General features: G+C 43.2%; 1 protein-coding gene across 1 annotated transcript; it reads left to right on the top strand.

The window, feature by feature from the left end:
* Positions 1-56,172: 56,172 nt before the first annotated feature.
* On the top strand, positions 56,173-86,543 carry purba (purine-rich element binding protein Ba). The gene is made up of 2 exons (XM_063057106.1): positions 56,173-58,529; positions 86,259-86,543. Exon 1 carries the CDS (start codon positions 56,203-56,205, stop codon positions 57,061-57,063), a length of 861 nt encoding a protein of 286 aa, XP_062913176.1. The 5' UTR covers positions 56,173-56,202; the 3' UTR covers positions 57,064-58,529; positions 86,259-86,543.
* The last annotated feature ends 57,636 nt before the right edge of the window (positions 86,544-144,179 follow it).

Raw genomic sequence — 144,179 nt, 5'->3', positions numbered from 1 at the left:
ATTAAACACACAGCGCATATTTTCCTCGTATGAACGTATAAAATCATTGCAACACACCAATATCGCTGAATCAGTGGGAGCCCTGGGCTTGTTTTCCTGCAACAACACGGTCCTATCGAGGGGTGACGGGAGACAGCGATACTCGAAGGGGTTTCCTTATGTCCAGTCTATTCCGCAGTTTAATTTTTGTTGCATTCATTGCGGAAAACTTCGCTTCACAGCGATAAGATGTTGGAAATGGAAGCAACGTTTTCAGTGCTTTCGTGCCTATCTCAGGATATTCAGCCTTGACTTTGATCCAGAATGCCGGCAGGGATGTTATGTCAAACATACTTTTCAGCCCACCGTCATTTGCAAGCTCGAGGAGTTGATCTTTTTCCCGTGCTGATATGGATGATTCACCGGGAACACTCACAAATGGGTCACGGACCCATTCCTTTGCACGACTTGGGTCACTGATGACCTCGAGTGCGTTAAAGTTCAACAGTGGGCGTGACAGGGAATGAGGAAAGGTGCAGCTGAATCATATGGTTTCATATCGCCGAATCATATCGTTTCCTTGCGGCTCGCAGCCCGTAGCCCGGTCGCACATGCTTTGCGGCCTGGTGGTTGGGGACCGCTGACCTACACCACTAATAGGTAGGGCTAACTTAAGCAACTCCTAGTAGTCTACACTGCTGAGTATACTTAGCAACGTCTGCGTAGTCCCTGAGGCAGGTGTTCAGCTGCTTAGCCCGAAGGTGGGACCCAGGCGAGTGGTCTGCCCAAGAAAGAACTTGCCCACCTTTATAGCACTATCGCCACTTCCCAGTCCAGCTGGTAGGGGCGAGGCATCTAATCTGAGGTTTACCCCAACCTTTTGGTCGGGTGACCTTTAACAATCGGCCTCTATCTCCTCAGGGACAATGCATTCTATTAATCTTACAACCAAACAACGTAAAAAAAAACATTCTTTATCAGTAATGTGGAACAGACTTGATGGGCCAAATGACTTAATTCTGCTCCTATGTCTTAAGGTCTATCCTAACCCCTGGACATTCCCCAGTATGATATCTTAAGTTCAACCATCTCCATCTGCCTCAGCAATGATCTACTGTCCTTCACAAGATGTGATGTTTTCTGATGATTGCAAAATGTTTCGAACCAGTTACAATTTTTCAGAAAATGAAAGGGTTCAGTGCATAATGCACCAAAGGCACTACCTCAATTACAAAATTGTAAAGAGGGAATAGGGTGAGCTGTTGACAATCTATATGGTCCCAGGAACTAGAAAAGGCCGTCAGTTCTCCTTCTTTTGCTATAGAGTATTGAGCAAAAGTTTTATGCACATGTGTAACTTGGGTGCACAGTACTGTATTTGTCAATGTGCAGTGGAGACTATTTGTAAAGGAGGTTGGGAATGGTGAGGGCAGGGGTTGATTGACAGGTAGCAGAGAAGGACAGCCAGGGGTGGGGGGGGGGGGTGACACAGGTGGATGCACATGCAGCCCTGAGACGCCAGGTAAGGTTATTTGATTCCAAACAATTGGTTTATTGATCATTACGGAATGTCTCTGGTGCTTTCTACTCACTTCTCCCTTTCCCAACCATGATTCCCCTCTCCCTGCCCCCTTCCCACTCTCTGTCCATAATAGAGACCCATATCAGAATCAGGTTTATCATCACTCAAGTTTGTCATGATTTCTTTTTGCCGCAGCAGTACTGTGCAATACGTAAAATTACTACAGTACTGTGCAATAGTTTTAGGCACCCTAGCTTTATATATGTGCCTAAGACTTTTCAGACCAGGTCAGTCCTGTCCCCACCAGCACTGCTGGTGTGATGTGCCAGCCTTTCTCACTAGTCTCATCTCCATCCATCTCATCTGTTTCGTCTGAATAATGTTGTCCTCCACCTTATCAACTGGGATGTTTTCTTCTGTGCCAACAAGTATTCTATTTCTCCAAGCACACACAAAGTGCTGGAGGAACTCAGTAAGTTAAGCAGTATCTATGGAAGGGAATAAATAGTTGATGTTTCAGGCCAAGACCCTTCATCTCTAGTGGAAAGGAAGGGGGCAGAAGCCAGAATGATCAGGCAGGGGGAGAGGAAGGAATACAAGCTGACAGGTGGTAGGTGCAGCCAGCTGAGTGTGGCCTCCTCTACCTCCATGTTTTGGCCAAACTCAGGTTGGAGGTACACCTCATATTCCATCAAGGTAGCCTCCAACCTTATAGCATGAATATCAATCTTTCCAGTTTCTGGCCATCTTCCCCTCCCCCTTCCTTTTTCCATTCCCCATTCTGGTTACCCTCTCACCCCTTCTCTTCTCCTCACTTGTCCTTCACCTGTCTCTGGTTCCCTCCTCCTTCCCTTTCTTCCATAGTCACTTTCTTCAGTACTTTACCTTTTTGGCCTATCCCCTCCCAACTTCTTACTTCATCCACACTCCCCCACACAACTTTCTCCTCACCTAGTTTCACCTATCACCTGCCAGCTTGTGCTCATCTCCCCACCACCTTCTTATTGTGCCTTCTGCCCACTTCTTTCCAGTCCTGATGAAGGGTCTCAGCCCAAAAGTTTACTGTTTATTCCCCTCCTGTAGATGCTGCCTGACTTGTTGAGCTCTTCCAGCATGTGTGTGCACTACTCAAGAATCTTTTGTGTTTATGATTCCATTTATCTATTTCTTGTTGCCTTATTATAGGAAGGATATGCAAGCTTTAGAGAGGGTGCAGAAGGGACTTACCAACATACTGCATGGATTGGAGAGCATGTCTTATGAAGATATAATTAGCCAACTAGTCCTTTTTTTCTTTAGAGCGAAGGAGGATGAGAGGTGACTTGATAGATATGTACAAGATGATAAGAGGCATACAGTACACATCGAGTGGACAGCCAGAGACTTTTTCCCAGGGCAGCAATGGTTAATACGAGGGGACAGAACTTTAAGGTAATTGCTGGAAAGGACAGGAAGGATGTCAGAGGTAGTTTTCTTGCACAGAGAGTTGTGGACGCTTTTACATACCTCAAGGAGATCTTGTGTCTTTCTTGTGAGAATGATGTAATGGTCTTTTGGAGGTCACCTGATGTAATTTTCCCGCCGATGTGAGGTCACGTGATGACATGTTCACCACGGGTATAAAAGGGAAGACCCCCGGTAACGCAGTTAGTTTTCCAGCTAGAACATTAGCCAGTGCCTCCATTCTGTTGCATATTTGTTTTATGACGCAGTTTCATTTTTAAAATGGAGTGTTACATTCTATTGTAAGGTAAAATAGTGCTGGATTGGCAGTTTACCCATTTCTGCCAGATTTGTTGATGTACCTTTGTGATGTACCTAGTGATAATTTTTCAAAACTCGTTAGATTCTGGACTAGTTCCTGAGGATTGGAGGGTGGCTAATGTAACCCCACCTTTTAAAAAAGGAGGGAGAGAGAAACCGGGGAATTATAGACTGGTTAGCCTAACGTCGGTGGTGGGGTAACTGCTGGAGTCAGTTATCAAAGATGTGATAACAGCACATTTGGAAAGCGGTGAAATCATCGGACAAAGTCAGCATGGATTTGTGAAAGGAAAATCATGTCTGACGAATCTCATTGAATTTTTTGAGGATGTAACTAGTAGAGTGGATAGGGGAGAACCAGTGGATGTGGTATATTTGGATTTTCAAAAGGCTTTTGACAAGGTCCCACACAGGAGATTAGTGTGCAAACTTAAAGCACACGGTATTGGGGGTAAGGTATTGATGTGGATGGAGAATTGGTTATAGGAAGCAAAGAGTGGGAATAAACGGGACCTTTTCAGAATGGCAGGCGGTGACTAGTGGGGTACCGCAAGGCTCAGTGCTGGGACCCCAGTTGTTTACAATATATATTAATGACTCGGTTGAGGGAATTAAATGCAGCATCTCCAAGTTTGAAAATGACACGAAGCTGGGTGGCAGTGTTAGCTGTGAGGAGGATGCTAAGAGGATGCAGGGTGACTTGGATAGGTTGGGTGAGTGGGCAAATTCATGGCAGATGCAACTTAATGTGGATAAATGTGAAGTTATCCACTTTGGTGACAAAAATAGGAAAACAGATTATTATCTGAATGGTGGCCGATTAGGAAAAGGGGAGGTGCAACGAGACCTGGGTGTTGTTATACACCAGTCATTGAAAGTGGGCATGCAGGTACAGCAGGCGGTGAAAAAGGCGAATGGTATGCTGGCATTTATAGCGAGAGGATTCGAGTATAGGAGCAGGGAGGTACTACTGCAGTTGTACAAGGCCTTGGTGAGACCACACCTGGAGTATTGTGTGCAGTTTTGGTCCCCTAATCTGAGGAAAGACATCCTTGCCATGGAGGGAGTACAAAGAAGGTTCACCAGATTGATTCCTGGGATGGCAGGACTTTCATATGAAGAAAGACTGGATGAACTGGGCTTGTACTCGTTGGAATTTAGAAGATTGAGGGGGGATCTGACTGAAACGTATAAAATCCTAAAGGGATTGGACAGGCTAGATGAAGGAAGATTGTTCCCGATGTTGGGAAAGTCCAGAACAGGGGGTCACAGTTTGAGGATAAAGGGGAAGCCTTTTAGGACCGAGATTAGGAAAAACTTCTTCACACAGAGAGTGGTGAATCTGTGGAATTCTCTGCCACAGAAAGCAGTTGAGGCCAGTACATTGGCTATATTTAAGAGGGAGTTAGATATGGCCCTTGTGGCTATGGGGATCATGGGGTATGGAGGGAAGGCTGGGGCGGGGTTCTGAGTTGGATGATCAGCCATGATCATAATAAATGGCGGTGCAGGCTCGAAGGGCTGAATGGCCTACTCCTGCACCTATTTTCTATGTTTCTATGTTTTCAGTAGTATTGGAGAGTGAAGACTTTATCGAAGTACAGGATATGAAAGATTAAGAGAAGTTGGGAATGTTCGGCAGTTTAATAAAGGATCGACCTTAATGAGTCTTCGTTGAAGAAGTAGCGACCTGCATCGAAGATAACTCCTGCCAAAGGAGAAGGTAGTTCATGAAGGATTTGCTCACCAGAAGAAAGGTCAGTTGTTTAAAGCCGTTTATTTCCTTCAGCGTGAATCCTTTTGGCAGGGCCAGCAGGAAAGTCGCGTCTATGAAGAAATCCTTCTCCAGGGAAGTCTCCCCCAATTGAATGTATAAATCTGTTGGACTTTCGAATTTACCATTTTAAGAACTGTATTTGACTTTACCACTTTAAGAACTGTTTTCGCATTTATCGCTTTAAGAACCAGTACCGAGTGGCAATTTGTTGAATGGCCGCATAGCGGTTAACTTCCAGTTAAGGTTTTCATTTTTTTTTATTGTTTATCTATGTTTAATAAATGTTTGGTTGTTTTTGTATAATCTGACTCGATTGATATTCATTGCTGCCGGTTACGTAACAACACATGGAATGTGCTGCCAGGGGTGTGATAGAGGCAGATACATTTGGGACATTTAAGAGACTCTTAGCTAAATAAATGGATGATAGAAAAAATGGAGGTTTATGTGGGAGGGAAGGGTTAGATTAATCTTAGAGTATGTTAAAAGTCTTGGCACAACGTTGTGGGCCGAAGGGTATATACTGGGCTGGACTGCTCTACATTCAAATGTTCTAGGTTCTATGTCTTTTATTCTATGTTGCATAAAGGAATGAGGTTCCTCCTTCCTTACTTTAACCACAGGACCACAAGACATTGGAGCAGAATCAGGTCATTCATTCCATATAACCATATAACAATTACAGCACAGAAACAGGCCATCTCAGCCCTTCTAGTTCGTGCCGAGCTCTTACTCTGTCCTAGTCCCACCAACCTGCACTCAGCCCATAACCCTCCATTCCTTTCCTGTCCATATATCTATCCCATCCATCATTTCATCATGGTTGATCCATTTCCCTCTCAACCAAATTCTTCTGCCTTCTCACACCCTGACTTATCAAGAATCTGACAACCCCTGCCTTAAGTACATTACGTGGCCTCCACAGCTGCCTGTACCAATGAATTCCAGATTCACCGCTCTCTGGCTAAGGAAATTCCTCCTCATCTCCGTTCTAAATGAACGTCCCTCTGAGGTTGTGTTCTCTGGTCGCAGACTCCCTCACTATAGGAAATATCCTCTCTACATCCACTCTATCTCGGCCTTTCAACCTTCGCTAGGTTTCAATGAGGTTCCACCTCATTCTTCTAAACTCCAGCGAGTACAGACCCAGAGCCAGCAAACGTTTCTCATATGTTAACACTTCATTCCAGGAATAATTGTCATGAAACTCCAATGCACCCTCTCCGATGCCAGTACATCTTTTCTTTTATAAAGGGGCCCAAAACTGCTCACAATACTCCGTGTGGTCCTACCAATGCCTTCCAAAGCCTCAGCATTACATCCTTGTTCTTATATTCTAGTCCTTTCTGAATGAATGCAAACATTGCACTTGCCTTCTTCACCACCAACTCAACCGGCAAGTAAACCCTTGGGGAATCCTGCACGAGGACTCCCAAGTCCATTTGCACCTCTGATTTTTTAATTTTCCCCCATTTAGAAAATAGTCTATGCCTTTATTCCCTCTACCAAGGTGCCTGACAATACACTTCCTGACACTGTAGCCCATCAGCCATTTCTTTGTCCATTCTCCTAATCTAAGTCCTTCCGCAGCCTCCCTGCTCCTACACCTATGTTCGTGTCGTCCACAAACCTGGCCACAAAGTCATCAATTCTGTCATCCAAAACCAACTGCACATCACTGCATTTCTCAGCAAAGGTTTTGTTCTCTTGTTGCATAACATTCTCCCTCTCTGTGTTCAGAATTGAATCATATGGGTCAGATTCAGACCAGATCTGGTTTTCTCGATCTTCAGCTGGGCAGACAATTTTGTTTCCTGCTGCTGTCCCTTCGATCTTTGCTTTTCCCATTCATTGCATAACTTTGGCTCTCTTTTACCTCATGCAACTGGGGAATGCAGCGTTTTTTCTCCGGTTGAGAAACTTGGCTTCTTGCTCTTGCTGAGCTTCCAAACCACTGGCTATGCTGGTGCCTGCTGCAAGATTGAAACCTTCTGTTCTCTTAGGGTAGAATGGTTATTCTTTCTTTCATGTCTTTCTTCTGGAATATTACAGATACACAGATAACCACAGAATTTAAATTGCATGAAATGGGACTAGATTAGATTATCTTTAAATTCGTGATAAAAAATTTAATTTTCAACATCCTCTGGATGTCCCTTCCAGAAAATTTGTAATGAATAGATCTGTCCAAGTTGTGTAAACATATTTTTTTCTGTTGGCCCAGTCACTGTAGAATTAGCATAGGAGACCTGTAGCAGGTTGGAGAGCGACAGGTTTTTAAAAAGGAGCTTTCACGGGATTTGGGGTATCTTTGCTGGCACAGGAGGATTCATCCAGTCAGGAAGATTTTTAAAACGGAGCTTTCACGGAGTTTTGGTGGCGCACTCGCGTCGAGTCGACACAGAAGGCCTCTCGCAGGCTGGGGAGCGAGAGATTTGAAACAAACTTTCTTGGGATTTTGTCTGTTTTTAATGGTGCAGTCATGATTCATTAGTGAGGGCAAATAAAATTAAGGTAGGTTCTAGCTGAGCTGCCATTGTGTGAGTGAACCAGTGTTAGAGTGGAGGGGCTTTGGCTCATCAGGCTTGGGCAAGGTACATATCTGTTAAGTTTCTTCTTCCTCTTCTTTCAGTGTATCGTTAGAGCAGTGGGAAAGTCTCCAGGAGAGATGTTGTGTTCTTTGTGTGAGAAGTGGGAATTGTGGGAGATCTCCAGACTCCTGGGTAACCACATCTGCACCAGGTTCTCTGAGGTGCAGCTCCTCAGAGAACATGTCAAGGAACTTGATGACCTTTGGTTCATACAGGAAACTGAGGAGATGATAGATCTAAGTTACCCAAGACCCCAAGACCACAAGACCATAAGATATAGGAGCAGAAATAGGGCATTTGGTCCATTGAATCTGCTCCACCATGTCATTATGGCTGATCCATTTTACCTCTGAATTCCGATCTCCTACCTTCTCTCCATATCCCTTCACGTCCTTACTAATTTCGAATCTATTAACTCTGCCTTAAATATACCCAATGACTTGGCCTCCACAGCCGTCTGTGGCAATAAATTCCACAGATTCACCACTCTCTGGATAAAGAAATTCATCTTCATCTACATCCTAAGATAAGACGCTTTATTCTAAGGCTGTGACATTTGATCTTGGACTCCTCCACCACAGGAACCTTCCTGTCCAGATCCACTCTATTGAGGCCATTCAGCATTCGATAGGTTTCAATAATGCCATCCGTCATTTTTTCTGAATTCCAGTGAGTGGTGGTCCAGAACCACTATATATATATATATATATATATACATATATATAGTCATACTTTATTGATCCCGGGGGAAATTGGTTTTCGTTACAGTTGCACCATAAATGATAAATAGTAATAGAACCATAAATAGTTAAATAGTAATATGTAAATTATGCCAGTAAATTATGAAATAAGTCCAGGACCAGCCTATTGGCTCAGGGTGTCTGACCCTCCAAGGGAGGAGTTGTAAAGTTTGATGGCCACAGGCAGGAATGACTTCCTATGACGCTCTGTGCTGCATCTCGGTGGAATGAGTCTCTGGCTGAATGTACTCCTGTGCCCAACCAGTACATTATGTAGTGGATGGGAGACATTGTCCAAGATGGCACGCAACTTAGACAGCATCCTCGTTTCAGACACCACCGTCAGAGAGTCCAGTTCCATCCCCACAACATCACTGGCCTTACGAATGAGATTGTTGATTCTGTTGGTGTCTGCTACCCTCAGCCTGCTGCCCCAGCACACAACAGCAAACATGATCGCACTGGCCACCACAGACTCGTGGAACATCCTCAGCATCGTCCAGCGGATGTTAAAGGACCTCAGTCTCCTCAGGAAATAGAGACGGCTCTGACCCTTCTTGTAGACAGCCTCAGTGTTCTTTGACCAGTCCAGTTTATTGTCAATTTGTATCCCCAGGTATTTGTAATCCTCCACCATGTCCACACTGACCCCCTGGATGGAAACAGGGGTCACCGGTACCTTATCTCTCCTCAAGTCTACCACCAGCTCCTTAGTCTTTTTCACATTAAGCTGCAGATAATTCTGCTCACACCATGTGACAAAATTTCCTACCGTAGCCCTGTACTCGGCCTCATCTCCCTTGCTGATATATGTAGAGAGAGAGAGAGAGAGACACACACACATATATCTGTAAAATGGAGTTAAATGGAGAAAATTTCTAAGTCACTGAATAGCTGTTGGAGTACAGTTAAGTCAATCATCAAGAAATGGAAAGAATATGCTTTAAATCTGCCTAGAGCAGGCTGTCCTCAAAAACCGAGTTACAGTGCAAGAAGGGGACTGGTGAGGGAGGCCACCAAGAGACCTATGACAACTCTGGAGGTGTTACAAGCTTCAGTGGCTGAGATGGGAGAGACTAGGCATACAACAACTGTTGCCCAGGTGTTTCACCAGTCACAGCTTTACGGGAGAGTGGCAAAGAGAAAGCCACTGTTGAAAAAAAAATCACATGAAATTTCGGTCAGAGTGGGCAATAAGGCATGTAGGAGACTCTGAAGACAGAAAATTGAGCCTTTCGGCCACCTGAATAAACATTATGTTTGGCGTAAGCCAAGCCCTCACATCATCAAAAACACATCATCCCTGCTTTGAAGCATGGTGGTGGCTGCATCATGCTGTGGGGATATGTCACTGCAGCAGGCCTTGGAAAGCTTGTGAAGGTATAGGGTAAAATGAATGCAGCAAAATACAGGGAAATCCTGGAGGAAAACCTGACGCAGTCTGCAAGAGAACTGTGACTTGGGAGAAGCTTTGTTTTCCAGCAAGACAGTGACTCCAAGAATTAAGCCAAAGCTACAAAGAAGTGGCTTAAAAACAACAAAGTTAATGTCCTGGAGTGGCCAAGTCAGAGTCCGGACCTCAATCCGATCGAGAACTTGTGGCTGGACTTGAAAAGGACTGTTCACTCATGATCCCCATGCAATCTGACAGAACTTGAGTGGTTTTGTAAAGAAAAATTAGGAAAATTGCAGTGTACAGATTTGCAAAGCTGATAGAGACCTATCCACACAGACTCAAGGCTGTAATTGCCACCAAAGGTGCACCTACTAAATACTAACTTGAAGGGGGTGAATACTTATGCAATCAATTATCTTGTGTTTTATATTTGCAATTAATTTAGATATATATATACAGAGAGAGAGAGAGAGAGCGAGAGAAAGAAAGAAAAGGAAAAAAAACAATGAAAATGTGTTGTCTCCCTGGTGCCAGGATCAGAGATGTCTCAGATCAGGTCCTGAAGAGTCATTTTAGGGAGCCAGGTAGAAAGCTGAAAAACAGCACGTCCAGGGGTAGTAACGCAAACACGAGGAAATCTGCAGATGCTGGAATTTCAAGCGACGCACATCAAAGTTGCTGGTGAACGCAGCAGGCCAGGCAGCATCTCTAGGAAGAGGTACAGTCGACGTTTCAGGCCGAGACCCTTCGGATCTCCCCCTCCCCCTCCCACTTTCAAATCTCTTACTATCTCTTCTTTCAGTTAGTCCTGACAAAGGGTCTCGGCCCAAAATGTCAACTGTACCTCTTCCTATAGATGCTGCCTGGTCTGCTGCGTTCACCAGCAATTTTTATGTGTGTTGCTTCCAGGGTAGTAATCTCTGGATTGCTGCCTTTGTTTTGCCATGTGCCAGTGAGGATAAGGATGATTTAGCAGATGAATGCGTGGCTGAGGAACTGATGCAAGAGATAGGGGTTCAGATTTATGTTTCTTTTTCATGCTGGGGGTAGAGATGATGTCTTTTCTTTCAACAACTCCAAGGGTTTTTTCTGTATTTTGTGGTTATCTACAGAAGACAAATTTGTATTGTGCATGCATGCTTTGACAATAAAATGTACCTTTGAACCTTTGAAAGCCTATGTGGGAGGGAAAGGTTAGATTGATGTTGGATTGGGTTAAAAGGTCAGAACAACATCGTAGGCTATAGCGTCTGTACTGTGCTGTAATGTTCTATGTTCTAAACCAGGCAATACAACTCAAGGTATACTGAAAAGTGATCACACTCCCTGTCTGCTGTACAGTTCAAGGACCGGGTCTATCTACAACACTGAAGAAGTATCTGCACAGCCAACACTCTATTCTCTGCTTCATAATAGTAAGAGTCTTACAGCAGCACAGAAAGTATGCCATAGAGATGTATTAGTGTGTTTTTGGAAGACAGAAACATCCCCACAACATCTCTCCTGATCCACGATCAATCAAAATGAAGCAGCATTACGTAAGAGACTGAGAACTTTGAGCCTCTATGAATGTGGAAGCCTTGGGAGAGTGGTGGAAGGAGTGCACTGCCCCCTCTGTTATCTACCCACTCCACTGTTCTTTGGGATCTCATTCCCACCATTGACAGAACCTCCAAGCCCACACTGGCCTCACTAATTGCCTCAAAACCCACCGAACCTGAGGGAAAGTAATCTTTTGTTATATTGAAACATTCCTTTCGATGAAGATACAAAAACTTGAAAGCACACACTACACCCAAGAACAGCTTCTATCACTCTGCTCTTAGACTCTTGAACAAAACTCTGATACACTAAACATGAACTCTTGATTTCTCAATCCACCGTTATTTCTTAACTTGCACTAAATTTTTGAGTAAACTCAAAGTAAATTTATTAGCAAAGTGCATGTATGTTACCATATGCTTCCTTGAGATTCACTTCCTTGCAAGCATTTGCAGAAAAAAATAAGTTCTACAAAACATATAAACAATGACTGATAAGCAACCAATGTGCAAAAGAAGCTATGCGAGTAAAAATAATGGCATCTTCTCCCCTTTCTTTTCAGTCCTAAAGAAGGGGCTCAAACGTTGACAGTTTAGTCCTCTCCACAGACACTGCCTGACCTGCTGAGTCTGATCAGCATTTTGTGTGTGTTGTGCTGGATTTCCATCATCCGTAGAATCTCTTGCCCAAATAAAAGTAATACTGAGAACACAAGTTGTAAACAGTCCTTAAATGTGACTCTGTAGGTCATAGAATCAGTTCAAAGTAGTGCTGAATGCTCTTATCCACTCTGGTCCAGGAGCCTGATGGTTGAGGGGTAATAAACTGTTCCTGAACCTGGTCGTGTGGGACCTAGACTCCCGTACCTCCTGCCTGGTGGTAGTAGTGAAAAGAGGGCATGGCCTGGATTGTGGGTCCTTGATGATGAATGTTGTTTTCTTGTGGCAGGGCGCCATGCAAATGTACTCAATGGTAGGGAGGGATTTGCCTTTCATGGATCGGGTTGTACCTACCACTCTCTGAACCCTTTTTCCATTCCTGGAAGTGGAATCTGAGGGGAAAATTCTTCACTCAGAAGGTTGTGAGAGTGTTGAATTTTGATGCCAGTGGAAGTTGTAGTTGCAAGATTGCTTCATTTAAGATAAGTTTGGATGTGTATGCATGACAGAAGTATGAAGGACTACGATCTAAGTTTAGGTAGATAGGACCAGGCTAGCACCAACTAGATGGGCTGAAAGGCATGGCTCTGTGCCGTGGTTCTCTATGGCTCTGCGTTCCTAACCAGTACAACCCTAATCACTAAATTAGCAACACTATGATTACTTTCATCCCTTTGCACTTAAAAACGGATTTTATTTTTTCAATGGTTCAAAGATTCCACTTAATATCAGAGAATGTTACAATATACAACCTGACATCTGCAGACATCCTCAGAACAGAAGAAAAACCTCAAAGAATGAATAACAGAAAAAAAAACATAAGAACCCCAAAGCCCGCATGCACAAGCAGCAGCAAGCAGCATCAACCCTCCCCTAATTATTCTAGCATAAAGCATCAGCATTCCCACCATCCACCAGGCAAGTAACAGCAAAGTCCCCAAGGAGAGACCATGGTCTACAGTCCATCAAAAGCTAACCGTTCACTCAAACATTTCAACATCCCTCAAACTCTCTCTCTCTCACTAACAAGGGAGAGACAGATATCATTTCTTCCACAGCGAGAACGGAGGAAAAAAGTCACTGTTTTGATGTTACAGTCACAGTCTGCTTTTATTTCGAGTTCCCCAACTCAAGAATCAGTAGCAAACTCTCACTCAACACCGAAAGACTCGGTGTTCCAGCTCCCGCTACACTTCAGTTCACAATACCAGCGAGAATTCTTGTCCACAGGGCTGTGCAAGGTTGCACCCCAAGGATTCCCGGCTTCAGGCTGAACTTGGGACACATCAAAACGTAGCCAATTGGTGAGTTTCAAAAATGGGTACACATTGCAGTGCAGAGCCAAGGTTTGAGTGTCACTGTAGATCAAAATCCCTGCCAGGGCCCCAGTCACCCTGAAAAGGAAAACAGAGACCTTAGAAGAGGAAGAATTTAACTGTTTTGCTGGTGGGCTGGGAGAAGTCACCCACTGGCGCCATGTTTAGCTCTGCCCCTTTTGCGTTCTTTCTGGTAAAAATGATGTGCAGTTTATGTATAACTCATGTTGTTGTATAAATGATGCTCATGTGATGCTATGTGCTTGTGATGTTGCTAGCGAGTTTGTCACCCAGAGAGTGGTGGATATATGGAATGCTCTGCCCCAGAAGGCTATGGAGGCCAAGTCTCTGCGTGCTTTCAAGAAAGAGGTGGATAGATCTCTTAAAGATAGCGGAATCAAAGGTTATGGGGATAAGGCAGGAACAGGGTACTGATTGTGGATGATCAGCCATGATCACAGTGAATGGTGGTGCTGGCTCAAAGGGCCGAATGGTCTACTCCTGCACCTATTGTCTATTGTCTTTGCACTTGTGCGTTGATGCACTTGCTCATATGACAATAAACTTGACTTTGACTTTGAAATTTGGTGGATGTCTGAAGGACAGGTCAGTGGGAGGGTAGTTCCAGCAGAGCCTCAGCCCTTACCCTTCTCTGACAGGTAGGAACTTGTTGATCCTTGTGTGGATTGCAGGAGGGTGTGTAAGCTGTCTATAGCAGCATGACACAGGGGGGCATTCGAGTACGAGGGCAAGCGGGTTGGTAGGGTAATTGGCCATTGTACTGTGTACACGAGTGGTGGAATCTGGGAAAAGTTCATGAGAATGTGAGGAAAATTAAATATGGGATTAATACAGGGACTAATGGTCTTATGGTCTTAATGGCTGGTTGCTGGGGCACTGCAATTTTGATGGGCTGAATAGCCTGATTTGTGCTGTGTCCACTAAGACTCTACGTGGAAATTGTATCAGACGTTGGTGAGGCCTAATTTGGAGTAGTTTTGGTCACCAACCTACAGGAAAGATGTAAATAAGGTTGAAAGAGTGCAGAAAGAATGTAGAAGGATGTTTTAGGGTCTGGAGGACATGAGTTATAAAGGAAAGATTGAACAGGTTAGTACTTTATTCCTTAGAATGTAGAAGATTGAGAAGAGATTTGATGGAGGTATGGTATACAAAATGATGAGGGGTATAGATACAGTAAATGCAAGGAGGCTTTTTCCACTGGGGTTGGGTGGGACTACAACTAGATGTCATGCTAAGGGTGAGAGGTGAAATGTTTAAGGGGCACAAGAGGGGAAACTTCTTCAGAGGGTTATGAGAGTGTGGAAAGAGCTGCCAGTGCAAGTGAGCTTAATTTCAATGATTAAGAAAAGTTTGGATAGGTAGTAAGTTTGGATGGAAGGGATATGGAGGACTATGGTCCTGGTGCAGGACATTGGGAGTAGGCAGTGTAAATAGTTCGGCAAGGACTAGATGGGCTGAAGGGCCTTTTTCTGTGCTGTACTTCTCCCTGACTCCAAAACAATGGAAGGAGAAAGGAAGGTATATGATGTTATCATGGGAATAGCTCCAGTAGTGAGAAGGTAGCTGAATAAAGGAAGAAGAGAGAAGTGAAAAAGAAAAAAATGTTTAAAAGACAGCCATGTTGAAAGAATGTGGTTTAGATTCAGATTCAGATTTAGTTATCACGTGTACGTCAAAACAAACTGTACAGTGCAATGCAACATTTGCGTTAACAACCAGCAAACCCCAGCATCAACATAGCATGCCCACAATGTTCAGCAGAAGCAACAATAACAATAAAACAAAGCAACAACGGCAACACAAGCTCCTTTTCCCATCCCTCTCACCCAACTACACAGCCAGGCCTCCAAACCCACCAAGGATGGGCCACCTCCAGGCCCCCAGTCCTTGTTCTTCATTGTTTACATAAAAGAAAACCAAAACCTCTCTACAGATGGAAATATTAAGTCATTAGTAAGGAAGGTAACACTGATCTCTTCAGTTCAGGATGACCCTTGTTTGGAGGGAAAAGCTACAGGTGGAGTATGAATGTGTGCTTTGACCTTACTTAACATTCAGTTGAAGGGAGAATGGTAGAGATGCAAGTTTACAAGGAGCACGTAAGCCTAAAATGGACATGTCAGATTCCTGTTTATCTTCTGATCCTTGGAGTTCTTCCAGGAGTCAAGAATGAAAGGTAGTCATTATTCTTACTTTAGAGTCCAAACAAACATACAAATACAAATCAAACTAAATAAACAGCTGAGAAATTATGCTCAGTTGCTCAGCCTTTCTCCCAGCTGTACTGGACCCTTTCCAGTTTGCTTATCGCTCAAGTCGATCCACTGACGATTCCAATGCTTCTGCTCTCCACTCTGTCATGTCCCACCAAGAAAATGGGGTCTCATATGCCAGGCTGTTGTTTATAGACCAGTTCAGTACTTAACACTATCATACCCTGAAAACTGGTGGGGAAACTGTCCTCGCTGGGTCTCAACTCCTCCCTCTATAGCTGGGTCCTGGACTTGCAGAGGATGGTTAAGGGAGCAGAGAAGGTTATTGGGATCTCCCTACCTTCTGTCCAAGACCTCTTTCAGAGTCCATGCCTCCAGAAGACACGGTACATCATTAAAGACCCCTCACACCCTCTCCATGAACTGTTTGTTCTTCTGCCATCAGGCAAACATTACAGGAGCATCAAAACTAAAACCACAAGGCTACTAAACAGCTTCCTCCCACAGACAGTCAAACTGCTAAATAGCTGCTCTACCTGACTCTGCTTTGGACACTTTTAACTTGCACTGGACACTTACATCTGATTTAACTGACATGTGGCTGTTGTGTTTTACTATTTATTGTTACGTTTATTATTTAGTGTTGCGTTTGTTATGTTATGATTGCACTGCCCCTGAGGAACGCTGTCTCATTCTGCCCTGCAGAGCTGATGTATGGTTAGAATGACAACAAAGCTTTCTGAATTTTGAATCTTCTTAACAGAAAGCCACATTTAGAGTGTGTGGACAGTGTTACGAGAATACACATAAAATTAAGATGTTTGCTGGCCTGGGTTAGCATCAGTGACATCAGCAGTTGGTCTGCCACCTGCCCTCAGGGGAAGGAGAGATAAGGAACAATGGAGCAGCGTCTGGAGATGTGTAATGAAGGGACGGGGGAGAGAGAGCTGTCTGGAGCGGCTCCCCCTTTGAACCCTGAACTGTTTGAAGTGACGGACAGGCGATACCCCAGCAGGGGGATAAAAAGGGACAGGTTCGCTAAGACAGACACACGCCACCCGAGGTAACGAGACCCTGGAAGTGGTGCGCCTCTCACGAGTGGGTGAGAAGTACCATACAACGACCAGGGTGGAAAGGTACGATCAGCAGGAACCCGGTGTGTGTCCGCCCTTGCCTGGGTGCCGGGTTCACTGCAGAGGATCGACTGCACCTGGAGGAGGGGTCACAGTCGGTGACCTCAGGTGACATCACCAAGGACCCGCCCAAAAGTTGCTTGTGAGCCATCTTGCAGGTCTGTGAGTGAAGCAGTGTTCTGAATGATCAGTTGTTCCTGTTCTCTCTGTCTCTCTTCCCCCACGTTGTCCATCGCCATGGCCACGATTACTGCGAACTGAACTGGACTGAACTTTGAGTCATTTTGAAATTTGGTCATTTACCCCTAGACAACAATAGAGCTTGATTGATGCTGTTATCTTAATTCTGTGCACATGTGTGTTTATCATCGCTGAACTGTTGCATTTATTATCCTTTCGATTACTGTGTTGCTTGTTTCTTTAATAAAACTTTCTTAGTTCTAGTACTCCAGACTCCAACTGAGTGATCCATTTCTGCTGGTTTGGCAACCCAGTTACGGGGTACGTAACAACAGCAACATCTCCAGTCCCATTTGGCTGAGCACTAGCTGTGTGCTCAGCCTGCTGCTGACGCTTAACTGTGTTGCAGGATTCAACCCAAATCGTATCATCAAATCTATGAATGACACTATGGTGGCTGGACGCATCAACAACGATGATGAGTCAGAGTACAGAGAGGAAGCGGAGTGGCTGGTGGACTGGTGTGAGGACAACCCAAGTCTGAAAGTGAAGAAGACCAAGGAAGTGATTATGGACTTCAGGAAGGTGCAAATGAACCATTCCCCTCTGCGCATACATGGATCCTCTGTAAAGAGAGCAAGGTGCACTGAGTTTCTGGAAGTTCACATCATCGATGACCTCACCTAATCCTTTAATATCAACCCCCGGAATAAGAAGGCACAGTAGTGCCTCCACTTCCTAAGAAGATTGAGGCAAGCCAGGCTCCCCCCCACCCCCATCTTAACTGGGTTTTACAGGAGCACCATTGAGAGTGTCCTGATAAGTTGCATCTCCATCTGCAGACATCCCAGCCTGCAAAAACTCACTTCAGGGAGGTAGCACCTCAATTTGCGGGAGACTCCCGGAACTTCTGGAAGAGGTGGGATGTCTGCAATAGAGTAGCTCCTTAGCAGCTAGCCAGCTAGTTTAAATCATGTTAGCTATGCTAATGAACGAATGACACCTGTTAAACTCACCTCAACATGTCTTTTACAGTCTTAACCCACCATGGGCAATAGAAAAATCACTGTTGCAAACAGTACAGCGAGCAACACTGTCATTATTTTTGACCCCTTTTAGGCAGGGGTACATTTTAGGGTAGTCTGGGGTGACGTACGTTTTATACTTTCTTGTTTTGGAACACTCCGCCATGGCGCGCTCTCGCTCTCTCTCTCGTGGTTGCTCTCGCGCTCACTCGCTCTCAAAAAAATGATTTCCGGGATATTGTATATAATTTGTGGGCATCAGGGAGCCACTATTAATATGCGGGAGACTCCCGGAACTTGCGGGAGACTCCCGGAACTTCTGGGAGAGGTGGGATGACTGCATCTGATAAGAGAGCAGTTGAGCATTGGACCAGAAGTCCCTACAAAGGACTGTGAGAATGCCCGAGAAGATCATAGGGGTCTCCCTACAATCCATTGGGAACATTTATCAGGGGTGCTGCGTTCTCAGGGTCCTTAGTATTATTAAGGACCCCACCCATCCATCCAGCATCCTCTTTGACTTTCTACCACCAGGCAGGAGACTCAGTGGCATAAAAAGAAGAATGGTCAGGATGGGAACAACTACATCACATGGGTAATGTGCTAACTAAGTACAAATCTATAAAGAGTATTATTTAAAAAACAATGGTTTCCAACAGACCACTCAGCCAGTTAGGATGCAATTTTTACAAGGCTACTGATGGAGATGAGGATGAATACCTATAATTGGCATATAAGGAAGGCATGGTAGCATAGTGGTTAGCCTAACCATCCAGATTCAAATTCTGCCACTGTCTGTAAGGAGCTTACACCTTCTCCCTGTAAATGCATGGCTTTCCTCCATGTGTTCCGGTTTCCTTCCACAGTTCAAAGTTGCATTGGTTGATTGGTTAATATATTTTCCTTATAAATTGACCCCTTGGTTGCTGGGCAGCTTGGTTTGAAGAGCTGGAACAGCCTATTCCACACTGTATCTCAATTAATTAAATACAGAGTGAGATTTAAAATCTGGTTGAATAGTGCTACAGCAACAAACTCTCTCAACGTCAGAAAACCAAAAAGTTGATTATTGACTGCAGGAGGAGGAAACCAGAGACCTATGAGCCATTCCTCATTCGGGGATCAGAGGTGCAGAGGGTCTGTAATTTTAAATTCCTTGGTGCTATGACGTCAGAGGATCTGTCCTGGGATCAGCATGTAAGCACCATTACAAAGAAGGAACGACTGCACCTCTACTTTCTTAGAAGTTTGCACAGATTCAGCATGGCATCTAAAACTTTGACCAATTTATATAGATCCAGGGTAGTTGTATCATGGCTTGGTATGGAAACACCAATGCGCAATAACAAAAAAGCCTACAAAAGTTGCTGGATACATTCCAGTTCATCACAGGATAAAACCCATCCCACCAATGAGCACATCTACAAGGAGCACTACCACAAGAAAGCAGCATCCATCATCAAGAAACCCCACCATGCCCTCTTCTCATTGGTGCCATTGGGAAGGAGGTACAGGAGACTTAGCTCCAACACTACCAGGTTCAGGAACAGTTATTACCTTTCAACTATTAGGCTCTTGAACCAGCTTGGATAACTTCACTCACCTCAATACTGATTCCACAACCTATGAACTCATTTTCAAGGTTTCTATATAGTAAGTTCTCTGTATAATTTTACACTTGTTTTTGTATTTCCATGGATTATCTTTTTTTGCACATTGGTCGTTTGTCATTTGTTTTGGCGTAGTTTTCCATTGATTCTATTGCATTTCTTTGTTCTTTGTGAATGTCAACTGTGAACTTCCAAATTTAACTCCTGAATTAATTTCACTGCAATCTGCAGCCTGTAATTTTCCTTAAAGTAATATACTTTTGAACTGTCTTAACAAACTAGTGATTTCATAACCTTCTGAAGGACTCAGTGGACTTAACTCTCAAGCATGCAGGTACAGCACCTTTAAGCAAATGAAAGTACATTGCCATGGCTGTAAGAGAGGGAAGTGGGGAGGACTCTAAGCCAGAATGAAATGCCAGGGAATAAAAATTCATGTTTCCTTGAAACATGCTATACTCCGACGCAGACCCAAGAGCTTCTTGATACACAATATGAAACGGACTGCTGATTCAGAGTTTCCCCCTTCTACTGTCTGTGTGAGATGATGAGGCTATCGGGACTTTGAGACTTTTTTTTTACTGTGCCCATGGTCTGCTCTTTATCAAATTACGGTATTGCTTTGCACTGCTGTAACTATATGTTATAATTATGTGGTTTTGTCAGTTTTAGTCTTGGTTTGTCCTGTGTTTCTTATGATATCATTCTGGAGGAACATTGTATCATTTTTTAATGCATGCATTTCTAAATGACAATAAATGAGGACTGAGTGTCCTCATAATCTAATCTAAAGGTGGATGGTCTGGTCACATTTCACTCAACTTCATTTGCCTCATCACTGAACTGTTTCCACAACCTATGGACTCACTTTCAAGGTCTCTTCATCTCATGTTCTCAACATTTATCGCTTTATTTATTTATCTATCTTTTTCTCTTTTGTATTTGCACTATTTTTTTTGGCACATTGGCTGTTTGTCCATCCTGTTGGGTGCGCTCTTTCATTGATTCTAATGTGTTTCTTGGTTTACTATGCATACCTGCAAGAAAATGAATCTTGGGGTTATATGGTGAGATACACGTACTTTGATAGTAAATTTACTTTGAACTATAAATAATAAACAATGACTTGCCATAATCTTCCTAGGTAAGGCAGTAGGGGGAGGGAGTTGGAATAAGAATAGGCCAGCAGCTGTAGGCAAGTCAGTTAAGCTTGTTTGTGGAGTGGCCTTTAGAAATAAACCGGAAACATGTTAACAGGCATTTGGAGAAGCCTGAGTAAATGATTGAGAACCAGATAAATCAGATTTGACTTGTCTGAATTTTCTACTGACTACTAGAGAGATTGGTGAATGGAGCCCTATTCCAGAACTCAGGATAGTGGGAACACAGTCAGTCAACGTAAGCAAAAGTGAACTGGATAAGGCCTAAAGGAAGAATAATTTGTCGGGGAGAGACCAGGGGAATGTGACTGACAAGCACAATTATTTTTTTTTCTTCTTTTTGTATTTGCAGTTTGCCCTAGCTGGGTGGTCTTTCATTGATTCTGTTATGGTTACTATTCTATAGATTGAGTATGCCCATAAAAAAATGAATCTCAGGGTTGTATATGGTGATATATATGTACTTTCACAATAAAATTTACTTTGAAATTAGATTGAGTATGCCCGCAAGAAAATGATCTCAGGGTTTATATGGTGATATATATGTAATTTCATATTCAAATTTACATTGAACTCTGAGATTCTGAAAGAAGAGTTTCCACTTTGATTCACCTTTTTTCTTCATCCCTCACCTTCCTCAGTAACCTTGTCACAACACAGAAACGGAGCCTTTAGCCCATCAATAGCCTTCTATGCCTTGTTAATTCAAATACTCATCAAGATCTTTCTTAAATGCTGTGAGACTATCTGCCACCAGGCATTGTGTTCCAAATTCCAAAACCCTCTGGATGTAAAGGTTCTAGCTCAGATTCCCCTCTGAACCTCTTCCTGCTTTACCCCCAAGCCCATAAGACAAAGGAGCAGAATTAGGCTATTCAGCCCATCAAATCTGCTACGCCATTCTATTATGGCTGATTTATTTTCCCTCTCAATCACATTCTCCTGCCTTCTCCCCATAACCTCTGACGTCTTTACTAACCAGGAACCTATCAACCTCATTTTAAATATACCCAATGACTTGACCTGCACACCTATCTGTGGCAATGAATTCCACAGATTCACCACCCTCTGGCAAAAAAAATCCCTCCTCATTGTTTGAGTGATTTTTGTGCTCTGCCTCAGAATCCCTCCCCCACCCCATGTGCATCTACACTCGTCTATTCTAAAGGGACATCCCTCTATCCTGAGGCCGTTCCCTCTCGTTATAGACTCCCTCCCTTCATAGGACACATCCTCTTCATATCCACTCCATCTAGACCTTTCAATATTCAATAAGTTTCAATGAGAACCCCATTCATTCTTCTAAACACTAGCGCCTACAGGCCCAAAGCCATCATACATTCCAAATATGTTAACCTTTCATTCCTGGAATCATGCAGTGAATTTCCTCTGCACCCTCTCGAATGCCAGCAGATCTTTTCTCAGACAAGGGGCCCAAAACTGCTCGCAATACTCCAAGTGCAGTCTGTCCAATGCCTTATAAAGCCTCAGCATTACATTCTTGCTTTTATATTCTAGTCCTCTCCAAATGAATGCTGATATCACATTTGCCTTTCTTACCACTGACTCAACCTGCAAGATAACTTTTAAGCAATTCTGCACAAGGGCTCTCAAGTCCCTTTGCACCTATGATTTTTGAATTTTCTGCCCATTTAGAAAAAAGTCTACAGCTTGATGCCTTCTACCAATGTCCATGACCATACACTTCCCTGCACTATATTTAATCTGCCCTTTCATTTCCCATTCTTCTAATCTGTCTAAATCCCTGCATCCTCAACACTACCTATCCTTCCACCTATCTTGATATCATCCGAAAAAAACTGGCTACAAAACCATCAATTCCATTATCCAAATCATTGACATATAACATGAGAAGATGTGGTCCCAGCACTAACCTCTAAAGAACACCATTAGTCACCGGCAACCAACCAGAAAAGGTCCCCTTTATTCCCACTCTTTGCCTCCTGCCAGTCAGCCATTCTTCTCTCCATGCTAGTATCTTTCCTGTAATACCATGGGTTCTTAGCTTGATAAGCAGCCTCATGTGTGGCACCTTGTTAAAGGCCTTCTGAAATTCCAAGTAAACAACATCCACTGACTCTCTTTTGTCAATCCTGCCTTTTATTTCCTCAAAGATTTTCAAAAGATTTGTCAGGCAAGACTTCCCCTTAAAGGAACCATGCTGACTTTGGCCTATTTTATCATGTGCCTCGAAGTACCCTGAAGTCTCATCATTAATGGACGCCAACATCTTCCCAACCACTGATGTGTCTAAAATGGCCTATATTTTCCTTTTTTTCTGCTTGCCTCCTTTCTTAAAGAACGGAGTGACATTTGCAATTTTTCAGTCCTCTAGAAGCATTCCAGAATCTAGTGATTCTTGAAAGATCACTACCAATGCCTCCACAATCTCTTCACCTACCTTTTTCAGAACCCTGGGGTGTAACTTATCTGGTCCAGGTGACTTATCTATCTCCAAACCTTTCAGTTTCCCAAGCACCTTCTCCTTGCAACTACACTCAGTTCTGCTACCTGACACTCCTGGGTTTCAAGCATACTGCAATAGTGTCTTCCACAGTGAAGACTGATGCAAAATACTCATTCAGTTCATCCGATGCTTCTTTGACCCCCATTACTACATCTCCGGTGTAATCTTCCAGTGGTCCGATATCCACTCCTGACTCTGTTTATATATCTGAAAAAAACTTTCTGTATCCTCTTTTATTTAATTGGGTACTTACCTTCTTCATATTTTATCTTTTCTTTCTTTAGACTTTCTTTGTTGCCTTCTGTTGTTTTTTTTTAAAAGCTTCACAATCCTCTAACATGCTTTACCTATCTCCTGTTGTAATTTGTACCCCATGTCTTGGCCTGTATATAACTACAATCAGGGTCTTTTTACCCTTAAAGTTTTTCAGCTTTACAAGGATTTTACATCTTCCAATCCTATGTCACCTTTTTCTAAGGATCTGATTTAATTTTTTACCAACAGAACCACTCCAACTCTTCTGCCTACCTAGCTGTCCTTTCAATGCAATGTCTAGGTGGCAGTGTTAGCAGTGAGGAGGATGCAGGGTGACTTGGATAGGTTGGGTGAGTGGGCAAACTCATGGCAGATGCAATTTAATGTGGATAAATGTGAAGTTATCCACTTTGGTGGCAAAAATAGGAAAACAGATTATTATCTGAATGGTGGCCGATTAGGAAAAGGGGAGGTGCAACAAGACCTGGGTGTCATTATACACCAGTCATTGAAAGTGGGCATGCAGGTACAGCAGGCGGTGAAAAAGGCGAACGGTATGCTGGCATTTATAGCGAGAGGATTCGAGTACAGGAGCAGGGAGGTACTACTGCAGTTGTACAAGGCCTTGGTGAGACCACACCTGGAGTATTGTGTGCAGTTTTGGTCCCCTAATCTGAGGAAAGACATCTTTGCCATAGAGGGAGTACAAAGAAGGTTCACCAGATTGATTCCTGGGATGGCAGGTCTTTCATATGAAGAAAGACTGGATGAACTGGGCTTGTACTCGTTGGAATTTAGAAGATTAAGGGGGGATCTGATTGAAACGTATAAGATCCTAAAGGGATTGGACAGGCTAGATGCGGGAAGATTGTTCCCGATGTTGGGGAGGTCCAGAACGAGGGGTCACAGTTTGAGGATAGAGGGGAAGCCTTTTAGGACCGAGATTAGGAAAAACTTCTTCACACAGAGAGTGGTGAATCTGTGGAATTCTCTGCCACAGCAAACTGTTGAGGCCAGTTCATTAGCTATGTTTAAAAGGAAGTTAGATATGGCCCTTGTGGCTACAGGGGTCAGGGGGTATGGAGGGAAGGCTGGGTTCTGAGTTGGATGATCAGCCATGATCATAATAAATGGCGGTGCAGGCTCGAAGGGCCAAATGGCCTACTCCTGCACCTATTTTCTATGTTTCTATGTTTCTATCCATGGATGCTAAGCTCCCAACTATAATCTTCTTACAGCCATGACTCAGTGATGCCCACAATGGTGTACCTGCCAATTTCTAACTGTGCTACAAGATCATCTACCTTATTCCCGTATACTGCTTGTATTCAAATATAACACCTCTAGTCATGTATTCGTTACCCTTTTTGATTTTGCCCCCCCCTCTTGCAATTGCTATTCGAGAATCTTCAAATATTACTGGGATAACTCGGGGATTAAAGTCCCATAAATTATCACTCTATGCTGATGATTTACTTTTATATATTTCTAATCCTGAGAGATCCATTCCTGCTGTTTTAGAGTTATTAGCACAATTTGGTCTTTTCTCAAGTTATAAATTAAATCTTAGTAAGAGTGAACTTTTTCCGATTAATAAACATCTTCCCTTATATTATAAATTTCCATTTAAATTGATTAATAATTACTTTTCATATCTTGGGATTAAAATTACTTGTAAACATAAAGATTTATTTAAGACTAACTTTTTACCATTAATAGACCATATTACTCAACTTTCATCTAAATGGTTTCCCTTATATTTAACTTTGATTGGTCGTATTAATGCAGTTAAGACGTTTTTTTTGCCAAAATTTTTATATGTGTTTCAGGCATTACCAATTTTCGTTCCTAAATCTTTTTTTGATAAAGTTGACTCTAAAATTTCTTCATTTATTTGGCAGAATAAGAATCCGAGACTGGGTAAAATACATTTACAGAAAGCTAAGAGAGATGGAGGTTTAGCATTACCTAACTTTAGATTTTATTATTGGGCTATTAATATTCGACATATGAAATTTTGGTTACTTGACCGGGACATACTATCTATTCCTAAATGGGTAGCATTGGAATTACAATCTGTTCAGGGTTATACACTTGGTTCTATTTTAGGCTCCTCTCTTCCTTTTGATTCGAAACGTCTTAAGCAGGTCTCTAACCCGATAGTTAAATATGCTTTGCACATTTGGTTTCAATTCAGAAAATTTTTTGATCTTAATCAATTCGGGTTAGCGATTCCTATTTTAGGTAACATATTTTTTCCTCCCTCTTTTACGGATCGCGCTTTTCAAACTTGGAAGACTAAGGGTATTTTACGGTTTTTGGATTTATTTTTAGATGGTTCCCTTATGTCTTTTGAACAATTATCTAATAAATATAACTTATCAAGAATACATTTTTTTAGATATTTACAAGTTAGAAATTTCCTAAGTACTATACTTTCTTCCTTTCCAATGCTTCCTCCTATATATATTTTAGATTCGATAATTAACCTTAATCCATGTCAGAAAGGTGCATCGGCTATGATTTATAATATTATTATGAAACTTAGGAAAGCTCCATCTGATAAGATTAGGGTAGATTGGGAACAGGAATTGGGGCTTACCATTTCTGTGGATGATTGGGGGCAGATTTTACAATTAGTTAATACTTCCTCTATTTGTGCTAAACATTCCCTAATTCAATTTAAAGTGGTTCATAGAGCACATATGTCCAAAGATAAGTTAGCGCGTTTTTACTCGCATATTAACCCTTTCTGTGATAGATGTTCGGGGCAGATAGCCTCTTTAACTCATATGTTTTGGTCTTGCCCTACTTTGGAAACTTTTTGGAGAGATATTTTCAATATTATTTCTAAGGTATTAAATATAGATATCTCTCCTCACCCTATTACTGCTATCTTTGGACTACCTAAAATTTCTAGTAATCTTTCCCCTTCAGCCCGTAGAATGATTGCATTTCTTACTTTAATGGCGAAAAGATGTATTTTACAACATTGGAAAGAGCTTAATGCTCCAACTACCTTTTTTTGGTTTTCTCAGACGATTTTATGTTTGAATCTGGAGAAAATTAGAAGTAACCTTTATGATTCTTCATTTAAATTTGAACAGATTTGGGGACCTTTTATTCGATATTTTCATTTAATGTAATATTTACCCTTCTTGTTTTTTCTTCACTGTTTTAATGGAGGTCGGGATTGAGGACGTGATTTTAAGTTTAACTCTGTTTGGTTTCAAGTTAGCCCATTGCTTTGCTTTGCTTTTAGTTAGTTGCACGGTGGTTTTTTTTTTGGGGTTTTTTTTTCTTTTTTTTTCTATTGATATATATAAAATCTAGTATACTATTATGTTATCTTGGTTTCTTATGCTTAAATTACATTGTTTGTAGTATTTTCTTTTTGGTATTGTTATCTTTTGGAATTTTATTATACTTTAACATTGTATTAATGTTTATATGGCTTACCTTTTTTGTATACTTACTCAATAAAAAGATTTAAAAAGAAAGAAAGATTTTGCCCCCATGTTATACTTCAACAAATCCCACTGACAGTAATTTTTTCCTATTATCTGTCTTCATAGTCTCACTACACATTGCACTGACTTGTATACCAACTACCCCATCCTCAGCCCTAGCATGCTGATACCCTTCCCCCAGCCAAATTCGTTTAAATCCTCCCCAAGAGCTCTAGAAAACCTGCTTGCAAAGATTTTGGTGCCCTTGAGTTCAGGTGTAACCCGTCCTTTTTGTACAGGTCATATCCTCCCCAAAAGAGATCCCTAGGATCCAGATATCTGAAACCATGCCCTCCGCACCAATTCCTCAGCCACACATTTATCCGCCAAATCATCCTACTCTTACCCCCACAGGCACGTGGCACAGACAGCAATCCAGAGATTACTACCCTTGAGGTCCTGCATCTCTTCAGCACCTCATTGCTTTTTCTACCTAAATTGGTACCAATATACACCTTGACTTCCAACTGTTTACCCACCCCCTTAAGAATGCTGTGGAACCCAGCTGAGACACTCCTAATTCGTAACACCTCTCTGTTGGAATCAGTTATGTTTTTTATACTTTTATAAGGTATTAGTTGAATCAATGCAAGACTAAAATCCTAACCATTTGTATCTTTAACAAACTCGTGTATTTTTCACAGTATGTGGTGATTTGTCTCCACTTGCTGGCGGGAATGCGGTATAGCAGTTACATACGGTTTGACACCGTTTCATTTTTTAGTTGGCTAAGTGTTACATTACTCATGTGTTATACCTCCAAAAGGACCACAACCTTGTCATGGTTTGGTGGCTTGTGCGCCTCGATGACCCAGAGAGCTATATTGGCTGGAGTCAGGGCTTCATGTGTTGGCGCTTAGTAGGGTCACCCATGCCAAGTAGGTCAAAGGGTAGAGAACAGACTAAGAGGGGTCCACCGGTCCTCTAGGTTCAGGGATTCAGCTGGTAAAACAAAATTGGTATGAAAACAGAAATAAAGAATCCTTTTACATATTGATGCAAAGGTATTTCTGCCTCTCCACCTGGGACTTGCAGGACTGACAATAGTGAAAACTGAGAGGAAGCTACTGACATGAAGGAAGCCTTTAACAGCACTAGAGATGGACGACCTTCATTGTTGTAACAGGAGGTAACACACGTGTTATAATTGGGTAACCTTTTGATTGGATTTTCTTATCTAATGAATTTCTGTTATCTGGATTATAACGGTGAAAATTTTTTGCAAAAGCACCATCTTTTAATCTCTTTCTTTGCTTGATCACTCCTTTTCGGCTCTGTCAGCTCCTCACTTAGTTTCACATGCTCTGTGTCTTTATTTCAATATTAAAATAAACAATTGTGAAGAATCAAAATCTTTCATTCATTCTTGAACTCCTAAAAGAACCTGGGGATCGGAAATGACCAAGATCCGACATCTATTATAGGGAAAAGCTTCATTCTATATCCCTGTCCATACCTTTCAATGTTGTATCCTTCTAATTGAAATGCTCTGTTCCAGGCAACAATGCATTCTCAAGGACTCTGAAACTCATGCTATTAGTTCTGTCACTTGCCCTGCCTCATTCCCTAACAGCAGATCCAGTATTGCATGCCCTCTCGTTGGGACTTCTACGTTCACAATGACCAGACAGAAGCCTCTGAATTGTCTTTCTTCCTGAACTATGACTTCTCCTCTACCATAGTTCTTTGAGCCCTTTGGATTTACTTCCCACACCTCTGCTCTCATCATTTCACCTCTTGGACGAACAAAGCAGGGAGTTCCACTGGTCCTCATTTTTCACCCCCACCTGCCCTCCCATTCAAAGGATCATCCTTGACATTTTCTCTGGCTCCAACAAGATTCTGCTACTGGACATCTTCCCCTACCTCCCCTTTCAGCATTCCAAACAGGCACGTCCCTGTTCTGCTCTCCCACTTTCACCAATCACTGAGTTTGTGCCTTTCCCTTGTAATTGCAGGATTTGCTACCCCAGTCCTGGAACATAAGCACAATCCTTCCAAGTGAAGCGGTGACTCCCTTTAACGTCACTCGAATCTGTGTACTGCATTGATGGTCACAATGCGCTCCTTCCTACACCAGTGAAGTCAAACGCATTTATGTGTGATTGCTTTGTAGAGGAACTGAGTTCAGACCACTGAGGCAACTCTGAGTTCCTGGTTGCCTGCTACCTTAATTCTCCACCTCATTCCCATTCTGATCTTCTTGTCTGAGACCTCATAAAGTTTGATGAATCTATATTTGAAAATCTACACTCACTGACCCCCTGTACCTAACGAAGTGGCCACTGAGGATATGTTCACAGCCTTCTGCTGCTGTAGTCCATCAAAGTGCTGTGTTTTTAGAGATGCTCTTCTGCATATCACTGTGGTTATTTGAGTTACTGTTGCCTTCCTGTTTGCTGAAACCAGCCTGGCCATTCTCCTCTGACCTCTCTCATTAACAAGGTGTTTTCACCCACAGGAATGCCACTCACTGGATGTTTTTGTTTTTCCCACCATCCTTTGTAAACTCTAGAGCACAGATTCCCAACCTTTTTTATACCATGGTACCCTACCATTAACCAAGAAGTCCATGGACCCCAGGTTGGGAATTCCTGATGTACAGACTGTTCTGCGTGAAAACCTCAGTAGATCAGCAGTTTCTGTGATACTCCAAACTACCCCGTCTAGCACCAACATTCGTTCCACGGACACAGTCACTTAGATCACATTTCTTCCCTATTCTGATGTTTGGTCTGAACAACTGAACCTCTTGACTATGTCAGCATGTTTTTATGCATTAATTGCTGCCACGTGTTTGGCTGATTATATATTAGATTAACAAGCAGATGTACAGGTGTACCGAATAAAAGTGGCCACTGAGTGTATCTTCGGATGATTTTAAATACCTCTGATCAAATTTCTTCTTGGGGTTTCCCCTTATATAGAAAGTATTCCAGCTTTTCCAGTCTGGTCCAACAGCCGAGTAATATCTCAAAATTTGCTCTTGCTTGCCATTTTAAATTCTGAAATCAACGGTGTATTGGACTATGAACCCCTCTCTGTGATTTTATGTTGCATAAAGATGTTACATAAGGAACCTTCAGTCAGATTAAAGAAACCTCTGTCGCAGTTCAACAGCGCTCATCTCATCTGCTACAGAAGTTTTATAAATATACTCTGTAAAAACAAAATTCATAACCACGTTATCAAATCAAAGTCACAACCAACTTATTTGTCATAAGCACATGTATGCATGCATAAAATAAAAAACTAAGTACCACAGCATGGGTGGCATTGTACCTTAACGGCCCCTTGTCCGGGAATCAATTCCTGCTGCTTTCTGTGAGTAGTTTCCCCATCATCGTGTGGGTTTCCTCTGATTACCTGGTTTCCTCCCACATTCCAAAGATGTATGGATTTGTAGGTTCAATAGTTCAATTTAAAATCAGGGAATGTTTACAATATACAACCTGAAATTCTTACTCTTTGCAGACATCCACGAAACAGGAAAAAAACCCAAATGGATGACAGAAAATGTTAGAAGCCTAAACCCCTCCACATGCACAAGCACCAGCAAAAACATCACTTCCCCCACTTGCTCCAGCAAAATCATCAACCCCCACACTTGCTCCAGCAAAATCAACCCCCCCAACTTGCTCCAGCAAAATCAACCCCCCTCACTTGCTCCTGCAAAATCATCAACCCCCCACTTGCTCCAGCAAAATCATCAACCCCCCACTTGCTCCAGCAAAATCATCAACCGCCCCCCACTTGCTCTAGCAAAATCAACCGCCCCCACTTGCTCCAGCAAAATCAACCCCCCCACTCGCTCCAGCAAAATCAACCCCCCCTCCACTTGCTCCAGCAAAATCAACCCCCTCACTTGCTCCAGCAGAATCATCAACCCCCCCCCCACTTGCTCCAGCAAAATCTTCAACCCCTCCACCTCCCACAATGCAAGCAATAGCAAAACCCCCAGAGACCATGATCGAGAGTCCATCAAAAACTAATGTCCATCCCAACACTTGATCTCAGACAGGCTCTCTGTCAGTTGGGTGTAACTGGGCTGCATGAACGTTGGGCCAAAAGGGCCTGTTACCATACTGAACCTCTAAAGAAATAGAGTAAATCACAGGCACATATTAGAGACATGACATTCACAAGAAAAATATAAATTATTACAAGAACAAATGCAATTAGCACTAAAAAAAAAAGTCCATTGTAGTACAAAGTGAATAGTGTTGCTAAATTGAGGTAGTGATTAGGGTTCTTCAAGTTAGTCCAAGAAGCAAATGATTGAAAAGGTGTAGCTATTTTGAACTTCAGAGTTTAGAGTTCCTGCACTTCTACTGGGTATAGAATTCCACTCAATGATGATGAAAGAAGGGAAGACCTCAATAAAAAATGAGGTATGGAGACTTAGAGGGGAACTCTTAGATGGTGTTTCCCCAGGAGTCTCATGAGCCCTTCTTCTAGGTGGTTGTATGTTCAAGGAAGCTACTACAGTACTGTCTTCACTGTATCTCAGTCTAACAGCAGCCGAAGTAGTGACTGGTTAGTGCAATAAATGGGTGGTATGAGGTAAGTGGTTTGTCCTGGCAGGAGGCAAAGAACGGGAATAAAGGGGCCTTTTCTGTTTGCTTGTCGGTGATTAGTGGTGCTCCACAGGGGTCTGTGTTGGGAAGCTTCTTTTCACATTATATGTCAATGATTTGGATGATAGAACTGATGACTTTGTGGCTAAGTTTGCAGATGATACAAAGATAGGAGGAGAGGCAATGAGTCTGCAAAGGACTTAAAACAATTAGGAGGATGAGCAAAGAAGTGGCAGATGGAATAGAGAGTAGGGAAATGATGGATGTTCATCCCATCAGGTTAGAGGCTACCCAGATGGACTAAAAGGTGTTGTTCCTCCATCCTGAGTTTGGCCTCATCATGGCAGTAGAGGAGCCAGCATCTGCACATTTTCTTGTTTGGTATTGGTTTGCAAGTCGTCTCGTGGCTCTCTGCACATAGAGGTGTTGAGGGAAATGAGCAGGGTGATTGTTTGGCTAAAAAAAACTGTAAAAAGTTCAACTATGGATATATAGACCTTTCACTTAGCAGATCAGAAGCTAAGGGGTTGGAGGGGTTAAAAATTGGTGGGTTGTGGTGGAATGTGGGATAATGGGAATAATAGGAGATGCCTTTACAGAATGCATAAAACTGCTGGGTTTATGGGAGAGGGGTAAAACAAGGGAAGGAATTGTATTGATTCAACTTAGAATTGGTCTCATGCATAATTATTCCTTGTGTTTTGTTGGAAAATATCATTCTGGGTTGTGTAGGTTTCGTCATCATTATGAAACAGTTAAACATATACTATTACAGTGTGAAGCATATAAGATTGAAAGAAATCAAACACACTCCTTGGAGGTTGATGATCTTCATTTCAAAAACTTTAAATTATGGGAGTGACTTTAATCCACAGAATTGTCTTTCACTATTTACACACTCTATAGGGTTTTTTGGGGGTAATTTAGCTTTCATTTGAAAAGGTACTGCAGTAAGGGATTTATTTCCCAATTTGCTACACAACACTCCAGTACAGTTGGTGGTAGTAATGCACCTTTAAGTTGGATTGCTAACCACCATTAAAGGGACGCGAGAAGGGAGAAGGTAAAGCAGAAAGCAGTAAGGGCAGTGGCATGCTCATCCTACTGATGTGGGGAAATCAGTGGGACCTCCAATGTCACTAAAATGTACTCTTATGGGAAGTGTACGCTGCAGCAGTTCCTGAAGGACTGGGTCAAGGAAATGGAGCTGGATGTCCTTGGGATAATATGGGATATTGAGTTTTAGTCGGATGGTCACTCCTAAGTTTCAGTCTGCACCTAATTGGGTTCCCACCAGGAAGAGTGGTGAAGTGGGGGGGGGGGGGTGGAGAGTAGGTGAGTATACTATCAGAGAATTTCTTTTTCAGGAGAAAGGCTTAGTAGCCAAAGCTAGTATGGCTGCTTGGCACAGTGGGGAAGGGTGAAAGTACACAGGGCATCCGTGATCTGGGACCTGATATTCAGGGGAACAGACAGGAAGTTCTGTGGTGACAAACAAAGGTGGGATGGTGTTGCCTTCCTGATGCTAGGATTGGAGATATCGCAAGGGCTGCAGAACATTCTCAAAGAGGAGGTTGAGCAGCCAGCAGTTGTGCAAACTCAGAAGGTCAGCAGCATCTATGGAGAGGAATAAACGGTCGATACATTTCATTGGGACATGAAATGTATTGGGTTAAGACATTTCATTGGGACTGGAAGGAAGGAGGAAGAACCCAAAATAAGGTTGGGTGTGGGGGGGGGGGGAGAGAAAGAGAACAAACTAGCAGGTGATAGGTGAGGGGGGATTTAAATTCAAGTAATTACAGTAAATTAATCTGGAATCTTAATCTTGGTAGGATTTGAACTTGCCTCTGGTCCAGTAACTGAATTGCTGTAACTTTGGTACTCGGTGTGAGAACTCAGAACATTTCAGCACAGGAATAGGCAGTCAGTTGACAATGTTGTCCAAAGCAATTGAGCTATGGACATATATCCCTTCTGTCTGATCATGATCCACATTCCCCCACTCTCAGCACTACCACATCACTCTCTGTGCCTATCTAAGAGCCTCTTTGATGTCTCTTTCATATCTGCTTTCATCAGCCCTCGCAGGATATTCTGAGCACCCAACACACCGCACCTTTTCCAAAAAAAAAACTTTGCATATTTCCTTTATTTTTTTTTACTCTCACCTGTACGTCTTTGGAATATGTGAGGAAACTGGACTCCTGAGGGGGGAGGGGGGTGGACCCACGTAGTCACTGGAAGAATGTACAAACTCATGACAGATAGTGGCAGGAATAGAATGGGGGTTGCTGATGTTGTCAAGCTAGCTGCTATGCTAGATGTGATATGTAAGGCAGACCTCAACCTCAAACAACCTCAAATTCTGTTCAGTAAACGTCTCAGCAATCTTAAACCCCAGTGGAGTGAAACAATCTAGGTTAAAGAGCGGATTGCCTGCACACTTCATCCTTGAGGCTCTTCTGCCACCTTGAGGCTGAGCCTAGGATCACAGAACTTTGATTGCTCCCTAGTTAACCGAAGCAGAGGATATATCTAGACAGAGTATATGATGTGGTGTCCTTGGAGTGTGCTTTGTAGGCACCCAGTCTCTGTGGAAGAGTCTGTGGTTCCCACATTGACCTTATCAACCACTTTGCAAACTGCAAACCAGAGTGTAAATCACAAAAGTGACGTCCGTCATTAAGGACCCCCACCAACCAGGACATGCCCTCTCCTCATTGCTAACATCAGGCGGTAAGTACAGAAGTGTGAAATTACACGCTCAATGATTTAGGAACAGCTTCTTCACCTCTGCCATTTGATTTCTGAATGGACATTGAACCCATGGACACTGTCCCATGTTTTATTTCCTATTTCTGCACTACTTGTTTCTTTTAACTATTTAATATATAACTGTAATTCAGTTTTCTCTCATGTACTGCATTGTATGGCTTCCACAAAGTTAACAAATTTTACGGCATATACAGGTGATATTAAACCTGATTCTGACTGCCTTTTGATCACTGAGGATTGCTCTGATACGCTATTGGAGAGGGGAATGACTGCTGCTGTGCCTGGAGAATATTACCTAGGTTTTCTGCATTTTAGATATGGACTTGGACTGTAGACATTTTTCACTTGTTTTTTTTTATATATATTCTGTTTTGGTTTTTTGCCTGATCTTTGTTTTTTTGTGGGGAGGGGGGATTTGGGGGTTGATGATCGTGCTGCCTTTCTTGGTTTCATGGCTACCAGGAGAGTAATTTCACATTTGTATACTTTAATAATAAATTAACCTTTGGACCTTTGTTTCTCTTTCCTAAGAAACTTGGTGAGAAGGCAGAGGAGACTTGGATTGATGCTGATCATGGACATGGAACTTTTGGAAAAAAATGTCCTTAATACAACATAGTCATCAATCAGAATTGCAGATGCTTATAGTCTTGTATAATTTTTAAATCTCAGGTGTTCATTCTGCTTGTGCTATTAAGAAACCTGTGAGTTGTACCTTCACTATTACTATTGAAAAGGTTGTACAGAAAATTAAACTGCTATCCAACTATTCTGAAACCCTGATGGTTCAATGTCAGGCTTGTGACCCCAGTTCGCTGGGACCCCAGTTCGCGTGCTCCTTTTCTACTCATCAGGACTCCAGTTTCCGCAGCCCCTCTCGGCTCACTGAGCCCCTGGTTCTCGTGCACCTTGTTACACTCCAGAGCCCCAATTTCCATGCTTCGCACCAAATCACCACGTCCCTGGTTTCTGCATCCTTACAACTCGCCTGGTTCAGTTTCCTCTGCTCCCTTAACTTGGGCCTCTTTCCTGGATTCACTGGGAAAGTATAAGATGTTTGCCAGACTTTGTGTGGTTTTCTCATTGATTCTACTGTATTTCTTTGATCTACTGTGAATACCTTCAAAAAAATAAAGCTCAGATGATAGATACTCAGTGACAACTTTATTAGGTAACTCTATGGTCTTCTGCTGTTGCTCATCCACTTCAAGGTTTGATATGTGTGTTCAGGGGATGCTCTTCTGCACATCACTGTTGTGATGCATGGTTGAATTACTGTTGCCCTCTATGAGCTTGAATCAGTCTGGCCATTCTCCTCAGACCTCTTATTAACAAGGTGTTTTTACTTTCAGAATTGCCACTCACTGGATTTTTTTTTTTGCTTTTTTTGCATGATTCTCTGTAAACCTGCAACTGCACAAATATCCCAGGAGATCAGCAGTTTCTGAGATAATCAAACCACCTTGCCTGGCACGAACAATCATTCCATGGCCAAAGGCACTTACACATTTCTTCATTCTGATGCTTGGTCTGAACAACAACTGAACTTCCTGATCACGTTTGCATGCTGTTATGCATTGAGCTGCTGTCACAGATTGGCTGACTAGATATTTGTATTGATGAGTAGGTGTACATGTGCAACTGAAGTGTATGTGTAGCTTAATAAATGTTCTTTGAATTTTGAAGACTGAAGGACAAAGTGAATCACGTGTTGGAGCTTGAATTAAAATGTATAATAGTCTGGAATATCTGCTAGCCCATTGTTATCAAGGTCACAAGTGTGTAGATTAACAGTCTTACTTTTGCTGTTAGGTGGCATCTGGAATTTCCAGTTGGCGGACGATTTCCCTCCACGCTGCTCTGACATATTGGGAAATCATGTTGGTGGCAGGTTACAGCAGTGGTTTACCTTTGCCTTCTGCCGGGTGAGTTTAGGGAGATCACCGCCTCTTGCAGTGGATGACCAGGATGACTAAGTGCCTTGTCGTGCTCTCAGTGCTCCACCAACACCTGCTGGCCTGCCTTCTTGACCGTTGGACCATTAATTGGTCTCCTCTGCTCAATCCGCCATAGCCAGACTTCACATGCTGGGACAGGCAAATCCCCTACCTCACTGAGGGTCGAAGGGTCAAAGACCTGTCGGCTACCCTCACCTGGTTTAGCCCGTCTGCCGAGACAGTTTACTGGGGTGTGGCCGCTGCACGTGTTACAGCTACTTGGAGCCACAGGTGAGAGCTGAGCGCCAGGTAGGGACCAAAGGTGGACGAGCTGCCCAGAAAAACAGCACAGCAGGCCCCCCCACCAGAGGTGCTACCCCTCCCTAGACACCCCATACACCCCAGTTTTACTTTACAGGCACTTAAAGATGCTTTTGAGTCATTCCTGAAAGAATGAATTTGGATAGGTTATTGCCCTTCACAGTCACCTGTTGAGTAGTGACTGATGTGAATACCCTGGTCAATTGAATATAAAAACATACAGCACTGTGCAAAAAGTCTTAGGCACCCTAAAGAATTTTGCGCACTACCGTACTTGACAACATGGAGCAGAGAGTGAGTTTGTAAATCTGGTGGGAGCAAAGGATGTTGGGAATGGCAAGGGAGTGCTGTGGTAGGGATTTGGGACAGGTGGCAAGAGTTCCAGGGATAGGGGAATTGTGCAGGTGCAGACACACCCAGCACTGAGACATCAGGCAAGGTCATCTGATACCAAACAACTGGTTTATTAATCATTAAGAGAATGTTTTTCTGGTACTTCCCCTCCCTTCCCTTTTTTCCCCAACCATAATTCCCCTCCCTCCCTCCTACTCTCAGTCCACAATAGAGACACATGTCAGAATAAAGTTTATCATCACTCGCATATGATCAGGCGGGAGGAGAGAGAAGCAGCGTGCTGCGCGTGCGCAGCACTCCGATGAAAAATGATACTGTATCTGTTAAATAGGGGCCGTGGACAATTCTGATTTGATGAAGATGGACATGAAAGCACAGAGGAACATCTGGAAAAATCTCTGAGATGCTCGTTCGCTGCTGTCGTTACTGCGCGGTCAGGAATCTTTCGGAGGGAAGGCCTCAAAATTCCCGGCTTTGCCTGCTGTTGGCGACCGAGAAGGAGGTCAAATCGTTCGGATAGAGATGGTGCTCAGTACTCGGTGTCAGACAGCTGATCAGAGCATCCAAGTTTTCGGATGACTCAGAGTCGGACCGTGTTTGGGTATGGCAGGGAGAGTTTTTCTTCCTTCTCTCCGTCTGCGTGAGATGTGGGACATTTGAGAGACTTTGAACTTTTACTGTGCTCATGGACTTCTTCATCAAGTTATGGTATTGTTGCACTGTTGTAACTATATGTTATAATTATGTGGTTTTGTTAGTTTTTTTTCAGTCTTGGTCTGTCCTGTGTTTTGTGATATCACACCGGAGGAAATATCGTATCATTTCTTAATGCATGCATTACTAAATGACAATAAAAGAGGACTGCGTGTCTTCATAATCTAAAAAAAAATGTCACGAATGTCACAAAATTTCTTTGTTTTGTGGCAGCAGTATAGTGCAATACATAAAATTGCCACAGTACTGTGCAAAAGTCATAGGCACCCTAACTAATGTGCCCAAGCCTTTTGCACAGTACTGTAAGAAATGGAAATGAGAGGGGCCATTGTATGATTCCAGCTATTCCAAAATAAGGATTAGCATACATTTGGAATTACTTCTGAGGATCAGAGCTTCACTAAATAGGATTGTCTATTTTTGCATTTAATCCCATTTTCACATTTCTATAGACCATGGTGTGTTCTAAGGAAGGTTTCTAAAAGCAGCAAGCATTTATCAGTGCCACTTTCCTGTAGTAGCCTCATTCCCTATACCTAAAATATCTACCTGCCACTATCTACATACACATTTCCTCTCTAATGCCCACTGACTACTGTGGTGGCTATACTGTAATCTTATCAGTGATCACACCTTGCTTATGGGTGAAACTCAGAAATATAACTTCACTGCACAATCGCTCAGGAATATCCTCTCTAATACATGGCATGGTGACACTTGCTGGCTCCAGCACATATTTAGACTGGTGGTCGTTGATGCAAACAACTCATTTCAATTCATGTTTCAATGTACATGTGGCAAATAACTTGTTGCCCGTTAGGCACTGGCACTTCAGGCAGCAATGAAGGTCCTCCATCTCTGGTGTTCAGGTCTTCCTTCATGTCAATAGCTTCCTCTTAGTTTTATCTACTGTCAGTCATGCAAGTCCTGGGTGAAGACTCAGGAATATCATCTCACTTAGATGTAGAAGGATTCTTCATTGCTGTTTCCATAAGTTTTGTTTGACCAATCAGGGTTGTTAGCCCTGAGCTGAACCCCTGAACCTGGAGGACTGGTGGACCACTTAGTCTAGCCTCTACCCTTTGACCTGTTTGGCATGGGTGACTCTACCAAGCATCAAAGTATAAAGCCCTGACTCCAGCCAGAATAGCACTCCAGGTCATTGAAGCACACAAGCCTCCAAACCATGACAAGGTTGTGTTCCTCTTGGAGGATGTGACAAAGCTAATCTCTATCTAATTTCCATGATTTTCTTCCCAATCAAAATTGTAATTTGCACTCCTCTTTTGCCTTCACTCCAGCATCTGTATCTCAAAACATTGAGATACCAGTCCTGTCTATCCCTCAACCATGTTCCTGTAATAGCTACCATATCCTAGTCCCAGATAACTATTCTTGCCCAGGTTCATCTGCCTTGCCCTTTGGGCTTCTAATATTAGAATAAATAATTTGGTAAATAAAACCTTCCTCACACCCTCTTCTGCTCATATGGCCTGCCTACTGAATCTGCTTGCTTTAACTTCTATTTGTTTCAACTTTCTTATCTGCTACGCTTGTGCTTTAACTCCACCATGGACGGTCTCAAGTCCAGCTGTGAAAGGAGGGTGGGGCTACTGAAACTCCAAAGACCCCAGCCCTGGGAGACGGATCTTCAATGGGTTACACCTTGAAAGACTGAAATGATGGCCCAGGATGGAGGACTCCAGCGAGCTGCTGTTTGCAGTCTTTGCCGGGTAGGTGTGATGGGGAAGAAGTTGTCCTATGTCCACTTCTATTTCAATTGCAACCTATCCCCCTTATGCAGGTCACCTCTGCCCCAGTAATCCAGACACCTAGTCTTTTTTTCTCCCAGAAGGTCATAATTGGGAATTTGGGCATCCAAGGATACAAACTGTATTGAAAGGACTAGCAGGTAAGCAGTGGGGTGAGATGGTTCTGTTGGTTTAAAAAATGAAATCAAATCCTTGGAAAGAGGTGACATGGGACCAGAAGTGTAGAATCCTTGTGGGTAGAGTTAAGAAACTGCAGGGTTAAAAAGACCCTAATGGGTGTTATATACAGGCCTCCAGACAATAGCCAGGAAGTGTGGTACAAATAACAGGAGATAAAGGCACGTAAAAGGGCAATGTTATGATGGTCATGGGGACTTCAATACGCAGGTAGATTGGGGAAAATCAGGTTGGTGCTGATCAGGTAGAATACCTACAAGATAGTTTTTAAAGCAACTTGTGGTTGAGCCCATTAGGGACAATTCTGGATTGGAAGTTGTGTAATGAGCCAGATTTGATTAGGAAGCTTAAGGTAAGGAACCTTGGGAGGTGCAGTGATCATAATATGATAGAATTCACCCTGCACTTTGAGAGGAAGCAGCTAAAATTGGATGTATCAGTATTACAATGGAATAAATGGAATTAGAGGCATGATAGGGGAGCTGGCCAAAGTTGAGTGGAAGGAGGCATTAGCAGAAATGCTGGTAAAGCAGCAAACGCTAGATTTCCTGGGGCAATTTGGAAGGTGCAGGATAGATGCATCCTGAAGAAGATGAGAGCCCATGGATATAAGATTGACTAACTGGCAGAAAACAGACTGGGAATAAAGGTGTCTTTTCTGGTTGGCTGCCGATGACTAGTGATGTTCCGCTGCAATCTGAGTTGGGATCAATATTTTTCACGTTGTCAATGATTTGTATAATTGGTTTTGTCGTGGGTTTGCAGACAATACAGGTGGAGGAGCAGGTAGTGTTGAAGTAGAATTTGTAGAAGGACTTGGATTAGGAGAATGGGTAAGGAAATGGCAGATGGAATATTGTGTAGGTAACTGTATAGTCATACACTTGGTAGAAGGAATAAAGTGCAGAGTAAGCAACACATACAAAATGCTGGTGGAACGCGGCAGGACAGACAGCATCCATAGGAAGAAGCACAGTCGACGTTTCAGGCCGAGACGCTTCGTCAGGATGAAGGATCTGGGCCCCAAACGTCGACTGTGCTTCTTCCTATGGATGCTGTCTGGCCTGCTGTGTTCCACCAGCATTTTGCGTGTGTTGCTTGAATTTCCAGCATCTGCAGATTTCCTCGTGAAGTGTACAGTAAGGTTAACTTACAAGTTGGGTCGATGGTAAAGAAGGCTAGCATTCATTTCAAGAGGATTATTGTGTAAAAGCAAGGATTTAATGCTGAGGCTTTAAGTTTGCTGATGACATCACTGTTGGCTGTATCAAAGGTGGAGAATCAGCATTCAGGAGGGAGATTGAAAATTTGGCTGAGTGGTGTAATAACTTCTCAATGTCAATAAGACCAAGGAACTGATAGTAGACTTCAGGAGAGGGAAACCAGAGGTCTGTGAGCCAGTAATCATTGGAGGATCGGAGGTGGAGAGGGTCAGTAACCTCATAAATCGTCATCGTCGTGGCTATCCCTCAAGGTCGAGGATGATGGTCTTCATTCTGAAGAAGTGGCCCACAGAGTGAAGACGCCTGTGCGTGTATTTGTTTAACGTGTACTTGATGTTGCACTCCAAGAAGCACACGATACTTCACAAATCAGCCAACTGATTCCAATGGCATGGAAACCACGACGATTGGAGCTCATGGATTTGTTGCAGCCTTCATCCGCCCTCACAGCCGTTGAGTTCAATGTAACTTCGTCCGCCTGTTCCACCGTTGAGATCTTGGTTGGATTGTTCTTTGTCAGGGACCTCACCCTCGACCTTACCGCCATGGGTGACCCTACCATATAGCTCCAGACGGCATTTCTCTCGGGATCACAGGACCACACAAGCTTCTCCACCACGACAAGGTGACAATCCACGGAGAAGCCTCGTAAATATAATGGCTAAAGAGATTCCTCCTCCGTTCTAAAGGAACATCATCGTATTCTTAGGCTGTGCCCTCTGGTCCTAGACACTCATTATTTGAAATCCTCTTCAAGTCCATTCTGTGTAGGCCTTCCTGCATTCAGTAGGTTTCAAATGACGTGCCTCATTCTTCTAAACTCTGGTGAGTACAGGCCCAGAGCCATAAAACACTCATCACACATTAATCCTTTCATTCCCAGGATTATTCTCATAAACCTCCTCTGATCCTTCTCCAACGCCAGCACATTCTTAGATACAGGGCCCAAAACTGCTCTACAATACTCCAAACAGGTGGTACCGTAGCATAGCAGTTTAACTCTTTACAGTGCCAGCTGTAAGATCGCAGTTCAGTTCCTGCCTTTGTGTGTAAGGAGTTAGTACATTCTCCCTGTGATTGCATGGGTTTCCTCTGGGTATTCTGTTCCTTCCACATTCTTGGCATACTGGTTAGGATTAGTAAATTGAGGGCATACCATGTTGGAGGCAGAAGCACAGGAACACTTGTGGGCTGCCCCAGTACATCACTGATATATGTGTCAACAACAACAAATGCATTTCACTGTAGGTTTTGATGTACGTGTGACAATTAAAGCCAACCTACCTTCTCAATGTGATCTTGCCAATGCTTTATTAAACCTCAGTATTACATCCTAGTCCTCTTGCAATGAATGCTAACATTGCATTTGCCTTCCTTCCTACTGACTCAACCTGCAAATTAACCTTTAGGGAATCCCAAGTCCCTTTACAACTGTTTGAAATTTTCTCCCCATTTAGAAAATACTCTGCCTTTATTCCTTCTACCAAAGTACATGACCATATAATACCCTATACTTTATTCTATCTGCCACTTCTTTGCCCATTCTCCTAATCTGTCCAAGTCCTTCTGCAGACTCCCTGCTTCCTCAACACTATCTGCCTCTCTATAGCATCTGCAAACTTGGCCACAAGGCCATCAGTTCTGTTGTCTGAATCATTAACATGTAATGTGGAAAGTAACGGATCCAACCATTAATGTTCCCTGTAGAGCATACTTGTCAACAATAGCCAAACCCATTCATCAGGACCAGAAAGGGGGAAGAAACCGCAATAAGGAGGTTGGGAGAGGGAGGGAGCACGTGTTACCTCTGGGTAGCCTCCCTCTAGTTCTCTTAACTTCTGGTAATTTCTCTTCCCCCTCCTTGATCTCACTTTTTCCTTTCCCCATTCTGGCTTCCTCTTTGCCCCTTCATTTGCCCCTCGCCTGCCTGGTGCCTCTTCTCTTTCCCTTCTTCCACAGTCCATTCCATTAGATCTCTCCTTCTTTGCCCCTTTGTCTTTTTAACCTATCACCTCTCGGCTTCTTACTTCATTCTTCCTTCCTTTAAAGTCTTGATGAAGGGTTTCAGCTGAAAATGCCGAAGGGGTTTGGCCCAAAACGTCAACTGTACTCATTTCCATAGATGCTGCCTGGCCTGCAACATTTTGTGTGTTGCTTGAAACACTGACTATTTATTCCTCATCATAGATGCTGCCTGCTGTGTTGAGTTCCCCCATTGTGTGTCTGTTGCACTAAATTGGTACTGATTAACTTTCCTTTGTCTTCAGCTGCCTCAATCCAAAGTCTTAAAACGGGCAACTCCCAATTTTGAGTTTTTTTATTTGCCCTCATGTGATTGCCTGGCTTAATCAGTGTCAGAATTGTAAACTGCTATTTCTCTCCTAAAACACTTTAATCAATTCATCATGTACATGTTCGAGATCCATTCTTCAGAGCAAAATTTCCATATCTAACTCTCAACCATATCAACCATATCACATTTGCAGTATCACAGCATTAAGTAACACTTCATCCAGTGCAAACCAGCCTTTGGCTTTTGGGTGTTTTTTCAAAAAAACTTGATTGTTTTTGGAGACCTTGGCTTATCTCTCCGCTTCAGGTGGTGATCTGATTGTCAAATGCAGTTCACCTTAAATCTTCAAGACAAGCTTGAAACAGCTTCCCTAATTTTCATCTATTAGTGAACTATACCAAGGTAATTATGGCTTTTATTTTATTATTTTAATTGTTTGTTTTTAATTTTAGTGCAAAACAGACCCTTCCAGTCCAATGAGCCACACTGACCAGCAACCCACTTATCTAACACCAGCCTAATCATAGGACAATTTGCAACAACAAATCGGCCTGCTACCTGGTGCATCTTTGGACTGTGGGAAGAAACCAGAGCACTCCGAGGAAACCCGTGCAGTCAAGGGGAGAGCATACAAACTCCTTACAGGCGGTGCTGAAATTGAATTCAAAAGCTGTAATAGTGTCGCACTAACTGCTACGCTACCGTGCCACCCACACGCAAGTTTCTACAGATGTACCATGGAGACCGTTCAACTGGCTGCATCAACATCTGGTATGGGGCAAGGGCTACTGCACAAGATCGAATGAAACTGCAGGAAATTGTGAATCCAGTCTGCTCTGTCATGGGCACTTGCCTCACCAGCATCCAGGACATCTTCAAGGAGAAATGCCTCAAAGGTGGAAATAATCATTACGGACCCCCATCACCCACGACATGCCCTCTTATTGCTACCATCAGGTACGAGGTACAGGAGCCTGAAGGCACACACTCCATGATTCAGGAACAGCTTCTCCCCCTCTGCCATCTGACTTCTGAATGGACATTGAACTATGAACACTACCTCACTACTTTTTTTTTGCATTATTTAATAACTATTTTTTGCATGAGGTGTGTATTGTTCCAATTTGTGTATTACAATATACTGCTGCTACAAAAACAACACATTTCAAAACATATGCTGGTTATATTAAATCTGATTCAAACATCCCACTTAATCATTTTTGACAAACTTCTGAATCAGTGGATGACTTTGATTTAGAAATTAACATTTTTGTATTGAGCTTGGGCGGGGTAAACATTGCTGTTTAAGTGATTCCTTAAAAGTATTTAAATAGTTAGTAGCACACTAGTCTTTGATCATCTTTGTTCCTAAACATTCCTACTTTTTGTATCTTGATTGCCATTCTTAAATAAGTTTTCTCATAGTTCAAGTTTGTTTCTGCAGTACAGGAAAACCTCAATGCACATCTCCTTTTAAATTACAATCAAATGATTCAACTTTTAGACTTGTAAATTTCTCCCATCCTAGCACACAGCAAATTCCAAACCTATTAAATCCAAGAGCTAATTACTTTGCTCAATTGTCATAATACTGTATGCTTGCAAATGAGTGCTTCTGTTCTTGAACAGAATCAAAACAGGTGAGTCTTTCCAAACATCGCAACGCAGCTTGTAGAGCCACTACTTCACAGCACCGCAGGGCTATGTTAATCCTGACCGTGAGTGTAGTTTGTGTAGAGTTTGCACACCCAGCTTGTGACTGTGTTCTTCTGGATGCTTTGATATTTTTTAAAACATTGGCCACAGTAAATTGTCCTGAGTGTAGGAGTGTGGGGTTGTTGCTGCTGCATGTATTGTTCTGCTGAACACTAGGAATGCTAAATTGGCACCAGAATGTGTGGTGACCCTTGAGTTGACCCCAGCACATCCTTGGGTGTGGTTAGTGCAGACTTGATACTTTATACTTTATTGTCGCCAAACAATTGATACTAGAACGTACAATCATCACAGCGATATTTGATTCTGCGCTTCCCGCTCCCTGGAGTACAAATTGATAGTAAATATTAAAAATTTAAATTATAAATCATAAATAGAAAATAGTAAATGGAAAGTAAGGTCGTGCAAAAAAACCGAGAGGCAGGTCCGGATATTTGGAGGGTACGGCCCAGATCCGGGTCAGGATCCATTCAACAGTCTTATCACAGTTGGAAAGAAGCTGTTCCCAAATCTGGCCATAGGAGTCTTCAAGCTCCTGAGCCTTCTCCCAGAAGGAAGAGGGACGAAAAGTGTGTTGGCTGGGTGGGTCGTGTCCTTGGTTATCCTGGCAGCACTGCTCCGACAGCGTGCAGTGTAAAGTGAGTCCAAGGACAAAAGATTGGTTTGTGTGATGTGTCACGATCTTCTGCAGCTTCTTCCAGTCTTGGACAGGACAACTTCCATACCAGGTTGTGATGCACTCTAGAAGAATGCTTTCTACGGTGCATCTATAAAAATTAGTGAGGGTTTTAGGGGACAGGCCAAATTTCTTTAGTTTTCTCAGGAAGTAAAGGCGCTGGTGGGCCTTCTTGGCAGTGGACTCTGCTTGGTTGGTCCAAGTCAGGTCGGGCTGAAGAGCCTGTTTCCATACATTGTCATGAATTGGTTACATAGCTCACCAGTGCCAAACCTATGGGAAACCTGATCTGAAGTAGCTGGTTATACAACCGAGATTAATTTTCTTGCAGGCATTCATAGTAAATGCAAAGCAACGTTATAGAATTAATGAAAGTTTGCACCAACAGGGCAGACGACCAGCGTGCAGAAGACAACAAATTGTGCAACTACAAAAGAAAAAATAATATATCAATAAACAATAAATATCAAAAACCAATGGAGTCCTTGAAAGTAAGTCCATAGGCTGTAGAATGTGAAGTTATCCCATCTGGTTCAGGAACCTGATGGTTGAGGGGTAGTAACTGTTCCTGAACCTGGTGGTGAGTCCTGAGGCTCCTGTATCTTCTACCTGATGACAGCAGCAAGAAGACAGCATGACCTGAGTGGTGGGGATCTCTGATGGAGGCTGCTTTCCTGTGACAACACTCCATGTAGATGTGCTCAATGGTGGGGATGGCTTTAGCCATGTTGGACAGCCTTATCCACTACACTTTGTAGGATTCTCCATTCAAGGGCATTAGTGTTTCCATAAATGTTGCAAAATAACTGCTGAAACTGGGAGGCAGGTAGCCAAACTTCCAGGAAGCTAAAATGGGGAAGACTGATTATCTTTACAATATCTACTCTGATAATAAGGTAGCAAGACAAGATGACAGTTGAGGGAAAGAAAAGCAGCTCCAAAAGAAACAAAGGCTCACACCATCAGCCTGCTAGAGGTAAAGTGTTATATTGATGAGGGCCAAGTGGTCAGGATTGTCAACCTGGACTTCACTAAGGCCTCTGACAATATCCTACAGACTAGGAGACCAGTCAGAAGGTTACAACACATGATATCCAAAGCAAGTTGACAAACTGGATCCAAAACCAGCTTGTAAATGGGAGGTAGAGATGCAGTTTTTTTTTGGTGGGGGGTGGGGAGAGAAGACTAGAAGCCTGTGACCAGTGATGTACTACAGTAATCTGTGCTGGGACCGTTGTTGCATCTACAATTTGAATGTGACAGTGAGAGCTATGATTAGTAAGTTTAGACAATGCAATAATTGTGGATGATGAGAGTGTAGTTATTGCCAAACAAGAAAATCTGCAGATGCTGGAAATCTAAGCAACACACAATGCTGGAGCAGCTCAGCAGGCCAGGCAGCATCTATGGAAAAGAGTAAACAGGTGATGTTTCGGGCTGAGACATCCTGATGAAGGGTCTCAACTGAAATGTCGACTGGTTACTGTTTTCCATAGATTGTCTTCTGACCCCTCTCCAATGCAAGCAGATCCTTTCCTGGATATGAGGCCCAGAACTGTTTAAAGTACCCCAAATGTGCTCTGACCAGTGCCTAGTAAAGCCTCAGCATTGTATCCTTACTTTAATATTCTAGTTCTCATTTGCCTTCCTCACCACTGACTTAACCTGCAAGTTAACTGTTAGAAATCCTGCACTAGGACTTCCAAGACCTTTTGCACTTCCAATTTTGGAATTTGCTCTCCATGTAATAAAAAAAAAGCATCTACGCTTTTACCTTCTATCAAAATGCATACATTTCCCAACATGGTATTCCATCTGCCACCACTTCACTCATTCTCCTAATCTCGCCAAGACCTTCTGCAGACTCCCTGTTTCGACACTACCCGCCCCTCCACCTATCATCTCCAACTTGGCCACTAAGCCATTAATTGTCATCTAGATCATTAAAAAATAGGAAGTAGCAAACCCAACACTGACCCCTGTGAAACATCACTAGACACCAGTAGCCAACCAGAAAAGGCCCCTATTATTCCCACTCTTGCCTCCTGCCAGTCAGCCAATCTTCTACCCAGGCTAGTATCTTTCCCATATACTGTGAGCTATTTTGTTACATAGCTTCATGTTGCACCTTGTTAAAGGCCTTCTGAAAATCCAAGTAAACAACATTCACTGAATCGCCCTTGTCTAACCCACCTGTTATTTCTTCAAAGAATTCCAACAGATTTGTGTAGGGGGGTTTCATCTCTTATGTTACTGCATAGGCTAATTAAAATGGCTTCTTTGTTATGTTATACTTGGGAATGCTTCTTTTCTATGTTAAATGCTGAGAAAGTCCTCCCGCTGCTAGCAGTTTGTTGAATCATGTTACCAGTAAGAAGATGTTATGAACCAATGAGGATAGTTGTTATGATTTTGGTGTACCTGTAAGATATTGTATGCGCGGGGTTTTGGGGCAGAAGGCGGGAGAGAGAGACAGAGGATGGATCAGGTGCTGTAATGTCTGCTAACGGGGTTGGACCCCAAGGAGGGCGTCCAGCCAGGAGACAGAGACGGACTCGTGTGGAGTGTTTGGTTGACCACTGTTGTTGGTCCCAGGCGGCTGGTCGAGGTGGTCCGAGGGGTCGCAGGATGAAGAAGAAGGGTCCTGAGCTCCAACTGTTTGTGCACGAAGAGATTGAACTTTGATAAGTGTGGCACCTTTTAATTTCCTTTTATATTTTATTCTCTATTAATTATATAGTTCCAGTAATATCTATAAACTGTAAATCATTTAATCGTATCTGTTATTTGGGTGGGGTGGGGTACATCACACAACATCCACACGAACTAATTACCCAGTTTGGTGGGGCCGAGGGCTGTTTCTCTAGACGACAGCGAGCCGAGCAACCCTGAGGGTGGCCGGGGGGCTACATTTGTCAGATAAGATTTCTTCCAACAAGATGTTGGAAACACTTTTTGGAGAGATATTTTTAATATTATTTCTAAGGTATTAAATATAGATATCTCTCCTCACCCTATTACTGCTATCTTTGGACTTCCCAAAATTTCTAGTAATCTTTCCCCTTCAGCCCGTAGAATGATCGCATTTCTTACTTTAATGGCGAAAAGATGTATTTTACAACATTGGAAAGAGCTTAATGCTCCAACTACCTTTTTTTGGTTCTCTCAGACGATTTTATGTTTGAATCTGGAGAAAATTAGAAGCAACCTTTATGATTCTTCATTTAAATTTGAACAGATTTGGGGACCTTTTATTCGATACTTTCATTTAATGTAATACATACCCTTCTTGTTTTTTTTCACTGTTTTTAATGGAGGTCGGGATTGAGGACGTGATTTTAAGTTTAACTCTGTTTGGTTTCAAGTTAGCCCATTGCTTTGCTTTGCTTTTAGTTAGTTGCACGGTGGGTTTTTTTTGGGGGGTTTTTTTTTTCTTTTTTTTCCATTGATATATATATAAAATTTAGTATACTATTATGTTATCTTGGTTTTTTATGTTTAAATTACATTGTTTGTAGTATTTTTTTTGGTATTGATACCTTCTGGAATTTTATTATATTTTAACATTGTATTAATGTTTATATGGTTTACCTTTTTGTATACTTATTCAATAAAAAGATTTAAAAAGAAAGATGTTGGAAACAGTGCTGACTTCCATCTATTATCATGTGCCTCCGAGTACCCCCAAAACCTCATTCTTAATAATGAACTCCAACATCTTGCCAACCACTGAAATCAGGCTAACTAACCTATGATTTCCTGTCTTATGCCTCTTCCCTTAAAGAGTGGAGTAACTTCTTCAAATTTTCCAGTCTTCCAGAACTATTCCAGAATGTAGTGATTCTTGAAAATCAGTAGCAATGCCTCCACAATCTCCTCAGCTAACTTTTTCAGAATCCTGAGGTGTAGTCCATCTGGTCCAGGTGACTTATCTACCTTCAGACTTTCAATTTCCCAAGCAGCTTAGCTCCTCAGTACTCCTTAGGAATCGGCAAGTCAGGCTGGCTCTATGTAAGGGAATATCATGCAGAGACCCTGTATCAGGACTGGAAAGGAAGGAGGCAGAAGCCAGAATAAGGAGGTGGGGAGAGGGAAACTGATCTGATCTGCCCCAATGTTAATAAGGATTGCCTCAGACAGTCCTTTCAGTTGGCTAACACAACACCTCTCCCTCATAGAATACTATGCAGAGAACATCTTTGACCACAAATCAGTTAACGCAGTGCTCAGCATGAAATGTTATCAGAGACCTACAGGAAAGAAGACTGAGGGTTCTTTGGGGGTGAAAGTCAAAAATATTGCAATGATGCAAGTCTGAAATGATAACAGAAAATGCTGGAAATACTCAGCAGCTCGGGCCACATGTGGAAAGAGAAAGGGCTGATATTTAAGGCCAAAGGTCTGTTTCTCCACCCACAGTTGAAATCTGACCTGAGTGTTTAATTTTTAGTTCAGATCCTTACGAGATGGTACCTGTCTCAATGGGAGAAACACAACCACAGCTGTGAAGATCCCTGCTGCACCTGATGACCCTGTGATCTCAGTCTCAGAGGCCAATGTTAAGCTGTCTTTAAAGAGTGAACCCTCGCAAGGTGGAAGATCCCGATGGAGTACCTAGTAAGGCTCTGAAAACCTGTGCCAACCAACTAGCAGGAGTATTTAAGGACATTTTCAATCTCTCACTGCTACGGGCAGAAGTTCCCACTTGCTTCAAAAAGGCAACAATTATACCATTGCCAAAGAGGAATAATGTGGGCTGCCTTAATGACTATCGCCCGGTAGCACTCACATCGACAATGATGAAATGCTTTGAGGTTGCTCATGACTAGACTGAATTCCTACCTCAACAAGGACCTAGACCCATTGCAATTTGCCTATCACCACAATAGATCAACGGCAGACACAATCTCAATAGTTCTCCACACAGCTTTAGACCACCTGGACAACACAAACTCCTATGGCAGGATGCTGTTCATCGACTATAGCTCAGAATTTAATACCATCATTCCCACAATCCTGATTGAGAAATTGTAGAACCTGGGCCTCTGTACTTCCCTCTGCAATTGGATCCTCGACTTCCTAACCGGAAGACCACAATCTGTGCAGATTGGTGAAAACTTCAAACTTTTTGCATTTTCACTCAAAGAGTTGAACTGCACATGCATGTAACAAGAGTGTCTTGGACCTCCAGGTGGTCCACATCAGGGGTGATTGATCAGTTTGTGGCCTAAGGTAGAAGGAGATGAGTTATACAGCTCTCATTACATGCACGTGCAGTTCAACTCTTTGAGTGAAAATGCAGAAAGTTTGAAGTGAATAACTCATCTCCTTCTACCCTAGGCCACAAACTTATCAATCACCCCTGCTGTGGACCACTTATGGAGGTCCAAGACACCGCCTTCTACAAGGAAGGGATTCGTATGCTCCACGACCGATGGACTAAGTGTGTAAATGTAGGAAAAATAAATGTGCTAGGTTTTCTAAAATTGACTCATTCTACCTTAGGCCACAAACTTATCAATCACCCCTTGTAGAAACATGACTGTGTGGCTAGGCATAGCTCAAATACCATCTATAAATTTGCTGATGATACAACCATTGTTGGTAGAATCTCAGGTGGTGACGAGAGGGTGTACAGGAGTGGTGCTGCAGCAGCAATCTGGCACTCAATGTCAGTAAGATGAATGAGCTGACTGAGGGCTTCAGAAAGGGTAAGTCGAAGGAACACATACCAATCCTCATAGAGGGATCAGAAGTGGAGAGAGTGTGCAGTTTCAAGTTCCTGGCTGTCAAGATCTGAGGACCTAACCTGGTCCCAACATATCGATGTAGTTATAAAGAAGGCAAGGCAGAATTATACTTTATTAGGAGTTCGAAGAGATTTGACATGGAAACAAATACACTCAAAAACCTCTATAGTTGTACAGTGGAGAGCATTCTGACGGGCCGCATCACCGTCTGGTATGTGGGGGGGGGGGGTGACACTGCACAGGACCGAAAGAAACTGCAGGGGGTTGTAAATCTAGTCAGCTCCATCTTGGGTACTAGCCTACAAAGTATCCAGCAACACACATAAAAGTCGCTGGTGAAAGCAGCAGGCCAGGCAGCATCTATAGGAAGAGGTACAGTTGACGTTTCGGGCCGAGACCCTTCGTCAGGACTAACTGAAAGAAGAGATAGTAAGAGATTTGAAAGTGGGAGGGGGAGATGCGAAATTATAGGAGAAGACAGGAGGGGGGAAGGGATGGACAGTTGATTGGCAAGAGGGATATGAGAGGATCATGGGACAGGAGGCCTAGGGAGATCAGTGGGGAGTGATGGCGGGGGGGGGGGAACGAATGGACAAGGGAGTCGCATAGAGAGCGATCCTGGCGGAAAGTGGGGGGGGGGAGATGTGCTTAGTGGTGGGATCCTGTTGGAGGTGGCGGAAGTTACGGAGAATTATATGTTGGACCCGGAGGCTGATGGGATGGTAGGTGAGGACAAGGGGAACCCTATTCCTAGTGGGGTGGCGGGAGGATGGAATGAGAGCAGATGTGCGTGAAATGGGGGAGATGCGTTTGAGAGCAGAGTTGATGGTGGAGGAAGGGAAGCCCCTTTCTTTAAAAAAGGAGGACATCTCCCTCGTCCTGGAATGAAAAGCCTCATCCTGAGAGCAGATGCGGCGGAGACAGAGGAATTGTGAGAAGGGGATGGCATTTTTGCAAGAGACAGGGTGAGAAGAGGAATAGTCCAGATAGCTGCGAGAGTCAGTAGGCTTACAGTAGACATCAGTAGATAAGCTGTCTCCAGAGATAGAGACAGAAAGATCTAGAAAGGGGAGGGAGGTGTCAGAAATGGACCAGGTAAACTTGAGGGCAGGGTGAAAGTTGGAGGCAAAGTTAATGAAATCAACAAGCTCAGTATGCGTGCAGGAAGCAGCGCCAATGCAGTCGTCGATGTAGCAAAGGAAAAGTGGGGACAGATACCAGAATAGGTTTGGAACCCTACGCAACTCCCTTATCCATTTGTACCCCCCCATCCCTCCCCACCGATCTCCCTCCTGGCACTTACCCGTGTAAGCGGAACAAGTGGCTACACATGCCCTTACACTTCCTCCCTTACCACCATTCAGGGCCCCAAACAGTCCTTCCAGGTGAGGCATCACTTCACCTGTGAGTCGGCTGGGGTGATATACTGCGTCCGGTGCTCCCGATGTGGCCTCCTATATATTGGTGAGACCCGACGCAGACTGGGAGATCGTTTCACTGAACACCTATACTCTGTCTGCCAGAGAAAGCAGGATCTCCCAGTGGCCACACATTTTAATTCCACGTCCCATGCTCATTCTGATATGTCTATCCACGGCCTCCTCTACTGTAAAGATGAAGCCACACTCAGGTTGGAGGAGCAACATCTTATATTCCGTCTGGGTAGCCTCCAACCTGATGGCATGAACATTGACTTCTCTAACTTCTGCTAATGCCCCACCTCCCCCTCATACCCCATCCGTTATTTATTTATATACACACATTCTTTTTCTCTCTCTCCTTTTTCTCCCTCTGTCCCTCTCACTATACCCCTTGCCTATCTTCTGGGCTTCCCCCTCCCCCTTTCCTTTCTCCCTTGGCCTCCTGTCCCATGATCCTTTCATATCCCTTTTGCCAATCACCTGTCCAGCTCTTGGCTCCATCCCTCCCCCTCCTGTCTTCTCCTATCATTTTGCATCTCCCCCTCCCCCTCCCACTTTCAAATCTCTTACTAGCTCTTCTTTCAGTTAGGCCTGACAAAGGGTCTCAGCCCGAAACGTCGACTGTACCTCTTCCTAGAGATGTTGCCTGGCCTGCTGCTTTCATCAGCAACTTTTATGTGTGTTGCCTGAAATTCCAGCATCTGCAGATTTCCTCGTGTTTGTGTTTTTAAAGTACCCAGGACATCTTCAGGGAGTGGTGTCTCAGAAAGGCAGCGTCCATTATTAAGGACCTCCGGCACCCAGGGCATGTCCTTTTCTCACTGTTACCACCAGGAAGGAGATACAGAAGCCTGAAGGCACACATTCAGCAATTCAGGAACAGCTTCTTCCCCTCCGCCATCCGATTCCTAAATAGACATTGAATCTTTGGACACTACCTCACTTTTTAATATACAATATTTCTGCTTTTGCACATTTTTAATCTATTCAATATATGTAATTGATTTACTTACACAAACAACAGGAATTCTGCAGATGCTGGAAATTCAAGCACACACATCAAAGTTGCTGTTTAATTGATTTACTTGTTTATTATATTTTATTTATTATTTTATGTATTTTTTCTCTTCTATATGTATTGCATTGAACTGTTGCTGCTAAGTTAACAAATTTCACGTCACATGCCGGTGATAATAAACCTGATTCTGAATACCTCTAGTTAGAGATACAGCGTGGAATAGGTCTTCCGGCCCTTTAAGCTTTGCTGTCCCTGCAATCCCACAACCATGATTAATCCTCACCTAACCAGGGGACAATTTACAATGACCAATTAACTTACTCAGTATGTCTTTGCACTGAGGAAACTGGACCACCCACGTACAGAGACAACTTACAGAATGGAGCTGGAATTTAACTCCTAACTCCAGAACACCCCAAGCTGTAAAAGCATTCCGCCAGCCATCAAAACTTCCAAATAAGCAGAAAAACCTCAATCACTCAGTCGCAAGAAAGCCTCATCCAGTTGACCTTTCACATATGGTCTGAGTACCAGCCACCCTGTACTAATATAGTTGTGTTTATTTTGTTTACTTTTCACATGTAAGTTATGCAAGAGGCTACAGAGAATAGTGGACTCAGCTGAATCCATCTTTGGTATAGTTCTCATCACCAACAAAGACGTCTACAAAAGGCAATTGTCTCAAAGGTGACATACATCAGAACCCCACCATTCTGTGCCTCTGAAGTGCTACTCAGGGACTTGTGCTAATATTTTGTGACTGTGCTGGGTCATAACTGTATGTACTGTGTGTGACTAATTACTGTGTTTTGTACCTGAGCCCCAGAGCAACGATGTTTCAGTTAACTGAATGAATATGGCTGAACGACAATGAACTTGAACTTGAAATGCTAATATCATGGCGGTTATGGGAGCCTGAAGACCAAGGTATAACTGCCATCAGGCTTCCGAACTCAACTGACAAACTTTTACACTACCACAGGCTGTGTTTCTTTTTCTCTAAATTTGCATTAGTGTATGTTTATTTTGTAAATAGATGATATAACATATGTTAATTTATTAACTTGTTTGTCATGTTTATAATGTACTGTGCTGTTGCTGTAAAGACATTTTCATGGCATTTACATCCTCTGCACATTTGCCTATGGAAGGGAAGAGGGAGGAGCACCAGGTGGGCAGGTAAGAGAAGGTGAGAGGGAAATGGGATGGGGAATGGGTAATGGTGAAGGGATGGGGGGGGTCAATTAGCAGAAGTTTGAGAAATCAATGTTCAGGCTACCAGGTTGGAGGCTACCCAGACTGAATATAAGGTGTTGTTCCTCCAACCTGAGTGTGGCCTCAGCATGGCAGTAGCGAAGACCATGGACTGACAAGTGGGAATGGGAAGTAAAACTGAAATGGGTGCCCACCGGGAAATCCCGCTTTTAGTGGCAGACAGGTACCCCACCCACAAAAGCCTTTGGCATCATACGTTACAGAAACAGGTCCCTTGGCCCAAGAGGTTCATGCTGACCAAGATTCTATCTATGCTAGTCCCACTTGCCCACATCCCTCCTTTCTTACCCATGTACATTTTAAATGTCGCTAATGCCTCCACCATGTCCTCTGGCAGCTCATTCCATATACTGACTATCCCCGGCTGTAAAAGTTGATACCCAAGTTCCTGTTAAATCGCTCCCATCTCACCCTAAACCTACGCACAAGGCTGCACCTTGCCTTTGCCCTCTGTAATGCCAGTGACTTTTAGGCAAACCAGGCATCATTTGTTGCTGAGCTTGGCAACAACCCTTGCAGTAGAGTCCAGTTTTATATAGCTGCTCAGTACAGATGATCCCGAGGGAAATTGGTCATTGGAACTTCCAGTAAATGTCCCCCTTCTCCATTCCTGTTTCCTTCTCACATTATCTCCACACCTGCCCATCACTTCCACCAGGAGCCCTTCTCCCTTCCCTTTCTTCCATGGTCTTCCGTCCTCTCCTATCAGATTCCCCCCCTTCTCCGGCCTTTCTCTCGCACCAATCAACTTCCCAGCTCTTTACTTCACCCCTCCCTCTATCCCAGATTCACCCATTTCCTTGGACTACTTCCTCCCCTCACCCACCTCCTTACTGCCGTCTCCTTTTCCTTTCCGGTGCTGAGGAAGGGTCTCGGCCCGAAACGTCCCACCCCTAGAACCTGCTTGATCGACTGCGCTCCTCCACCATATTCTGTGTATTGCTGCAGATTTCCAGCATCTGCGTAACCTTCTGTTTGATTACCTGAGATCTTGTATTTTTTTTTAAAACAACAAAAATTATTTGCTTTATGCTTATGTTGATTTGGGGTTTCAGATAACATTTTTTTTGCTGAATAAAGGATATTAATAAAAATGGACCCACCTTCCCGCTCGGGCAAGTTTAGGCTTTCCCGCGCCCGTAAGGGACGACGCGTGTGTGCGTGCGTGCGTGCGTGCGCGCGCGCCCGGCCGCCGTCGCCGTCCAAGTTTCTCCACGCGGACGGCGTGCGCAGCCCCGCCAGAACAGATCTCGCGAGGTCGGGCCGCCGCTCGGAGGGAGAGAGAGAGAGAGAGAGAGGGAAGGCTGGTGGCTTAAGATGGCGGAGGGAGACAGCGGGAGCGAGCGAGGTGGTGGGGGTGGCGGCGGCGGCGGCGGCGGAGGAGGCGGCCTCCTGCCGCAGCAACAGCAGCAGGAGACCCAGGAACTGGCCTCCAAGCGGGTGGACATCCAAAACAAGCGATTCTACCTGGATGTGAAGCAGAACGCCAAGGGCCGCTTCATCAAGATCGCCGAGGTGGGCGCGGGAGGCAACAAGAGCCGGCTGACGCTATCCATGGCCGTGGCGGCCGAGTTCCGCGACTACCTTGGCGACTTCATCGAGCACTACGCGCAACTGGGGCCCTCGGACTCCGACTCGGGCGCCGGCCTGGGCTCCGATGAGCCGCGGCGAGCCCTCAAGAGCGAGTTCTTGGTACGGGAGAACCGCAAGTACTATATGGACCTGAAGGAGAACCAGCGGGGCCGCTTCCTCCGCATCCGCCAGACCTTAAATCGAGGCCCCGGCTTGGGGGGCACGCAGGGCCAGACCATCGCCCTGCCGGCCCAAGGCCTCATCGAGTTCAGGGACGCGCTGGCCAAACTTATCGATGACTACGGCGTGGATGACGAGCCGTGCGGCCAGGCCGAGCTGCCCGAGGGTACGTCCATCACGGTGGACAGCAAGCGCTTCTTCTTCGACGTGGGCTCCAACAAGTACGGCGTGTTCATGCGGGTGAGCGAGGTGAAGCCCTCGTACAGAAACTCCATCACCATCCCTTACAAAGCCTGGTCCAAGTTCGGTAGCGCCTTCAGTAAGTACGCCGAGGAGATGAAGGAGATTCAGGACAAGCACCGGGATAAAATGCTGTTCGAGAGGCGAGCTGATGAGTCCGATGGGGAGGATGTGGACGACGATTGAAGCTTTTGAGTAAGAGAAGACGAAACAAAAACAAAAACCACGAAAATAGGGCAAATTGTATCGATTGAGAAGAAAAGTTTTTAAAAATGTTTTAATGAATAAATTGGTGTTGTGTCGATTGCAAAGAAAGACGTTTTTAAAAAATCTTTAAAAGAACAAATTGGGTCGATTGCAAAGAAGATTTACAAAATAAAACCTCGAGAAAAAGTTTTGAATAGTATTTTTTGGGAAACGCAGTTACATAAGTGAATGCATCTTCTGAGGAGGAAGGAAAATACTTGCATTAAGTTTGTATGCATATTCATGAAAAGAGCGAAGAGGGGGCAAACTCTTCTCGGAGATGTTGGATGATCGATTCGTTGCAAAATACACACTGTTATTTGTGGAAAAGCGTCGTATCACTGAACCATCAGCAATTCAGAAAAAAAATTAAAGATTTGTTGGCGTAACCAAAAGTTTTAAAACGAGAAACAAGTTACAAGATATAACCTCAACCTGGGGAGAAAATGATTTAAAGAGTCACCATCAAGTCACTGAAGCCAGCAACACTTCGAAGTTCTTTTCGTATATTAAAAATTCTTATGGAAGTTTTTTTAATTATTTTAAATACTGGACAATCAAGAGTCATTTTTAAAATTTGTTTTCATTCTGAATATTTCAAATATATTTGATAAAACTGTCGTTCCTGATGTAGAAAGTTAATGTTTTTAAATAGAATCAAAAAGGCTTGACTTATTCAATAGCATAGTACACAGTGCTAGTTCCACATGAGATCTACTGCCAGGGTTACAGATGACTGTAATGTCTCCATTAGAGAGTAATAAGGCCCATCTTGTATAGTTGTGCATTTCTTCCCCACCCCAGTGGGTTTTTTTTGTCAGTGTTAACGTGTATTCTATATTTCTGTTGCAGTGTAAATCATCAAAAATTCTACCAGTGTGAACTTGTTACCCTTGTAGTAGAGACTGCTTGTAACTAGCCCAGGTGCTATTGTCAAAAACAAATGGCATGTCAAGCCTTGTAAGAGATGCTCTATAGAGTTTTCTGTTTTAGTTTTACGTAAGTCAGTTATCCACGACGTACGATCTGACTTTTCCAGACTTGAGAATGTGCATTTGCTTTTAAGTAGAATAATTGTATAAAAAAAAATTCACTGAACCACAATTTCCCAAGAAACATTATTTATGCACACAAAATTCTTTGCCATTGGGCAGGATAGATGAGAACTAAATTGTTAACCATAGCGAAACCCGGCACAAAGGAAAGGGGTCATACAGCCGTTTGCTGTTTGTTTTTTCCATTTTACATCGTGCAGGAATTTAGGCTTTTAATGTTATTTTTTTAAGCTGTATTTATTTATTAGAAACAGTAATTATATTTTGCAGTATTTTCCCTCTAAAGACTCTGGATTGTGCTATTAGAGCAAATAACTGGAGCATTTTCCTGCCGATTGACCCAGGTTGCCGGTGAGTCTGATATAAACATTTGTCACATATTTGAAGAATATTGCATATATGTGCACCATTATAGGCCGCTCATTATTCTTTATCCGCAATATAATTTTAAGCTGTTCAATATCCCCCTAAGTGAGCTGTCAAAGTTGTGATGTGTTGTCCAATTGCATTTAAATATGAGTGGGGTTGGGAGGGGGGTGGTGTGACTGCATCGAAGGGTCGGAATTAAAGCCAGGATGTTCAGATATCACTTTTTGCAATCAAACAGCTTTCAGTTTGAATGTATTCTGATGTAAACAATATCTGGACTGAAAGAAATAATTAACCTCTTGCCAGCTAGCAATCAAGGATAACTGGGAGAAGCTGCTAGGCAAAATGTGTATGTGTGTTTATATGTATATATAGATATATAATACTGGTGGTGATGAGAATACCTCCACCTGATTGGTCCTTACACTTTGCATATTTTGGTTTCACGTGCTACTGAATTGGTTCATGGGTGATGGAAAGTAAGATGCAAATGTCATACTCAGTTTTTAGATTGCAATTAACACGAGATCGCTTATGACATCCAATAACTGTAAAATGTCGCTCATTTTGAGTACCACAATCGCACCTGTTTGGAGCTGTTTAACGTGCAGTGATGATCACTCAGTTCCAAACGTGATTGGACAAGGGTGATAAAAGTTGCTCTTAATGTAGAGGGAAATTTTCTTTCATGGTGAGCTTGTGAATACAAAATTTGAAGCTTGGTTATCTTTGTTCTGAGAATTTAAGAGCCAAGTTACTTGTGGACTATGTTCTGTTTTCTGATCATCTGCTTGTCCAGTTTGTAGTGTCACTTTTGTTTTTAAAACTTACTAGGAATTAAAATATCCAAAGTGAAAGGTCCACTTATTTTCCACAGTGAAGAAAATATACCAAAAGGCATGCTGCATTGCCTCATTTATCAACCTCAGTAACTTTTACACGAGCTCCAAGTGTTTCCTTGTAACAGTAAGGCTGCTATTCCATCCTTTGCATTCGCAGCAAAGTGACAATATCGGAGGGGTGGGGAGGGAATGCTGGTTTATTTCTTCACAGTGGATAATGAATTTTAAAAAGGATTTTGTTAATGTTGGGTTTTTTAACTTCCTTCTGCTTTTATAGACATAGGGTTATATTTTTACAAAATTAACAGATTCATTTTATGGCCTTTTTTTAAATTAAAACTCGTTGAAAATTATTGAGCCATTGGGCTGTTTTTCTCCATTGTGGCTGTTGAGTTGCAAGGCAATTGAGCTAGATTGATAACATTCCATGTTTTTTAGGCATTGCTCCATGAAAGATGCTGTTAGAATTGATACAGGCAAGCATGAGATCAGAAGTCCTTGCTTGTTTGAGTAGGTGCAATGAAACAGGAGATATTCTTCATCTGTTACTCATTTTTTAGAAATAGTAGTGCACTAACTAGGGGAAATGAAAGCTGAGATTTGTGACATAATGACAGGAGCTCTCCTTGTGATGCTATGGGAATGCAATCATAATCCTACTACAATCTCTAGTGAATGTTGGATTTTCTCTCTACAAATCTCTCCCAATTCCCAGTGAGTGACCATTTGCTGTAGTAGAGGGAGATGTCATTCTGGGTGACACAGGTGGGATTGATCTGAGTTTGAAAGTACTGTTTTGACCTCGCCGTTAACGCGGTTGCATAGAAATAGGATTTAGGCATATCCACTTTCAGAAGAAATATTTTCAGTTTGTTGGTTCATGGGCATTTTATTTGAGTAGTTTAGGATACTTAACTTCCCATAGTGGGAAGTAATTCCAGATAGAAACAATTTGATTAGCTATGGGACTGGATAAATGTCCATTTCTCATTTGTCCCACTCTTCCAATATGGACCAATTTAGACGTCATGCACAATTAACAAAACTAACTGAACTTCCATGGTCCAGATGCTGTATAAAGAAACCAATCAAATTTGATTGTCTTAAACTGTGGAAACAAAGCAGAATGAAGTTATGTCTCTCATTAGACAAACCTTTTCAGAATCCAGTTTATGAATCGAGGGAGGGTGGGGTTGGGTGGGGGGAAGGGAGATTAGTAAACTTTGTAGATATGTGTACTTAAACCGGAAGTGAAGAGAGCTACAGTTAAATTTGCTGTATTTCAGAAGTACTGTAGCCCTTGTATTGAGAACTAATGTATAGAGAAGGCTTTTGTCGTTATTAATGTTTCCCAGTCTTTATGGGATAGCTTACTTTCATCATAAACTGAATTTATAAGCAGAGAGGCCATCGCCTTCACACACCAAAGTGGCTCCCTGTTGAGTATTTGGAGTTGATGTAGAGCTCCCCAGCCTGGTGCTTTATTATAAATTATCAAAACGTGTAGCCATAGCATTTTATTAATAAGATAATTTTCCATAGGTTGTTAAAAGGAAATTGTGGTTATTGGTGCAAAATATTGAAAATACATTTTTGAAAGAACCTAATCATTTCAGATGTCCATGCCTATTTATACATAGTGCATTTCTGGTTTGGGCACAGCACTGAAATTAAAATTATTCATGTTGGTATTGTTTTCTGTTCCCCTGAAGTTATTTTATCTTAACTCCTGTGTAAGACTTTCCAATCCTTTTTTTTGGTTTTCTCAATTCTGTGCTCATCAGGTTGAGCTGCTAGTGATTCAGGGTGAGGAGCCTCTTTAGTTTTTGTGGTATGGCCAATCTTGTAACTATCATGATATGACCTCTGGCCAATGCAGTGATTATCTCTCATCAAGACTGCATAGAAATGTTTCCATTCCTTTTGAGGGTGAGATGCTTCTGTTTGCAGATGGCTGTTCTGCTGTCTTGAATAAATACTCCCAAATTGATACTAACACAGGTTCCCCATTCAACAACAGATCAAACATTTGATTAGCTTTTGGTTGCTCTGCAAGAGAACAGTGATTTAGAATTTAGTCATTTTCTCATCATGACAGATGCCTCAACCTTTAGGCATAATTGCCGAGCAATGGCACAGACATTTTGTCATGATGTCTAATGATAGTGAAGTAAGCTTTTACCTGCATTTATCAAAAATTGATAATGAAGAAGTTCGGTCTTGGAAAAATAATATTTGTGCTGAATTTTGACATCTGGAGAGGCACCAGTACATGTCATTGGTGGAAAAGTAGCCTAGACATGTAAAAATGAGAGAACAGTTGATGAATTCTGAATATTTGTAACTAAAATTACTTTTGTTTAAAATTCTCTAGTTTTAATTATTTCTACTTTTCCTTCTATTTCAAGTATTTCAAAATTAACGGTTCCTGTAAAGTCACAAGTTCTGATGGACCAGTCCCATTCTACATCTATTAGAGTTATATTGGTTTGGCCTCTGTCACTGAGGAATTGTCTAGAACCATGTGTATGGACCAAGATGCTGCTGCATTGTTTGAGTGTATTGGACAAATAGTGATTGTGATATCCGCATTGTCTCTGAAAGCCCTGTTGCTGGTACTCATTGGTTGAAGATCGGGAGGGTTAAATGTGAGCTAGTAACTGAAACCTCTTGCCCTGCAGCACTAATACATAATCTATCTGTACAAGGTAGCAATTCAGTATATGTGTTCACTGCCTTCTTTAGGGTTAAGACTCTGGTGTCTGCAGTCTTTGTTTTAGCCATTAGTTTGTTGATGATACTCATCCTTAGCATGGTGCTCCAGTTCCTTCCCATTGCATTGTTGTGTGATAATGATATTTTGCAATAGAAAAGTAAAATGGATGCCAGAGTCCAGCAACTGCCTCGGTACTTTCCCGCTCATTGGTCTCTACCAACTAATTGTATAAATTATGTTTTCCCCGTTTCCCAGGACCACTCCCACGTAAGCAGTTGGTACAAGCACCCTGTACTCAATCTTACTTATGTAGGAGCAGCTCATTTAAATCATACTTGTATATGGCAGCAAAATAAAACAAGTTGTATGTTAGCAGTCGGTAAATTGTTAAAACAATTAAACTGTCTTTAGTTTAAACCTGGGGGTAGAGGTCCTCATTCTTGGAGAATAGAAAATTTGCATAGTTAATGCTTATGTCTTAATTTTGTGAGTAACACTGATAGGAAGGGGGGCACATTAGTCATGTAAAAAGATAGGTAACAAATTGTTATCTGCTTGCATGGCATGGCCAGAAATCTTCTCAGCATTTTGAAAGTAGTCAGTACCGTTTAAGTTACCAGGTCCTCTATCGTCATGCTGGCGTATCATAGTTTCCCAAGTTTTCTTGGGCCTACCCAGCTGAGTTGGTTTTATAAAGCTGTGTGCCTAGCTACCTCTCTGATTTCCTTATGTATTTCACTTGAAAAAAATGTACAGTCGCATCTGCTTGTATTGTTTTGCCATGTACATTAGACTCAGACTAATGCAGTTAAATTAGTGGCAAGATTTGTGAGAAGTCAATAGTTGCTTGGTGACAAAAATGATGAATATCTACATAATATAGTTAAATATGTACTGTGAGTCTTTATATATAATTTTTTTAAATTGAGTTTGTTACCCACTTCTGATCATTACATGATGTATCGATGGTCCGTTTACTTAAAGGTCAAGGAAAAAGGCAGGCATATATTTAACGGGACGAGATAAGACGGCAATGATTGAAAATTTTGCTTTTAAAATTGAATGATTTTGTCTACTGACAATTTGAATTGTTGATATTTAGGAAAAGGGGAAAACATCATGGCCTTTTTCAAAATGAATTGCTAATCTTGATTGACAATCAGCAAGCCAGGCTTATTCATGTGTTTTGGTACCTGTCCCTACCTGCTGGTACTCCAGGAGCAAGTGCATCATTGTAGAAGGGCCATAAGTGGTTTGCTGCCCTCTTAACTCCAACTTTGTCCTGCAAGCTGGTCGGATAATTAGAGCTGGAGTTAATTCTCTAACAGCACAATGTCAGAGCATGCAAACCTCGAGGTGGTTAACATAGCTCTGGATTATCTGTTAGAAGCAATGTTCAAAGGGTTTAATTGTCCACATTATATCTCTTACTCAGCAAGGTGATTTCATCCACTGGTGTATTTTACAATAGGTGTTGCCTTGGGATTATGAGGATAGAATTCACATTGGGTTCCCGTAGTAGTGAGTATGGGCAACAGGAACGGGACAATATGGGGATTGGTTGGTGTTGATCCGAAAATCAGGAAATTAGGCAAGCTCTAGGTGTTAAAGCATCTGTGACCTGATAGATTCCTTGCCTTAAGGGGAAGGATTGAATGTCCAGAAAGAATGTTTTTATAAATAGCTGGGACTCTACCTATGTCCATGAAGTTAATGATGATACTTTAATTAAAAGTAACTAACAATGTGCAACCACTTGATTATTGTTTCAGTAGATAAAGACCATAAACTTTAAAGCAGACTCCCTTCACCTTGCAGGTTGTGTGTGTGTGTGTGTGTGTGTTCTCGCTACTTGTTGGAGAATCATGTTTGCATACGACCTTGGATTAGTGAATTTGGGTAGATTCGTGTCCAACAATGGTTGTATAAAACTCACAAGCTATTAGATTTTCATGGCTGGCCCAAGTTTTTTTGGCTCTTATTTACAAGACTTTTGTTTAAACCTTAAAAAAAATCTTTTACTTGACCTTTAAAATGGGCATTTTAATCACTTAACCTAAAAAAAACACTAGTAGCTATAAAAAATTCTATTTGCAACTTATTTCAAGAAGACTAAACTTTGTTTTAACAAAATTGCCTTTTGAGTTCTAATCTACTCCATGTTTTTGCTTGTAATGTTTGAAGTGCCTACTGTGCTGAATGGGAAATTTAGGCTTCCATAAAGCTTGGATGCATAGAGGAGTAATAGGGCATCTTTATTTCTGTCAGTTGCTTTGTTCTTGCACCCACTTTAGCTTAATGTAAAGAGATTGCTGCATTGAATTAAGTATTTCTAAATTTTCTATTCATAGTGTGGTAACTTGATCTATGAATGAAAGCATGAGCTGAAGCCTGATGCAACACAATTTGGGGGAAGGGGGTGTTGTAGGGAAGGTCTTGTGGGACTAACAAGACATCATAACTGTTAAACTATAGCCTGATTGAAACAATTAGGTTAATAGAAAATTGGAAATGTGTGGATTTGTATATTCAATGCTAAATGCAATTTGATACGCCTTCAAATTGGTTGGGTAGTTAACAAGGGCAAGTTGCATTGTTGCTGTCCATCTATTTCCATGTTTGAGCTTCAAATTGTATTTGCGAGTTAAAATCTATTACAAACTGTAGATCATTTCACCTGACAAAATTTACTCCCTCTCCTACCCCAATTGCCAGAATTAACGGGCTGCTCCTGTCTGTAGGAACTTTTTTCAAACACTAACGTGACCACCCAGATGAGTTGGAAGCAGCTATTCTCGACTTGCATTGAGCGCCTTGCACTTTAATATAGCTCGTTTTAGTGTTGCGTCCCTCCCACGTGCCGCCTACCGCACATCCTGCTGTTGTTTGCAGGGTAATTCAAATAGCGTTATGCCAATAAACGTATCTGTGCACAGACAAACAATAAGAGCACAAGAGGGCAGATTAAAATAAAATTGCCCCCGGTAGGGTAACTCAGGTGTGCAAGTGAACAGGCATCGTTTATAATGGGAGAAAGAAGTCCTGACGTACGAGCCTGTCTTTCCAGACAAATCTTTATTTTTTTACATGGAACATTGTTGAATTTGTGCAAAATAAAATATATTATATTCCATTTGAAATTTAAATGATTATAAAATACCACTGCATTTTGAGGCTGGGGGAGTATTTCCAGGTGGGTAAACCTACAAGACTACCCTCAGTCGCAAAATTTAGCACAGTGCAGTGAACTACAATCATACTGCACGGGTCCAGTAGACCAGGGCATTTAAGAATTAGGACCTGACCATGTTTGGTGGGATATGGCTAGGGTAGCTTGAGTGGTTTGGCCTTTGCAAAGATGCCCTTGTTTAACAAGTGCCACTTATTTAAACAAAACCATATGGTTTTTAGTAAAAATTATGTCCCACTTTATTCCTCCCTTTGACTGAAGTGGGAATAAAATCAAGATCCCATATCGCTTTAGATTACAATTTTGTCCAATTGGTATCTGATATTAGGTCTTCATTGCTTTTTTTTTATTATGATGGGTTAAAGGTAAAGGGAGTGAGTGCTACCAAATTAAGCCTGTGGCTTTCCAAAAAAGAAGAAACCTTGTGGTTTTGATGTGTTGCCTCATAAAAAGAAATCCTAAATTGAGCAGTGACTTGCTGTTTGTAAAGTGTATCTGAAGCGTATTGTGCATGATGTTGCATGGGGAGTGCACAGATATTAATTCTGGGCTTGCACGCTGGTGTAAATGAGTGCTGCCTGTTGAACAGTGTGCAGTATTTATTCTCTAACTCAAGTTTTTGTTAACAATGATCCAACTTTATTTGTTACTAATAAAACCGGCATTACAAAGGAAGTGTTTCATTTTCAACGAGTGTTCTGCTGCAGCCATTTCATTGTGTTTGGTGATGCACATCACTGGATTAGAACACACATACATCTCAACTAGGCATAATAATTGATGGTGTAGTGCTGCGTTAGTCATCCTTGATATGGTTAACATCCACTAAGGGTTCTTAGTACTCACCGATCTGATTATAGCAGCCACATGTTCCAACAATGACTTCACTTGGACTGGAGTGCACATATGGTGCTTTGTCAGTCCCGAATTTCTCACTCACTGAGTCCTGTCTAAATATGAAAGGCCAAAGCTTTCAAAAATTGTTCATAATGCTTCCCTCATTCATAGATACATCCACAAAGATGAAGGAAGCGTGTAAATTTAAAATAGGTGCCTTGGAAGTTTCTGCAATAGGTCTCTATGTAATCCATGAAGACTCGCTGCTTGCACCAGTGATCTCTAGCTGTTCACCAACACGTGTCCTCCTCCTTTCACCACCAATGTCACATTTGGGGATTTGTGCATGCAAAAATATAAAGTCAAGTTCCATAAATTTAGATTAACTGCATTCAAATTAATCATGTAGCAAAACATGGCATTTGAGAACAAGTTGCATTTAGAGATGCAGCACAGTATGAGGCCCTTCCAGCCCAACAAGCCTGCGCTGAGGAATTACACCTTGTGACCAATTAACTCACGTGTACGTTTTTGCAATGTGGGAGGAAACCGGAGCACCCGGAGGAAACCCACATAGTCATGGGGAGAATATATAAACTTACAGGCGGCAGCAAAATTGAACCTGGGTTGCTGGTGCTATAATAGTGTTGCCTTAACTGCTATGCTATTGTGCTGTCTAAACTTCCACATTCTTTTAAAAGAGTAAATATTCTATAGTGCAAATTAAAACCTGATTGATTGACTGACTCCATCTCCCCATTTAAATCTAACGCTTCAGAAATTTGAAGAGATTCGTCTTTCTGGCTAATGGTGTGATAGTGCTTCAGATGTTCAAAAGGATTTTCTCTGGTCTGTACAGAACCAATTGCATTGCTGGAATTGACTCCTTTAGCTCCCAAGGTCTTGATTACTGTTGTGATACTTCAAAGTGCATGCATAATGGGTGAAAGCAAAATCAAGTTTGTGATGTTGCAGTAAAGTGATGATAGCCACATGGATAAGTTTCTGAAAGGATATTTTTGTTTGACGAAAGCCAGTATTTTCCAGAGGGATAAAAATGGTCAAAATAATTAGAAATACAGCTTTTGATTCATGTGTTACCAACAATTTCTGCACCTAAGTAGGCACCTCTGATTTAAAACATGGTTTATTCTGATCTGTTCCTTAGCATTGAGTTTCCATTGTATGCTAATGCATTCTATCTCCCCTCCCTGTCATGAACTAAGTCAAGTTAACTGTCATGTGTATAAGCACATGTATAAACGAGTGCAATGAAAAACTTTGTTCAAAGTTTTCTTTGAATCAAGGTCCAACCACGCCTCCACCTAACTGACCTTGTTTTCACATTGAACGACATCTCCATTAGTTCCCTCCAAATAAAATGTAGCAAAGAGAATCTTAATGGGTCTGAGCTAAGCCTGACTGACTACATGGAATATGCTTCAATCCTCTTTACTGGTTTCCGCTGCATAGTTGATTATAGTTCTGCTTTCTGCTCTTACGTGAAACTGGAAAATGTCATCACTTTGGCTGTAAATTTTTATTCTGCTCTTACTTTAATGGCCCACTTTAATTCTTCCAGTCTTTGACCTCCTATATTCATTTCAGGGGATGGAATATTGACTAATCTTCAAGGTACCCATTAGCTATCACAGCTGCCTTAACTCCACTTCCTCCCACGCAGTTAAACTGAGAAAGTAAAATCTTTACACCCCTGTTATATCTATTCTGACATTGCCATCCTTTGTAGCATGTCTCAACATGTTTTTTAATCTTCATAGCCAGCTCTATTCACTGTAATTTTGCTATCTCACCTCCTAAGATAAGTTGCCATTGTCCTCACCTTCAAACTCAGATACCCCCCTAAATTCTATGTGGCATCATCTTCCACAGCAGATGGAATATAATGTAGGAAAGTGTATGGTCATGGGCTTTGGCAGAAAGGATTGGGGATATTTTCTAAACGGGGAGCAAATTCAGACAGCGAAGGTACAAAGAGACTTGGGAATCCAAGTACATGATTCCCTAAATGTTAACTTGCAGATTGAGTTGGTAGTAAGGAAGGCAAATACAATGTTAGCATTTATTTAGAGAGGATTTGAATATAAATGTAAGGATGTAATGCTGAGACTTTTAAGGCATATGTCACAAAATACTTGGTATATGTGAGCAGTTTTTGGCCCCATATCCAAGAATAGATGTGCTGGCATTGTAGAAGGGTTACAAAGATTGGTGGAGGGGCAGGTAGTGTTGAGGAAACGGGTAGTCTGCAGAAGGATTTAGACAGATTAGAATGGACAAGAAAGTGGCAAATGAAATACAATGTTAGAAAATGCTTGGTCATGCACTTTGGTAGTAGAAATAAATGTGCAGGCCAAAAGGGGAGAAAATCCAAAAATCTAAGATGCAAAGGGACTTGTACAGATCATCCTAAAGGTTAACTTGCATGTAGAGTTGGTGGTGAGGAAAGCAAATGAAATGTTAGCTTTCATTTCAAGAGGTCTAGAGTACAAGAGCAGGAATGTGATGCTGAGGCTTTATATGGCACTGGTGAGGCCTCAACTTGAGTATCGTGAACAAATCTGGGCTCACCTAAGAAAAGATGTGCTGACTTTGGAGAGGATTCAGTGGAGGTTCACAAGGATGATTCTGGAAATGAAAGGGTTATCATATGAGGAACATTTGATAGGTCTTGGATTTGTACTGGCTGGAATTTAGAAAGATGAGGGGGAAATCTAATTGATACCTTTTGAGTATTGAAAGGCCTAGACAGTAGATGTGGAAAGGATGTTTCCCATGGTGGGGGAGTCTAAGACAGAGGGAACAGCCTCAGGATAAAAAGGCATCCATTTAAAATAGATGTGGAGAAATTTCTTTAGCTAGAGGGTGGTGAATTTGTGGAATTTGTTAGCACAGACACCTGTGGAGGCCAGATCGTTGGGTGTATTTAAGGCAGAGCTTGATAGGTTCTTGATTGGACATGGCATCAAAGGTTAGGGGGAGAAGGCCGGGGAGTGGGGCTGACGAGGGGAGAAAAGGATCAGCCATGATTGAATGATGGAGCAGACTCACTAGCCTAATTCTGCACCTATGTCTTGTGGTCTTATGAAAATTATCACAGGAATGAAAGGGCTAATGAGTGCTTGATGGTTGTTAACCTGTTTGGAAGAATGGGGGGGTGGGGAGGGGTGGAATCTCATTGAAACCAACTGAATATTGAAAAGACTAGAGAAGATGTTTCCTATAGTAAGCAAGTGAGGAAAATCTTTAGCTGGAAGGTGGTTAATCTGGAATTTATTGGCGCAGGCAGCTGAGGAGGCCTAGTCATTGAGTATATTTAGAGTGGAGATTGATGGGCTCTTGATTAGTAAGGGATTCAAAGGCTTTGGGGTTAAGGCAGAAAAATGGGGTTGAGAGGGACAATAAATCAGCCATGATGGAACGGCAGAGCAGACTTGTTCTGCTCCTATGACTTACGGTCTTAAATACAAATTGGATGAATCCCTTGGAATGCAACCGTTCAGTACATGATGGTAACTGAGCCGGTTGCCTGACAGCCCCCCCCTCACTTTTGTTTCCCTCTGTCCAGTGAAGCACAACACAAGCTAATGGAACACCCCATTTTTCAGCTTGATTTTCTAATTATTGATAATTGTCCTGCTGCATTCAGATCTCTGACTACTCTTTGCTGCTCTATTCTCTTTTATTGCTGAATCTCCTACTTTGCACCATCACACAGCTTCCTTCAAGTTCTTCTGCTCCCCTTTTCCCTAATTTTTATCTTATTTTTCCTAGATTTGATCTAAAGTCAAGGTCATCCGGAAGTTTAACTTGCTTTTCCCTACAAATGTTGCCTGATCTGCTTATATTTTACCCGTGATTCCATCCCATTGGTTTGGAACTGGCCCAGGTTGCTTGCAATCCCAGTGTCATCTGAGTTGAGCCTTCACATCCTGCTTATTGCCAGCTCCAGAAATTCCCCTATGCTGTGCATCTGCTGGGGAAAACCTTGTCCATACTTTATTTATTCAGATTCAGATTAATTTGTCACATGCACCAAAACATACAATGAAATGTTTGTGTTAACATCCAAAACGAGCCATGAAAAGCTGGGGGCAGCCCGCAAGGGTCACCACACATTCTGGCGCTAACATAGCATGCTGACAAAGTTCTACAGAATAGCACAAGCAACAGCAAAACAAGCCCCTTTCCTCCCTCCCACCCACTCACATACCCAGGATAGGCTGCTTCCGACTTCCCCAGTGGACTCATGGATTTACAGACCCAGAACTTTGCCATCAACTCCTGGACTTCCGATCAAAGGCATTAACCCTAGGATTCTAATAATAGGTCACCAAACTCTAGACCTTGAACTTGGACTCGCCAAATCATGGGGGGGTGGGGGCTGGGACTCACTGACTTGCCACCAGTCCTTGTCCATGCTGGTTCAACATCTGTCCACGGTTTGCTTTGTCATATGTCCACATTGCTGGCCTTTGAACAGAGTGGAAGCCTACATTCCTGTCCCTAAACCCTAACCTGACCCCTAACTCCCCTTTCTGTCCCCCAAAACCATCGCTTTGAACCTAAAAAAAACAACCAACTCTGACCCACAACCTTGACGGAGACCACAACTTGTTGCCTCTGGGCATTTCTAACAAAGTCAGATTTATTATCCGCCTCAAATTAACCTTGAAGGCGGTGGTGTGCTGCTGTAAACCTGGTGAAGGTGCTTCTACAATGATGTTGGAAATCATTCCTGGGATTTAGACCCAGATGAAGGATCAGCAATATAGCTGCCCTTGTCCTTTGGTAGAAGTTGCAGGTACATGAGTAATTAGTGCATTGGTATACATGCTAACTATATGTGTGTGTACATATACAGTGGCATGCAAAAGTTTGGGCACCCCTGGTCAAAATTTCTGTTACTGTGAATAGCTAATCAAGTAAAAGATGAACTGATTTCCAAAAGTCATAAAGTTAAAGATGACACATTTCTTTAATATTTTAAGCAAGATTACTTTTTTATTTCCATCTTTTACAGTTTTCAAAACAAAAAAGGAAAAGGGCCCGAAGCTAAAAGTTTGGGCACCCTCCATGGTCAGTACTTAGTAACACCCCCTTTGGTAAGTATGACAGCTTGTAAGCGCTTTCTGCAGCCAGCTAAGAGTCTTTCAATTCTTGTTTGGGGGATTTTCGCCCATTCTTCCTTGCAAAAGGCTTCTAGTTCTGAGAGATTCTTGGACCGTCTTGCATGCACTGCTCTTTTGAGGTCTGTCCACAGATTTTCGATGATGTTTTGGTCGGGGGATTGTGAGGGACATGGCAAAACCTTTCGCTTGCGCCTCTTGAGGTAGTCCAATGTGGATTTTGAGGTGTGTTTAGGATCATCATCCTGTTGTAGAAGCCATCCTCTTTTCATCTTCAGCTTTTTTACAGACGGTGTGATGTTTGCTTCCAGAATTTTCTGGTATTTAATTGAATCCATTCTTCCCTCTACCAGTGAAATGTTCCCTGTGCCACTGGCTGCAACACAAGCCCAAAGCATGATTGATCCACCCTCATGCTTAACAATTGGAGAAGTGTTCTTTTCGTGAAATTCTGCACACTTTTTTTCTCCAAACGTACTTTCGCTCATTGTGGCCAAAAAGTTCTATTTTAACTCCATCAGTCCACAGGACTTGTTTCCAAAATGCATCAGGCTTGTTTAGACGTTCCTTTGAACCTCTTGAATAGAACTTTTTGGCTGCAATGAGCAAAGGTGTGTTTGGAGAAAAAAGGGTGCAGAATTTCATGAAAAGGACCTCTCTCCAACTGTCAAGCATGGGGGTGGATCGATCAGGCTTTGGGCTTGTGTTGCAGCCAGTGGCATGGGGAATATTTACTGGTAGAGGAAGAATGAATTCAATTAAATACCAGCAAATTCTGGAAGCAAACATCACACCGTTTGTTTAAAAAAAAAGAGCCGAAGATGAAAAGAGGATGGCTTCTACAACAGGATAATGATCCTAAACACACCTCAAAATCCACAATGGACTACCTCGAGGCGCAAGCTGAAGGTTTTGGCCTGGTCCTCACAGTCCCCTGACCTAAACATCATCAAGAATCTATGGATAGACCTCAAAAGAGCAGTGCATGCAAGACGGCCCAAGAATCTCACAGAACTAGAAGCTTTTTGCAAGGAAGGATAGGTGAAGATCCCCCAAATAAGAATTGAAAGACTCTTAGCTGACTACAAAAAGCGTTTACAAGCTGTGATACTTGCCAAAGGGGGTGATACTAAGTTCTGCCATGTAGGGTGTCCAAACTTTTGCTTCGGGTCCTTTTCCTTTTTTGTAAAAGATGGAAATGAAAAAGTTTTTTGCTTAAAATATTAAAGAAATGTGTTATCTTTAACTTTATGACTTTGGACATCAGTTCATCTTTTACTCGCTTAGCTATTCACAGTAATGGAAATTTTGACGAAGGGTACACACACACACACACACACACACACACACACACACACACACACACACACACACACACACACACCTGCCCATCAAGAGAGCTGTCTTGTGCTGGAAGATCTGGAACTCTTGAGTGTTATTGAAGCGATGAAGGGTCTTGGCCCAAAACATCAATTGATTATTCCCCACTGATGCTGCCTGACTTGCTGAGTTCCTCTAGCATTTTGTGTGATCTAGGCCAATGAGGGATTATTCCTTCGCACTCCTGAATTTCACCATGCAGGTGGTGGAAATCTTTTGGGGAGTCAGAAGATGCATCTTCTAGTCCATTTATGCAGCCATGAGTTGTTGGTCTAGTTAACTTTTGCTCATTGTGCCCTAATATGTTCATGGAGTGAGTGATATGCTAGGTGATGTTAAATGCTGTTGAATTAAACTAAACTAAGGGTTTAGACAGGGCAGAGTTAAGTGTGTCCAGGACAGATTCCTGTCACAGTATGTTGACAGGCCGACTAGGGGGAATGCCATACTAGATCTAGCATTAGGTAACGAACCGGGTCAGGTCACAGATCTCTCAGTGGGTGAGCATCTGGGGGACAGTGACCACTGCTTCCTGGCCTTTAGCATTTATCATGGAAAAGCATAGAATCAGAGAGGACAGGAAAATTTTTAATTAGTGAAGGGCAAATTATGAGGCTATAAGGCTAGAACTTGCAGGTGTGAATTGGGATGATGTTTTTGTAGGGAAATGTACTATGGACATGTGGTCGATGTTCAGAGATCTCTTGAAGGATGTTAGGAATAAATTTGTCCCGGTCAGGAAGATAAAGAATGGTAGGGTGAAGGAACCATGGGTGACAAGTCAGGTGGAAGAAGGCAGCATACATGAGGTTTAGGAAGCAAGGATCAGATGCGTCTATTGAGGAATATAGGGTAGCAAGAAAGGAGCTTAAGAAGGGGCTGAGAAGAGCAAGAAGGGGGCATGAGAAGGCCTTGACGAGTAGGGTAAAGGAAAACCCCAAGGCATTCTTCAATTACGTGAAGAACAAAAGGATGACAGGAGTGAAGGTAGGACCAATTAGAGATAAAGGTGGGAAGATGTGCCTGGAGGCTGTGGAAGTGAGCGAGGTCCTCAATGAATACTTCTGTTCGGTATTCACCAATGAGGGGGAACTTGATGATGGTGAGGACAATATGAGTGAGGCTGATGTTCTGGAGCATGTTGATATTAAGGGAGAGGAGGTGTTGGAGTTTTTAAAATATATTAGGATGGATAAGTCCCCGGGGCCTAACGGAATATTCCCCTGGCTGCTCCACGAGGCGAGGCAAGAAATTGCTGAGCCACTGGCTAGGATCCTTATGTCCTTGTTGTCCACAGGAACGGTACTGGAGAATTGGAGGGAGGTGAATGTTGTCCCCTTGTTCAAAAAAGGTGGTAGGGATAGTCTGGGTAATTGTAGACTAGTGAGCCTTATGTCTGTGGTGGGAAAGCTGTTGGAAAAGATTCTTAGAGATAGGATCTCTGGGCATTTAGAGAATCATGGTCTGATCAGGGACAGTCAACGTGGCTTTGTGAAGGGCAGATCGTGTCTAACAAGCCTGATAGAGTTCTTTGAGGAGGTGACCGGGTATATAGATGAGGGTAGTGCAGCAGATGTGATCTACATGGATTTTAGTAAGGCATTTGACAAGGTTCCACATGGTAGGCCTATTCAGAAAGTCAGAAGGCATGGGATCCAGGGAAGTTTGGCCAAATGGATTCAGAATTGGCTTGCCTGCAGAAGGCAGTGGGTTGTGGTGGAGGGAGTACATTTGGATTGGAGGGTTGGGACTAGTGGTGTCCCACAAGGATCTGTTCTGGGACCTCTACTTTTTGTGATTTTTATTAACGACCTGGATGTGGGAGTAGGAGGGTGGGTTGGCAAGTTTGCAGACGACACAAAGGTTGGTGGTGTTGTAGACAGTGTAGAGGATTGTTGAAGATTGCAGAGAGACATTGATAGGATGCAGAAGTGGGCTGAGAAGTGGCAGATGGAGTTCAACCCAGAGAAGTGTGAGGTGGTACACTTTGGGAGGACAAACTCCAAGGCAGAGTACAAAGTAAATGGCAGGATACTTGGTAGTGTGGAGGAGAAGAGGGATCTGGGGGTACATGTCCACAGATCCCTGAAAGTTGCCTCACAGGTAGACAGGGTAGTTAAGAAAGCTTATGGGGTGTTAGCTTTCATAAATCGAGGGACAGAGTTTAAGAGTCGCGAGGTAATGATGCAGCTCTATAAAACTTTGGTTAGGCTACACTTGGAGTACTGCGTCCAATTCTGGTGGCCTCACTATAGGAAGGATGTGGAAGCATTGGAAAGGGTACAGAGGAAATTTATCAGGATGCTGCCTGGTTTAGAGGGTATGGATTATGATCAGAGATTAAGGAAGCTAGGGATTTACTCTTTGGAGAGGAGGAGGATGAGAGGAGACGTGGTAGAGGTATTCAAGATATTAAGAGGAATAGATAGAGTGGACAGCCAACGCCTCTTCCCCGGGACACCACTGCTCACTACAAGAGGACATGGCTTTAAGGTAAGGGCTGGGAAGTTCAAGGGGGATATTCAAGGAAGGTTTTTTACTCAGAGAGTGGTTGGTGTGTGGAATGCACTGCCTGAGTCAGTGGTGGAGGCAGATACACTAGTGAAGTTTTAAGAGACCACTAGACAGGTATATGGAGGAATTTAAGGTTGAGGGTTATATGGGAGGCAGGGTTTGAGGGTCAGTACAACATTGTAGGCTGAAGGGCCTGTACTGTGCTGTACTATTCTATGTTCTATGAATGTTGGGACTAAGTGGTTAGATTTACTCTCACCTTATCTGTGTCCTCCAATTAATTTCAGTCCCCTTAATTCCAAACTGACTACTGCTTCTTTCCCACTCCATCTATCCACAGGTTTCATTCCTCCTGCCCTCCACACCTCCTTCACATGGTTCCATGCTGTGGCTTCCTCTCATCAGATTCCATCATCTTCAGCCCTTTGTCACTCCTAGCCTCAGTAACCATCTCTGCTCTCCCCCCCCCCCCAATCTACCTATCACCCTTTCTCACCAACAGAAGGACCACGTATTGCCTACCACCACTTCCCCTCACCTCTACATATCATCTATTCTCTCCTCTATCTCTCAGTCCAGATGAAGGGTCTCAACTTAAATTGACCACTGTCCACTTCCTTGCACGGATGCTGCCTTACACTCTGAGTTCCTCCAGCATCTTTTTTTGCTCCAAATTTGAGCATCTGTTTTACCAGAGCACCTCCCTATCACACTTCGTTAAATGCATCCTTGCTACTAAGGCACTCTGGTAGGCTAATTGGTGACTATAAATTACCCCTTACTGTGGATACGTGACAACTGAATCAAAGGGAAGTTGATCGGAATGTGTGAGAATAATTTTCAGAGAAAACAAGAATACAACAAAAACTGGAATGGGACTGATGGGATTGCTCTACTGAAGTGACCAATGTAGATTGATGGACTAAATTGCCTTTTGTGTTTAATGAGTAAAGCAGAGGGAAGATTGTAATAAAGAATCCTGGCAGAATGGGCAGACAGATGGCAGATGATAGTTAATAAAGGGAATTACAAATTATTCTATTTTGGCTGAGAATGCAGAGAGAGAGAGAGAGATGCTGAGGAATTGAGGAAAGTATTCAGAATGAGGGATAGGTTGTTTGGCACTGAGAGGAGGAGAAACACTTTCTCTGTAGGATGGGGAACCCTTGGAATACTCCATCTTGGGGCTGTGGAAGCTCAGTTGTTGGCATTGGATGTTCATGAGATTGATCCTGCATATAAGGAGCATTTGATATCTCGAAGCCTCTGCTTGATGCAGTTTAGAAGAATGGGAGGGGGGCCTTTGAAACCTACTGAAAGGCCTACATAGAGTGGACATGCAGAGAATGTTTCCTGTAGCAGAGGATTCTGTGGAGGTCAAGCATTGGAAGTGTTTAAAGTGGAGATTGATAAACTCTTCATTAGTACAGGCATCAAAGATTATGGGAAGAAGGCAGCAGAATGAGGTTGAGAGGAATAATAAATCAGCCGTGATGGAATGGCAGAGCAGACTCAATAGGCTAAATGGCCTAATTCTGTTCCCATGGCTTGTAGTCTTCATTTAAAACAAAGCAGATAGATTTCTGGATGCTACGGAACTCATGGAATATGAAATAATGCTGGAACGTGGTCCAGAATGGAAGATCAGTCTTGCAGGCTGAAGAAGAATGAATCTGATGGGACAGAACCATGGAAGAAAGGAAGGAAGGGTACCAGAGGGAAATGATTGGCAGTTGAGAAGAGATGGGGTGAGATGATAACCAGAATGGGGAATAGAAGGGGGGGAGGGGGTTGTTGGAAAGAGATACAGAAAATTGGAGAAATTGTTGTTGAAGCCATCAGGTTGGATGCTACTCAGACAGAATATGAGGTGAATGAGACGTGCTCCTCCAGCCTGAGTCTGACCTCATCATGGCTGTAGAGGAGGCCATGGACCAACATGTCAGGATAGGAAAGATGTAGTGAGGACTTGAAGGACAGAGGTTGAGCAGGTTGGGTCTTTTCATTGGAGTGCAGCAGAATGGGGTAAACTTATAGAGGTGGTATATAAAATCACAAGGGGCATTGACAGGGCAAAAGCACAAGTCATTTCCCCAGAGTTAAGGAATCAAGCAAGAAGATAGACATAGAAAAGCATAGCACAGAAACAGGCCCTTTGGCAAATCTAGTCTGTGCCAAACCATTTAAACTGCCTACTCTCATCGACCTGCACAGGGACCATAGCCCTCCATGCAGGAGGTTTCACGAGAGAAAGGGTGAGATTTGGTAAGAACCTGAAAGGCTAGAAAAGAGGTCCCAACCCTTTTTATGCCATGGACCCCTACCATTAACTGAGGGGTCCATGGACTCCAGATTGGGAACCCCAGACTTAGAAGATTGTTGTATGTTGAATGAGCTGATAGAGGAAGTGGATGAGGCAGGTACATTAACAACATTTAAAAGGCACTTGGACAGGTACACAGACAGGAAAGGTTTCGAGTGATATGGACCAAATGTAGACAAATGGTCCAGCTTAGATGGGAATCTTGGCAGGTGTGGGCTGAAGGACCTGTTTCATTGCTGTGTGACTCAATGACGTGAACTTTTGAACCAATAACGTAAGTTATTGAGTAGTGGATGTGGGGAAATATTCCATCAAAGAACATAGTTATAATCTGGAAGTCACTGCCTTAAGGGTGGGGCAAACAATCATAAAGGAATTTTAGAGAGAAAACAGAAAGAGCCTGTGTACAAGACCAGACAGATTGCTCTACAAAGAGTCAGGCTTGATGGGCGGAATAGTCACCTGTTTGTTGCAATAATTCCAGGACTGTTTGTTCTATTATGTGACCAGCTGCTAATTCGAAATTTGGAAAAGATTTGCATTGATTCTATTGTATTTCTTTGTTCTACTGTGAGTGCCTGCAAGAACATGAATCTCAGAGCGGTATATAGTGACATATGTGTACTTCGATCATTTACTTTGAGCGTTGAACTTAACTACGATACTTTCTGTCCTGTGTAATTGTGAAGTCATTTTGTTTTTAATATTCCGTCTGGTAACTAAAAGGTTAGGAAGTTGGGTGAATCCGATGGCCAGGAGCAGGGTCTAAATTTGCCGCTGAGGAAGTATGGTTGGTCACTATAAATCTTCATGTGGACTCCAGTGACAGTAGCACTACTCTACTGTGTAGTTGCATTATAACTTATTAAAAGGGCAGATCTGATTGCTTGCACTGTGAGAAAGAAATGCTGAGAGCGTAAATCCTGCGCCGATGAGCGAGCTTTGAACACAGCACGGCATTCGGATAATTTTAATTCTCATTTAACAGGAGGCCTCGCTCTTCAAGCTGACATCTTGTAAAGGCTGTGCTCGTTCATATCTCTGGCTCTTGGTGAAGATGATTTGATGAATGTTAAGCCCGGCCATTCATGAGCAGCTGAGAGAGCGGCGCTGCATTTTCTATATTTAGCGCAGTTGCTATGGTGGAAGTGTTCTGGAGCCTGGTCTGCCTCCAGCAAAGCGAGTCTAACATGGCAGGGTGCACGCCGCAGATTCTTACCTCTCTCTGCCTGGACTGGTTGCCAGAAGGAAGCACTGGCTCGCGACTTTATAAATAAAACATTTCTCCTTTTCGCGTCAATTCAATCAACGCATTCAGACCAATAATATTTTAAAGAATCTCCCTTCTTTCCGCAACCGCCTTTCCAAGGACTGTTCCACTGTTTGTAGGTGGGATTCCGAGGAGTTTCCCATAGTTACCCCTAGTTCCATGGAAGACACTGCTAGTTCTTAATATAATTCAGTGGAGATCTTGTACGAGTTACCAGTCCCCATGAACATGAAAAAATGTGGGCGATATTTCTAAAATAGATGAACTATTTCCTTATTTAACACTGAAGTATAGTAGTATAGAAAATTGGTTCCTTGCTCAGGTTACATGAATTGAAAATGGAGGGTGTGGACTATTCTGTTCTAAAAGGTACATCTTCCCCTCCCCTCTGTTTACTATAAGAGTTACCAGCTCTGATACCTCCCCACCAATCCCGCTCCAGGCATGCATTTCCTGCAACCTTGTTGAAGTGTTGCAACTAGCTCTGCACCCCTTCCCTAGCCACCATTCAGGGACCTAACCAGTTCTCCCAGGTGATGAATTCCCCAGTTATTCATTGCATCCGATGATCCCAGTGCGACCTTCTCTACGTCTGTGAGCCCGGATGTAGACTGGGGCACCATTTCGTCCAGCCCCTTCACTCTCTCTGTTGTTCCAGCTGGGATCTCCCAGTGGGTGAGCCAATTTAATTCCACTTCCTGTCCCCACACCAATGTGTCTGTCTGTGGCCTCTTCTACCAAGCTAGAAATCAGAGGAACATCACCTTATATTCCACCTGAGCCTTTTCCATCCTAATAGCATGAACATTGGATTCTCAGACTTTCACTATCCTCTCCCCTCTACCACTTTCCTGCTATTTTTTCCTTTCTCTTTCCCTCCTGACCCACTGGCCTCAATCATCCTATCTCTTTCCCATCCACTCACCATCTGCATATCACCCACAGGTTCCTTTTTCTCCTTATTCCACCATCCTGTTCCATCAGATTCCTTCATCACCTCCACTTGTAGCCTGCCAGCTCCTTGCGTCATTCCCACTCTCTCCCTCCCTAGTCTTCCCTTCTCACTTGGATCCACCTATCACCTGCCACTTCTCTACCTTTTCAGGTGTAAGGTCACCTTTGGGCAAGGTGTAGCACCTACTTAGCCCCTCCCCTCCCCACCCCAATCAGGTTCATGTTGAGCAGGTGGTGGATATCTAACTTAATCTCAATATATCAATGCAGCTACAAAGAAGGCACAACTGTGGCTATAATTCATTAGGAGTTTGAAGAGATTTTCTATGTCACCAAACATAGCTGCAACTTTCTACAATGGACTGCAGACAATTTAACTGGTGGCAACACTGTTATGGGGAGGCCACTGCACGGGGTTGAAATAAGCTGCATTGAGTTGTACGTTCAGTCTGCTCCATCATGTGCACTAGCCCTCGTAGTACCCAGGACATCTTCAAGGGGTGATGCCTCAGAGGTGGCATCCTTCATTAAGGACAGCCATCACCCAGGATGCGCCCTCTTCTCATTGCTACCATCAGGGAGGAGGTACAGGAGCCTGAAGGCACACACTGAACAGTTCAGGAACAGCTTCTTCCCCTCACACACACTTTAATTCATGTTTTGTTTCTGTTGTTGTGTATTGCAATGTACTGCTGCCACAAAGGTGACAAACGTCATGACATATATCAGTGATATTAAATCTGATTCTGATCTCAAGTCTCTACACTACCATGACGGCAGGAGCCAATCTGAGTATTGGTAATGCCTGTCTTGTAAAAATGCTGCCCTAAAGAGGGCAATGCAAACATTTTGCAGGAACTATCATGGTCGTGGAAAGACTAGACCGCCATATAGCAAACTAATCCACCCTCTTCCAGTCTAGATGAAGGGTGTCAACATGACAGGTTGACTGTCCATTTCCCTCCATTGATGCTGCAGGACCCGCCAAGTTGCTCCAACTCTTTCGTGCGATGCTGTCTTCTAAACTAGTGGTATCTCAGGAAGTAGGAATGAAACTGCTCCGGAGGTGTTGCAGATTATAACACGTTAAGGAGGTGGATGTGATTTATGCTTTTGTTATTGATGATGGAATTGCATCTCAAAGCAATATTTGCCCTTTTTTAAAAAAAAATTGTTTTATGCTCAGTGTTCCTCAGTCATATCGTTTTCATGTAATGAACATATAGAATCAGGAGGCAGCTCTATAAAATACTGCTTAGACCATACGTGGAATATTGCATTCAGTTCTGGTGGCCTCATTGAAGGAAGGTTGGGAATTGAACCCTAATCGCTGGAAGACTGATTTATAGTGTGACTGCCTGCCCTGTTGCACTTCATCCCTAACCTAGACTGAGTCATCGGGTCATACAGCATGGAAGCAGGCTCTTCTGCCTAACTCATCTATGCCAACTTTGTTGCCCAGTCAGCTAGTCCCATCTGCATGCATTTGGCCCATAGTCCTCTATATCACTCCTCTCCATGTACTTCAAGTGTTGCTAATAGAACATAGAATGTTACAGCACAGTGCAGGCCTTTTGGCCCAATATTGTGCTGACATTTTAACCTCATCAATCTAACCCTCCCCTCTCACATAGCACTCCATTTTTCTACTATGCGTGTGCCTGTCTAAATCTTTTAAGTGTCCCTAATGTATCTGCCTCTACCACCACCCCTGGCAGGGTGTTCCATACATCTACCACGCTCTGTGTATTAAAAAAACATGCCTCTGATCTCCCGTGCCCCCCCCCGATACTTTCCTCCAATCACTTTAAAATTATGCCCTCTTGGATATAACTTTGCTTTCTGTCGCCCACTCGGCCACTCTTGTGGCAATATCTTCCAAATACACGCCACCCTTTTAAAGAAACTGCTGCCCCAGATGTCCCCTATAAATCTCTTGTCTCTGATCTTAAACCTATGCCGCCTTGTTTTTAGCATCAGCTTGTCTGTGCCCCTCATGGTATTGTATACCTGTCAGGTCACCCCTCAATCTCATGGAGCAGAGGTTCCCTACCTTTCTTATGCCCTAGACCAATACCGTTAAGCAAGGGGTCTGTGAACCCCAGGTTGGGAACCTCTATCCTAGAGGGAATAAAATCCTAGTCTATGCAACCTCTCCTTGTAACGGAAGTCCCCAAGTCCAGCCAACATCCTGGTAAATCTTTTCTGCACTCTTTACAGTTTAATCACATCTTTCCTACAATAGGATGACAAAACTGTACACCATACTCCAAGCGAGCCCTCATCACTGTCTTATGACTGTCATAACTTACTGACTCCTCTACTCAGTTCTCTGACTGATGAAGACCAGCGCGCCAAATGTGATGTTGCTTTCATTGAACTATGCACTTGCACTCCTCGGTCCCTCTGTTCAATAATACTCCTCATTCATACCTGCAAATAATCTCAAGCCCGCTGTATCCTTTTGGCAGTGTTCTACACAGTCTATAACATTGCTGATGTACATGCCCACATGGACTGTCCCTTCTATGGCTGTCAATACATCAAAATGATGAAAGCCTTTTACAGTGTAGGCATGCAGGAATCCATAGTGTGAACTTCTGTGTTAATGTTAGAGCTACTCAGTCAGGAGCAAAAACAAGAAGCATTCATAGGTTACAAAAAAATGAGTGTAACCTTTTCAGCTTTATTTTTAAGAAAGAAGGTTTTATTTATTAAACTGCATTCTGACCGGCTGCATCACCATCTGGTCTGGGGATGGTGGGTTAGTCTACTCTACAGGACTGAAGTAAGCTGCAGAGAGTTGTAAAATTAGTCAGCTCCATCATGGGGATTAGCCTCCACAGTATCCAGGATATCCTCAAGGAGCAGTGCCTCAGAAAGGCAGCATCTGTCATTGAGGACCCCATCACCCAGGGCATGCCCTCTTCTCAATGCTACTATCAGGGAGGAGGTACAGAAGCTTAAAGGTGCACACTCAATGATTCAGGAACAGCTTCTTGCCCTCTGCCGTCTGATTTCTGAATGGACACTGAACCCATGAATGCTACCTCACTACATTTTTATATCTATTTTTTGGACTATTTATTTAATTCAACTATTTAATATACTTAAATTCAGTTTTCTTTTTTTTCCCTTTCTGTTATTGTGCTGCACTGCTGCCACAAAGTTAACAAATTTCACAACATATATAGAAGTGCTGTTAAACCTGATTCAGATTCTGATTCTGCGTGACCTTTAAAATAAAGGAACTGGTTCCCTTTATTGCATTATATTTATAATGGATAGTTCATTGAACTGATAATAACCTAGGTACCGCAGTATATAAGCAGAATATGTGTTCACAAAGATCCAATATATTGTTGCTTGAGAATGGTGCTGTGTTGTGCAATTTTGTGCATGATTTATTAAGTTCTAAACACAACCCCTTTCCCTTCACTCAACATCCCAACTAATGAAGACCAACATACCATATACCTCCCTGACAGGGTTGCTAAGAAGGTGTGTTGACCTTCATTCATTAGAGGATTGAGTTCAAAAGCCACAAGGTAATATTACAGCTCCATCGAACGCTAGCTAAACCACACTTGCAATATTGCATCCAGTTCTGGTCGCCTCATTATAGGAAGGGTGTGGAAGCTTTAGAGAGGGTGCAGAGGAGATTTACCAGACAGTATGCCTTATGTGGATAGGTTGAGAGAGCTAGGGCTATGTCTTTGGTGCGAAGGAGGATGATAGGTGACCTATTGAGGCATAGATGGAGTAAATTCTCACCTCTTCACTTTAATTACTTTCACTAGTGGAATGTTGACCTCCTGATCGTAGTTGCTCCCTGTTAGGTCATATATTAGGATACTGAAAGCAGCTTTCCCACAAAACAGCATAGTTCAAAGTACATTTATTATCATGCAGTATACAACCTTCAGATTCGTCTTCCCACTGGCAGCTATGAAACAAAGAAATACCATGGAACTCATTCAAAGGAAACATCAAACACATAATACACAAAGAACAAATTGTGCAAACGGCAAAAAATGAGTGAAAAACACAAATATTAAATGTCAAACCAGAGTCATTGAAATAGTCTAGGAATGCTCAGCTCAATTTAGTGCTGTCATCTGTTGATTGCAGGCTGCGGTGCGAGACCATCCCAATAAAAATTGCACAAAATAGCAATAAGAAAGGAGTAATCAGAAAGTCATAACATGACCTGCAGTGTCCAATTCACAAAACGCATCGATGAAACTTTCCCCAAGGCCCAAGGCTCTGGGTGCTTCGAGCAAGAGGAAGAGAGAGACCAGTCAAATGCAGGTACCCTTCTCCAGCAGCAGCAAGTGAGAGAGAGGCACACAAAATGGAGCCAGACAGCGCTGAACACCTGCTTGCCTTCTGCTCTTGTCTTTGTTGATTTCAATCTTGCTCCACACTTAGATCAGAAAGAAATGGAGTCAATCGTGGGCTTGCATCACATTTTCGGTCTATTTGGTCTCCAGGCTGCACGCTCTGCTTCAATTCTCACCAAACTCCCTTGGAGACGGCAAAGCACCATATCGCTTGTTCAGCCCAAAAATACACTGTCAAAATGTAAATCACAGTTCCAGTAGAAGAAGACTCATAGTTGAAAGAAGTAAAAAAAGAAAAAATAGTTTTGTGAACTGTCTGAAGTACGTCATCTACACTGAACTAACTAATGTTGCTGAACAGTTTCTAACTAGCATCAGAAGTGTGCACTTCTATGGCTGTTTGAAACTACACAGTGCTTAGGATGCACAGTTTTTAAATGGCATTAGTTGCATGGGCTTGTGTTCAAAAAGCAGCATTTTTTTCCACTGGTTGTTGGCGATTAATAAGCATTAAGACAATTCAGAACTGTTTTGTTCACTGCAGATTCAAGCATTCAGGCTTGGATGCCAGAAACAGCCAAGAGTGAAAATGAAATTATTTCACTACTTCAAGTTAGGAACTACAAAGAATTTGAAGGTATCTACAGTCATCTTGAATGTTGCAATGAAAATGAAGACTTGGAGGTCACAATTGTTGAAAATTGTATGAAGACAGTCCGTTATCTACACTAGTTGTTTACGCCGATTTTATTCAATTTACGGTTAATCAAAAGAACACAGCAGATGAATTCCTCTGTCAATAACTATAGAGAATGAATACAATAACTATAGGGAATGCACTGTAGCTGTATTGATGGTGTCCTAATTTGTTCTGTATTTCATTTAAATACATAATTTGTTACTCAGTTAAATGGTAGAGTATCTTTTTTTAATCTCTTTAATTATTTGCATGAAACTCCGGCTCATTGGAGCAGCCGATTAATTGGGCCAAATTGTATCGGCCTTGATTGTGTTCTAATTAACCAGAATCTACTGTATATGTAAAATACAGAGGTAGTGCAAACAGAGGGCAAAAATAGTGAGGTAGCGTTCGTGGATTCATTGTCCGTTCAGAAATCTGATGGTCGACGGGAAGAAGCCATTCCTAAAACATTGAGTGTGTGTCTTCAGGCTCCTGTACCTCCCCTCTGAAGAGGGCATGTCCTGGGTGGTGGAGGCACTTAATGCCAGATACCACCTTTTTGACAATGTCCTCAACAGTGCGGAGGCTAGTGCCCATGAGAGAGCTGGCTGAGTTTACAACTTTTGCTGCTTTTTCTTATCCCACCACTGTCGTGACATCAGCGAACTCGACAGTGCGATTGCTTGGGTGTTTGGAGCTGTATGTGAGCACAGTGAGTTGATTGTGGGTAGGCTGGTGCCAGTGATTCTTTGGTCAGTTTTAACTACCCATTGTAGACTCCTGAAGTCGCTCAGAAGTGAGGAGTGCCAGCTACAAGTCTTTTTCTCCAGAGTACGAACGACTGCAGGCTGTACACTGAATTAATTAATGTTGCACCAAGCATGAGAGATGGCTGCTCAACGTAATGTGATTAAATTTCCTCCGCACAGCTTTGTGGCATAAGTTCACCAAACTTCTTGGTCATTGTTCATCACTCAGTCCCATGTCCAGGAACTTGTCAGTCAAAGCCTTTAGGCAGCTGGGATCTTCTCAACATCGCTACCTTTTCATGGTTTGATCCAAACCAGGTAATTCACCATAAATCTGAAACATCTCACCATGGGAGAAGGACATTTCTTAATGTGAGCAACGGGCACTTCTTCCTTACCCTCGTCCCATTTAAGGAAGACAAATTCCCATCTTGGGCAGCACAGTAGCGTAGCGGTTAGGAAATGTTATTATAGTAACAGTGACCCAGGTTCAATTCCTGCCACTCTCTGCAAAGAGTTTAATGTTCTCCCCATGACTGCGTGGGTTTCCTCCGGGTGCTCGGGTTTCCTCCCACATTCCAAAGACATAACGGATGGTAGGCTAATTGGACAAATGGGTATAATTGGGTAGCACAGCTCCATTGGGCAGGAAGGGCCTGTTACCATACTGTTTCTCTAAGTAAACACAACAAATTAAAACAAAAATAAAGCTGTTTTGTCCATATTGCGTCCTACAAAATAACTTTATTTTTCTTTTACAGATGGCATTCCTGGTTAATGAGAGGAAAATCAATGAAGCCTCTACACATGAGAGAAGAAAGAGTGAATTCAGGAAGGAAGCTGTTTTTGCAAATGAATCCAATTATTTGGAAATTCTACAGTGTTCAGATGCAGCTAACACTTAACTACAGACTTAATAGAATCTGTCAGATGTTATAGAACATAACAGGAAAACAAAAGAACCACAGCAAATCAGGCCCCTTTCCTAACACCCATTCACATACCAACTCAGACATACAGACAGCCTAATGGGCCTCCAGCGGACTGGCAGGCTTGTAGCCCATGGGTCTCTGAATTGCCCTGTAGACTTCAGACTCGTCAACTGAGGGCTTCAGCCATTGGACTTTGACTTCTGGACTTCTGATCGACTTTTGTGCTTTGATCTTCAGCATGGAACCCAGGACTGGCCGATGACAGGACCCTGAACTCCAGACGCGCCGATGTTGGGACCCTGAATTCCAGGCCTTAGACACTGGACTCACTGCCTTGTGTACCTAGAGGTCACGAGTGTCTCCTGCACACACGGTCATCTGATTGTGGGACCCGCTCACCAGCCCGACTCCATGGATGTGCTTCATCAGAAGTTGGCACTGAGAGCTCCCCCAAACCTTCATTATTCCAAGGCAAACAAGCACATCTCCAGTCCAGCCATGCAGCTTGAATCAGTCATCCCTGAACCCGTCTTAGTATGCCTCTGCCCTATCCACAGCCCTCACACCTGCAGAAATCAGAATTGGCCTCAGACCTCCAGTTGTGGGCCCACTGTTGGTTTGATCCAACAGCCTTGCAATCACAAATGGTTTTTGTCCTCCAGACTCCTGGTTAAGAATCCCAGGATCCCATATAATTTAAGAAGCCACGCTCTCAATGTGTCATTGTTGTGTTCAAGAAGTGCATGTCTGAATGGCTGCCATTAGAATCTATTGAGACAAGCCCAAAGTTTCTGATAAGCAAGATGTGTTTCTGATTAAATAAATATTTATTTAAGAACTTACAATCCCATAGTCTTTTCTATAAATTTCCTTTTCCAAAGCTTGTCATAAACTACAGTTGCTAGCCTGATATATTTTAGCATATTAAATACAAGGTAATACACAATGATGGAAATGCAGGATTGGAAACACAGAAATTGCAATGCTCCACACACATAAACATTAGGTGTTCCACAGAGTGGTATTGAATTTTGGATAAGAAGCCCAAAACTGCTCACAATTCTCCAAGAGTGGCCTGGCCAATTCCTTATAAAGCCTTGGCATTTGTCCTCTCAAAATGAATGTTAACATTGCATTTGCCTTCCTTACCACTGACTCAACCTGCAAGTTAACCTTTAGGGAATCCTGCATGAGGACCAGAGGGTGTAAAATTCATTACCAAATATGCATGAGAAGCCTCAAATAACTATGAACTAAATGTGCATCTTTCTCTAAAGATGATTCAGCTTGTCAACCCTGATAAATGTAGGTGTCTGATACAATACCTGGTCACAGCCCTTTGGAGCAAGGCCAGGTGTAAGTATTGTCCAATTATCTTCCAGTGCATCGGAAGGTAGATCAGGTTTTTAGCTGGGACATGGGTCAACATCAATGTCACTCTTGGACATACCTAGATCAATTGTAGAATGAATTGGAGCTCCCTTTTCACTGCCTCATCAAACACTTCTGGGACAGGAACAGCATGAATTTAAGACAGTATATACTTCCCCCAATTAATCTCAGAATGGTTGTGTGACAGAGGAAACCACTGTCACATGTACTAGATCGAAGTGCAGTCCACCTGATCCTTCTCCCCCACCCGCTTCTTGCAGCCGCTGACGGTATCATAGATTAATACAGCAGGGAGACAGGCCCTTCAGTCCATCTAATCCATACTGTTCAAGATCTCCATCTAAGTTAGTTCCATTTGCCTGCATTTGGCCCATGCACACCTAACCTTTCCTATCCGAGTGTTTTTTAAATGTTGTCATTGCACCTGCCTTAGCCACTTCCCCTGGCAGCTCGTTCCATATATCCACTACCCCTACAGTCTCCATAAGACATAGGAGCAGAATTAGGCCATTCAGCCCATTAGGTCTGCTGATCTGTCTCCCCTCTGCCCCATTCTCCTACCTTCTCCCTGTAACCTTTGACACCCTGACTAATTAAGAACCTATCAATCTCCATTTTAAATGACTTGGCCTCCACTGCCATCTCTGGCAATGAATTCCACAGATTCACCACCCCCTGATTGAATAAATTCCTCCTCATAACTATTCTGAAGAGACATCCCTCTAGTCTGAAGCCATGTCCTCTGGACCTAGACTCTCCCACTATTGGAAATAACCCCTCCACGTCCACTCTAATATCATTATCATTATGTGACATGTCATGTGGCATGGGTGATCATGGTCTCCCATCTGTCTCTATCCATCACCAAGATTGTTTTTGGCAAATTTTTCTACAGGATTGGTTTGTCATTGCCTTCATCTGGGCAGAGTCTTTACAAGACGGGTGACCCCAGCCTTTATCAATACTCTTCAGAGATTGTCTGCCTGGTGTCAGTGGTTACTGGACTTGTGATATATACCAGCTGCTCATACAACCATCCACCACCTGCTCCCATGGCTTCACATGACCCTGATCAGAGGCTAAGCAAGTGCTACATCTTATCCAAGGGTGACCTGCAGGCTAGTGGAGGGAAGGAGCACCTTGCACCTCCTTTGGTAGGTCCTATCTCCACTCTTCCACCATCCACTCTATGTAGGCCTTCCATAAGTTGCAAACAAAAGTTTTGGTCTAAGTAAACTCCTTCATCTAAATAACTATCCTCTTTCTTATCTACATGCTATCATAAGCAACTTCTAAACCATAATGGCAGTTAATCCAATACCTCTTGGTATCCCCTACTTCATTACTGTGAGTAATTTTGGGTCATATATCTAAAGAAGGATGTGCTGGCCCTGGAGAGAGTCCAGAAGAGATTGATAAGAAATATCTTAGGAATGAAAGACTTAATAGACGTCTCTGGGCCTGTACTTGATGGAATTCAAAAGAATGAGAGTGGGATCTCATTAAAGCCTACTGAATATAGAAATGCCTGGATAGAGTGGGCGTGGAATGCACATTTCCGATAGTGTGAGAGTCTAGGACCAGAGGGTGCAGCCTCAGAATAAAAGGATGTCCCTTTAGAACTGAGATGAACAGGGATTTTGTCAAGTGGGTGGTGAATCTGTGGAAATTATTACCACAGACAGCTGTGGAGGGTTCTGCTTAAAGTGGAGATTGATGGGTTCTTAATAGTAAAGGGGTTAAAGGTTACAGAGAGATGGTGAGAAATTAGGGTTGAAAAAATAAAATTGGCCATGATTAAATGGCCGAGCAGAGTCAATGGGACAAATAGCCTAAGTCTGCTCTTATGAGTAGAATTAAGCAATTTGGCCCACCAAGTCTGCTCTGCATTCAGACGTGGCTGATTCTTTTTTTCAATCTTGCTCTCCCACCATCTCCCTGTTTCAGTTGACTCCTCCACTTGTTATAAATACATTGATTCTATCACACCCAGCAACAAGTGAGCAGGAATATCTTCCAAAGCAATTATCAGGGAGAATGAAAATAAATCTCCCTTGCACCCTCTCCAGTATAATCAGGTCTCCCCTGTAATGCAGTGACAAGAACTGTACACACCTTATTGATCTATCCTGCTACCTTAAAGAGCTGCCGGATGTTTACGAGATATACTTTATTTATCACATGTACATCAAAGCACCTACAGTTTGCATCAACGATCAACACAGCATGAGGACATGCTTGGGGCAGCTGGCACTTCTGATGCCAAGATAGCATACCCACAATTTATTAACCCTAACCTGTATGCTTGGAATGTGGGAGGAAACTGGTGCACCCGAGGAAATCCAAGCAGTCATGGGAGGAGATACGGACTCATTACAGACAGAGGAGGAATTGAACCAAGGTCACTGGCACTGTAAGGCATTATGTTTCAGTGCTTTTCCTCCAGCTACTCAATACCCCATGTTTATGGCAGATTTGTCTACCTTGTTCTTCTTCCCAAGTGCATTTCTATGGATTAAATTTGTCAGTTTTCCACCGATTGACTGTGCCTTCTCCATCTTCCTGCAGTCTGAAGCTTTCTTCTTCACTGTCCATCACACTGCTTGTTTTACATATTTGCTGACTTATTTATTATGCCTTACATTAAAGTCATAGTCATAGAGTCATAAAGAGACACTCACCAGAGAAAGTTCAGTCATGGAAAGATACAGGATGAAAACAGGCACTTCAGCCCATCGAGTCTACACTGACCATCAATCACCCGATGACACTAACTCCGGTTAATCCCAGCTCTGTCAGCTCTGAAGACCCGCTCGGTCTTCAGAGCTGACAGAGCAGCAGCAGCGACAGGTAAAAGTAGGGGAGGTGGTTTATGCATCTACGTGAATCGATCATGGTGTACTAACTATACCATTGCTGACACTTATTGCTCTGTTGATCTGGAATACCTGATTACTAAGGGAAGACCTTTTTATCAACCGCGAGAGTTTACATGCATCATTGCTGTCACAGTTTATGTTCCACCGGATGCTAATGCTAAAGTAGCCATGAAAGACCTCAGTGTCGCTATTGGCAAGCTGCAGAGATTGCATCCAGACGGAGCCTTTATTGTTGTTGGAGACTTTAATCATTGTCACCTACGTACCGTGCTTCCAAGATTTTACCAAAATGTATCATGCACCACAAGGGCAAATAAAACCTTAGATTATGTCTACACAAATGTGGCTGACGCTTACAAAGCCACTACCCCTCCCCCACCTGGGATAGTCCGACCATCTTTCATTGTTTGCTTCCCAAGTATAGCCCGGTCATTAAACGTGTGAAACCCACAATGAAGATCTAGCTGGAGGGTGCTGACTCTGCTCTTCAGCACCAATTCCAGCACACAGACTGGAGCGCGTTTGCTGCCCATGCCACCACAGACTCTCAGATTAACATTGATTTATATACCAACTCTGTCCTTGAGCACATCAACAAGTGTGTAGATAGAGTGACATCACAAAGACAGATAAAAGTTTTCCCCAGTCAGAAGCCATGGATTGACAGAGAGGTTGGCCTCCTGCTCAAAGCCAGAGATTCAGCCTTCAGGTCTGGAGACCGGGAGGCTTACAGCTCAGCCAGCGCCAACTTGAGGAAGGGAATCTCTCAGGCTAAACACACATACAAACAGAGAATTGAGGAGCATTTCAACTCCTCGGACCCCCAGCACATGTGGCATGGCATACAGGTCACTACAGACTTCAAACCTCCTAGTACTGTGCCCCCTTCCAGCTCTGCTTCCCTCCCTGATGAGCTCGATTACTTCTACGCTCGCTTTGACCGAGAGAACAAGGAGGTCACCATCAAAGCGGATCTCCCACCTGGTGAACAGCCTCTCTCACTTTCCACCTCCGACGTTCGTTCCACCCTGAGCGGGTGAATGTACGGAAAGCAGCTGGTCCAGATGGAATACCTGGCCGTGTGCTCAGAGTCTGTGCAGGGCAGTTGGCCGGGGTCTTCATGGACATTTTTAATCTGTTCCTGGCCCAGGCAGTTGTCCCCACAACCTTCAAGATCACCACCATCATGCCAGTGCCGAAGCATTCCCCTGCCACGGGCCTGAATGACTTCCGTCCAGTTGCACCCAGCCTCATCATTGCAGAGTGCTTCGAGAGACTGTTCCATCACATCTGAAATCCTGTCTGCCCACTACCCTGGACCCCCATCAACTTGCCTATCGCACCAACAGGTCAACAGAGGACACCATCTCCACGGCACTTCACTCTGCCCTGACCTACCTGGACAGCCCCAACTCTTACGTCAGAATGCTGTTCATTGACTTTAGTTCAGCATTCAATACTGTGATCCCCTCCAAGCTGGTCACCAAACTTCGCCAGCTTGGTATCAGTGTATCACTCTGCAATTGGACGTTGGACTTTCTAACAGACCCCAATCAGTTAAGTTAGACAACCTCTCCTCCTCCACTCTCACCCTGAACACCGGCGTGCCTCAAGGCTGTGTGTTGAGCCCTCTTCTGTACTCCCTTATCACCTATGACTGCTTTCCTGTACATGGTTCTAACTCCATAATCAAGTTCGCAGATGACACCACGGTGGTTGGTCTGATCAGAGGGGATGACAAGACAGCATACAGGGACGAGGTCCAGCACCTGGCCGTGTGGTGTACCCACAACAATCTGGCCCTTAACACCCAGAAGACCAAGGAGATTATTGTGGACTTCAGGCATGTCAGGAGTCACACTCACATCCCCATCTACATCAACTGAACTGTAGTGGAGCGTGTATCAAGCTTCAAATTCCTTGGTGTCCACATTTCCGAGAATCTCACCTGGTCCCTGAACTCCTCCATCTGATCAAAAGGGCACAACAGCGCCTTTATTTCCTGCGGAGCGTGAAGAAAGCTCACCCGTGTCCCAGGATACTGACAGACTTTTACCGCTGTACCATTGAGAGCATACTCACCAACTGCATCTCAGTGTGATATGGCAATTGTCCTGTATTGGACCGCAAAGCACTCCAGCGTGTGGTGAAAACTGCCCAGCGGATTATCGGCACCCAATTGCCCACCATTGAGAACATATACCATAAACGCTGCCTGGGTAGGGCAAAAAGCATTATCAGGGATGCATCTCACCCTAACCATGGACTTTTTACTCTCCTCCCATCCGGTAGGTGCTACAGGAGCCTCTGCTCCCGCACCAGCAGGCACAGGAAGAACTTCTTCCCTGAGGCTGTGACTCTGCTGAACTTCACATCACAGCGCTAAGCAGTATTGTACCCATATTGTACTGTCTCAATACTTTTATATTTGTGTGTTGTAGTACTTTTTTATTCACAGTTATTTTGTAAATAACACTATTCTTTGCATTTCTGGTCAGATGCTAATTGCATTTCATTGGCTTTGTATCTGACCTCGGCACAATGACAATAAAGTTGAATCTAATCTAATCTAATCTTTTGTTCTCCCCATGTTCTTATCAACAGTCCCCACAACAGTTTCTACCCCTTACCTACACACTAGGGACAATTTACAATGGCCAATTATTCTGCTGACCCACACCTCTTAAGACCATAAGACATAGGAGCAGATGTCGGCAATTCAGCCTATTGAGTCTGTACTGCTATTCCATCTTGGCTGATTTACTTTTCCTCTCAACTTCTGCCTTCTCCCCACAACCTTGGATGTACTTACTAATCAAGAAACTATCAACCTCTAGGATGGTGGTGAATATTGGTAGGTCAGGTTGAGGTGTTTGATGTTGTGTTCACTGAGCTTGGGAATTAGCTTACAGTCATTTCATCACCAGTCAAGGTACTGTTCTCAGTGCGTACTCTGTGTGTCCTCTTTAACCTGTGTTGCAGTTCCCTGGGACACCCACAATGACCCTTCCATTGCCGGTACCTGCTGGGGGCTGCTTAAAAACAAGGCTACTCCCACTCCGTCTCTCAGGAAATACAGGCCGGGGAATGTACAGGACATAACATTTGCCCTCCACAGCCATATTCACCACCTTCTGGATAAAGAAGTTCCTCATCTATTCTAAATGGATGTCCTTCTGTTCTGCACTCTCTGGTCCTAGACTCTCCAGCTATTGGAAACATCCTCCCCAGGTCCATTTTATCTAGGTCTTTCAATATGGGAAGAAGCCAGAGCACCTAGAGGGAACCCACATGGTTACAGATAGAGCATGCAAACTCCACACAGACAGAATCCAAGGCCAGGATTGAACTGGGTCTTTGGAGCTGTGAGGGAACATCTTTACTAAATGTGCCAGTGTGCTGCCCTATATTAATATGCATTCCAGAAAGCACGGAACTGGGAGCTGGTCCCTGGGGAACTGTTCTGGTAACACCCTCCCAGTCAGGGAAATATGCAACCACCATTACCCTTTACCCGTTGCCACTGAGCCAGTTTGGAATCCAATTTATTTATTCAGAAATGCAGTGTGGAATAGGCTCTTCTGGCCCTTTGAGCTGCACCCCCATCACACCCCCACAGCCCCGACTTAATCCAAACCTATTCATGGGACAATTTACAATGACCAATTGACCTACCAGCTACGCCTTTGGACTGTAGGAAGAAACTGGAGGACCCAGAGAAAATCCATGCATTCCATGGGGGGACGTACAAACTCCTTTCAGAGGACACCAAGATTAAACTTTGAAATTCTGCTGCCCCATGCTGTAATTGTATCATGCTAACTACTATGCTACCGTGGCACCCTTTCACCCTCCCCCTGCGATCCCATGGGTATAGGAGTCCTGATGAAGGGTCTCGGCCCACATTGACTATATATTCCCCTCCATAGATCCACCCGACCTGCTGAGTTTCTACAGCATTTTGTGTGTTGCTCCAGCTTTCAAAGATTCAAGATTGAAAGCACATTTATTGTTGAAGTATGTACGCAGTCTACAATCCTGTGATTCCTGTGAAGGCAGCCACAAACCAAAGAAGCACAAGGAAACCATTCAAAGAAAACAGCAAACACCCCACGTGCGAAAGAAAGAGCAAATCACACAAATGGCAAAAACGAGTGAATAACACACAGGATATTAAACCTCGAAACAGTCTAGGGATGTTCAGTTCACCTTAGCTCTGTGTCATTTATTGACTACAGGCTGCAGGGCCAGTTCGCGCCGAGCGCCCTGATCAAATAGCACAAAATAGCAATAAAAGAAGAGTGACCAGAAACCAGAAACCAAGTAACATGAATTGCAGAGTCCTCTAAAAATGAGCCCACAGTCTTGAGCCACACCAACCAAACCTTGCCCAAGACCCAAGACTCATGCAGCGGCAGCGAGACAGAGAGGGTGACCGGTCAAACACAGGCAGACAGCGCTGAACACCTGCTCACCTTCTGCTCTTGCCCTTGCTGATTTCAATCTTGTGCAACACTTTAGTCAACAAGGAGCAACAGAGCCGACCGTAGGTTCATACTCCACCATTAGGCCGCACACTCTGTTCTCAAGCTCGCCGAGCTCCCCCTCAGTTGGCCCAAAAAACATCACAAAAATGTAAATTACTGGCTCCAATTGCACACAGTTTAGTAGTAGTAGAAGTATATTTAAAAGAAGAAGGTGAAGAAGAAGTAGCTTTGTGAATTGTCAGCAGGACACCACTGTTGGTCACTGGCGCTATCTTGATTTCAAGTACCTGCAGAATCTCCTGTGCTTATATCTTGCTATGGTTGACTTTAACTTTAAACTTCTAAGATAATTGAGTCGAATGCAGCAAGTACACACAGGCAAATATTTGTCCCATTGGTACCTTTTAGACTTACACTGATATCCCTTTAATACTTAATCCCTCCTATCTCTTTCCCTCTCATAAACCTTCCTGTTTGCTGATTCCTCCCCTGTCCTGCTCTCCAGTTTTAATAGCTGCTGATTGAAGTGTAAACACTTCCTGAATGCTGTCTGAGCCACGTACTTAAAGTACCTTCTGTTCAGATCAATCATCTGTCAACGTGAGAGCAGCAACCATGAAGAGTGTGAAGGAGAGAATAAGAGTGTAGCGGAAAGGGAAACTAGGAAAAAGGATATAGAGAAAGAACTAAAAGAAAAATGAATCAACAATCACGTGGGAATACCTTCCTTATTTTCACCACTCATATTTTGTTTTAAAGTTCAAAGCAAACTTTATGAACAAAATACGTACACGTCACCATACACAACCCTAAGATTTATTTTCCTGTGGGAATACTCCGCAAATCTATAGAGTAGTAACTATAACAGGATCAATGAAAGATCAACCAGAGTGCAGAAGACAACAAATTGTGTAAATGCAAATATAAATAAATAGCAATAAATAATGAGAGCATGAGATAACAAGATAAAGTTTCCTTAATGTGAGATCATTGGTTGTGGGAGCATCTCAATGGATGGGCAAGTGAGTGTAGTTATCCCCTTTTGTTCAAGAGCTTGATGGTTTGGGGGTAATAACTTTTCTTGAAACTGGTGGTGTGAGTCCTGATGACAGCAGTGAGAAGAGAGCATGACCTGGTTGGTGAGGGTCTTTGATGATGAATGCTGGTTTCCTGCAACACCGTTTCATGTAGACGTGCTCAATGTTTGGGAGGGCTTTGCCCACGATGTACTGGGCTGAATCCATTACTTTTGGAGGATTTTCCGTTCAAAGGCATTGGTGTTTCTAAATCAGGTTGTGATGCAGCCAGTCAATACACTCTCCATTACACATCAGTTTGTCAATGTGATTGGAGGTGATTGTCGATGTGATTTAGGTGATTGGAGGAAAGTACATGGGGAAATGTCAGAGGCATGTTTCTTTTACCCAGAGTGGAATGCCCTGCATGATGGTGGATGGTAGAGGCAGATACATTAAGAACATTTAAGAAACTCTTAGATAAGCACATGGATGATAGAAAAATGGAAGGAAAGGGTTAGATTAATCTTAGAATAAGTTAAAAAATTAGCACAACATTGTGAGACAAAGGGCCCTGTACTGTGCTGTAATGTTCCATATTCTATGTAAAGTTCGGGTAATGAGAACTGGTGATTTATCACTGCAAGCCTGGTTTGAAAGCTCATAAACTGATATACATAAAGTGGCAGGGTGAGGCACTAAGTCAAAAACATGAATCATACTCCAGATATCTACCGTATATAGGCTTGACTTTAACACTGAATCCACAAGACATCAGATTCCTTTCACAAGCAGAGTTCTGGAAATAATAACTATTTGCCATAAGCCTAACAATAATAATCTAATAGTCAGTCTACTAGGGCCTTTATCATTCATTCATAAAGGGCACCAAGGTAGCATAGTGCCAGCTGTAAGATCTGGGGTCAATTCTGCCTCTACTTGTAAGGGGTTGTATGTTTGACTGAATGGGTTTCCTCTCAGTCTTCCGGTTTCCTCCCACATTCCAAAGTCGTATGGGTTAAAGTTAATGAGTTGTAGCTATGCTATGTTGGCGCAGGATGCATGCTGATGCTTATAAGCTGTCCCCAACCCATTCCTCACTGATTTGAGGCAAAAGCACATTTCACTGTAGGTTTCGATGTACATGTGACAAATAAAACTAATTTTCTTTAATATTCAATCAAAGGATATGGGCTTTTCAGGCTGAGTCAGTATTTAGTTACAGTCACAGTCATAGTCATAGTTATACTTTATTGATCCCAGGGGAAATTGTTTTTTGTTACAGTTGCACCGTAAATAATTAAATAGTAATATGTAAATTATGCTAGGAAATAAGTCCAGGACCAGCCTATTGGCTCAGGGTGTCTGACCCTCCAAGGGAGGAGTTGTAAAGTTTGATGGTCACAGGCAGGAATGACTTCCTATGATGCTCTGTGTTGCATCTTGGTGGAATGAGTCTCTGGCTGAATGTACTCCTGTGCCTAACCAATACATTATGTAGTTAATGGGAGACATTGACCAAGATGGCATGCAACTTGGACAGCATCCTCTTTTCAGACACCACCGTCAGAAAGCCCAGTTCCATCCCCACAACATCACTGGCCTTACGAATGAGTTTGTTGATTCTGTTGGTGTCTGCTACTCTTAGTTGCTCTTGAGAAGGTAGTGCTGAGCTGACTTCTTGAACCATTCCTTGAGCTGTGGGTACTTCCACAGTGCCTTTGCAGAAGAGGTTTCCAGCAATGATGAAGGAGCAGAGATATGTTTCCAAGTCAGGGTTGTGTGTGGCTCTGAAGTTCCAGGTACCCTTGTCCTTCAACCAGTAGGGATGGTGGGTTTTGAAAGTTCTAGATGAGTAGTGTTGGTGTAGTGTATCCTGCAGCTGGTACAATCTGCTGCTACTGAGTCTCGGTGGTGGAGAGAGTGAATGGTTGTGGATGGGCTGACTGTTAAGTGGACTGCTCTGCCCCGGATACTATCAAACATCTTGAATGTTGCTGAAGCTTTGCAAAGTCAGGCGGTGAGTTACATTGAACATAGTACGGCACAGCACAGAACAGGCCATTCTGCCCATGATGTTGTGCCAAACTTTAACCTATTCCAAGATCAAGCTAACCCTTCCCTCCCACACAACCCTCCAGATTTCCTTCATCCATGTGCCAATCTAAGAGAGTCTTAAATGTTCCTCATGCTTCTGCCACTCCCACCACTTGAGCCAACGTATTCCATGAACTTTCCACTCCCTGTTTTAAAAAAACTGTCTATGACATCCCACCCTAAATTTTCCTTGAATCACCTTAAAGGAATGTCCTCTCATATTAGTCACTGCCAACCTGGGAAAAAAAGGTGCGGGCTGTCCAGTCTCTCTGTACATCTTATCATCTTGTACACCTCTATCAAGTCTCCTCTCTGCATCCTTTGCTGCAGATAGAAAGCCCCTCGCTTGCTCAAACTTACCTCATAAAACACATTTTCTAATCCAGGCCGCATCCTGGTAAATCTCCTTTACACCCTATCTAAAGTTTCCACATCCTTCCTACAATAAGATAATCAAAACCGAATATTATATTCCAAGTGTGGTCTAATCAGGGTTTTATAGAACTACAATGTTACCTCACGGCTCCTGAACTCAATCCTCTAACTGACAAAGGCCAACACACCATACACCTTTTTAACCATACTATCAATTTGTGTGGCAACTTTGAGAGATCTGTGGACTTAGAACCCAAGATCCCTCTGTTCCGCCCCATTGCAAAGAATCTTGCCATTGACTTTGTACTCTGCCAACAAACTCAACCTTCCAGAGTGAATCACTTCAGACTTCTCCTGGTTGAACTCCATCTGTCACTTCTCAGCCCAGCTCTGCATCTTGTTAATGTCCTGTTGTAACCTACACTATCCATATCACCACCAACCTTCATGCCATCTGCAAACATGCTAACCCATCCTTCCACTTACTCATCTGTCTCTTATAAAAATCACAAAGAGCAGGAGTCCCAGAACAGATCCCTAGGGAGCAACACTAGTCACGGACCTCCAGGCAGAATACATTACATCTACTACCACCCTCTGCCTTCTGTGGGCAAGCCAAATGATGCTTACTACAAGATTCCCAGCCTCTGACCTGCTCTCCATACTGAAGGCTTTGACTGAAATCTCTCCCAGTCAGTCTGAGACTTTGGTCCCTAGAGTCATACAGCATGGGAAAAGACTCTTCAAGCCCACCAAGTCTGATCCAAACATCAGCCTCCCATTTACATTATGAGGCCTTGTGTTCAGAGTCCCGGGGAGAATGTACAAATGCCTTACAGACAGTTGCGAGCTGCCCTCTGCACATCCTCAGGTGGGTTGGTTGATAAAGCAAACAATGCATTTCACTGTATGTTTCAATGTACACATGATAAATAAATTTGAGACTTGAATTTTTAATGTGTGTAAATGTGCATGAGTGTGTATGTGCACAGCAATGTGTTTATATGTCTGTGTGGCACATCTGTGTGCGTTTATGGGAACAGACATGTGAATGGGTTGATGTTTCTTCATTTAGCTGGAGAAAATGTTTTTGTAATTGTGTGTGCATGAGGAAGGGGAGCAACGGATAAGAGTTTGTACAGGTATGATAGATATTCACTTCTATTTCATGTTTGCTAAGCTTGCTTTCTAAATAGCAGCTACCATTGACTTGATTTTTAACTTCTGGTCATAAATGGAACTCAGTCTTCAGTTCTTAAAATATAAATGGAAAGTACCTTGAAGTTAATAAAAGCACTTTTTATAGAACAGTTTTGCAAAAAGGCTCTGTATTTTGAAGACACTCTGTAAAGAGTGACTGCACTTGCTTTATTATTGTTCAAGAGTAGAGTACAAGACAATCGTTTTTTTAAATTTGGGTTGTTTCAAACAGACAATCTGACTCTTACATTGCTTAGTTTAAGGTAGCTTGCAGAACAAGATGGATAATATCATTTAGCATATCAATAACATGCTTATAGTTTGAAAGATTTATAAACTCAAAGAAGCTAGCTTTACAGCATTAATGGTAGCTAGCTAGGATGTATGTCTCCAGAAAATGCTTTTAGACTGTTTGTATTAAAGGATATGAGGAAATATCACACACTTGTGAAGTCACCCAAGTGGCTGGAAAGGGTATAAATGTAGAGGGCAGTTCAGGCTTATTAGGAATAAGGTGAGGAACATCAAGAAACATGGAAGAGCTAGAATCCAGTCTTCCAGCCAGTTTCTGCAATGGACATCTTGTTTGTCTGTATCTTTGGTATGTCTTTTTAATTTATAGAAATTTACCTGTGTTTTGGAAATCCTTAATGCTTTATGCTTGAGAAATGTTTTATGCTTTGTGCTTTGGAAATAGTTTGTGCTTTAGAACTGGTTTATAATTGGGAAATGTTTGAGATAGAAATCCTCTGTAAGTTTTAAATGTATTTTAAGAATGTGTGGATTTGAACGTTAATCACTGTGAAGAAATGAACGGTGCTTGAACCTACTTTGTTGGCTGGAAGTATCTTCTCCTTGGTAAGGAGGTGGATCCACACACAAATAGCGGGTATTGGCAGCTATCCTCACTGTGGAGAATAAACAGGGAAATAAACTAGACTTTGAAGATTGGACAGTTATTGAGTAATCTTTCAGTGGGAGTCCTTGTGGCTATTTATAACCAGGCTTAAAGTCTTTGTTTGAGTTTAGAACTTCATGGTCAGCAAATCCCATATCATCACACAGGGAGGATGTGGAGGGGTTATGTGCAGGGGAGTGAGTGAGGATTTTGGACAGAGGTGCAGCCATGGGCAGCTTGCCACTGCTATCATTGAGAATCAGTATTGCTTTGAAGCAGGGATTTGCACACCGCTCCTGATTTGGCCTGGATCCGTCAGGAGAGAACACGTCCTTTCCCAGTCACTGCACCCACACCTTGAACAGTCCCATATTTTTAAAAAAAAAGTATCTGATAAAATCCTGGGGAACCATCAGCTAAAACTACTGAGAACAGGAAACAGGAACTAGGTATCTTTACTGAACGTCTAAAAGCCACTCCCTGCTTCGTTAATGTTTAGCTGCTGCTGATAACGTCGAGTTCCGACTTACACACAATCTTTACAGTTCCTGCTGAATGAATCTCATTCATTCACCCATCTCCTGGGCCGACTTGGCACAGAGATAATGATTTTGTTCTGGCGAAACCAGGCAACGCAATGAAGCAGAGAGGAGCAGCTGACATGTGCAGCACTCTGCCACTGTGCTGGGCCAGATGAAGCATGTGTACTGGGTCCCTGGTGAATGAAAGCACAGCAGAAGGAGCAAGGGGTTAGCCTCCCCACCATCTTCAAAGGGCAATGCCTCTAGAAGATGGCATCATGGAGGGACCCTCTCCATCCAGCACATGCCCTCTGCTCATTATTACCATCAGGGAGAAGCCTGAAGATGCACACTCAACATTTAGGAACAGCTTCTTCCCTCCCATATTCAAATATTATTTTATTTTTATTTTATTTTATTGAGATGCAGTGCAGAACAGGCCCTTCTGGGCCTTCGAGCCACACCACCCAGCAACCCCCAATCTACCCCTAGCCTAATCATAGGTCAATTTACAATGACCAATCAACCTAGCAATCGGTACGTCTTTGGACTGTGGGAGTGAACCTGAGCATCTGGAGGAAACTCATGTGGTCACGGGGAGAACGCACAAACCCAGGTTACTGGTACTGTAAAACGTTGTGCTAACTACCACACTACTGTGCCGTCCCCTGAACGGTCTGAATTTCTGAACGGTCCATGAATCCATGAACACTACCTCACTATTCTGCTCTCTTTTTGTACAATTTGTGTTTTTTTGTTACATGGCGCAGTAGTGTAGTGGTTAGCACAATACTTTACAGCACCGACTATGAGATTGCCATTGTCTGTAAGGGGTTTACACATTCTTCCTGTGACGTGTGGGTTTCCTCCAGGTGTTCTGGTTTCCTCCCATATGCCAGAGTCATATGGTTTAGGACTAGTGACTTACTTACTTCCTACTCATTATGCCACTATCATTAAGGACAGCAATGAAGGTCCTTCATCTTTGGCCATGTTCAGGAATTCCTTCATCATGCTGGTAGCTCTTGTTTTTCACTACTGTCAGTCATGCAAGTCCCGGGTGGAGACTCAGGAATACCGTCACACACAGATGTAGAAGAATTCTTCATTGCCATTTCCATAGCAATTTTTTTTTGACCGGTCAGGGGTGTTAGCCCTGAGCAGAACCCCCGAACCCGGAGGATTGGTGGACCACTTTTAGTCTGGCCTCTACCCTTTGACCTCTTTGGCATGGGTGACCTGACTCCAGCCAACATAGGTCTCTGGGTCGTTGAGGCACGCAAGCCGCCAAACCACGACGAGGTCCACCTGGAGGTAGGGTTAGTGAGTTGTGGGCATAATATGTTGGCATGGGAAGCATGGTGACACTTGCAAGTTGCCCCCAGCACATCCTTGGACTGTGTTGGTCATTGACACAAACTACACATTTCACTGCATGTTTCAATGTACATGTGACAAATAGAGCTCATCTTTGTTTTAATTTATAGTACCTTTAGGTATTGGACTGTACTGCAAAACAAAAAATTTCACAACATATGTCAGTGATAATAAGGCCGTTAGACATAGCAGCAGAATTAGGCCATTCAGCCCATTGTCTGCACTGCCGTTCGATTAGGGCTGTATTATTTTCCCTCTCAGACCATTTTTCTACATTCTCCACATAACCTTTGAAACCCTTTTAACCTGATTCTGATTAAACATTCTGGGTTGAAACCCATCATCAGGATTGGAAAGGAAGGGGGCAGAAGCCAGGTTAAGAAGGTGACGAAGGGTCTCGGCCTGAAACGTCAACTGCGCCTCTTCCTATAGATGCTGCTTGGCCTGCTGCGTTCACCAGCAACTTTGATGTATGTTGTTTTAAGAAGGTGAGGGAAGAGGAAGAGGTACAAACTGGCAGGTAATTGGTGAGAGAAGGTGATGGGGAAGGTTGGTGGGGGAGAAGTGAGGTGTAATCATATCCAGAGATAGCGTAGAAAGAGGTCAGAGGGAGAGAGAGAGAGGAGCTCAGAGCACGAGTGCCTGAAGGGAGCTTTGTCTGCACAGATTCTTGTCATGCTGCATTTTAAAATATTGGCTTTTGACAAACAGGGATGCACCATGAGCCCTCAGAAAGATTAAAAAGATTAAAAAGCTTTATTTGTCATATGTACATTGAAACATACAGTGCTTTGCAAAAGTATTCAGCCTCCAAACCCTTATTTACATAAATGAGCATTACAACAAGGGATTTGGATCAATTTAACTGAGAATTTTTATTTGTAAATCACATGCTCCTTTTTTTTTACAGTAGAGCCCAAAAAACAGGGAAAATTGTAGAACAAGAAAAAATAAAAATTCAAAAACAGAAATGTCAGCAGTTCAAAAGTATTCACCCCCCCCCCACCCCTCCTTTGCTCAGTACTTAGTTGAACCACCTCTGGCAGCTATTACAGCCAGTAGTCTTTTTGGATAAGTCTGTATTAGCTTTGCAGAATGTGATGGAGCAAGATTTGCCCATTCCTGCAGCAAAATTTTTCGAGCTGTGCCAGGTTAGTTGGGGAGAGGCAGTGGACAGCAATCTTTTCCTAAAGGTGTTCTATCAGGTTAAGGTCAGGAGTCTGATTGAGCCACTCAAGGGCATCAATTTTCTTCATTTGAAGCCACTCGTGGTTGCTCTGGCAGCATGCTATGGGCCGTTGTCCTGTTGAAAGATGAACTTGCTCCCTAGTTTAAGCTTCCTGGCAGAGGCTAGCAAGTTTTTATGCAGGATCTCTCTGTATTTCACAACGTTTATCTTCCCATCAGTCCTGACCAGATTTCCAGTCCCTGCTGCTGAAAAGCATCCCCATAGCATGATGCTACCTCCACCACTCTTTACAGTAGGGACGGTGTTGCCTGGATGATGTGCAGAACTAGATTTAGATTTATACGGCTTAGTGTTGAGGCCAAAAAGTTCCATTTTAGTCTCACCCGACCTTCATCCACATCTTTACAGTATCTTCTAAGCGATGCTTTTCAAAGTCTTTAGGGGCACCAATATGCTATTTTTTAAAATCACGGCTTCTTCTTTGCCACCCTTCCATAAATACCCTTTTTGTGCAAGGCCTTAGAGATTGTGGAGCCATGAGCTTCATCTCCAGTTGCAGCCATAGACCTCTGCAGCTCACTCAGGGTGACTGTTAGTGTCACAGTAACCTTTCTTAGAACATAGGACTTAGAAAACCTACAGCACAATACAGGCCCTTCGGCCCACAATGCTGTGCCAAACATGTACTTACTTTAGAAGTTACCTAGGGTAACCCATAGCCCTCTATTTTTCTAAGCTCCATGTACCTTAAAGGTCCCTATAGTATCCGCCTCCACCATCACCGGCAGTCCATTCCATGCACTCACCACCCTCTGCGTAAAAAAACTTGCCGCGACATCTCCTCTGTACCTGCTTCCAAGCACCTTAAAACTGTTCCCTCTCGTTAGCCATTTCAGCCCTGGGATAAAAGCCTCTGACTATCCATATGATCAATGCCTCTCATCATCTTATACACCTCTATCAGGTTACCTCTCATCCTCCATCACTCAAAGGAGAAAAGGCCAAGTTCACTCAACCTATTCTCATAAGGCATGCTTCCCAATCCAGGTAAATCTCCTCTGCACCCTTTCTATGGCTTCCACATCCTTCCTGCAGTGAGGTAACCAGAACTGAGCGCAGTACTCCAAGTGAGGTCTGACCAGGGTCCTATATAGCTGTAACTCTCTCTTGAACTCAATCCCATGGTTGATGAAGGCCAATGCACCGTATGCCATTTTTAACCACACAATCAACCTGCACAGCAGCTTTGAGGGTCCCATGGACTCAGACTCCACGATCCCTCTGATCCTCCGCGCTGCCAGGATTCTTACCATTAATACTATATTCTACCATCATATTTGACCTGCCAAAATGAACCACCTCACACTTATCTGGGTTGAACTCCATCTGCCACTTCTCAGCCTAGTTTTGCATCTTATCGATGTCCCGCTGTAACCTCTGATAGCCCTCCACACTATTCACAACACCCCCAACCTTTGTGTTATCAGCAAATTTACTAACTCATCCCTCTGCTTCCTCATCCAGGTCATTTATAAAAATTACGAAGAGAAGGGGTCCCAGAACAGATCCCTGAGGCACACCACTGGTCACCGACCTCCATGCAGAATATGACCCATCTACAACCACTCTTTGCCTTCTGTGGGCAAGCCAATTCTGGATCCACAAAGCAAGGTCCCCTTGGATTCCATGCCTCCTTGCTTTCTCAATAAGCCTTGCATGGGGTACCTTATCAAATGTCTTGCTAAAATCCATACACACTACATCTACTGCTCTACCTTCATCAATATGTTTAGTCACATCCTCAAAAAATTCAATCAGGCTCGTAAAGCATGACCTGTCTTTGACAAAGCCATGCTGACTATTCCTATCATATTGTGCCTCTCCAAATGTTTATAAATCCTGCCTCTCAGGATCTTCGCCATCAACTTACCAACCACTGAAGTAAGACTCAAAGATCTATAATTTCCTGGTCTATCTCTACTCCCTTTCTTGAATAAGGGAACAACATCTGCAAATCTCCAATCCTTCAGAACTTCTCCCATCCCCATTGATGATTCAAGGATCATTGCCAGAAGCTCAGCAAACTCTTTCCTCACCTCCCACAGTAGCCTGGGGTATACCTCGTCCAGTTCCGTTCTTTTCATCATCTTATACACCTCTATCAGGTCACCTCTTATCTTCCATCACTTCTTTCCCAGCGACTAAGTTTAGAGGGACAGCCTGGCCTAGAGAGTGTGGCTGTGGTTTCATATTTTTTCCACCTTTTCATGATGGACTGTAATGAGCTCTGAGGTATGTTCAGTGCCTTTGAGATGGTCTTGTACCCTTCCCCAGATTTGTGCTTCTCTATTATCATTTCCTTGATTTCTCTTGAATCTCATTTGTCTTCATTTTAGTTTGGTCTGTTGAAAATCTACCAAACTGTTGGACCTTATGGAGAGAGGATATTTATTCTTATGAAATAATTGAAAATAGGTGATCCTCCAATTTTCTACATCAACAAATTGGGTGAGTTGGTAAAGTAATATACAGTATTGCTCCTGGGAAAAGTTAGTATACTAATTACAAAGGGGATGAATCCTTTCTCAGCCTCAAAATTTTAGTTTTTAAATTTTAGTAAATTGTTGATACGTTTTGGAATTTTTTGTTTGGGAAAGTTTTGTAGATTAGCTCAAAAATCTTATTTCAATATATTTTAAATTTAGAAAATGAGACAGTAATATGTGAACAACACACATCAAAGTTGCTGGTGAACGCAGCAGGCCAAGCAGCATCTATAGGAAGAGGCGCAGTCGACGTTTCAGGCCGAGACCCTTCGTCAGGACTAACTGAAGGAAGAGTGAGTAAGGGATTTGAAAGCTGGAGGGGGAGGGGGAGATGCAAAATGATAGGAGAAGACAGGAGGGGGAGGGATAGAGCCGAGAGCTGGACAGGTGATAGGCAAAAGGGGATACGAGAGGATCGTGGGACAGGAGGTCCGGGAAGAAAGACGGGGGGGGGTGACCCAGAGGATGGGCAAGAGGTATATTCAGAGGGACAGAGGGAGAAAAAGGAGAGTGAGAGAAAGAATGTGTGCATAAAAATGAGTAACAGCTGGGGTACGAGGGGGAGGTGGGGCCTAGCGGAAGTTAGAGAAGTCAATGTTCATGCCATCAGGTTGGAGGCTACCCAGACGGAATATAAGGTGTTGTTCCTCCAACCTGAGTGTGGCTTCATCTTTACAGTAGAGGAGGCCGTGGATAGACATGTCAGAATGGGAATGGGATGTGGAATTAAAATGTGTGGCCACTGGGAGATCCTGCTTTCTCTGGCGGACAGAGCGTAGATGTTCAGCAAAGCGGTCTCCCAGTCTGCGTCGGGTCTCACCGATATATAAAAGGCCACATCGGGAGCACCGGACGCAGTATATCACCCCAGTCGACTCACAGGTGAAGTGATGCCTCACCTGGAAGGACTGTTTGGGGCCCTGAATGGTGGTAAGGGAGGAAGTGTAAGGGCATGTGTAGCACTTGTTCCGCTTACATGGATAAGTGCCAGGAGGGAGATCAGTGGGGAGGGATGGGGGGGACGAATGGACAAGGGAGTTGTGTAGGGAGCGATCCCTGCGGAATGCAGAGAGAGGTGGGGAGGGAAAGATGTGAGATGTCTTCATTTTTTAAAGAAAGGGGCTTCCCTTCCTCCACTATCAACTCTGCTCTTAAACGCATCTCCTCCATTTCACGTACATCTGCTCTCACTCCATCCTCCCACCACCCCACTAGGAATAGGGTTCCCCTGGTCCTCACCTACCACCCCACCAGCCTCCGGGTCCAACATATTATTCTCCGTAACTTCCACCACCTCCAACAGGATCCCACCACTAAGCACATCTTTCCCTCCCCACCTCTCTCTGCATTCCGCAGGGATCGCTCCCTACACAACTCCCTTGTCCATTCGTCCCCCCCATCCCTCCCCACTGATCTCCCTCCTGGCACTTATCCATGTAAGCGGAACAAGTGCTACACATGCCCTTACACTTCCTCCCTTACCACCATTCAGGGCCCCAAACAGTCCTTCCAGGTGAGGCATCACTTCACCTGTGAGTCGACTGGGGTGATATACTGCGTCTGGTGCTCCCGATGTGGCCTTTTATATATTGGTGAGACCCGACGCAGACTGGGAGACCGCTTTGCTGAACATCTACGCTCTGTCCGCCAGAGAAAGCAGGATCTCCCAGTGGCCACATATTTTAATTCCACATCCCATTCCCATTCTGACATGTCTATCCACGGCCTCCTCTACTGTAAAGATGAAGCCACACTCAGGTTGGAGGAACAACACCTTATATTCCGTCTGGGTAGCCTCCAACCTGATGGCATGAACATTGACTTCTCTAACTTCCGCTAGGCCCCACCTCCCCCTCGTACCCCAGCTGTTACTCATTTTTATGCACACATTCTTTCTCTCACTCTCCTTTTTCTCCCTCTGTCCCTCTGAATATACCTCTTGCCCATCCTCTGGGTCACCCCCCCCCCCGTCTTTCTTCCCGGACCTCCTGTCCCACGATCCTCTCGTATCCCCTTTTGCCTATCACCTGTCCAGCTCTCGGCTCTATCCCTCCCCCTCCTGTCTTCTCCTATCATTTTGCATCTCCCCCTCCCCCTCCAGCTTTCAAATCCCTTACTCACTCTTCCTTCAGTTAGTCCTGACGAAGGGTCTCGGCCTGAAACGTCGACTGCGCCTCTTCCTATAGATGCTGCCTGGCCTGCTGCGTTCACCAGCAACTTTGATGTGTGTTGCTTGAATTTCCAGCATCTGCAGAATTCCTGTTGTTTGCAGTAATATGTGAAAATAGTTGTGGGGGCTGAATGCTTTTTCAAGGCACTGTACAAAGAAATATGTTGTTTACCTCAAATCATATCAAGGAGGATTGTGCTGGAGAAGCCCACAAGTGTTACCACGCTTCCAGCGCTGACGTAGCATACTCACAACTTACTGACTCTAACCTATACATATTTGAAATGTGGGAGGAAACCAGAGCACCCGGAGGAAACCAATACATTTATGAGGAGAACATAATTTGTTATTTGTCATCTATATCAATGATCTGGATGATAATGTGGTAAATTGGATCAGCAAGTTTGCTGATGATACAAAGATTGGAGGTGTAGTAGACAGTGAGAAAGGTTTTCAGAGCCTGCAGAGAGACTTGGACCAGCTGGAAAAATGGGCTGAAAAATGGCAGATGGAGTTTAATACTGACAAGTGTGAGGTATTGCACGTTGGAAGGACAAACCAACATAGAACATACAGGGTTAATGGTAAGGCACTGAGGAGTGCAGTGGAACAGAGGGATCTGGGAATACAGATACAAAATTCCCTAAAAGTGTCGTCACAGGTAGATAGGGTCGTAAAGAGAGCTTTTGGTACATTGGCCTTTATTAATTGAAGTATTGAGTATAAGAGCTGGAATGTTATGATGAGGTTGTATAAGGCATTAGTGAGGCCGAATCTGGAGTATTGTGTTCAGTTTTGGTCACCAAATTACAGGAAGGATATAAATAAGGTTGAAAGAGTGCAGAGAAGGTTTACAAGGATGTTGCCGGGACTTGAGAAACTCAGTTACAGAGAAAGGTTGAATAGGTTAGGACTTTATTCCCTGGAGCGTAGAAGAATGAGGGGAAATTTGATAGAGGTATATAAAATTATGATGGGTATAGATAGAGTGAATGCAAGCAGGCTTTTTCCACTGAGGCAAGGGGAGAAAAAAAACCAGAGGACATGGGTTAAGGGTGAGGGGGGAAAAGTTTAAAGGGAACATTAGGGGGGGCTTCTTCACACAGAGAGTGGTGGGAGTATGGAATGAGCTGCCAGACGAGGTGGTAAATGCGGGTTCTTTTTTAACATTTAAGAATAAATTGGACAGATACATGGATGGGAGGTGTATGGAGGGATATGGTCTGTGTGCAGGTCAGTGGGACTAGGCAGAAAATGGTTCGGCACAGCCAAGAAGGGCGAAAGGGCCTGTTTCTGTGCTGTAGTTTCTACGGTTCTATGGTTCTAACATACAAACTTTTCCCAGACAATGGCGGGAATTGAACTCTAGCCTACAACTGGCAGTGTAAAGCATTGTGTTAATCACTATGCTATAGTGCCACCCAGGATTTCCTAACCCTTCCTCCCCTTCCCTCTCCACATACCCACTTCTTAGCCTTTCAGTTTCGGTTCCTGATCTAGCTGCTCCGGGCTTTGTGTCTGCAGGCTCTGCGACGTTTTACTCTGCTATGTGCTGAGCTGAGGCTGAGGCTGTGGGCCTGCTTCGTCTGCTCTGGGCCTTCATGTCTGAGGACCCACTTTCGTTTTAAGTGCTACTTGCTTACTTTTATTGTTTGCACAATTAGTTTTTTTTTCTCTCTGTATATTGGTCTTTGTTAATGGGTTCTTTTGGGTTTCTTGCTTTGTGGCTGCCTGTAAGGAGATGAACCTCAAGGTTGTATAATGTATACATACGTTGATAATAAATGAACTTTGAACTTCCTCCAGCAAGGCAGCCTTGCTTTTGACATCTTCCTCCTGCTCTTAAATGCCCTGTAATCCCAACAGGATCAGAGCTAAATTGCACAGGGAAATGGGTTGAAGTGGGTTGCTCAGTAAGGAGCTGTCATGAATTTGATAGGCTAAATGTGTGGTACCGGTTCCAAGCTGTGTACATGAGCTTCACTTTGGAGATATGTTGTAATCTCCAGAGGTGTAATCCCAGCTAACCCTGGGACATTCCTGCAAGTAATGGATAGAATGGAAAAGTCTACAAAAAGTGGTGGATACAACCCAGTCCGTCACAAGCAAAACCCTCCCATAAGTAAGCACAGTTATGAGGAGCTCTGCCACAGGAAAGCAGTATCCACCATCCAGGCCAAGCCCTTTCACAAACAAGAGAAAACCTGCAGATGTCGGAAATCCGAGCAACACATACAAAATGCTGGAGGAATTCAGCAGGCCAAGCAGCAACTAGGAAAAGAGGTCAGTCGTCATTTCAGGCCGAAACGCTATGGTAGGCCATGCTCTCTTCTCGCTACACCATCAGGCAGGTGGTACAGAGGCCTTAGGCCCTACACCACCTGGGTCAGGAACAGTTATTACCCTCCAAGCATCAGCCTCCTGAACCAGCATGGATAATATCATTCACCTCAACTCTGAACTGATTCCACAACCTCTACAGACTCTCTTTCAAGGACTCTTTACAACTCATGTTCTCAGTATTATTTATTTTTTACTGAATAATTTGTCTTCAAGGACTCTACAACTCATTACTTACATTTTTAATATTTGCACAATTTGTCTTCCTTTGGTTGTTTGTCAATCTTTCTTATAGTTTATTCATAAATTCTATTGTATTTCTTTATGTTCCTGTAAATACCTGCAAATGAAATCTTATGGTGACATATCTGAACTTTGATAATAAATTTACTTTGAACTTTGCTCTTTGAACATTAAATAGAATAGACACATGGTTTCTTCCAGCTGTTTGACCTGCTTTCCCTGCGTTTTTCTGCACACGAGTATCAGTTTCACTATGTATCAGTTGTGCACTGACATCATCCCCGCCTGTCCATAATGCCTCAGGTGCTTGCCTGCAACGCTTGCATTAAACAGGGTCCCAGAGCTTCATCTTGCAAGGGGCGTGCATGTTGGGCTTTAGACAATTTAGTTCAGGAGCACTTAAAAAAATGCCAAGTTTTTCACTTTGAAATCAAGGAGTCTGCAGACGTGTAGTAACAGAATTCAAACACTGTGACCCACATCTCATGCATGATTTATTCACGTCAGTTTGATTTTGCAACAAATGAAACAGGATCTTTTTAATCAGACAACGTTTTTGCATTGCTAAGGCTTTCAGGATATGCAAGTAATATACTCAGTGTACTTTATTAGGTACGCCCGTACACCGGCTAATAAATGCAAATATTTGATGAGCCAATCATGTGGCAGCAGGTCAATGCATAAAAGCATGCAGACGTGGTCAAGAGGTTCAGTTATTGTTCACACCAAACATCAGAATTGGGAAGAAATGTGATCTAAGTAACTTTGACCATGGAATAATTTTTGGTTTGGGTATTTCAGAAACTGCTGATCTTCTAGGATTTTCACACACAGCTGTTTATAAAGTTTTTACAGAATGGTATGATTTAAAAAAAGAAAAAAAGAAACAGTGAGAAGCAGTGCTGTGTGCAAAAACACCTTTTTAATGAGAGATGTCAGAGAAGAATGGCCAGACTGGTTCAAGCTGACAGGAAGGTGACAGAAACTAAAAGTTCAAAGTAAATTTTATTGTCGTAGTACATATATGTCAACACATACAACCCCAAGCTTCATTTTCTTATTGGCAAACTCAATAAATCTATAGAACCTGAACAGAATCAATGAAAGACCACCCAGTTAAGGCATTCAACTAGAGTACAGAACACAACAGACTGTGCAAATACAAAAAGAAGAAATAATAATAGCAAATAAACAAGCAATAAATATCGAGAACATGAGATGAAGAGGCCTTGAAAGTGAGTCCATTGGGTGTAGGAACACTTCAAGTGAAGTTCAGTGATGTTATCCCCTTTGGTTCAAGAGCCTTGATGGCTGAGGGGTGATAATTGTTCCTGAACCTGGTGGCATGAGCTCTGAGGTTCTTATACCTTCTTCTTGGTGGCAGCAGCGAGAAGAGAGCATGTCCTGGGTGGTGGGGATTCCTGATGATGGATGCTGCTTTCCTGTGCTTTCCAGCAACAGAGTTTCATGCAGATGTGCTCAATCTGTGAGGGACTGGGCTGTATCCACTACTTTTTGTAGGATTTTCTGTTCAAGGGCTTTGGTGTTTCCACACAAGGCTGTGATGCAGCCAGCAAATATACTCCCCACAACACATAATAGAAGTTTGTCAAAGTTTTAGATGTCATGCTGAATCTCTGCTAACTCCTAAGGAAGTAGAGATGCTTTCTTCGTAATTGTACTTACAGTATGTGCTGGTCGTATTATAGATCCTCTGAAATGATAACACTGAGGAATTTAAAGATGCTGACCCTCTCCACCTCTGACCCTCCAGTGAGGACTGGATCATGGACCCCTGGTTTCCTTTTCCCGAACTCTGTCATCAGCTGCTTGATCTTGCTGACATTGAGTAAGAGATTGTTGCCACGGCAACATTCAGCCAGCTTTTTCAATCTCTCTCCTAAATGCTGATTCATCGTCACCTTTGATTCAGCCTACATCAGCAAACTTGAATATGGCACTGGAGCTGTACTTAGCCACGTGTTACAACAGTGGTACGCAGAAGAGCATCTCTGAACACACAACACTTTGAAGTGGGTGGGCTACAGCAGCAAAAGACCACATACATGCACTCAGAGGCCACTGTACTGGGCACAGGAAGTACCTAAAAAAGTGGCCACTGTGTGTATATTTATAGAACGCAGAACACTACAGAGAAGTCCAGGCCCATATGTTATGCCAAACCTATAATCTATTCTAAAATCAATCTAATCCTTCCCTCCTACAGAATCTTCCATTTTCCCATCATCCATGCACCTGTCTAAAGAGTTTTTAAAATGTCCTAATGGTGGTGTAGTGGTTAGCACAATGCTATTACGGTGCCAATGACACAGGTTCAATTGCACCGCAGTCTGTAAGGAGTTTGTACCCGTCAACATGTGGGTTTCCTCTAGGTGCTTCAGTTTAATCCCCACATTTCAAAAACATTCAAGTTAGTAGGTTAATTGGTCACTTGGGTGTAATAGGGAGGTTTGGATTCGTTGGGTCTGGCACCATGCTGTATGTCGAAATAAAAATAAGAAATGAGTGTATCTGTCTCTACCACCACCCCTGGCAGGAGTTCCACGTACCCACCACTCTCTATAAAAAGTTCCTCCTGTACTTTTCTCCAATTACTTTAAAATTATGCCCCTTCGTATTAGCCATTTCCATGCTGGGTGTGCACTCAATCTCTTCCTCTTAGCATTTTATAAATTATCTTTTTGTTGTTCTTCCTTTGATTGGAGGGTGATCTCCGGTAGGGTTCTGGAGCCTAATCCTGGAATGACCGAGATGCAGCAATCTCCTCGCAAGTCAGCTGCCAGAGGGCGAGCAAAGTTCCTTACCCTTTTTCTCTTCATGTCTTTAAGACAAAGTGGACTGCTGCCCAGAGCGTGCTACTGATGGTTTGCTCCTTCCAGCTTGTGGGTTTCTACAGACTGCCACCGCATCTCTCACCCTGGCTGAGCAGGCAGCAGAGACCAGTTTAGGGAGGCATCTCGACTCAAGGTGAGTCGGTCTGTGAGCATCATTGCCTTGGTCCCGATCACGAGGGCTTCACTGAACAAACTGGTCACTCTTCCCCAAAAGCACAGAATCATCCTGAGAATACCTGACATGGCTTTTTAATTCACTTTTATTTTAGATGTTACAAAATGTTAGAGTAAATTTCCCAGAGGAGTTGGTAAATTTAAACAATGTACAGAAACTAGGGTGTTAGTCAGTCAGAAGAGTATATGGGAGCTGGGGTCCCAGTGGATTGAAAGGGAAAGAGATAAACATTATCAAATGTAAAGAGACAATGCAGAGTTAACGGCAGGACCCTTAACAGTGCTGATATTTAAGTCTATAGTTACCTGAAAGTGGATGCACAGATTTATGATTTAAAAAAGGTATATGTGATGCTTGCCTTTATTATTCGACACATTGAGTTCAAGAGTTGTGAAATTACAAATGGTATGTTGCAGTTTGATAAAATTCTTTAGGCTGCATCTAGACTATTGCATTCAGTTCTATTTTTGCTTCATTTATTTATGCATCGTGCGAACATCAAAACATACAGTGAAATGCGTCAATAACAACTGGCACAACTCAAGAATGTGCTGGGGGCAGCCCCCAAATGTTGCCACACATTCCGGGGCCAACATAGCATGCCCACCATGTTCAGCAGAACCACACAAGCAACGACAGGAAACCAAGCCTCCTTCCTCCCTCCCAAACACCCACTCACCCACCTACACAGACAACCCTCCAACCCAGGACAAGATGTCTCCAGGCCTCCAGCCTTCAGTGACTCACAGACATCAGGCCTCCGACTTTTCCCTGATGCAGATCCAGGTCTCTGGCCATTGAGAAATGACTACCAGACTCGCTGACTTTGGTATTCAACCTTTGGACTTCGATTTTTGGTATTGACCCCAGTGGCCAAACATTTTAATACCGATTCTGATTCCCATTCGCATTCTGACCCTGTCAATCCATGGCTTCCTCCTGTGTCAAGATGAGTCCGCCCTCAGGGTGGAAGTGCAACACCTTATATTCTGCCTGGGTACCCGCCAGCCTGATGGCATGAATGTTGATTTCTCCTTCCAGTGAACAAATTCCCCCCACCCCCATTCCCCACTCTGACCTTTCACTTCTTCTCACCTGTCTATTATTTCCCCCTGGGTCCCCTCCTCCTTCTCTTTCTCCTATTGTCCACTCTCCTCTCCTATCTGATTCCTTCCTCTCCAGCCTTTGACCTTTCCCACCCACCTGGCTTCAATTATTACCTTCCAGCTAGCCTCTTCTCCCACCCCCAATCTTTTTATTCTGCAATCTTCCCCCCTCCTTCTCAGTTCTGGGCCCAAAACGTCGACTGTTTATTAAGTCCCATAGATGCTGCCTGACCTGCTGAGTTCCTCCAGCGTTTTGAGTGTTTTTACTATCATTAGGTTAATTAGTTTTTCACAACATTGTGGGCCAAAGGTTCTCTTCCAAACCTCATGTTTTTTTGTAGATTCTATTGAATTCCTTTATTTTTCCTGTAAATGCCCACAGGAGAATGAATCTCAAGGTAGCATATGGTAACATATCATCATCATCATCATCATGTGCCATGTTGTATAACATATGTGATCATGGTCTATCCATGACCATAATTGTTCTTGGCCAATTTTTCTACAAAAGTGGTTTGCCATTGCTTTCTTCTGGGCAGTGCCTTTACAAGACGGGTGGCCCCAGCCATTAGCAATACTCTTCAGAGATTGTCTGCCTGGCATCAGTGGTTTCATAACCAGGACTTGTGGTATGCACCAGCTGCTCATACAACAATCCACCACCTGCTCCCGTGGTTTCTTGTGACCCTGATTTGGGTTGGGGGTGGGCTAAGCAGGTGCTACAGGGTGAGGGAAAGAGCGCCTTACACCTCCTTTGGTAGAGACATATCTCCACCCCACCACACAAATGCTAACAAATATGTACTTCAATAATAAATTTAATTCTGAATTTTTTAATTATTTGAGGAACCTTCTGATTTACACAGAGCAAAGGAACAGGCCCTTTGGCCCAGGATGCCTGTACTGTCCACGGTACCAAATTAAACAAATTCCATCTGTCTGCCTATGATCAAGGTTCAAAGTAAATTTTATTATCAAAGTACATATATGTCACATATACAACTCTGAGATTCATTTTCCTGTGGGCATGGTCAGCAGACCTATAGAACAGTAACTATAACAGAATCAAGGAAGATCAACTGGAGTTGCAGAAGACAACAAACTGCGCAAATGCAAAAATAGGTCAACAGCTGGAGAGGAAGGAATCTGATAGGAGAGGAGAGTGGACCATAGAAATAAGGAGAATGTGAGATAATAAGATAAAGAGTCCTTAAAGTGAGATCATTGGCTGTGGGAAACATCTCAATGATGGGGCAAGTTATCCCCTTTTATTCAAGAGCCTGATGATTGAGGGGTAGTAACTGTTCTCGAACCTGGTGGTTTGAGTCCTGAGGCTCTTGTACCTTCTCCCTAATGGCAACAGCGAGAAGGGAGTATGACCTGAGTGGTGGGGACTGATATCCATCCGAAAGTTACATATTTATCTGCTGGTCTAAAAGGCTTTTAAATGTCACTGTGGTATCTTCTTCAAGATACGTTGTATTGCATAGTGTTACACTGTATGAAACAGGGTCATTCTATATCAAGCAGGAATATGCAGTATTGAAAAGAGGTGTGCTATATCAAAAGTTAAACACTCACTTATAATAATCTTATATGGTTAGTTGACATCTGTCTGTCTGAAAGGACAATGGCTGATGATCATTATCATCACAAGCCTCGGTGGAAGGCATGAAGATCTTGAGATGCCCAGTCGTCAAGATCCCACTCTCGGCCTCTCCAGAGTAGTCCAAAGGAAAGCTTACGAAGCAATATGCTTGGCACCAGCTTGGCTGCAGGTGATGCCAGAAGGATGTTCAGTGACGTCCAGCTGCCTTAGGGGCTCCACTCTGGACTTGCTGTCTGGATTTCCTCCCATAGCCTTTGTCTGTTCCAAGGCTTCCCACAAGGCAGTGGGGCGATTTATCCATAGCTGGGGAATAACCTTATATAAACACTTGCATAAAAGCTCACATAACAATATGCTCATTTAAAAGTTAATGCTCAGATTGATGTAGGTGTGGGTGAATCAGGACTTTGTATGGTTCCTCCCTATAACCTCATTACCAGCAGCATCCCTTTCATTCTTTTCAAAGGCTGCCGAAGAGGTGATATGTTGACAGACTCTGTGTGAGTACTTGTACACTTTCTCCCACAAGCTGTCAAGCTGGATAGTGCACTGGAGTGAATTTGCTGGTGGGAATTAGCTAAACTTGAGCTCCCTAGTTCATGAGCAATGACTCAGTTAGCAATTCAGGAGGTTGCAGCCTTTATAAAGTATCAGAAGTAAGGTACAAGTCTCTGTGTAATCTTTCAGATAAGAATTCCCCACTTACTGTAAATACCATTGTGGGTAGGTGTCCAGGAAGGAATGGAAAGGAGGCAGAATTAACGACCATGAATTTTGATGAGTCAGCAGAAGGAATGATAAGGTTAATGTGGATGATGTGCTTGTAGATTTTCCAGAAGTATTTGGTGTACAGTACCTTTAAGAGGACCACAACCTTGTCATGGTTTGGATACTGTGTGCCTCAATGCTGGCTGGAGTCAGGGCTTTATGCTTTGGCTCTTAGTAGAGTCATTCATGCCATTAAGGTCGAAGGGTAGAGGCCAAACTAAGACTGGTCCACAGGTCCTCCAGGTTTGAGGATTCAGCTCAGGGTTAACAACCCTGACTGGTAAAACAAAACTGTTACAGAAACTGCAATGAAGAAATCTTCTACATTTGAGTGCGATGGTATTCCTGAGTCTCCATTGGAACTTGCATGACTAGCAGTAGTGAAAACTGAGCTATTGACATGTTGAAGGAAGCCATGAACATCACCAGAGATGGAGGACCTTCATTGCTGCCCTAAACTTCAGCGACGTAATGGGCAGTAGGTAGGTACACAGTAGCGTAGTGGTTCGCGGAATGCTATCACAGTGCCAGCGACCTGGGTTCAATTCCACCACTGTCTGTCAGGAGGTTGAACGTTCTGCCCATGATAGAATCGGTGGAATAGCAAACAAGATGCTGGAGGAACTTAGTGGGTCACCTTAAATGCTAGCAGCTGACACAAAGTAGTATTTCAGTATTTCATTCCTGTCTCCATCCCACTGCTGGCATACACGTTACTGTCGAACTGGATGTGCCTGTTCCATTTTTGTTCATTTTTTTGTGTGGGGAGGGGGGATTTGGGGGTTGATGATTGTGCTGCCTTTCTTTCTTTTCTTTTTTGATTTCATAGCCACCCAGAGATGAAGAATTTCAAGTTGTACACTTCGATAATAAATTAACCTTTGAACCTTAGGAGCCATATGAATGATCCCTCAATAACACCGTCCCTCACAAGTGTAACACCCAGGTTAAGATTTTTACTGCTGTGCTGTGGGTATTTCATTTTAACTGTTCTGTAAAAGCAGTCTGTTCCGTTTTTAGCATGTGTGGGTTTGAGTTAAAGATAAGGAGCTGTGTTTTTCAATTTAGGAATGTTGTGTCAGCCAACCAGGATGGTGGAATTGGGAGAAAGTTCTACAGAGCGCTGGGTGGAGAGGTTTTTGTGACGGACACCGGTGTGGGTCGAGGTCTTTTTGGCGGGAGCTTGGAGAAGACAGGAGGGAAGATGGCTGAGGATGCTGTCCCTGTTGCACAAGGTGCTTTGTGCAGATGAATGGCTTCAAGGAGGAAGGAGCAATACTCCTGTGGGAGAGCCCATTTGTTCAAGATGGATTTTGAGTGACATTCGGAAGGTGGCATGCGCTTTCATGCAGACCGAGGGTCCAGCGCGTGAGTTAAACACAACTTCAAGAAGAGCTCCATGTAATGTGGACATTTGGACTGGGTTAACTGTAATGGGCCCTTTTGATTTTTTTTCTTTTTCTTCTCCTACTAACTGTTCGATAAAACTGACAATTGTAAACATTCTTTCTCTATCAGCTAATTGCATGGGGCCAATACTTACACAGTATTTGCACAGATCGGGGTTCGGGTGGTCGAGACATACCAACCTCCCAGTTTTGGTGGGACCCAAGTCATATCAACCCTAGATGTACGGAGTTTGAAAAGGTGTTTTTTTTTCACTGCTGAGTCCACTGGCTGTTAGTAAGGGGCTAAAGAGCCGTATTTCTAGAAACGCCCGGTAAAAAGGGGTTTCACAAGAATAGCAGTTCACCTGAATCAATGTCAAAGTCAAATATGAAGTAAATTTATTATCTAAGTACATATAAGTACATATGTGATACCATATACTATCTTGAGATCTGACTTGGCACCAGCACATAAATGCCATCATAAAGGAGGCACAACTACACCTCTATTTTCTTAGAAGTTTCCATAGATTTGGCATATCATCTAAAAGTTTGACAAACTTCTATTGGTGCATAGTGGAGAGTCCTCTGAATGGTTGTATCAAAGGTTCAAAAACTTCGAAAGTTCGGAAGTTCAAATGTTCATTCATTATCAAAGTACATATGCAGTATACAACTCTGAGATTCGTCTTCTCACAGCCTGCAAACACCAATGACCAGGAATAGAAAAGTCTACAGAAACTGGTGGATACAACCCAGTCCGTCACAGGCAAAGCCCTCTCTGCCACTGAGTACAGTGACAAGGAACGCAGCCACAAGAAGGTAGCATTCATTGTCAAGGATACCCACCATCCCACCCATGCTCTATTCTCACTATAATCATCGGGCAGGAGGTACAGGAACCTTAGGTCCCACACCACTAGGTTTAGGAACAGTTATTACCCTTCAACCATCAAGCTCCTGAACCAGTGTGGATACTTCACTCACTTCAACTCTGAACTGATTCCACAACCTACAAACTCATTTTCAAAGTTTATAAAACTCACGTTGTTTGTAGTATTTATATTAATAAATACAGTATTGTGCAAAAGGGGGAGGAAAGGAGAAGGAAGCAGGAAGCACCAGAGAGACATTCTGTAATGATCAATAATCCAATTGTTTGGAATCAAATGACCTTGCCTGGTGTCAACCCCCCCACTCCCCACCCTTGGGACTCCTCCTCTGCCACCTCCACCCTCACCATTCCCAACATCCTTTACTCTCGCCAGATTTACAAGATCATTCTCTGCTCCACATTGACAAATACAGTACAGTGAAAAAGTCTTAGGTACCCTAGTTATATATATGTGCCTAAGACTTTTGCACAATATTTTACCTTATTTTTCCTGAACACTTCGTATCCTGTACCACTTGGTACCACGTCCTGTTCCAAACTAGACCACAGCACGATGATCCCTTGGTGTCTCTTTGTGTCCAAAGCTCATCAACATTATTCAACGCACGTTGTGTGTTAATGTACTGCACTGTAAAGCTGTTACAGATTCCTGTGTTCCCTCTTAATAGGAATCAACAGACATCCTGCTGTGAAAATCTCCCTTACTCCGCCCAGCGGTCCATTCAGAGGTCATCCTCCAGATGTTTGCCTGTGAATATTACACTCCAGATGTTCATCTATCACTAATGTTGAATAACTTTAACAAACTAGTTTGCAACCTATGCTTAATGTAATGAGCATTTTAGATCCTGGTACTAGATTGGCTGTGACTTTACATCAAGTGAATCAGAATTAGATTTATTTATCACTGACACATGTCATGAAATTTGTTGTTTTGCGGAAGCAGTACATAAAGTATACTATAAATTATAGTAAGAAAAATATATATAAATGAAAAAAGTAGTGCTAAACGAGAGCAAAAATAGTGAGGTAGTGCTCATGGCCTCCAAGAGGACCACAAGCTTGTCGTTGGGTTTGGAGGCTTGTGTGCCTCAAAGACCCAGAGAGCAATGTTGGCTGGAGTCAGGGCTTTATGCTTTGGCTCTTGGTTGGGTTATGCATTCCAAACAGGTCAAAGAGTTAAGGCCAGAATAAGAGAGGTCCACCAGTCCTCCAAGTTTGGGTATTCAGTTCAGGGCTAACAACCCTGCGTGGTAAAACAAAATTGTTACGGAAACAGCAATGAAGAATCCTTCTACATCTGAATATGACGGTATTCCTGAGTCTCCATGCAGGACTTGCATGACTGACAATAGTAAAAACTAAGAGGAAGCCACTGACATGATGAAGGAAGACCTGTACACCACCAGGGATGGAGGACCTTCATTGCTGTCCTAAATGCCAGCAGCATAATGAGCAGTAAGTAAGTAAGTGTTCATATGTTTGTTGTCTGTGAGGAAGAAGCTGTTCCTAAAATATTCAGTGTGAAACAGATGTTAACCAGCGCTGGGCAAAGAAAATCCATTTAAGGGGAGAAAGTTTACATGTTTTCAGTTGGGATGGGGCATTTTTCTTCCGTCAAGGGATAAGGAGTTTTTATGTGGCATAGAAAAATGACACTTCACAGGGGTGAAGGACTGATTCCAAATTAGCAGGTAAATTGATGTATACTTTCCCTGTGAGTTTGGTTTGAGGCAGAGGATATTTTAATATTTCATTGACTTGGGAGTTTGATGGACCTGACATGGTGAGACCTGAGAGATTTCTATTAGATCACTGTATGCCAGGACAAATAGGTACAAGAACCCCCCCCCCCGTCTTTCTCCCTAGGCCTCCTGTCCCATGATCCTCTCGTATCCCCTTTTGCCTATCACCTGTCCAGCTCTCGGCTCTATCCCTCCCCCTCCTGTCTTCTCCTATCATTTTGCATCTCCCCCTCCCCCTCCAGCTTTCAAATCCCTTACTCACTCTTCCTTCAGTTAGTCCTGACGAAGGGTCTCGGCCTGAAACGTCGACTGCGCCTCTTCCTATAGATGCTGCTTGGCCTGCTGCGTTCACCAGCAACTTTGATGTATGTTGCAGGTACAAGAACAGTTTCTTTCCGTATGCCATCAGTCTTATGAACACTTGAATTTTAGTCTATTATAAACCAAGTCCACCTGTACATACACAGGTGTACCTCACTGTATATAGTTCATGATTATTTGCACTATTGTTTTGTTTGCTTTTTGATTCTGTACAGCGAGAGCTCAGGAAAACCGGCATCAAATTCCCTGTATGTGTCCACATGCTTGGCGATAATAAAGGATTCTGATTCTGATTAGGCCAAAGAGAAGTATTTAACCTACACCAACCCCCAAACTCATTGTCCAAACTTTGTTTAAATTATTTTTTTCCAAGTACCCTTTAAGGGCCATTAGTGTGGGCACTCACTGCTTATATCCAATTGGTATTTACTGACCTGTGCTGGTTCTCAGTCCACTAACGGCTGCACTTTAAAATTCCCTTAGTTACCAGTTTGACTGTGTCACCTTCATCCCTGTCATCTCCAGTTCTATAATCCTACAAGAATTTAGCCTTTCTCTGATTCTCCATATTATCCATTTCCTTCCCACTAATACTGGTAGCTGTGTCTTTAGGTGTCCTGACCCAAAGCTTTGGAATTCCTTCCCTGAACATTCCTTCCTCTCTTTCCCCCTTGAAACATCTTTCATAAGATTTCTGAATGGTTTACCTGCTCAGTGTCCGACTATTCTTCTCCGAAGGGCCTAGAGATGTTTTGCCAAGTTAAAGAAGCTGTAAGCACATTGCTATGATTGGTGGAGCACAGAGGATAACCTCATCAACCAATCCAACATTAGCAGGTCGATGTCACAGGAATGAGGCAAGTGCAGTGACCAAACTTTTGGCCTACTGCCTTTATCCTCCCATCTGAAAATTGAGGGTAGAAGAATCCTTCTTACCGCCCGTTACGCTGCAGGAGTTTAGGGCAGTAATGAAGGTCCTCCATCTCTGGCAATGTTCAGGGCTTCCTTCATTGTGTCAGCAGCTTGGTTCTCACTACGGTCAGTCATACAAGTCCCAGGTAGAGACTCAGGAATACCGTCACACACAGACGTAGAAGGATTCTTCATTGCTGTTTCCATAACAGTTTTGTTTTACCAGTCAGGGTTGTTAGCCCTGAGCTGAACCTCCAAACCTGGAGAACTGGTGGGCCACTCTTAGTCTGGCAGCTAGCCTTTGACCTGTTTGACATGGGGGAGAGTCAAACCACAAGGCCAACATAGCTCTCTGGGTCATTGAGGCACATAAGCCTCCGATCCCTACGACAAAGTTGTGGTCCTCTTGGAGGGAATGATCCTTTCCATCCCACTAAATGTCCAAATGTTGCTTTCATAGAACATTGAACATTACAGCATAGTACAGGCCCTTTGGCCCACCATGCTGTGCTGGCTCTTTAACCTACTCTGTGATTAATCTAACATTCCCTCTGACATAGCCCTCCATTTTTCTATCTTCCCTCCATCTTTCTGTGCGATAATTTGAAACTTCGGGGAGTTTCGATATTGAGAATAAAACTCAGAGAAATTCTTTGGGTTTTATGTCAAATGGTTACTTGCCTTTTTAATGTAGAGACTGGTGAAGTTAGTAAAGCAAGCATTAAGAGAGGATTTATGGTGCAGTTAACGATGCTCAGTGCAAATGGGTGTCAGTGGTGGAAAATGTAGCCCTTCCAACTTAGCATGCACTTTCTCACAAGGTACCGTGAATTCAAAGTAAAGGTTAGCCTGTTCCTGTGCTTTGCTTTTCTACAACTGACAGAATTTTAAGGACAATTTCTTCTCACAGAGGATGGTGCATCTATAGAAAGAGCTGCCAAAGGAAATGGCTGAAGCTATTGCAACACATTTGAAAGACAGTCGATGATTCCAACAGGGATCAGACTCAGGGTCAGATTTATTTATCACATGTACAGTGAAATGTGTTGTTTGTGTTAACAACCAACACAGCTAAGGATGTTCTGGGGGTGGCCCGCAAGTGTTGCCACACATTTCATACAAATGTGGCTTGCCCACAGTGTTCAGCAGAATGAATATGTGGATAGATTGATGGACATGCTTTCTTCTCAGTGCTGCCATCAGGTAGAAGGTACAAGAGGCTCAGGACTCAGATCACCAGTTCAAGAACAGTTAGTACCCCTCAAACATCAGGCTCTTTAGCAAAAGGGATAACTACCCTCACTTGCCCATCCATTGAGATGTTCCCACAACCAATGATCTCACTTTAAGAAAACTTTATCTTGTTATCTCATGCTCTCATTATTTATTGTTATTTATTTATATTTGCATTTGCACAGTTTTTTTGTCTTCTAGTTGATCTGTTTTTGATCCTGTTACAGTTACTATTCTATAGATTTGCTGAGTATGCCCACAGGAAAATGAATCTCAGGGTTGTATATGGTGACATAGACATACTTTGATAATAAAATTTACTTTGAACTTTGAACAATGGTCAGCATTGATAAGTTGGGCTGAAGGGCCTGTTTCCACATAGTATATTCCTATGACTCTATACTGAACACACCTAGGTTTGGTGCAGAGAGCAGAGCTGTGTTTACACTGCCCACTCCCAGGGCGGTTACAGTCTGGGGTAGACAGAGAGTAATTCTGTTTACACTCTCCTGTTCTATCAAACCCTCCCAAACTGTGTGTCTGCTGCATTACAACAGAAGTCTCATAAATGCTTTCTTGGCTGAAAAGTGCTTTTTTGTTATCACAAGTTACTGAGAAGAAGCATGCAATAAAAATGTTGCCTTCTACAAACCTTGGTAGGTGAAACACCTCTCATTTTCTGGTGCCAAATTTCATAACTGAAGGATGGCTGAAGGGTATCCGGAATTGTGCTGAGGGAGGGAAGGTAAAGGCCAGGCCAGCCCTGCAAAGGAACTCATCTGATGCGTACAACAACAAACAACAGGAATTCTGCAGATGCTGGAAATTCAAGCAACACACATAAAAGTTGCTGGTGAACGCAGCAGGCCAGGCAGCATCTCTAGGAAGAGGTGCAGTTGACGTTTCAGGCCGAGACCCTTCATCAGGACTAACTGAAGGAAGAGTGAGTAAGGGATTTGAAAGTTGGAGAGGGAGGGGGAGATCCAAAATGATAGGAGAAGACAGGAGGGGGAGGGATGGAGCCAAGAGCTGGACAGGTGATAGGCAAAAGGGATACGAGAGGATCATTTGATGCGTGTCGTTTGGACAACTCATGCAGACAAATAACCCAGTGTCAGTGTGGAGGGAGAGGATCTCATCAGGAACTTTAGATATGATTAAAAATGACATTTGGACATAGGACATGGAATAGCATAGTGGAGTATGTGCGTTTTGCCCCATAATGTAGTCGACATTTTGTGTCGTATGACTTAGGCGATCATGGTCCCATGACCATGATTGTTCTTGGCAAAATATATCTACAGAAAATTGCTTTCTCCTGGGCAGTGTCTCTCCAAGATGAGTGACCCCAGCCATTATCAATACTCTTCAGAGATTGTCTGCCTGGCGTCAGTGGTTGCATAACCAGGACTCATGATATGCACCAGCTGCTTGTAAAACCATCCACCACCTATTCTCATGGCTTCACATGACACTGATCTGGGGGGGGGGGGGCTAAGCAGGTGAGCAGGTGGTACACCTTGTGCAAGGGTTACCTGCAGACTAGTGGAATGAAGAAGTGCCTTACACCTCCTTTGATAGAGACTTATCTCCACCCACCACCCAACTACTTACATAATGGACAATAGAAGTCCCAGTACCAAACCCCCGACCCCTGTCATACACCATTGCTCACAGCTTCCAGTCATAGACAGAACCCTGGATATCCCCTGATATGCAGGGGTCCTTGAACTTTGTACCTTTCATCCTTATGGGAACCTTTGGTCCTGAGATCCCATAGTTTTGCTTTTGAATGTCTCCCACCTGTCTCATGTAGGCTGTAGCTACTCTTTGTCTACCTCTGCCAGGTCCCGGCTTATGACAAACACAAGAGATTCTGCAAATACTCAAAATCTTGAGCAACACATACAAAATGCTGGAGGAACACTGCAGATCAGGCAGCTCCTATGGAGGGGAATAAAAGTCAAAGTTTTAGCCCAAATCCTTATGAATCCCCAATTCGGGATCTTAGTTTCCTAACCAGCCTTCCCAACCCCTCTGCCCTTCCCTCCCCACTCCCTTTACTCCACGATCCACTTTCCTCGACTGTCAGATTTCATCACCTTTGTCAGTCGCATCTATCATCTCCCAGTTTCTGACACCATTCCAACTCTCCCCTCCCACATCCACCCCTCCTATCAACCTCTCCTTCCCACCTGCCAGCTCTTGCTCTGCCTTTTTATGCTGACTGTTTCCTGAAGAATCTCAACCTGAAACATTGACTGTCTGTCCATTGTCCTTCATAGACACTGCCTAACACGTTAAGTTCCTCCTGCAGTTTGTGCATTGCTCTAGCGTCCGTCATCTGCAGTCTCTTGGTTCCCTATCCTTATCCATTTGCATCAATCTGTTTCAAATTATTTCAGTGACTGTGCTTTGAATTAACTTAGTGACTCAACAGCACAACCCTCCAGGGCAGAAAATTCCGAAGATTTATTGGAAGCACAAAATCAGCTTGTTCTTTGCTCCAAGGACTTTACTGTTCCCTGTGAGTAAATTTCTCCTGATTGACCTACTCCTTATTGTGAAACTGCAAGCCCTGTCCCTCGACTTTTCAGACGGGAGAAATTCATTCTCTGCACCTTACCTGCTAGGTCCTGTACTATGACAGCGAAGAATTTAGGAAGAATCGAGATTTTTCCCCTTCAAGGCGAACCAGAAGAATTAGTCTCAGATTTCTGTCCTCAATTTCAGAATGACACCACTCAGCCCATCAAGTGCATTTAGACTGGAAGTTGATCGGTTCTTGATTAGTAAGGGCCTCAAAGGTTATGTTGAACCTTATGTTGAAGAAAAAAGAGGGAGAATGGAGTCGACAGAGATAACAAATCAGCCATCATCGAATGGCAGAGTGCACTTGATGGGTTGAGTGGACTAATTCTGCTCCTACATGTTAGGGTTTTATGGACATTTTTAATGCTACATTACGCAAAATAGTCTGAAGCACAGCCATTTTCCATCTCATACAGGCTCGAGTGGTAAAACTGGGATTGGTGCAAATTTTTTGCAGGGGCACTTATTTAAGAATATGACAATCATTTTCAAAGTCTTTGCCAAACTATAGAGAAAAGCCAAACTCTGCAGCAGAACTGCTGCTACTTTACCAAAGTGCAAGAAACTCCAAAAATTATTAAGCTTAAATTTGTGTGGACAACATGAACTTAGTATTATGATTCAGGTTGTCCATCGTGTGCGGCGATAACAGGAAACCCATGTGGGAGAGTTTTTAAAGTGGAAAAGCCATTGTAGTGGTGCATTTCTATTCTCTTGATCCCAGAAGTCTGTGTGCAGTGGTACGAACAAGCGTCATCAACTGGAATCTTCCTTGGTTGCAGTGAATGACCATGATGTCTTCTGTACCCTTGTCATGCTCTTCGCTCTCCACAGAGTGTTGCAGTACCATCCTCTTGGCCTGTAGATCTCATCCACCCATTCTGCCAGAGCTGACTTCACATGCTCAAAAAGGCATATCCCTATCTCACCAGGGTATGTGGCCATCAGCTACCCTCACCTGGTTTAGCCCGCCGGTGTACCGGCATGCAGCCGCTTTCACACGAAAACTACTACTTGGAGCCACAGGTGAGAGCTAGGTGTCTGGTGGAGACCAAAGGGGAGCAAGCTGTCCCAGAATAAACATGACAAGCACCTTCACCAGAGGTGCTACCCCTCCCTGGACTCCCCAAATACCCCAGCTCATGGAGTAAATCCATTCAAATAACTCGCTTATTGACTCTTCTCAAATAACCTGACATTCAGAAGTGGGATATTGCACTGAGAGTTAAAGTGTCTTGCAAAAATTAGAAATAAAGTTAGAAGTCTGCATAGAAGTCACTTGACTTCTCTCTGAGACATACAGTATAAGAGAACCATAAAGGGTTTGAGTGATCACGGTGAAAACTCTCATGAATTGTTAAGAATATTACATTTTGAAAGGAGGTTTTGATAATGTTCTTGAAGAATTCTCTAACACAAGTGGCATGGTAGCATAGTTGTTAGTGTAACACTTTTCAGCGCCATCGACCCGGGTTCAATTCCCGTTGCTCTCTGTAAGGAGTTTCCAAGTTTTGCCCATGGCCACAGGGACTTCTTCCAGGTGCTCTGGTTTCCTCCTACATTCCACTGATCTATAGATTGAGTTTAGTAAGTTGTGGTAATGCCAGGAGTGTGGTGGGGGAGAATCTGGGCTGATGGAGGGGTGGAACCGAGGGAGAGTCTGGGCTGACAGAGGGTTGGATCCAAGGGAGAGTCTGGGCTGATTGAGGGATGGAACCAAGGTAGAGTCTGGTTTGACCTTTGATGAATTAGCATGTTTCATTAACCTGCACCTCTCACGTCCAGCACTCGTCAGATTATAGAGCAGTTACAGCAGAACATGTAAGTGTGTGGCAGAGTTAAGAACACATGCACACGTGCAGCGTGGTTTGTATGGAAGAAATGAGCGGTATGTGGTTTCACACATACTCTCACACATGCACACACATCATACTCTCTCATACGCACTCTCAAACCACTGTGTCTCTCTCACACACACTACAACTCCGACACACATAGATCCTCACACACACAAAATCCCTCACACACTCACACACACACACACACACATAGACTCTCACACATAATCTCTCACCCAATCACACTATTCCCTCATTAACTCTCCCTCTCTCAAAAGTACAGTCATTCAGACATACATTCATTCATGCAGACACACAACATATGGGCATATATGCACGCAAACACACACACACGCACACACACAAAGTGATACATTAATTTTTCCAGCTGTATTCAACGGAACTGTACGAAATATACTTCCCTGTCAGAAGTTACGGATTTCTGTAAAATTGTTTTTTGAAAAGAAGTGACTAGATTACTCCTGAAAGTGCTCCAGCTAAGGGTTACACTAATGTATGTGTCATATGCTTCAGATCCCTTTCCCAAGCACAGAATCTACTCTAATACTGAATGGAATGCTGGCATTTGTGGTGGATTTCTGGACAAACCCCACTCTCAATGTATGACAGAGTCATGTGACATAGCTGGTCCACCACGGTAACTGGGTCAGCCATTCTGTCCTTGAAACCAATAGAAATAAAAGTGTTTTGGAGTTATGATCTTAATGTTCAGCCTTGTTAATAAACATTTATTCTTGCCTCTCCGGAGTGTACATGAGTGAGTGTTAGCATCACATGCAGCTTTTATTTCCTGAAGTTGTAGTGGAGTATAACTAAAGCTGTAACAAAGCCTTGGTTAAACCTGGAGAACTCTGGGAAGTTTAGACATCACAGCTGAGGGCATTGGTCTTGGGAGGCACTTCAAAGTTAAAGCATGGGACATGACCTGGAAGGGTAGGCAGAACGGAAATTATCCAAGTTTTCCAATGACAGGAAAATAGGGAGAAGGAGTTGTTCAATGAGAACGTTTTGACACTACAGCAGGATTGCCGATAGATTGAAGGAGTTGGCAATAAAACCTGGCCACGCCTGTTAACATGATAAGCAAGTAAGCAAGGCTTTGAGCCTACTCCAGGCTGTTCTGGGATTTCGGATCTGAGGACTGAATTTGGTTTGGAATGTTGTTGTTCACTTCAGTTGTTTGCATGATTTGTGCATTTTTTTCCTTTATCTTGCTCATTGGGTCTTGGCCTTTTTATTTTTTCTTTAATTGGGTTCTTTCGGATTTCTTACTTGGTAGCTAGCTGGAAGCAAACAAATCTCAAGGTTGTATAATTTATATATTCTTTGATAATAAATCTACTTTGAATCTTTGAATATTGGGAAGTGTGAGGCCATGAACTTTGGTAAAAGGAATCAGAAGGCGGGATATCAGCAATAGCCTGTCTGGGTCTGACCACAGAGACACCATGGACGAGAAAGTGCACCAGCATCTCTCCTTCCTTAGGAGGCTAAAGAAAATTGGCAGGTTCACTTTGACCCTCAACAATTTTTCTAGATACACCATAGAAAGACTCCTAACAGATGCATCATGACTTGGTATGGAAACTGCTCTGCCTGAAACCACAAGAATCTGCAGAGTTGTGGACACAGCTCAGCAAATCACAGGAGCATAACCAAAGCATTCTCTCCTCTCCAGCCTTCTATCATAAGACAGATGATTTGAAAGCCTGCCGATTCCAGAACAGCTAATTCCGCTGTTATAAGACTGCTGAACAATCCTCTTGTATGATAAGGACTCTTGACTTCGCAATCTACCTCACTATGGCCTGCACTTTCTCTCTATTCTACATTCTGTTTTTGCTTTTCCTTGTAAGTACACTGATGTGATGAAATGATCTTGGTACATGTGTCAATATAACGATTTCCTAATTTTAATTTATTTTCTAATGAAGAGAGATTGCAAATGAGTGAGGTTCAGAGGGATCAAGGCGTTCTAGTGCATGAGTCATAAAAGGTTAACAGACAGGTTCAGCAAGTAACTAAGAAGGCAATTACAATTTACTAGTAAAGGGTTGGAGTATAGAAATCATTGCTTTGATTGTGCAGGGATTGGTGAGGCCGCACCGGCAGTACTGTGCAAAGTTTTGGTCTCCTTAAGCCTGATTTATACTTCTGCGTCAAATCTACGCCGTAGGTACCGCGTACCCTACACAATACCTATGCCGTAGGGTGACGTGCACCTCCCCAAAAAAGTAACTCATGCGTCGCAGTGACGCAGACCGCAACAACTGTGATTGGTCCGCTTGGTAGCATCGCATTTCCTCCTATGCATTTCCAGTTGCTTTTCTCCGCCATGTCTGTACACTGATGCAAAATAAATGGTTGGAGACGATGAACCAAATCATCAAATCTACCTGCCGACATCTGAAAATATTTGAAATGCATTTCCTCATCCATGTCGCTCATGAAGAAACTCAACACAGTGGCATAGAAACCCCACCACCAACTAGCATTTTGGCAGTGAATTGCAGAGCAACGCAGACACAAAAACGCATACTCGCTATGGCGTAGAGCTACGCAGAAGTATAAATCAGGCCTACAGCGTAGCCCGTACACAGAAGTATAAATCAGGCTTCAGACAGGGTATAGCAGCACTGGAGAAAGTCCAAAAGAGATTCTTCCTGGGAAGCAAGGATTATCTATTAACAGAGGCTAAATTGGATGGGTCTGTATTCTTTACAGTTCAAAATAATAATCTTATCATCTATGATAAGGATCTTATCATAGTATATAAGATCCTAAAGGAATATGGCTGGATACTAAAAATTTTTTTTTCACTAGTGATAAGAGTTTCGAACCAGGAATAATTCAGGAAAAGGGGCAAGTCATTTAAAACAGAGATATTTTTTCTCCAGAGGGTTGTGGAGGCCAGATCATTAGACGTGTTGAAAGTAGAGGTAAATAGGCTTATAAATGATCAAGAAATTAAGGAGTACTGGCAGAGAGGAAGAGCTGCGGTCTGGAATACAGTTGGAAAATGGTACTGAGTTATTAGACATCAAAGGTGAAAGACTAAAAATTACCTTTATTTGTTGTATGTACATGGAAATATCAAAACATAGTATGAAATGCATTGTTTGCTTCAATGATGAACATGTCTGAGGATGTGTTAGGGGTCGCAAAGGTCACCACACATCCAGCGCCAAGATACTTCACAACTTACTAACCCTAACCCCTATATCTTTGGAACGTGAAAGTAAACTGAAGCATTCAAGAAGAGAATGTACAAACTGCTAATAGACAGCTGGCGCTGTAAAGGGTTGCACTACCATGCTCTCCCCACCACTCACTGTCCCATTGTCAGAACAGGAACAAAGGAGAATTGGGACATTCAGCCCCTTCGAGTCTGCTCCAACAATCAATCATAGCTGATTATTATTCCTCTCAACCCCCATTCTTCTGCCTTCTCCCTGTAACCTTTGACGTCCTCACTATTCAAGAACCTATCAACCTTTGCTTTAAATATACCCGATGGGTTGGCCTCCACAGATTCACCACTCTAACTAAAAAAACTTCTCTTAATCTCTGTTCTAAAGGGGTGCCCTTCTATTCTGAGGCTGTGCCCTCTGGTTCCAGACTCCTCTACTATTTGAAACATCCTCTCCAGGTACACTCCGTATAGGCCTTCCAATTTTCAGTAGATTTCAATGAGATCCCCCTCATTTTTCTAAACTCCAGCAAGTTCAGTTCCCTGTTGTTTACATTTCCAAGCTGCTATCTTCCATTTAGCAAAACATGTTTCCTGTTGGAGCACACTCCAGAGAGTTGGGACGGGTACCCAAGAGAGGGCAAGTTGGTGTCACCAAGGAGGTTGTGTTGTGTGTGTGCATTATTAATTGGGGTTCTGTACTCCTCTGTCATTACATCTGATTATATCTGTAGCACTAAGCTGCTGTCTCATTATCAAACAATGCAATCTGACTCCTCAAGCCACTCCCCAGATGGAGTTCTGCTCTCACCGACTGTTCCACATCCCTGGACTAGTGCTCATGTTAACATAAACCAATAATCCTCCAACAGATAAAGGTTCAGGCAGGGATACCACCGATCTTCATGTTACTCTGTAAGGTGGAACACCTCATTGAGTTGCGTTTTGATGACTTCTGTTAGAGTGTAAGTAGGACTAAGGACAGCTTTGATATCTACACAACAATGACTTGCACTTCTGTGGCACCCTTAACTGAGTAACCTCCAAGAGGACCACAACCTTGTCATTTGGAGGTGTCACGGTCCCGAACGTTAATTCCCTATCTTTCTCCTAATTTCCTTTGATTGTGCCACGGTTCCGACCATTAATTTCCCATTCGCTTCTAATTCTCTTTGATGACGGCACACCTGGTTTCCATCAAGACCTGCAACATAAGAACCCCGGCATTACAACCACTAGTCGCCAGATCGTTGGTTTTGTCTGTGTGGTGATTAACGTTTCCCGGCCGCTTAGAACCGTGTGTTCTAAGTTTTGCTCCAGTTTCAGGGTTTACCTATGAAACCCCGTCTCTCTGTGTCAAGATCCCTCCTGTTAGCCGTCCAACGTTCACGTCCACATAAGCATCCTAACTCAATCTCCGTGCCTGTGTCCTGCACTTGGGTTCGCTTCAGTCGCTCATTGCAACAGGAGGCTTGCGTGCTTCAAAGACCCAGGGAGCTACGTTGGCTGGAATCAGGGCTTTATGCTTTGTCTCTTGGTAGGGTCACCCATGCCAAACAGGTCAAAGAGTTAAGGCCAGACTATGAGTGGTCCACTGGTCCTCCAGGTTTGTAGATTCAGCTCAGGACTAACAACCCTGATTGGTAAAACAAAATTGTTATAGAACAGCAAAGAAGAATTCTTCTACATCTGAATGCAATAGTATTCCTGAGTCTCCATCCTGGAACTTGCATGACTGAGAGAAGTGAAAACTGAGCTACTGACACAATGAAAGAAGCCCTGAATGCCGTTAGAGATGGAGGACCTTCATTGCTGCCCTAAATGCCAGCGGTGAAATGGGCAATAAATAAGTTAGTTAACTGAGTAAAATGTCTGAAAACATTTCACAGGAAGATAATCAGATAGAAATCTGCCTACATTTCTTGCTGCATTTGGAAAGCAGATCATAATTGAGGACTACTTCTACCCTAGTCATTCTCTCTTTCTCCCCTCCCACAGTAGCAGGGTGGACACACGTTTCTACCAAAGGAGGTGTAAGGCGCTCCTTCCCTCCACTAGCTAGCAGATCACCCTCAGGCAAGGTGTAACACCTGCTTAGTTCCCTCCCCCCCACTCCCCCATTCAGGGTCACGTGAAGCCATTGGAGCAGGTGGTGGATGGTCGTACGAGCAGCTGGTGCAGATCACAAGTCCTGGTTATGCGACCACTGACGCCAGGCAGACAATCTCTGAAGAGTATTGATAATGGCAGGTCAGCATTTTTGAACTATGCTCCTAAACTGTGGAATTCAATACCTAAAACTATAAGGGATGCAGACTCAGCTGACACCTTCAAATGCCAGCCCAGAACCTATTTATTAACCTTGCTTTTAACTAAAACCTTTTGCCTTTTATTTTCATATTTGTACTTTCATCCCAGTGTAGAGCACTTTGAGCTACATGATCAATAATGCTATTATTATTGTTATAAATTACAAAAGGAAAATAAGAAAATAAATAAGTAGTGCACAAAAAGAGTAGAATAGTCAGCTCGAGTTCATGAGTTCATAGACTGTTCAGAAATCTGATGGTGAAAGGAGAGAAGCTGTTCTTAAAATGTTGAGTGTGTGTCTACGGGCTCCTGTACCTCCTCCCTGATGGTAGTAATGAGAAGGTGACATGTCCTGGATGGTAAGGGAACTTTCTGAGTCATTGCCTTTTGAAGGTTTCATCAGTGGTGGGGTTAGTACCCACGATGGAGCTGGCTAAGTCTATAAGCCTCTGCAGCTTGTTCTGATCTTGTGCATTGGAGCTTCCATACCAGACATGTTGCAACCAGTGAGAATGCTCTCCACGGAAAATCCGTAGAGATTTGCAAGTCTTTGATGATGTACCAAAGACTCTAGCGGATTTCTAAGAATGTAGACAGGACTGGACGGCTTGAGTTATAAGGAGAGACTGGATAGTCTGCGAGGAGCCATGTGAGGTTTTGACTTATAGAGGTTTATAAAATCATGAGGGGCATGGGTAAAACGAATGGTCACAGTGTTTTTCCCGGGGTAGGGGAGTCCAAAACCAGATGGCATAGGTTTAAGGTGAGTGAGAAAATAGAGGATGGTGGTATATGAATGAGCTACCAGACAAAGTAATATAGTTAATGTTTAAAAGATACTTGGACAGCTACGTAGATAGGAAAGGTTTAAAGGGATATGGGACAAGCTCAGTAGGCAACGTGGACAAGTTGAGTTGAAGGGATCATGCCCATGCTGTATCACTCTATGAGTCTAAGGGTTAGCTTTGGAACAGTAGAATTGCTATAGCATGGATAAAGGCCAATTGGCTCATTAAGTATAAAGTTCAAAGTACATTTTATTCTCAAAGTACATATATATTACACAACCTTGAAATTCATCTCCTTAAAGGCAAGCCATGAAACAAAGAACCCTTTAAAAAAAACCATTAAAAACAAAAGAAGACTGTCAAACATCCAGCGTGCACAGACAGAAAGAGAAAAAATTGTTCAAACAATAAATGCAAGCAACAGCATTTAGAACTGAAGTTCACGGCACCAGGCTTCAGTACGGCTGAATCAGAAGACCACAAGTTGCAGGCCACAGCCTCAGTACAGTACAGAGTCAAGCAGAGCCCATGGAGCAGCGAGCCAAAGCGGTCCGTCTCTCACCTTCAACCCCAACACCCCGCCCACTTCAATTCGGCCCGGCGCTTACATCCACCAAACCTCGGGTCAGATTGGTTCTCCACAGAGTAAACACTATCAATTCTCATTCCCCTACTCCTTCCACAAACACCCTAAACTAGTTCCCGTTGTGTGCCTGTCCTTGTCAGACCTGTAAGAGTAGATTCTGTTCCTGCCACCTTCGCAGGCAGTGAGCACCTCATCACTACCATTCTCAATGTCTAAAAAGCCTTTCCTCCTGTTCCCTTTGTATTGTCCTATCATCTCTTTAAGCCTGTGCCTCCTAGTTCTTGAAATGTTTGTGGATAAGGTTTTAAAATAGTTACTCAGTGGCCACTTTATTAGGTACCTCCTGTATTTAATAAAATGGCCACTGAGCATATGTTCATCGTCTTCTATTACTACAGCTCATCCACTTCAAGGTTTGACATTTAATCCATTCAGGGACGCTCTTCTGCACACCACTGTTCTAATGCATGGTTACTTGAGTCATTGTCACCTTCCTGTCAGCTTGAACTAGCCTGGCCATTCTCCCCTGAGGTGTTTTAGCCCAGAGCTGCCGCTCACTGGATGTCTTTTGTGTTCCACACCATTCACTGTAAACTCTGGAGGTAGTTTTGCATGAAAATCCCGGGAGATTAGCAGTCTCTGAGATACTCAAAGTACCCATTCTCTCACCAGCAAGACTTCCATTGTCGAAATCACTTGGATCACATTTCTTCCCCATTCTGATATTTGGTCTGAACAACAACTGAACCTCTTGACCATGGCTGCATGCTTTTATGCATTGAGTTGCTGCCACGTGATCGGCTGATTAGATTTTTGTATTATCAAGCAAAAATACAGGTGTACCTAATAAAGTGACCACGGAATGTATGTTGTAAAGGACAGAAAAAAAGACGGAGATTGGAGATAAAAGAAGAGGAGGGGTCAGGTTCAGAGGAAAGCAGAATTCTTGTCAGGTCAGAGGAGGTTATAAAGATTCCACGAATACTAATATACAAATATCATTGGATAACAATTAACAGCAAGATTCTGTGGTTAATATTTAACCTCCTGACCCTGGAGGCTTGAAATGCCCCAAATGTTTCACTGAATTCAGCCAACCTAGCTCAGGCTAGCTATTGCAATTGCAGCTTCTATACCGGTGTTTTATATTGTCGCACCTCAATGGCGTGTGAGTGCAGGGATGACTGCAGTTGGCTTTGAACACCGGTTTGTTCTTGCATCACTTTTATGTCGTTCTGCTTTGCACGGTTGTGTAGAAGCCCCGCTGCCGAGTCTGCTCTGGCCTGAATTGGAGTTCTCACAGCAGATGCTTCAGACGCCTGTTTGGAGAGGCATCAGTGGAGCAAAGTCCCTCTCCAACGGACTTTCACAGACACCTGTTCCATGCAAGGCTTCCAAACAGACACTGCCTTATCTGCACTGCCGCACATTTGTTTCCCGATGGCAGATTAATCCCTTAAAATTTACGGAGAAGTATAAATATTTCATATATTATTACTTCAGCAAAGAAAAAGATTTTAAATCTGAAAGGTTTCCAACAGCTGCTAACCAGAGAACATGGAAATGAGGAGCATTTTAAAATATCCCTGCTCTCCATTAGATATATTTATTGTATCTGGTGTTTGCATTTCTCTCTCCGACAAACACAACTGGGTCTTTGTAGATACCATGATGTCATTTGTTAATTGGCTTGTGGGTGAACTGTTCTGTGCCAGTCTGCTCTATCTGTCCGAGACTCCTGCCAGCAATTAGTTGAAGCCCTCCGTTGGTCTACTTGTGTTCCCAGTCAGAGTAGTAAAGGCCTGGTGTAGCTATCGGCTGACTATCAGCAAATGGTCGGTGATAAGTGCTTGTATTGAAATGTAACAAATCAACCAGTCTCTCATCATTAACCAGTGACCCCTGCTGGTAAATATTGGAAGGTCAAATGGTCCCAACATTTCTTAGGTTAGAACATCCAGCTGATTCTCTGTATTAAAATTAAGTTGCCCATTAAAACGTGTAGTTTACACCTGTCCGTCAGATCTCTCCTAACATGAAACATAGAAAAGGCCCTTCAGCCCAAGAGATCTCTGCCGACCATGATGCCAAATTAAACTGCCATCTCTTTTGCTTGTGGGTGATCCATATCCTTCCACTCCCTATCTTAACAGCTTCTTAAATCTCAGTTGTATCTGTTTCCACCACCCCTCCCAACTCTTTCCAGGCTTTCTGTGCAAAAAAAATACTTGCCCAGGACATTTCATTTAAAAATTCCCCCTGTCACCTTCTCCCCATTTTCTGTGGTTATATAACCTGTAGTCATCATCATCATGTTCCATGTTGTATGGTATGAGCGATCATGGTCTCAAGGCCACGATTGTTCTTGGCAAGTTTCTAAACAGAGGTAGTTTGCATTGCCTTCTTCTGTCCAGTGTCTTTACAAGATGAGTGACCCCAGCCATTATCAATACTCTTCAGTGATTGTCTGCCTGATGTCAGTGGTCACATAACCAGGACTTATGATATGCACCACCTGCTCATACAACCACCTACCACCTCCTCCCATGGCCTCACATGACTCTGTGATGTGGGGGGGGGGGAGGATAGCTAAGCTGATGCTACACCTTTCACAAGGGTGACCTGAAGGCTAGCGGAGGGAAGGAGTGCCTTACACCTCCTTTGGTGGAGATGTATCTCAACCTCACTGTACCTCTTCCATTTGCCCTTTGGCAGAGACAGCTGAGGATGAAGAAGATGATGTCTGTCACTGAAGCTTCCATACCCCAGGTGGACGCTGGCACTTGATGGACAGAAGGTGGTGAGTTACAAGGAGGCATGCAACACATGAACCAGACAAAGGGGCTGAATGGCTGCATTGTTTCATCTTGTTATAGACTTGCTTTCTCTCTTTGTCAAGGTCTTTAACCTGAAATCTTAAGTAGTTTCTCTTTCCAAAGATGCTGCCTGAGATGCTGAGTTTTTCAACCATTTTCCATTTTTATTTCAAGAATTTACAGTCAGGCCAAAAGCAAAATGTAGAAACAACTATCGGAAAGATGTGTTTGCACATCAGTTCTGCTCCAGAGGATGCTGGTGAGGACCATAATGGGGGCAGACGAAGGTCTGGTTTGCCCACAAATGGAGCATTTTGTCCAAGGAAGATGTGAAGGTGTTTCATGAGTGGAGGGAGGGGTCTAGGACCAGAGAGCACAGCCTCAGAATAGGGGGATATCCATTTAGAATGGAGATGATGAGGAATTTCTTTAGCCAGAGAGTGTTGCTGAATCTGTGGTTCTTGAATAGTCAAAGCATGAAGGGTTAAGGGGAGAAGGCAGTATACACACAAACACACACACACACACACACACACCCACACACAAATAAATAAATATATATAATACTATAATTCATAGTTTTTATTATTATGTAATACATTGTACTGCTGTCAGTGATATTAAACCTGATTCTGATTCTGTTTCTGATGTTGCCTCAGATGGAATGTTTCATTCATGAAAAGAGATTGAATAAATTCGATTTGTTTTCCTTGGAGAACTTCAGGTTGAGATGGAGGTTTGCAAAACAATGAGAGGAATAAATCAAGTCGATAATAAGAACATTTTCCCAATGGCAGAGGTGTATAGACGAATGGGCAAGATCATGGGTTTAAGGTGAGAAGTGAGAAGTCAGAGGAGATCCAAGGACAATTTTTTTTATTGGAACACATGCCTGAGAAGATGGTGGAGGTAGCATTTAAGAAATACCTGAATGAGCACTTGAATTACCAAGGTGTAGAAGGCTGCCAACTAAGTGCTGGGAAATGGGAGTAGTATACGGAGATACCTGATGGTTAACATGGACATGTTGAGCTGAAGGGCCTGTTTCTGTGCTGTGCGACTCTATGATTCCAGAGGCTCCTTATGTGATAACTGGGTTTGTTCTCCTTGGAACAGGCTACCCTGTGGGTCAGGTAACAGATCTACAATATTCTGAAGAACCGAGGTGGAGAAGATAAAGAAAAGCATTTTCCTATTGGCAGAGGGGTCAAGAATCATAACAAAAAGATGACTAGAAATACAACTCAACCAATCCAAAGTGAAATGAGGAAAAACATTAAGGAACATGCACAAAATGTTGGAGGAACTCAGCAGTTCAGGCAGCATCAATGGAAATAAATAGATAGTCAACGTTTCGGGATGAGGTCCTTCTTCAAGACGGAGAAGGAAGGGGGAAGATGCCAGAATAAAAAGCTGGGGGAAGGAGAAGGAGGATAGCTGGAAGGTGATAGGTGAAGCTAGGTGGGTGAAAAAGGTCAAGGGCTGGAGAAGAAAGTATCCAGCAACAATAGGAGAAAGGGAAGGAGGAAGGGACCGAGGGGGTAGTAATAGGCAGGTGAGAAGAGGTAATGGCCAGAATGGGGAATGGAGGGGGGTGGAATTTGTTTACTAAAAGGAGGCTACTCAGACAAAATATAAGGTGCTCCTCCACCCAGAAGGTGGCCTTACTTTCACACAAGAGGAGGCCGTGGACCAACGCGTCAGAATGTGAATGGGAATTGGAATTAAAATGTTTGGCCACCAGGAAGTCCAGCTTGTGGCAGCTGGTGCAGAGGTGCTCGATGAAGTGGTCCCCCAATTACAAAGGGGGAAACGGTTGAAGCTGGAATGCATTGTTGGGTGCAGTTGCGAAGCCAGATTCAATTACAGTACTCAACAGGGAGCCCGTTAAGTATCCAGAAGAAAAGAATCTGCAGGGTCATTTGGAGAAGGACTGACTGAACTTCTCACACACAGAACCAATACAGACTTGATGAGCTGAATGATCTCCGTCCTTGCTGAAACCAGTCCATGATTTTATGTGTTGGATGCTCACGGGAATGTTTGGGGCAGTGTGTGGTCCATCTGTGTGTAACATCCAGGAGCACAAGGTAAACTAGCCACCATGCACACACCCTTGTGCAGAACATGGGATCCATCCATCCATGGAAGTGATGCCCAGCCCTGTGCCAACACTTGCAGAGGGACCTAGCCACGGTGCTCAGCAGAGGTGTGAGCTTCCCCTAAAGCACAGGCAGCAGCCATGCATTGGCATGTGCCATGACTGCTTATGTCACAGTCTTGAAGTGCATTGTGTATGAGTGTGTTAAGGGTGTCATAGCTATTCCTGCAGTCCCTGTGCTGTGCATAGGCATGATTACACTGTCTCACCATTCTAGCTTTCTCTGTTCATTAATCGCTAATGCTCTGTCCTGATTAAAAAGTAATGACTCTGTCGACTATGAGTTGGCCATCCATCCCCAAGACAACATGCTTCCATCTGTGACACTCCTGCAGTATGTTCCCTCCTGCTGATCAGCAGCTCCGGGTTTAGACTGATTTACGTCACCTCCAAACAACATAAAGTTGTATCATCACACAGTGACTCTTCTCCACAGGCCCCTTTATAACAGTTATCCATTAACATTGTCTTAATCCACAATTGCCTTTCCTCTAGTTGGTTCCTTGGTTGATCTGGAAAACCACCTTGTATACTTTTTATTAAATAATCCTCAACCTTATTACTGTTAATTTGATTGTCCATGCGAATATGTAAATTCCTTCATGATTAAAACTCTGGCTTCCTGATTAATTCTCAGCTGAGGATGAGGTGACACAGCAGTGCAGAATGTAATTATTGGTTCCAAATTCCATTGCTGGTGAAGAAAAGATAAGCTTTATCTATCACATGAATTTCATAATCAAATCATACAGTGAAATTCATCATTTGCGTCAACGACCAACACAGTCCAAATCTGTACTGGGGGCATGCTTCTGGTGCCAACATAGCGTGACCACAACTTACTATCCCTAACCCGTATGTTTTTGGAATTTGGGAGGAAACTGGAGCACCTTGAGGAAATCCAGAAGAAGGTGGCACCAGTGAACAACACTAGCAAAAGTGACATCCTCAAGAGAGGTCATGAAGCAATTCTTTTCACCTCTTTCATGTTTTCTTTTTATTTGAGATATGGTTCTGCTACTATTAGAACCTATAATCTACATTCTGGGGGTGTGATTTCAGGCTGATGGGGCGACCTGGCACTTTGCTATGTCTGAGAGTTTTCCAAACGTGCGGCATGGAGGCCAAGAAGCCATGAGTTGGGTCATGAGACCATGATTGACTCCATCTCTCGCCAATGTCACCAATTAAAGCTCCAAGGAAGATTGAAATCATTGAGGCAGGTGTGGAAGGCGAGCGAGTGTTCAGCACTGTCTACCCAGCTCATGCTCACTAGTGCTGGAGAAGGTGTCTGCGTTTGGAGGTCTCTCACTTGCAGCTCCCCAGAGAAGGTTATTGTGTTCGAGTGATCTCTTTCTCCCTTGATGCCATGGCAGATGGTACCATAGCAAGGTTTAATCATTGCAGATTGTAGATTTGGATTCTTACTCAGGTTTATTATGTGTTCTAGTTCTGGTCGCTCTTTTCTGTTACTACTTTTGGGCGATGTGTGAATCGGGGCGGCCAGCAAATAATCAACACTGTGCTGAACTGTACTGAAATATAGTTTTTGACATTGTGTTTTATATTCTGTGTTTTCACTCTATTTCTTCTTGCATTTTGCGCATTTTTGGTGGGGGGGAGCTGTTGATATTTTTCTTTGAATGGGTTGGTTCCATGGTTCTTCTTTGTTTCATGACTGTGGGGAAGATGAATTTCAGGGTACTTTGAATCTTTGAAACCCATGTAAAGTACGATCTCCTTACAGGCAGTGGCAGGAATTGAACCCCAATCTTACAACTGCTTTGCTACTGTACCACCCCAGTGACTCCTGAACTCAGTGATCCCCGAACAGGTTAGGCAAGACTGTTTATTCAGCTCATGAGAGGAGAGGAGTGGGCTTTGGAAGAAAACGAGAGAAATGGAAGTCAAAGCAGGTCACAGGAACCATTTAGGAAGACCACAGCTTGTTTGGATATCCCCGTATCCCTCATTTTCCAGACATATTTGAGGAGGCACAGATAGTAGAGTCGCTGTCTCACTGTGTCAATCCTAACCCTCGGTGCTGTCTGCATGGATTTGCTCACAACCCTGGGTGCTTAGAATTCCCATCACATTTTAAAGATATGCAAGATGGTGGGTTAATTAACTTACTGCCCGCTATGCCGCAGGCGTTTAGTGCAACAATGAAGGTCCTCTATCTCTGTCTGTCCATACCGTCACACACAGATGTAGAGGATTCTTCATTGCTGTTTCCATAACCATTTTTTTTGACCAGTCAGGGTTGTTAGCCCTGAGCTGAACCCCTGAACCTGGAGGACTGCTGAACCATTCTTAGTCTGGCCTCTATCCTTTGACATGTTTGGCTTGGGTGACCTTACCGAGAGCCAAAGTGCAAGGCCCTGACTTGTCAACATATCTCTCCGGGTCATTGAGGCACGCAAGCCTTCAAACCCTATGACAAGTTGTAGTCCTCTTGTGGGTTAATTACCTGCAGTAAATTGACCCTGGTGTGGAAATGAGGAGTAGAATCTTGGGAGAAGTTGGTGGGACTGTTGGAAAAATAAAATGACTTAAGATAGAATTAATGTAAAATGGGTGACAGTCAGCATCATATGTGAAGGCCTGTCCTGGTGTTCTATGACTCTAGTTCAACTACTATTTGGAGCCAGTAACAACTCCTGACAATGCTTTCTGCACTTTGCCAATTCTCAGCTCAATCAAAATGATTCTTATTCTACATCATGATCTACCAAGTCAAGATTGTTTTCCCAACTCTGTTGATATAGTCCCATATAATACCACTATACCTTCTTCTTTTGTTCTGTTTTCCTGAAGATTAAATATCCTTGAACATCCAACTCCCAGCTTTGGCAATTCTGCAGCCATATTTCCACAATGACAATGCATTCATTGATTACACTTCTATTTGTTCCATCAAATCGTTTACTTTGGGACACACAAGAGACACAAATCATTAATCTTGTTGTGAATGTTGTTACCATTTAATATACCACGTTCAGCTTTGCAATTTTGACATTATGCCGCTCTTTGATCTCATTCGCTGTTTGCCTTTGTTTCTGTTGCCTCTTTATTTCACCTACTAGTTTCCAAACTTATTCTGTCCACTTTGTTTCGCTCCTTCCTTATGGCACCTTCAAACATATTGGTTCTGGTTTTGCAGAACTGTCCAAGTCCCACCTCTCCCAGAAACAGCCCCAATACCTCAGAAATTTAAAGTCCCCCCTTCTTGCATCATCTCTCCTGTAACAAATTCATCTGCTCTGTCTTCCTCTTGCAAGACCCTGCAATGGATTGACTGCTGAGAGAATCATTGGGGCCTCTCTTTACTCCACCCCATCCAGGGCATAAGACCATAAGATATAGGAGCAGAATTAAACCATATGGCCCATCAAGAATGCTCCACCATTCCATCATGGCTGATCCATCTTCCCTCTTAGCCCCAATCTCCTGCCTTCTCCCCGTATCCCTTCATGCCCTGACTAATCAAGAATCTATCAACCTTCGCCTTAAATATACCCAATGACTTGGACTCCACAGCTGTCTGTAACAACCAATTCCACAGATTCATCACGGTACGGCTAAAGAAACTGCTCATCTTCATCCTTTATTCTGAGGCCATGTCTTCTAGTCTTAGATTGCAGCACCATAGGAAACATCCTCTCCACATCCACTCTGTCGAGGCCTTTCAACATTCGATAGGTTTCAATA

The sequence above is a fragment of the Mobula hypostoma genome, chromosome 8, assembly GCF_963921235.1.
Source record: "Mobula hypostoma chromosome 8, sMobHyp1.1, whole genome shotgun sequence".
In the NCBI taxonomy this organism is placed as follows: Eukaryota; Metazoa; Chordata; class Chondrichthyes; order Myliobatiformes; family Myliobatidae; genus Mobula; species Mobula hypostoma.
The sequence above is the reverse complement of the archived record's forward strand: the minus strand, read 5'-3'. Positions and strand labels throughout refer to the sequence as shown.

Bases quoted from the DNA above. Each gene is read 5' to 3' on its own strand.
- purba (XM_063057106.1), top strand. From the start codon at position 56,203: ATGGCGGAGGGAGACAGCGGGAGCGAGCGAGGTGGTGGGGGTGGCGGC.